This window comes from Equus przewalskii, chromosome 9, assembly GCF_037783145.1.
Source record: "Equus przewalskii isolate Varuska chromosome 9, EquPr2, whole genome shotgun sequence".
Lineage (NCBI taxonomy): Eukaryota > Metazoa > Chordata > Mammalia > Perissodactyla > Equidae > Equus > Equus przewalskii.
In genome coordinates this window covers 19,965,392-20,091,003 of record NC_091839.1, presented here as the reverse complement: position 1 = coordinate 20,091,003, position 125,612 = coordinate 19,965,392, and the positions used below count along the sequence as shown (strand labels likewise).

Below are 125,612 nucleotides of genomic sequence, written 5' to 3'. Positions count from 1 at the left end.
TCCACATCGGTGCCCCCTCTCTCAGCCCCAGGGTCCTGATCACCTCCCACCCCCACTGGATAAGGAGCAGGTGTGTTCCTGTCTCTAGGGTTCTCTCCTGGGACCCCTGGCTACTTGTCACCTTCAGAGACAGTGTCATATATTGGAAGTCGTATTTCACATAATATTTCTTTATCCTAAAGTCTTCCCACTTTCCAACATCTTGGAAAACCTGAAGCTCAGAGAGCAACAGTGGGCCCCTTGTTCCCCGAGGAGGTTGAGTTGGCCCCAGATTCTCTCTTCCAGGTTTTGGTAGTATCTGTGGCGAGAAGGGGATTAGGTGTCTGTTGGCCAACTCAAGGATTGGAAGGCGGGTGTTGAGTGGGCTAAAGTCGGTTCCAGAACATCCGTGGGTGGATTGGAGAATGGGATAAGATGCACAGGCAGGCCTTCCTTCATGGTCACTGACTGAAGGTAACAGACTGTCCTGCACCATCCTCCAGGGACCACTGCAGGACAGAGTCTCTGACTGCAGCCCAACCGGGAAATCTCTGCCTCAGACCTGTTACCCTCACAGCTGTGGCTGCAGCAGCAGCAGCATCTCTGGGCTGCAGAGGATCATCCACATTATCTCAGCACCAGCTTATCAGCCTCTCCCCACTTGGAGGCCAGGGCAGCTGTGTGGTTATCAGCAAGCTGGGGTGGAGCCTGCGGCTTCGACCTTTCACAGAAGAGAAATTGCAGGCTTGAGTACGTCCTCTGCACAGAGGGAGAAGACACCTGACAGCCCAGACGCCCTGACCAGCCCAGAGGGGAGCAGACAAGTAACAGACACCATGTCCTACCCCCATCTCAGGGCTTCTCTCCAGCACAGGAGACTGAACTAGGACCTCTGAGGACATCTGAGGTATGGGACACAGAGAGACTCTAAGGTCCTCCCATCTCATGTGCTTCTAAGCCCTGTTGTCTACACCAGGGAGCTTGTCAGCTCCTCCCTGACCCCAGACATCACAGCCTCATCTAGAGCCCAGGTGGTCAGTCCTGCCAGATGTAGGATTCTGTAGGGTCTGTTTGAACACCTGGGTCAGAAGGAAAAAAGGGATCCTAGATGAGGTCAGGGCAACAGCCATTTATTCATTCATTCATTCATCCATTCTCCAAACAGTGAGCATCTTTGTGTTGGGGAGGCTGGAGACAAGAAGGGAGATGACCTATGCCCATAAGATGCTCCCCACCCAGTGGAGCCACTTCCTCCCTAAACACTCAGTGCTCTTGGGCTTTGGGGCTGAGTCACTGGTGAGTTTTATGTGTGTCCTGGTAACATGCAGGAGAGGGAGGGGATCTAGAGAGAGATTCACAGCCTGGCGTGGTCCAGACTGATCCAATGAGGAAGACAGGACTGTGGGAGTCTGTGGAGGGACTGAGGATGTGCCTGGATGGTGGGACAGATGCAATGGGAGGTGAAACGTGAGCAAGATTGTTTGGGAGGTAAGTTCATACCTCCAGAGAGCAAGATCAGAGCTGAAGATGCTGGTGTCAGCATACAGGGAGTCTGCTTCCAGACCTGGCTGCAGCCCCTGGCCAGCCCCTGTGCCTCGGTCAGTTCTTCATCCTTCAGCTCGAGGGTCCAAAGAAGTCTAAGTCTGAATTCCTCCAACATATCATCTCCTCCTCCTCTTCCTCCTCCTCCTCTTCCTCTTTTGGAAAAGGGGCTGGTAACTGAGCCACCCCATGAGCTCTGCAGCTAATGTTGCTCCTTACTGTCCCATGCAGGGGACCCTGGCTCCCTCCTGCCAAGGTCCCTTCATCAACATCATGTTTCCAGGAAGACGTCTCAGGAGCTTCCTCAGGGAGCCTGCAGTCTGGGAAGGAACTGGAGTATCCAAAGGGGTGTTCCATCAGAGCTGGGATGAGCCTAGAAGGATGGGAAGGACTTTCTTGACACCTCTGAGGGTCCCGAGAACTCCACTCCAACCTCCATGGGATCCTCAGAGAAGGACAAAGGGGAAGTCTAGGGACAGAAGCCACTTAGCACCTGGGCCTCCCACACTGAGCCCAATCTTCTTTGCCACCTGCTTCTTTGTCCCCCGCTCCTCTCAGGTGAGTCCACTTCCCTTCTCACCTCACTCAGCTTCATGTCTCAGTCCTTCCGAAGGCTGAGAGATGATCCCACCTTTCCTGTCCACTCCACGGTGGTCAGTCTCAGTATGAACACAGTGCTACTCCAGGCATGAGGCAGCAGCCAGGGAGGTGAGGTCATGGTGTCCACTGGACCATGGCAGCAGGGACAGGTGGATAGTGACACCAGTGAGCACAGGGGTGGGTTCCGATAATGAAAAGATCACCCAAATGTCAGAAAGTGGCCCAAAGTCACAGGGTATCCCTGACCTTTCTCTCCCTCTGGGACTTCATCCATTTCTGCTTGGTTCTCCCATTGAGTTAAATAAAATAGGGAGTTGCAGTTCAATTGGTATCAATTTCAGTCATTCAAGGAAAAAATTTCAGAGGTCCACTGTACAACATAGTGCCTATAGTTAACAATACTGTACACCTAAAAATTGGTTAAGAGGGTGGGTTTCATGCTATGTGTTTTTTCCTTCAACAAAAAGTCTTTAACATGTGTTCATCTTACATCTCTATGAGAGTCACGATTTTACCTTTTTTAAAAAATAATTATCCTTTGATAGAATAAATGAATAAACTCGTGTGTACCTCTGTTGGCTTTTTGATGTGTGTTGTGGTATTGTAGGCATTAGAAGCAGATTCCCCTCGGCCAAATAAGACAGACCATGTAATACCTTGGGCTCATCTTAAAGGATTTTGTCTATTTCAGAGACTGGGAGCCACTGGAGGGTTAGAAGCAGAAAAGGGACACTATTGCACTTTTAGAATTTACTCTGGCTTCTCTGTGGAGAACAGATTGGGAGGAGCACAGAGCAGCTGAGAATACATTTCCTTAACTGTGTATTTATGTTCCAACTATAGAAAGTGAGTCCTTGGAGGCAAGAACGTGTGTCTCTCACATGTACTGCAGACCCTCTTTGCACACAGTAAGGATAAATTACATAGTAGATGATGGATACGTGTCAAGTGACAGGCTTCCCAAAACTACATACAAGTAAATACACTAGTAGCAAAATCCAGCATAAAGTATTGCTTAAATTTTGTTAAACAAAATTACATACATATATGTATTTCTTCTCCCTCCATTTACTCACTCACAACCATAGGGAACAATTTGGGAGACCAGAGTTGAAAGGTGAACAAGTTTGTTTGTTTTTCTGTGTAGGGCCAGGGCCAGCTCACCAAGTGCTTCCCTAATGTGCAGAGGTGGGTTGGGGGTGGGGCAACAGGTTTGGGAAACAATGATCATGGTGTCCCCGTGTCCATCTCTTCCTTTAGGGCTCCATATCCAGGCCCTTGCCCTGTCCTGAAGGGCACGTGAGCTTGAGTTTTTCTCATCCTTCCTTTTCCAGAGGCCCACAGACTTGACAGGAAAAGCGGGAATCAGATCAGAGTCCTGTAGAATGCTGGCTTTGGGGTTGACAAGATAGTGAACCCTTTTCTAGTGTTTGGGGGACTCAGATGAGGGGTTACCAGGGAAGGGCCCTGATCTCCTGATGTAGTAGATCCTGGAGAGGCCATAGGGGAGGAGCAAGCCAGCCCCCGGTGGGCACACCTGAGCAGGGTGAGGACCTAGAGAGGGGCACACTTGGGGGAGTGTTGGGAAGGGTGAAGTTCCTGTTTCCAGCCCTGTCAGGACCCTGACTTCCTGCCTCTTCACGATTCTGGTGCTCGGGATAGCCTGGGCTCATAACTGCAGGAAGTGTCTGGGCAGAGTCTGGCAGGAGCTCTGGAGGGGTTGAGACCACCTACTGAGAGACTGTGAGGCTCCAGACAGAAATGTGAGAAAACTCTGAAGGAGGAAATGCCTGTTGCAGGCTGAAAGTGAAAATCAGCTCAGATGGAGAAAGACAGAAAGCATTCCCTCAAGGATGGGTGGGGTTCAGGCTGGGTGAGGGGCAGCTACAAAATTACAAGGAAAGCTTATTTCTCCCAAGGTCTTGAAACAGCTGTGAAACACCATAAGGACTTCCTTTTTGAGTGATAAATGTTTTCTTATCAATGATCCTCCAAGACTGGCTTTGTTATTCCATATAATTACTGGTGAAACACTGGCTAGACTGTCCTCGCATCAAAACAGCACTCAATCGCTAGTTAACGCCTATAGGGGATGAAGAAGACAAATCTGAGGATGGCAGCACACGCTGGAAGGTCCTGGATAGCCCTGACCAGCATCATTGACCTAGAATGTCACCAGACCCTTCTCCGGGATCCTCCCACTCGGCCCCGGGCCCTGGTAAATGCTTGGCACACAGAGCTGCTCCTTCCCCCGGGAGACCATCTGGGCCGTTGGGAGACCCAGGAGCGGAAGCTGGTGCTGTCCGTGGTGCTGAAACACAGTGAGGACCGGAGATCAGGTAGCTCCCTACTCTGCAAAAAAGGGCTGAGAGGAGGCTTAAGGTCTAGATTTGGGGCCAGGAGAGCAAAGACGTGGGGATGGATCAAGGCTGGGGGAGAGCAGACAACCAGGAGTGGGTGGTACTGGTCTCCTGTCTCCGCTCCTTCTCCCACCTCTCCTGTTCACACTCAGGCATTGTCCCTCCTGTGGATGATGTCTGTCTGCCCCACCTGGCTGAGCCACAGGGCAAGGGGATGTTCTTGCTAATGCTTTTTGTTTACTCGCCTCTGTATTGCTCCTTTAAATTGCTTGCTTCATGCCAGTTTCACCAAATACAACAACAGAAAAAAACTCTGACGGTGAGGGAGCTGGTCTTCACATTTGACAAAGGAGAGAACCATGTGTCAGGGCCAGGCATATCAGACCCTGTGCCTGGATCCCTTCCTCCCATTCTGTCCACCTGTCCCAGTGTCTCTGGGCAGGAGAGGATAGTCTCAGGCCTGATGGAGAAGGTAAGCGATTCCTGGACTCTTGTTTCTGGCTCCAATGGATCCCCCTTGTTGGTGGTGTTGGACTCACCTGATATCATCAGAGGGGCTCCCCTTCCATCCAGGAGAGGGACAGGCCTTCCTGGCTGCCTTCTGTTTCTCAGTCAGGATTTGGGAAACAGTAAGTCTGAATGTCCTGACTCTGTTAGGTGGGGGACCGAGATGCCCTGTCTCTGTATTGTTCCTCCAGTCTTGGGGTCCTAAACCAGCTCACCTTCTTTTGCCTTCCAGAATTCTCCTTCGGTTGCCTCTTGCACCATTTACAGTATTTATAGTTTTGAATAGAGGGGAGAAGCAGGAAACAGTGGATCAATGCTGTCTTGTTTGGATTGTAAGTCTTTGTCAATTTTTAATATTTTCATCAGACAAGTGGATACATATGACCTAGCCAGACATTATCATAAGCAGAAGTCTGACTCAATTGTCCTGTGTAGATGTAACACAGAGGACACTGCACCACAACCTTCCATTTGTTTATTTAAGGGTCACTTTATGGCCTTATGGCACAATGCTTTATCCCTGTCAAGTTTTGGGTGTTGCTGGTGAATTTGGGGCTATTTTTGTATAAGGTCCTTTTTATTAAAATTAAAATATTATTCAGTTTTTTAGCATAGAGATTATGAGGCCCTACTTCTCTCCACCTTCTCAACCCAGATATGTATTTTTTAAATAAACCTCGTTTTTATCTTTTTTTAGTTTTAATTTTTTTTTTTTTTTGAGGAAGATTAGCCCTGAGCTAACATCTGCCGCCAATCCTCCTCTTTTTGCTGAGGAAGATTGGCCCTGAGCTAACATCTGTGCCCGTCTTCCTCCACTTTATATGTGAGACGCCTGCCACAGCATGACTTGACAAACGGTGCCATGTCCACACCCAGGATCCGAACTGGTGAACCCCGGGCAACCGAAGCGGAATGTGCAAACTTAACTGCTGCACCACCAGGCCGGTCCCCAGATATGTATTTTTGAGCACATTTTGAAGGATAAGAAGGTGTTAGCTAGAAGATGACATGACGATAGGCCTTCCTGGAAGAGGGAAGTGGATGCACAAAGACAGTAAGGAATGTATCAGAATGGGTGTACTCAGAGAACGCCTAGAGGGCTTCATGGGTTAGGAGATGGCAGTGGGGAAGTAGACATAGCCAGATAAGGAACAACCTAGACTAGAGGTTAGAAAACCACAGCCCTTGGGCTACCTGCTTCTGTAAATAAAATTTTGTTGGAACACAGCCACGTTAATTCTTTTGCAATTGTCTGTTGTCTGCATTTCTGCTACAAACATGGAGTTGAATAGTTGCAACAAAGACCATACACCTTGCAAAGCTGAAAATATTTGCTCTCAGGCCCTTTACAAAAAAAAGTTTCCTGACCCCTGTCTTACAATCTCAAGTTGAGAAGCACGTGATTTATTCTTTTGGGCTGAGGAGATAGAGAAGAATTTTTACTACAGTCAGTTTTAGGAATTTTTATGAATGTTAATATCTGATTTTGCCCATAGGAGGACTAGTAGGAGGCAGGCAGGCTGGAAAGAGAAGATTCAGGAGTGGAGGGAGATGATGCTGGAGGCCCAGTCATGTCAGGGTCCACGGCAGGGCTTTGAGTAGAGAGGGAACTGACATGTTGTGATGTGGTGTCTGGGACAGAGCACACCCGGCCTCTGGGTGAAATGTCACTAAGGCCTTTCTGTTCAAGGGAGAAGGAAACAGGATGAACCAAACCCTCACAGTGCACCAGGATTTTGCTGGTTTTTTTCCATATGTACTGTATTTAATCCTCACTGCAACTCTGTGAACCCCATTTCACAAAGCAGGAAACCAAGACACGGAAGAGTAAGGTGGCTTGCCTGATGTCCTACTCTTAATAAACAAAAGAGCATGGATTTGACCCCATGTCTCTCTTATTTTGAAGCCTATTATAGTTCTGGTATAGCAGGAAACTCACATACAATAGTTTATAAAACCATTGTCTATGGGGATATGAAGTCTCCAAGAATCAGTCTTTGAGCCCCTTTTCCTGTAGAGGATATGGAGTCTCCATCTGAGACTGATGATCCCATGTGTCCTTCACAGTGTCCTGTAGGTGCTATCTTGAGTATTCATCCAGTGAAAGCTAAGGAAAGCATAATGCAGCTCCTGCTCCATCTCCAAGGTGGGGGCTGTCCCTCCAGAGCTCGTGGGGTCAGTGGGACTGTCTCACTTGGACTCCAGCTAGTGACCCAGTGTGGAAAGCAAAGAAGAGGGTCAGAGCAGAGCATTGGTGGTGAGACAGTGAGAAGGCAAAAAGGATCCATGATGTGAATTTGACTCTAACACATTTATTCTTTCTTTCATTCTCTTATCAAACATTAGGTCCCGTTATTCAGTCATCCAACAAATATAACACTTATTGGTTGCTTTCCAATTGTTATGAACACTCATACAGAACTATATGGAAAACGCATTTATTGTACAGAGAAAGGAGCTAAGTGTCAGAGAGGTTAGGTACTTCCCAAGGTCACACAGCTACTGATCATGGTCTCTCTGAGGTGCCAGGCACTGAATACATAGGAAGGTGTTTATGAAAATCTATCTTTCCTCCTGTGTGTTTCTCCTTTACTCTCACACTACTATCACACTGACAACACTTTTTATACCAGATGTGTGGGGTTTTTTCCCATGCAAAGCAATTCCCTGAGACACCAGCTGGGTGTCCTACAATTGAAATCAACTCTGACACTATCTGCTTGGAGATAGCCTCACATACCACAACTTAAGGACTCAGTCCCACAAGACTGCCACCAACACACGCATCAGATGCCAATCTCAAGTCCAGATTATCACCTGTGCATCTGACCAACCGACTATAAGCTAGATGTTCCCATAGCCACCTCCTTTGGCTCAATTAATTTGCTAGAGAGGCTCAGATAATTCAGGAAAACTGTTTACATACTGCGTAATAGCTTATTATAAAAGGATATTAAAATGGACACAGATGAGCACAGTTGGAAGACTTGCATAAGGCAATGTAGGTGGGAAGAGGACTGGAACTTCCATGCCTTCTCTGGGAGCACCACTGTCCTAGCACCTCCACGTGTTCATCAACTTGGAAGAATCCCGAACCCCATACTTTTGAGATTTTTATGGAGGCTTCCTCACATAGGTGTGATGAATTATTAACCACACTTACAGCCCCTCTCCAGTCTCTGGAGAGTGGAGTCAGGGGTGAAAATCCCCATCCAGGATCCCACCAAGAGTTAGCTCATTAAAACAAAAGACAGTGCTCTCACCCTGGAAGTTCCAAGGGATTTAAGAGCACTACCATTTTCTGCTGCAGACCCATTTCTCAGCTCTAGATTTACTGAAACATTTCTCAGAAGAGTCTTTCCCCTTCCTCTCCTCCCATTCTCTCTTGAACTCACTCCAATCAAGACATCTGCCTCTACCAGTCTTCCACATCTGCTTTTGTCAAGATCAGCATGACTCCACTTAGAGAAATGTAAACGATTATTTTTCAGACACTATGTTACTGGAATTATTAGTATTTGAAATAAATGAGCACTCTCTCCTCCTTGAAGCTCCACCTTCCCTTGGCCATCAGGACCCAACCCTAAACTCTCTCAGTCATTTATTCTTCCTCAGCGGTCTTCTTGCTGTTTCCACCGTATCTCCCTGATCAATGCTGGAGGGTCCCAGGGCTCTGTCCATAGACCGCTTCTCTTCTTTCTGATTTTATCCACTATCAGACCTTGATGTGGAGGATTTTCAAGCCTTCATGTCTCCCACCTGAAGCTCTAACCTGAGCTCCAAACTTTTGCCAAGTACTTGTCATTTTCACTTGAGCTTCTCAGACCTACCTCAAACGTCAGGTAACCAAAGCAATGTTTGATCTCCTCTTGAAAATATGCTCCTTCTGCTAAGTTGGAAATTTCAGGATATGGCAAGTCAATTCTTTAAGTTGCTCAAGGCAACAAAATTTGAGTCACCTTCAGTGTCTATGGACATTTACGGACATCTATGGCATCTATGGTTATCTATGGACATTTATTGACATCTGTGGTGTTACCTTTCACGTCTATGGACATCTATGACATCGTGAGCATCTATGACACCTACAGAGTCATCTTTGACACCTACGGACATCGACTACATCCACAGCACCATCTATAACATCTATGAATAGCTATGACATCTTTGAACACTTATGACATCTATGGATTCGTCTTTGACACAAATGGACATGTGTGACACCTATGGACATCTATGGAGTCATCTTGACGTCTATGACATCTATGAGATAGAGGCAGTGAGCTCTCTCTCTTTGATCATAGTCCACGTGTACTGTCACTCCATTAAGAAATCCTGTTGGCTCCACCATCAAAATATATTCAGAACCCTACTTCTTCACACCAGATTCAACATTGTTTCCCTGGACTAAGTCTCTTATAGACCGAATTGTGCCCCCTTAGATTCATATGTTGAAGCTCTAACATATGCACTTGTGACTGTATTTGAAGACAGGGACTTTAAAGAGGTAATTAAATTTAACTGAGTGCACTAGTGTAAGGCCCAAAATAACTTTTATCTTCATAAGAAGAAGAGACACTAGGGGTGTGCGTACAGAGAAAAGACCACGTGAGGACATAGCAAGAAGGTGGTCATCTGTAAGACAAGGAGAGAGTTTTCAGGAGAAACTAACCCTGCTGGCACCTTGCTCTTGGACTCCCAGGCTTAACAACTGAGAAAAAATAAGTCTCTGTGGTTTAAGCAATCCAGTCCATGGAATCTTGTTATGGCAACCCCAGAAAAGTAATACAGTCTGCATCATCTCTTCTCTAGACTTTTTGAGACCTTATCTAGTCTCCTTTCTTCTACCCCATCTTGCTACAGGATTTCTCAATGCAGCGGACACTGTGATTTCATTAAAATGAGCGTTAGTTCATGTCTCAGAAATAATAAGGATAGATAGATATAGATATAGATATAGATATCTATCTTCCCCCGGTTCCTATTGTAACTCTTGGTTGTTGACCCTGGTTCCTGATACAGAAATCATTAATCCCTTGGAATTTCCTGGGTCATAGGAGTATCTTTTGTTCTAACGAGGCAATTCTGGATGGCTCCTGGGTGGGGATGGCTGGTCACCAGAAACACCAAGCCATGAGTAAAAGCTTGGAAATTTCAGCCATATCAACGATTCTCCAAAAAAAGAGAGAGAGATTGGAAATGGAGTTAATTCTCTATGACGTCTACATGATGATGCCTCCATAAAAATGCCACAGTTTGAGGTTCACGGAGCTTCCAGGTTGGTGAACACGTGGAGGTGCTGAGAGAGCAGCGCTCCCAGAGAAGGCATGAATACTCCTTGCCCCTTCTCACATAACACACCCTATGCATCTCACATCTGGCTGTTCATCTGAATCCATTCTCATATCCTTTTGTAATAAGCTGGTACACAGAAAGTAAACTGTTTTTCTGAGATCTCTGAGCCACTCTAGCAAACTAATTGAACCCGAGAAGGGTGTCCTGGGAACCTCCAATTTATAGCCAGTTGGTCAGAAGAACAGGTGACAACCTGGACTTGTGATTGGTGGCTGAAGTGGGGGCAGGGGGTGAGGGGCAATCTCATGGGACTGAGCTCTTAACCTGTGGAATCTGTTGCTAATTGAGATTGTGTCAGAATTGAGTTATATTGTGTGATGCTTAGCTGAGGTCAGAGAGACTTGCCTAGTATGGGAAAAACCCTACCACATTGGTGGTCAGAACAGAACTGAAGTGTTCTGTGTGAATATGAAAGGAGACACACACAGAAGTTGTTGCCCTTCTCAAATTACATAAGTAATGATGGTGAACTGAAGAACCTGTGATATTTGCAGCCTCCATGCTTCTCCATCCTCATTCCCTCCTCACCGTTCCCCACACCCCACCCCCACATAACTCCACTTTAGGAACACTGTCTCACTTGCTGTTTCTCCAACACATCAGGGATGCCCCAGCCTCAGAGCCCTAGTACTTTCTGCTCCATCTATTTAGAGCCCTCAGTGATGCTCACTCAGGGCTCACACCAGCTCCTTTACCTCCTGCAGGTGTTTTCTCAGAGACTCCAGCCCAAGGACTATCCCTTCCCATTCTCCCATTTCATTTCCCTTCAGAACACTTATTTCCTGTACATTTTCACTACTTGTTTATTCATTATTTTCATCCTCCTCCCCAATAGACGTAAGTCCTTAACATCAGGGACATTTTATATTTGTAAAAAATGTACTCACAAAAGTACAGGTATTATCCAAGCCCTTGGAATAATTGAGAAGCAAGAGATAGTTGCTGAAGGAGTAGATTAATGTATGGGTGATGGCTGACCATGTGCTCAAAACCCTCACAGCAATGTCCACAGTAGTCAGAGTTAAATAAGCAAATAAGGTCAGAGCTCAAAGGAAGACCAGGAGTAGGACAGGTTGATTTAGGCAAGTGAGGAGGAAGGAACAGTCGAGCAATGATTCTGAGATGCAGAAAGGTTGCTCTGCTTGAGGTGAGTGAGCAGGCCAGTGTGGGAAGAGTGAATTATTGAAGGTGACTCTGGTTTTTCAGCCCCAAATGCCAGATGAAGTTGTTTGGACTCTTGTGTTTCGGCAGTGTGGAGAAGCGGTGCATTTCATTATGGAGGTAATTCCAATGCGCTGGAGAGGAGAGACAAGAGGGCTTCAGCAGGATAAGGACTAAGAGGGGAGCTATGCTCGAAGGGAGGGGTTGTATTAAGCTGTATTAAGAAGCACAGACAGGCTTTGCAGTATATGGAAGCAGGAAGAGGTGACGGAGGACTGGGGTGGGACAAAGCCAGGTCTCTGGTTGGGAGCCAGGGACAAGAGTGCCACCAGTGATATGAGGAGTCCCGCAGGAAAAGTATGTTTGGAGGTGGATTAGCCACGTGTTCCTGATGTTCTGACATCTGGGGCCTTTGAATCTTGGAACTGCCCCTTCCAGCGCAAGTAAGTTGGTAGAGATAGTAAAGGATTTGCCTGCAAGCTTGCCTTTCATATCGCAAACCAACCAGTTCAAAGCTCACCCTCCAACCACTTCCTTTCTCAAGCTCTTACACTCCAGCCTATCCTTCTGCCCTAATCTCTCAGGGCCGGGTACCAGACAACTCAAGGCAGCACCTCGACCCCAGAGCCTGCCGAAATTATTCCAACTAGCCAGTCCTCAATGTCCTTACCCTGCCTAACCTTGCCTTTCCCACCGAATCCTTAGTAAAGGGTCCTGATCACATTTTCTCCTTGATATCTCTGCCTCCTGACCAACCCTGCTGCTTCCTCGCATGCCCTGTGTGGTGTAGCATTTCTCCCTCCTCTTAGGAATTGTGAGTAACAACTGTCTCCCGATCTATGGCCTCACGTATGTGAATACAGTCATGCATTGCTTAATGACGGGGGCACGTTCTGAGAAATAGTCTGTTAAGTGATTTCATTGTTGTGTGAACATCCTAGAGTGTACTTACACAAATCTAGATGGTATAGCCTACTACACGCCTAGGCTGTATGGTACTCATCTTATGAGACCACCATTGCCTATGTGGTCTGTTATTGACTGAAATTTTATGTGGCACATGACGGTAAAAAATCCCCTACATTTTCAAACAAACAGGAAGGTGATGAGCTTATTTCTGGACATGCCTAATGGAGCATGACTTTGGGCCACCCCGGGGAGATGTGGTGGGCAGACTGCATGTCAGGATGCCCACATCACTCACCAACAAAGCTGGCCAGATTGCAGGATTAATGTCATTCCTGTCAACTGCTTTCCTGGCTGCTTTCTTCCTGCAGGTCTTCACTCTGATGGGAGACACCAGAGTCTTTGTCACAGGTCACTCTTCTGAGGCTGGAGTGAGGGACTAAGGTAGGTCAAGGGTGGAGTGAGCCCAGGAGCCTTCATAACAAGACTTTGTAACAAGGTCCCCTCCTGTGTTCCTGCACTCTGAAACCAGGGCTGGGAACAGCTCATGCCTGGCTCAGGGGCTACCAGCTGAATTCTCACCATCACCATAGTCCCCACCCTTGTTCTTGGCCCTCACAACATCTCCAAGTTCCTCTTCTCCAGCTTTCGGCCCACACCCAACCAAGCTCACATGAGGAAGATGAGACAGAGGCAGAGAGTGAACGGTGCAGTGACACCAGCTCCCCCAAGGGCCCCCTGAATCTCTCTTGCCCTGGTCCCCGGTCCCCTTAAGACAAGAGAGTCTTAGGGGAGAGAATTTCAAATTTTGATGAACAGACTTGTGTCCCCTTCTTCTCCAGCACTTAGAGAGGGTCATCCGTCCTCTCCCATCCAGGGTTTAGTCCCTAGCTTCTCCCCCCATCATAGGAACTCAGCCTTTTCCAGAAAGACAAGGTCCATGTGACATCTCCTATGCAGCATCTACCCCTCAGTCCAACTCTTCTAGGACCCAGGTTCTTCTCCATCCAGTGTCTCTCTGCAACAGCCCCCAGACCTGGCTGCAACAAGACCATGAGGCTCTTGATCCCATAGGCATTCCAGAGAGATGGACACACCCACACACCCAGAGCACTAAGGAATGCTGAAATGCTTTGTCCCTCCTTCCTTCTGGGAAGGGTGTCTGAATCTCTTCTCCTGTCCTCCACAGACCCTGTCTTTCAGGATCAAAGGTGGTCTTTCATACCTCTAGAAGGACGTGGAAACTAGGAGTCCTCAGAGCTTCAGGTCAGACCCAGACAGCTCTGCTGGCCCTGCCTGGCCTTGTCTCCTGGGAAACCAAGATCCAGGGTGAGGGATGTGTCTCTGGGCATCACATGTCAACAGTTTGATAGGCACTGCAGAGAAAGCCCCAGCAGGACTCACTATCCAGTGAGGGGACCAGATGCCGTTACCCATAGGAATAGAGCAGTCGGGGAAGCTGGGCTCCAGAGAGAGGTGAGGGTGATGGTGGGAGATTTACAGCCCAAAGAGATATTTGGGGCAATAAAACTAATCTGTATGATGCTATAATGATGGATACATGTCATTTGTCCAAACCCGTAGGCTGCACGACCTGAGTGAAACCTAGTGCCAACTGTGGACTTTGGGTGATAAATGACATGTCCCTGTAGATTCATGGGTTGTAACAAATGTACCCTCTGGTGGGGGATGTTGATGGTCGGGGAGGGGATGCTGTGCAATATGTTGGAAAGTACAGCCTGTATAGGGGAAATCTCTCGACTTGTGCTCACTTTTACTGTGAACCTAAAACTTCTCTAAATAATGAAAAACTCCCCCAAGGCCTTCGGTGACTGGAGGAAGATAAAGAGCACATTTAAGAAGGGCAGGGATGAGGTTGTGGGTCATGCTGGCAAGACGGGAATTAGAGAATGTTGAAGAAGGAGATCTGACAGGGGCTTCTCCTGTCCAACCCCAGCCCCGCCATCTGGGCTCTGAAACTCCAGGTCTCACCGGACCTGGCAGAGACCCCACCCCAGTCAACACCCCATGGGAGGGGGCTCCCTCCTACGTGTGCCATCTCCTACGTCAACACCATTTTCTGGGTTCTCTAGAGCACCTATGATCAGAAGGGTGTATTTCCCCCCTCAGAGGGAGGGTGGGGTGAGATAAATGTAGGCATTCCCCCAGCCCCTGGGAGCCAGAGAAGTGGCAGAGGAACAGGGCTTGTATACTTCTAGGTCCCCTACTCAGCATCTAGAAAAAAAGAACCAAGCATCCCCAGCCTGGTCATCCTGACTCTTGCCCCCGCAGAGACCCAGGCGACCTGGCCCAGCACTCAAGATTCTGTTGAGCTGGATGGTCCTTTCCACAGTCACACCAGCTGCAGGGAAATTCACCTGACAGGTGAGGTTGGTTCCATGGTCCTGGGGCCGTGGGGTGAGGGTGAGAACTGAGGGGAGATGGGTCTTTGGAACCAGGGAGGTGAGGGCAGCCAATGTCCAGGAGTAGATGGGGGGCATGCCCCCCTCACGGGCCCAGAGCACAGAGCAGGTCAGGTTCCTGGGGTGGCCAGACTCCAGGGTCCCAGGGATGAGGATGTGGGGCATCTGGGTCATGGCTGGTGAGGGGATGGGGAGATCCAGGCATCTGGAGGGAGGTTCTGAGGTGCAGCAGTGAGATCCCTCAGGCTTTGGTCCAGCTCCTCCCTCTGAGCCATGACACATTGTACCCCCAGCCACTCTCAGACGAGGAATCCCATTTCAGCCCTGCCCCGTGACCCTATGACCTTCCCCTGTGGCATTTCCTGGAGCCCGATCCTTACCTGTCGCATGCACAGAGAGGTGGCTAGATTTGTAATTTCTCTCCACCCAAAAAAGTATCTTCTGTTGTCACTCCTTGTGGCATCTCTGATGTCCAGGGAGCCGTTGTAGTCCTGGGGTCCCTGAGCAGGTGGAATCGGCCCTGGGTCTCCTCCCACACTTTACGAACTGGGTCGTTTGTGGCCGCTCGGGCATCCTGGCATAGATTTGGCCCCTCTGGAACCAGTAGCCATGAGCTGGGACAGAGTCAGTCCAATAGTACCAGGGATAGGAGAAGGTGCAGGGCACAAAGACGCACATGCCCTCCTGCAGAGTCACAGTTTCCTGCACTTCCAACCAGTGTCTGTCATACTGAGCCAGGGACCCTGCCAGGAAATGAGGGTCAGCCACAGCCCCTGCTGCACCCAGCCCCTCTCTGACAGCAGGGGCAGAAGCAGCATCACTGAGATGGAGGGTTCTGTGCTTTTGGCTTGTGTCAGAAAAGAGACGGGGAAGATGAGCGGGAGCTGGCCCTGCTGGCGGACCTACAGGAAGGTGCGGAAGAGCATGTGAGCTATGCCATTCACAGAAGATGAACCACAGGCCTGAGCTCATCCACCCTCTGCACGGAGTGGGGAGACTCTCCAGGGCCCAGAGACCCCCGAGACCACCCAGAGGGCAGTAAACAAGGAGCAGACTCCGTGTCCTCTCCCCATCTTGGGGCTTCCATCCAGCACTGGAGCCTGGACCAGGACCTCTGAGGACATCTGAGCAGTGGGAGATGGTGAGTCTCTAAGGGCCTCCCATGTGGGGTGCTTCTTTGAGCCCTGCTGTCTACACCAGGGAGCTGGTAGCTCCTGCTTGACCCTGGAGGGTCACAGCCTCATCAAGAACCCAAGTGGCCTGTCCTGCCAGGTGTAGGATTCTTTAAAGTCTGTGTGAGCATCCAGGACAGGAGGAAAGAAAGGGATTCTAGGTGACGTGAGGCATCAGCCAAGCATTCATTCATTCATTCATTCCCCAAACATTTATTGAGCATCTCTGTGTTGAGGAGGCTGGAGACAAGAAGGGAGATGACCCAGCTTGTCCACGCCCATGAGATGCTCCCCACCCAGTGGAGTCGTTTCCTCCCCAGACACTCAGCTGTTAGCCTTTAGAGCTCGGTCACTGGTGAGTTTGCTGTGGATCCTGGCAGTATGTGGGGTGTTTTCCAAAATACGAATATGGGCTTTAGATTTTTTTTTCACTCCTAGTATGCTGATTCACGAAGTTATAACAGCATCTCCAAAATAAAAATCATGTAGCATTTTCCTATAAAACAAAAGATAGGACACATGTTCTAGGAGCCAGGGCAGAGGAAACTTCTTTCTCCTGAATGGTATGGTTCAGTGTTGTGTGGACTAGGGTGAATTTTTTTAGGTCCTCATCATACAGATTAGCATTTCCTGTCATGTAAAACATCTTTTTAAAGTTACATGTGGCTCACAAGGTGTAATATTTCCAGGAAACTTGAGTGGAAACTACAGCTATAATTAAGATTTTAGGTTCAGCTCATGAGGTTTTGCCTTTCACTCTGTGTCATATTCTTCTGGGACGTCCTTGACACCTGTGACATAAATGCATTTGCCACCAGCAATTTGTAAAATCTTTCAGATACAGGACTGTCTAGATAACTGTTCCTTCAACCTTAATAACAGAGAGAGATTTTGTACTCTCATTTGATCTATGAGGCAGTGAGTCTCTAATAAGTAAAATAATACTAGTTCTAGATTATTAAGAAATGTAAGAATGTGGCACATAACGGAAACCCCAATACAGTTGATTCCACAGTCAAGAAATGTATACTGTGTTCATGGACTGGAAAGTTCAATGAGTTCTCATTGTTTTCCTTTAATGAACTTTATAATTCAAGTCAAATAAAAAGTTCCCACTTGAAAGTTACATCTATGAATTTTGACAAAGGTACATCCCAGTTACGACTCCACAATCAGGAGACAAGACAGAACGTTTCCACTACCCAAAAGGTTTTCCCAGACCTATTTACAGCTCATCACTCCCACTTCTAGCTCAGGTAGCAATTGACATACTCTCCACCTCAGTGAATTAGTTTTGTCTATTTCAGAATTCCCTAGAAATGGACTCATCGTGTCTAGATTCTCTCACTCAGCATACCATTTTGAAACGGATCAAGTCATATGTATCTGTAGTTCATAATCTCTGATTACTGAGTAGTATTCCATTATGTGGGTGTACTGTAATCTTTTATTTAATCACTTGTTGAAAGATATTTGAGATTTTTGATAATAAATATTGAGGCATAGTTCTTTTTATGGACATATTTTCATCCTCCTGAGTGCATGTGAGTGGAATTGTTAGATCCAAGAGTAACCACATGTTTAACTTTAGGAGGAATTCCCAAATTGTTGTCCAGAATGGTTTTAACCTTTACTCCTGACTCTAATGTGCCAGAATTCCAGCAGTTTCACATGTTTTAACACTTGGTATTGTCAGTTTTGTAAATTTTAATAATTCTATTGGGAGTGTAGCGATATGTAATTGTGGGTTTTGATTTTTAATTTATTTCAAGTTTAGACACAGTGAGGTTCACTTTTTATATACAGTTCTGTGCAGCTTGACAGAAGTATTTCACTATGTACCCACAACCACGAAAGATCCTGAAGACAGCCGTTAGCCAAGACGTTCTCTCGTGCTGTCTCTGGGGAGCCAAATCCTCCCTCTACCCATAACCCTAGAAGAAACGCTGATCTGTTCTCCATCCCTCTTGTTTTGCTGTTTACAGAATGTTGTAGAAATGGAATCAGCAAAATGTAGTCTGGCTTCATTCACCTTTAGTAATGCATTTGACAGTTGTCCAGGTTATTGAGTGTGTGTATCAATAATTTGTTCCTTTTAATTGCTGGCTGATACTCCATTGTTTCAATGTGCCCCATTTTGTATACACTTGCCAGCTGAAGAACATTTGGGTTGTTTCCAGGTTTGGGGCAACTATGAATAAAGTTCTATAAATATTCACCTGCAGATTTTGTGGGAATATACGTTCTTATTTCTCCAGGGTAAATACCTGGGTGTCAGATTGCCCAATATTATGATAACCGTAGGTTTAACTTTATATGAAATTGCAATCTGTTCTCCAAAGTGTCTGTACCCTGGTGCTCCCACCAGTAGCGCATGTGAGTTCTGGCTGTTCCACATCCTCATTAGCATTTGCTATTGTCAGAATTTCATTTTATTTTTCTTTTTATTTAGTTTTCTAGTTATTCTAATAGGTGTGTTTCTCATCCTGGTTTTAGTCTGTAATTTCCTAATGACAAGTGATGCTGAGATGTTTTCAAGTGCTCATTTGTCGTCTGTTTTTCTTCTTTGGTGAAGTGGATGATTAAATCTTTGGCTGTTTTTGTTATTATTATGGTTAAAGATACATAACAAAACTACCATTTTAACCCTTCTTAAGTGTTCAGGTCAGCGGCATTAAGTAAGTTCACATTGCTGTGCAACAAACATCACCATCCATTTCCAGAACTTTTCAAATCTTCCCAAGCTGAAACTGCACCCATTAAATGAATAACTCTCCATTTCCCCTGCCCCAGACCCTGGCCGCCACCGTTCTGTTTGCTGTGCGTCTATGAATTCTCCTACTCTAGATACTTCGTTAATTGGTATCTACAGTATTTGTCCTTTAGTGACTGGCTTTCCTCACTAAGCACAATGTCTTCAATCCACACTGAGGCATGTGTCAGAATTTCCTTCTTCTTTAAGGCTGAGTAATGTTTCATTGTCTGTGTTTTTGTTACTTCGTTAATCCATTCCTCTGTCGATGGACCCCTGGGTTGTTTCCACATGTTCATTATTGTGAATAACGCTGTCATGAACAAGCGTGTACCTACATCTATTCGAGTTGCTGCTTTTGATTCTCTGGTTACACACCCACAAGTGAAATTATTGGATATTATGGTAATTCTATTTTTAATTTTTTGAGGAGTTGCCATTCTGTTTTCCATAGCAGATGCACCATTTTGCAATCTCAAAAGCAAAGCACAGGAGTTCCATTTCTCTGCATCCTCACCAACACTGCTTATTCCTCCTTTGGTTTTTCATTTTAAATATCAACTCTAATGAGTGTGAAGGGGTGCCTCACTGTGTGGTCATGGTTTACATTTCTCTAATATTACTAATGTTGATTTTCTTTTCATGTGTTTGTTGGGCATTTGTATATTTATAAAAATGTCTACTAAAATCCCTGGCCAATTCTTATATACAGGTACTTGTTTTTATGTTGATAAGTGGTTGGTTTTTAAAATATATATATATATAAAACCGGTCTCTCTTATTTTTGTTTGTTTAATGATTTTTTTTGCTAGTCCTTAATGTATCCTAGATGCAAATCATCCATCAGATACATATTTGCAGATATATTCTCCAAGTCTGTAAATTTTCGTCTCTTTATAGTGGCATTAAACACTTTTACCAGGGGTTACCCATGTATCAGGAGAAGGAAGAGCAGAGCAAAGAAGATTAAGGGGAGAAAGTCTGGAGGCCAGATGGGGGCATTCAAGGGTAAAAGGTCACATGGGAAGAGCAACCACGCAAAGATACCCAGGTCATAATCCCTGGACCCTGTAATTGTTCCCTTATAAGGGAGAATGGTCTTTGCAGATGTGATTAAGGTAAGGATCTTGACCGGTGGAGGTGAGCCTAGATTACCTGGGTTGGTCCCTAAATCTAGTCGCAAGTGTCCTTCTGAGAGAGAAGCAGAGGGCTATGTTCTACACACAGAGGAGGAAGAGCAAGGTGACCCCACAGACAGAGTGATATGGCCTCTAAGCCTCTAGGGGAGTGCAAACTACCAACGACTTGGTTTCAGCCCAGCATAACTGGTTTTGCATGATGGGGTTCAGGGCACGTTACCCCAAGATGTGGCACCTTTGCATATTGACTATTTCAAGCTGGAGGAATTTGAGAAACATCATGTACAGGAAGGACTTTCTGACCTTCTCTTGAAGTGGTCATAAACTCTCATTAAGGTGCCCTCCTGTACCCGTACCCGGAGGAAAGGAGCATCTTATCTCCTAAGATCAAGGGACGCAGAGAGGAATCTGGAGGAACAGGCCTTGCTAAGTTTCTCCCGGTTTACTGCACTGAGCCCACACTCTTTGTCCTATCACATCTCTGCACAATTTGACTTTGTATCAAATGAAATACCCAGGTTTAAGTATTTTTTCTCATCTCCATTTCCTTAGGAAGCCTCCTGTGCCACATTTAACGTACATTAAATATATTTGTATGCATTTCTCTTGCCAATAGGTCTGGTGTTACAGGGATCTAATCAATAACTTAGAAGGCCAGAGGGAAAATATTAATTTTCCCCTCCGTGGACTTTTGGCCTCCAAAGCAGTGAAAGAATATTTTTTTTAGATGCTGAATGTGTGGTCATTTGTGACAGTGGCCCAAAGAAGCTAACAGAGGTGGGAAATCAGGCAGATGATGTCTCCAGGGAGAACACAGAGAATAACGGAGAAAAGCCCTCCTTCGCTGACCCCTTCCTCTGCTCCTCTTTCAGCCATATTCCTCAAGGTGTTGTCTGTACCACTCTTCGCATCTCCCCTCATTCAATTCTCTCCTGGACTTTCTCCAACCAAGTCTGCATCCCTTTCCTGCCTCTCCATTAAAACCACTATGTTAGGATCACTAAAGACAAGTGTGTTTCCTTATGCCTTTCTCTTCTCCAGGTGCATTAGCCCCTTTTTGCCTCATGTGTTGTCATCACTTACATGGTTCTACATCCTCACATCTCCAGCCTGGAAACCACTCCTGATCTCCAGACATTCATATCCAACTGTCTCGTTGACGTCCTCAGTTGGATGTCAAGTGGCTTCTCAGAATAAACATCCCCCTTCCAAACCCTACTCTCTGACGTCCTCCATGAAACACAGCCCCATCCTTCCAGTTGCTCAGGGGGAGCATTTGGGCATCATCCTTGCTCCTCTCCCTCCCTCACTCCTCACATCCATTAGAAAACACTATTAGTTCCACCTTCATAATACATCTAAACCCTCTCTCTCCACCCCACCTCCTTGGTCAAGTCACCGTCACCTCCTGCCTGGAGAATTCAGCAGTCCCTTCCCAATCTCTGTGTTGCTGCTGTGGACCCACTCTGACCATTTCTGAACAGAGCTCCATGGGGATCCTGTGAAAATGAAAGTTCAATCACATTCTCCATGGCTTCTAGATTCTTGCGTTTCCTGCAGGGCCTCACACGCTCTGCACCAGCACGTGGTCTGCACCATCCTCCCAGCTTCTCCCCTCCCTGTGCCTCCCTCTGCTGTCAAACTTCTTTCTCCTGTTTCCCCAACACACCAGGCGTGCTTCTAACTCTGACTATTCCACTCACTGTCCTCTCTTTGTTGTTTTCCTGGGATAATTTACTCTCAGGCAAACACAGAACCTGTGTTCTTATCGTCATAAGTCTTTGCTCTACCATCACACCTCACATTCTCAGATGTAGAAAATTGTCCCCAAGATGTCACATGCTCCTTTCCCTGCATGGTTTTTCTCCAAACACATATTATGATCCAACATGTTCTGATATTATTTGTTATTTACTAATTTTGATTTCTGTCATTGTCTCCAGAATGACAGCTTCTTGATGACACAGATCTTGGTTGCTGCATTTCCCGATACACCCCTGGAAACTACAATAATATTAGCACATAGTAGGTCTTCAGTAATATTCACTCAAGAGTCTATAAATAAATGACTGAATGTCACTCTACCCGGAAACATACAAGAATCACGCACACACTTTCTGGGGACTTTTACCACTGAGCCTGAGGGATGAGCATGACTTGGAGAGGTAGGAATGGGGAAAGAAGGGCATTTCAGGAAAAGGAACTGCACATGCAAAGTCTCAGAGTCCCAGAGGCCTGGGCCTGGCTGGAGGTGGAGACGTTGACAGATGCAGGGAGAGGGAGGAATTTGTGGGAGAGTCCGGCAGAGAAGAGACCACACCAGGCCTTCGAATCCAGCCTGTGGTATTTTCAGCTCAGTCTCTGGCCATGGAGAGAACATGCGGCCGTTCATACTGTGCAGGACGTGGACGATGATGGTCTCTGGAAACACAGTCTGGAGGCCCATATTGAGGAGAGAGATAGAGGCAAGAGGTGGGGTGGGTTCTGAGACCCAGGGATGAGGCCCCAGGAATAACCAGGTCAGGATGAGCAGGAGCCGGTCAGCAAGATGAGACATGTCAGAGGATGGATGGACAAAACTTATCAATGGGTGCATTGGGGGGAAAGGATGGATGTAAAATGGAGAACCACACTTCAGTTCTGGCCTCAGAGATTGGGGCTGTGGTGTCATCAGCGTTAGAGGGAACCCCAGGTAGAAACAGGTTTGGGCAGGAAGGTGGTAGCTCAGTTTTGGCCATGTTGAGTGGAGGAATCCCAGAGGCCATCCTGGGGGAGGTGTGCAGTGAGGTGTTAGGTTGTGAGACACCCACATCACTGACCAGAATGATTAACCTAGGGTTGTGTTTGCATCCTCCACGTCCCCTGTGGGCCTCATCACCTTCCTCCTGCAGGACCTCATTCTGAGAGAAGAGACCAGGGTCTTTCAGTCTGGTGGGGTTGTGAGCAGAGTCACCCCCCCATGCCATTCCATGTACAGGGGCTGGAGGGGTGACTGAGGTGGGAGAGGGCAGGTGTGGCCCCACAGACTGTCTTGAGCACACAGGTACCTCCCATCCTGGGCGTCTGGTTGGTAGGCATGACGGCTGCCTGTGTGGTTCCCCACCCCCACCCCATGTCAGCCTCTTGTCTGCCCCACCGCTGACCCATTTGGGCCCCTCCTGCATTGACTTTTGGACTCAGCCACATTCCCCCTGTGCTCCCCACACCTCCCCTTCCCCCTGGAACAATGCTCACATGAGGAAGATGAGGCAGAGGAGGAAGAGCAGGGTCTTCACAGTCACTTCCCTGATGGCCTCCAGCATCACCTCTGCCACGGGCCCTGATCTCCCTGCAGGAAAGTAGGATGAGGATGGATCCACCTGCTTCACCACAATCCTGTGTCCTTCTGCTCCCAGCAGGATCTGGACGTTGCTTCTCCAGGCCCTCCTCCATCACTGGATGTGGGACCACCTCTTCTTGGCCTCACTCCACTCCATACTCTGACTTTCCAGTAGTTGGACAGAGAAAAACTTGTATGAACTGGATTTCATCAAAAGGACAAAGTTTTGTTTGTCAGTTGACACTGTCAACAAAGTGAAAAGCCAGCCTGTTTAATGAGAGAAAATATTTTCAAATCATAGATCTGATAAGGGTGTAGTATCCAGCATACGTAAAGAGTTTTTACAACTTAACAACAAAAAGACAAACAACTCAGTTAAATAAGGTGCAAAGGATTTGAAAAAAAAATCCTCCCAAGAAGGTATACAAATGGGCAGGAAGTCCATGGAAAAATCAACATCGTTAGTCATTACATAAACGCAAATCAAAACCACAATGAAATACGCCTTCACACCCACTTACTGTTAGTCCCGTGGAGTTGATTCTGGCTCCTAGTGACCCTGTGTGCAGCAGAGTGAACCCTGCCCTGTCTCTTTGCGCCATCCTCTTGTCTTCTGTGCCATATCAGACAGTGCTCCACTGCTGTTCAAAAGGTTTTCATGGTCAAGTTTTTCAGAGGTGGGTGGCTGCGTTCTTCTTCCTCGTCTGTCTTAGACTGGAAGCTCCACTGAAACCTGCCCACCATGGGTGACCCCTGCTGGTATTTGAAATACCTGTGGCCTAGCTTTCAGCATCACAGTAACACGCAGCCACCACAGTGTGACAACCACAGACGAGTGGTGTGGTTCCGTGGCTGGGGAACCGATCCAGGCCATGGCTATGAGAGCACCGAATCTTAACTACCAGACCACCAGGGCCAGCTCTTCACATTTACTACGTGGCTGTAATTTAAAAAATAAAGAAAGAAAATAATATTGGCAAGAATATGGAGAAATTGGGACCCTCGAACATTGCTAGTGGGAATGTAAAATGGAGCAGCCACTGTGGAAATCAATCTGGCATTTCCTAAAAAGTTTAAACATTTGGACTACTATTTGTCCTAGCAATTCCACTCCTGGGTAGGCATATGCCCCAGAAAACTGAAAATATATGTTTGAACAAAAGTATGAACACCAATGTTCATAGCAGCATTATTCACAGTAGCCAAAATGTAGAAACAACATGAATGCCCATCAACTGATCAATAGGTAAACAAAATGTGGTACATCCATACAATGGAATATTATTCAGACAAAAAAGAAAGAATTAGTGATACGTGCTACATAGATCAAACTTGAAAATGTTTTTTCTAGTGAAAGAAGCCAGACAGAAAAGGCCACATTTTGCACAATTCCACTTATATGAAATGTCCACAATAGGCAAATCCACGGAGAGAAAAAGCAGATTAGGAGTTTCCAGGGGCTGGGGGAGGGGAATATGGAGAGTGACTGCTTCCCGGGCACAGCATTTCTCTTTGGGGTGATGAAAACGTTAGATGGATGGAATTAGATAGTGGTGATCATTGGGCAGCACTGTGAATGTACTATAAGCCACCTACTGTTCACCTGCAAATGACTCGAATTGTGAATTTTACTTTATGTGAAGTTTTCCTCAATAAGAATAAAGCGCAAATAAGTTTTTAAAAGCTATCTGGAAATACCAATTTTCACTTGCTACTGGCAAAGATCAAAGGTTTCACCCCATACGGGGTTGCTGAAAATATATACTTTCATCCCTCGATACTGGGAATGTGAACTTTTCCACCCTTGATGGAGAAAAACAAGGCCATATTTCTCAAGATAGGAAGAACATCAAATCCAGCTCTTTTGCTTTTAGGAACTTATCCCGCAGTCATAAATACGTACACACATGTGAAAGGACACACAAGATTACTGATTGCAGCTTTTTTATCGGTAGAATAACTTAATGCCAGGAATTTTGTATTAGCAGAAGGTGTGTAAAGAATCAGAATCCATCCAGGCCATGGAATCCTGCACAGTCACGGATGCATGACAACTTCTGTACCACTGATGTCAAATGACCCCAAGATCCTTTAGGTGAACAAATCAAGGCTCATAGCAGCCTATGGACACTGGTCACTTCCCAGGAGGAGACCGGGCATCTGAAGACAGACTTTGCTGTGCATTTTGAATTTTGGCCAGGTGAATATATTACCTGTTCAAAAATATGTAAATTGCAAAGTATTAGGGAAAAGCCAAAAGACAAATTTGGAGGAGACTTCAGGAGATGGGTGCTAAATGGCCTTGAGGGGAGGGCTCTGCTGTGAATGTCGCCCTGTTCTCCATGTGGAGCTGACAGGAGTGGAGAAGTCTGAGGGGGGTGAGGAGTCAACAGGGACAGCTGCTCACAGAGGCCACGGAGGCTGAGGATGGGAGGGACCTCTGGGTTCACCAACAAGAGAGTCACTGAGGTGAGTCCAACATGAGGCAGGGACCCGGTCCTTCCCTGAGCTGGAAGAGGCCCTGCTCCCTACAGCCGTGGATGGGGCTCCTTCCTACCTGTGCCATCCGCTAGACAGACACCCGCTTCTGGGTTCTCTGGAGCACCTAGGACGAGAAGAGGGGATTCCTCTTTCAGTGGGGAGAGTGGGGTGAGATAAGCGTAGGCATTTCCTCACCCCAAAGACACAGAAATGCAGGAGAGATGGGGTTTCTGTCCTTCTACATCCCCTACTCAGCTAGGCCCCCAAGACAAAAGCACCAAGCATCCTCATCCTGGCCCTCCTGCCCCCCCAACACCCTCAGGGACCCAGGTGTCCTGGCACAGCACTCACAGGTGATGTTGAGCTGGGTAGTTCTCTCCATCATCACACCAGCCATAGGAAACTTCACCTGACAGGTGAGGTTGATGCCATGGTCCTGGGGCCATGGGGTGAGGGTGAGCACCGAGGAGAATTGGGTCCTGGGGCCCATAGAAGTGAGGGCAGCTGATGTCCAGGAGAAGATGGGGGGTGTGCCTCACATACAGACTCAGGGAACAGAGCAGGTCAGGTTCCTGGGGTGGCTGGACTCCAGGGTTTCCAGGATGAGGATGTCAGGTGTGTGGGTCAGGGCTGGTGTGAAGAAGGGGAGACACAGGGATCAGGAGGGAGGGTCTGAGGTACAGCCTGAGAGAAACCTTAGGCTTTTGTCCAGATCCTCCCTGTAAACACTGACAAGCTGTACCCACAACCCATCCCAGGACAAGGGTCTTATCTCAGTTCTTCTGTCAAGCCCCCACGGCCTTTCCCTCTGGCCTCTCCTGGAGCCCACTCCTTACTCATCACACGCACAGAACTGGTTACGTTTGTAATTCCATTTTGTACTTCCTCTCTCCATCTAAGAAAAGTATTTCCCATCGTCCCTCCTCCTGGCATCTCTGATGTCCAGGGAGCAGTTGTAGGTCTGGGGGTCCCCAAGGAGGTGGAATCAGCCCTGGGTCGCTCCTGCACTTCACAACCTGGGACGTTTGTGGCTACAGGAGCATCCTGGTTTGTATCGGCCCCTTTCTGGAATGAATAGCCATGAGCTTGAGTAGAGTCAGTCCAGCCATCCCGGGGGTAGGAGAAGGAGCAGGGCACCCACACACACAGACCCTCCTGCTCAGTCGCCAACCCCTGCACTTGCAGCGTGTAATCCTTGTAATGTTGCCAAAGCTCCCTCTGGCCCTTGGCCCCCTATGTCCACCAGAGCGGGGCCAGTAACAGCAGCAGCAGCAGCAGAAGCATGTCTGGGGATGGCAGACCCAGGTTTCGGTAGAGAAAGTCTGTTTCTCAGGGTTCTCTCAGGAACTAAAAGTTCAAGATTTGGAGGAGACTTTAACAAGAAGCTGAGGGTGAGGTCAGAACAGTGACCCTCCTCAGAAGAGGAACTTCACCCCAGACACTGTCAAGTGTGGGGCATCCCGTGGAGTGAACCATCCATCCCCACACATCCACTCCTGGGGACCCTGGGCCAGGGAGGGTGAGAGCTTCACCCAAGTTGCCACCCCACGCAGGGCCCGAGCCCGTCTCCTGCCTCCATGTCGATGCCCTTCCCCTTGGAGGGTCATTCTCTGCAAAGTGAGATAGGTCCCTTCTGGTCCCTTCCTGACTCACAGACTGCAGATGTCAGTGGAGGTTGGTCCATCCAGGGGAGGGACTCAGGAACACAGGAGATGAGGGAGACTGACTGTCCTCACTTCCTCAGCATCCATGTGGTGAGCATTGCCTCTCTGCTCCCAAGGTCGCACACCAGCACTGGTCGATGCCCTGAGGGTCACTGTCCAGTGGGAAGACAACAGGTGCCCTGGGACCTGGAGCTCCTTGTGTTGGGAAGACATGGAGACACATGAAGGAGACACAGAGCGAGGAAGTCCAGCCCGGGGGTAGTCCACCTTCAGGGATGGTGAGGATTTTGTGAGAGAAGAGACATGCACCTGAATTCACACAAGGTTATTTTTCACTGTGTATCGGGGGCTGAGAGGAAGTGATGACAATCCTGGGAGGTGGTGCCTCCTCAGGCCCATGTCGATTTTCTGGAAACATTTTTTGGGAGAAACATAAGACACATCCAGAGAAGTGTCCCACCCCCCCAAAGAACAGCTCAGTGATTCATCACAAAATGAACACCCTCCAAGCAATAAAAAATTGGGAGCACCCAGGACCGCCCTCTGAGTCCCCCTCCCTAGCCACACACCGCCTTCTCCCCACAAGACCAGCCTCACTTTAATAACAATTGATTCCTTGCTTTTCTCTATAGTCTTATCATCCAAGCATGCTGCCTTTAACACTAGGGCTCTGCATATGCTTTTCTTAGGATTTTGTATACATAGAAAAAATTACAGTCTGTTTTCTTCCGTTCAGCTTCACGATTTCGCCCATGCCCTATAATCCTCTTCCCAGAACTGTCACCCAAAACCCAGAGTGGAGTCCGTGCTGTGACCATGGAGAAGGAAAGTGTAGAATTTGAGTGTGCATGGACACTGCTACACGGCCACCATTTCCTGCGTTTGCAGCTGGACCCTCATCCTGCAGCCCCATCCCCCTCCTAGGAGCCCTATCCTGGCCACTCACGCTCTCCCAGCAGGGGCAGCTGCAGCATCTGTGGTCAGAAGGGCTTGGCATGCCCAGCCTGTTTGTTGCAGACCCGATTTGCCAGGAAAAACAGAAGAATGGGAAGGAGAGACAGGGGGAAGCCACAGAGAACCTAACTGTGTGCAAAAGAAGAACTGTGACCAACACACCCTCAGAGAAGGGGGCCTTCTAGCCCCATTTCTCCCATTTGAAGAAGAAGACACCGAAGTTAAAAGAAGGCAAGTGAATTGGCCGAATCACAGAGGTGCCCTGTCTGATGCACCATTGTCTGCACTGGGACCCACTTCATCAGTCTTTGTCTGCCCAGTTTTCATTGGCTGGGAGAAAGGAAACTTATGTTAATCTGAGAGGGAAGAATCGTCAACTCTTCCTATGAGGCGAGAGGTAAAATTTCATTCATTTAGTCATTCATTCAATAACCATGTACACTGCGCCTTCAGGTTTCCAGTAAAGGGGTGAATATGAGAGACCCAGCCCTTGCATTTGAGGAGAATAACATCTGGTTGGGAGACAGAGTACCTAACAACTCTAGTGCTACAGGGTAGGTGGTTGTGATGGGGAACCCCAGGCTGAAGTGGGAGGGGCTCTTGCTCTTTTGGACTGGAAGGTGAGTCTCAGGGAGGAACTGGTCAAGTAGACATGGTGCAGACTCTCAGGCAGTCACAGGGGATGTGAACTCCACAGGTGATCCTGGTACCCTGGGAATTACTGGACCCCCAGGTACTGTGTACTCGATCCCACTCACTCCTCGACTGTGCTGGAGATCCTCTCCCAGCTACCAGGTTCTGCGCTCTGTCCATGCCCATTACGATCTCTGCCCCAGCAGTGGGTCAGACCACTGCCCAGAGGGGGCGCTCCCTCCAACCAGGACTTACCTGCTCCCGGGGATCCCACTGACCGCGATGGCGCTGTCCGTGGTTCTGATCCAGAGCTGAGCACTGACTTTGGAGATGTCTGCAGCTCTGTGGAGAGGCCAGATCACATAGAACAGGGATCTTATGTCTGGATTCAGGAGGATAAAGACATCAAATGTGCTGGGGAGGGCTCAGGCCTACCTTGGAGGAGGGACTGAGGGTGGGGAAGACTGCTGCTTCTCCTCCTTGTCCTTCTGTCAACCCTCATGAACGTCCTACGAGCAATGCCGGGTCATTGTCACTGGCCCAAGGGCAAGGAAGGTGAAGGCTCTGTGCTGTCTCTTTATGTATCTGTTTCCCTTTCATTTTCCCAACATCCCTGACAGAGAGGGGTGATCCCACTCATCAGATAGAAAAGGCAGCCAACACTCAGATGGATGAATAACTGTAGGAACTAATCTCCAAAGAAAACCCCAAACAATCCTGCCCTTTCTTTATAAACGTGTGCCACAAACATGACACTCCTTTTGTTAAAAGATGGAGCTTGTTACTATTATCTCCTCCTCTTGAACCTGCATTGGACCCATGACTGCTGTGACCAATAGATTGTGGAGAACAAGATGTTCTGAGACTCATACGGCTCAGACATTAAGAAGGCCTGGCAGCTTCCACTCCTGCCTCGGGGCTCCCTGGATGTTGGCGTAAGCAATCCAATGGACACCGATGAAGTGAGGTGCTACATACAGGAGCCCTGAGATGTCTGACATCCAGCCCCAGTCCCAGTCTCCATCACAACGAGACTGCCTGAGAGCCCAAAGCAAAACTAGGAGTGAAACAGCCCAGCTGGGCTCTGGCCAATTTACAGAACCATGAGATGAAATAAAATGATTGTTTGGGCCACTGAGTTCTACGTTGGTTTCATGTGCAGCAAGTGATAATTAAATAGTAACCACACAAATCATAGCTAATAGGGAAAGGGCAAAGTTGGAAATTTACTCATCTGATGAATGTTTCCAATTATTGTAGTTAAAGGATGACATTTAAATGGTGATTTGAAGCCTTCAGTGAAGATGCCTGTGGAGGCTTTGCCGGGCTGGAACTACATTTCCCAGAATTCCCTTCCCTATTGACGACAAGAGAAGGGAGAACTCGAAGTAGCAGCCACCAGGCTCTGAGGGTCAGTGGAGGGGCCGTTGCTATTGTAGCTCTCACATCATTGCTGATCTGTTGGCTCACCTTGCTGGCATGACAGAATATTTGTTCTACTGCTAGGAAGCAAGGGGGGGTGTTGGGGAAAGCCACAGGCTGGACCTCAGTGGGCAAGGACCATCAACACTTGGTACATGGATTGGTGACCCAGGAAGACACAGTGGCCTGGGGAGAGGTTTACAGTGACACGCAAAGGATCCAGGAAAAGAGCATCCTTGGTATTTCTCTCTTGCTAAGACATTGTCCCAGGATCTCTGTGATTTGATAACTAGGACAATTTGCCTATTCACAGGAGCCTCATCTTCCCCAGGGTGAAGGTCAGGAAATGGCCCATCTCAGTACTCAGAATGTGCCCAGCTGTGTGTCTGTCTGTTTGTCTGTGTGAATAAGCTGAACATTGACCTCCAGGGCCAGTGTGATGGTTAATTTTATGGCTCAACTTGATGGGGCCATGGGATGACCAGATTAAACCTTCTTTCTGGATGTGTCTGTGAAGGTGTTTCCAGAGATGAAACTGAGATATGAGATTATCATTTGAATCCGTGGACTCAGTAACATAGGTTTCCATCTCCCATGCTGATGGACATCATCAAATCTGTTGAGAGCCTGGATAGAACAATAGCAGAAGAAGAGAGGATTCGTTCCTTTCCTGCTTGCCTGCTGAGCTGGGACATCACAGAGAGGCTGAAGGAAACATGCTGGGATCCCAGTGGATTCTGAGCTCAGCAGATGAATTCCCCTCCATGTCCAGCCTCCACCTGGGGCAGCTCAAGGACCCCAGGTGCTGAGGCTTTGGAGAGGCTCAGGGCTTTTCCCAATTGGGACCAGCTCAGCATGTCAGAGAGTTGCTGTCAGTCATGCAGACCAGGAACCTTTCCTCAGGGTCTTCAGGGCTGGGTGAAAGAGACAGAGAGAACAGGGGTGGTGGGGCTTGAGACCTGCCTCTCTCTTACCTCCCACTAAGCAGAAACAGAGGACACATGACTAGTTGACCCATGCTCCCATATAAACAAGTCCAGGAGTCCCAAATGGCTGAGATACCCAGGAGGGGAAGAGGCTGAGCTGAGATTAGAAAGAGGTGGGGAGTTGGTTCCATTAACATGTGTCAGGAGGGCATCTCAGGTGGAGGAGTGACCTGCAAAGACTCTGAGACAGCCTTGCAGTTGAAAGGAGCTGCAAATACATCCGGAGTTCCAGCGAGGACATGTCTGCATAAGATTAGCTGAGGAACTTAGATTGAGGGTGCAGGTGAGCCACGGAAGAGCTCTGAGCAGGGGAGAGGCAAAGGGGGATAGGCTCAGGGAAAACTTTCTGGGCTTGTGCTGTGCTAGGCACGGACTTGGGGGAAAGCCTAGAGAATTGGAGGCTGGGGAGCAGTAAGAAGCAACCGGCAAAGCTGTGTGGGTGGAGGGGAGGGCAAAGGACAGAGAGGGAACGAGGAAGGGGAGGATTTGGGACATTTTCTGGAAGCGAAGTTACGGGACCCACTGACTCATGTGCAGGGTGAGTAAGAGAAGGAGGCATCTGGAGTAAGTTGTGTGGTCCTGATGGGGAAATTGCAGTGATGGAGGTGATATGTCCAAGAGGAGGCTTGAGGTACAGATCTGGAGCTCAGGACAGAAAGGTGTGGTGGTGGTGGGGGGGGGGGGGTCAAGGAAGTACTCAAAGCTGAGCCAGGGGAATGGATGGGCTCCCCTGGGGGAGTGTGCAGAAGGGGGAGGGTGGCCCAGGACAAAGCTGGGGAAGACATTCTTGGGCTGATGGGGGAGAGAGAAGCAACATAGTTGAGAGAACGTGTGCATTGGGAGGGGTACAGTAAGAATTGTGGAAATGAGGCAAATGGGAAAAAGAAGCCAGACCACAGAGGACTGAAGACTGAAGGGGGGTTCTTAAGTCAGATTCAAATGTCACCTTATTTTAATTCTGACTTGACTCACCTTCCCTGAGCTGGAAGAAACCCCACCATTATCATGGCCCCTGAAACAGCTCTTTACTACTGGGCAACATCCCCAGAAAATGCCAGCAGTCACCAATTGTAGAGTATCTTGGATAGAAAGATGTGGCGATTCCTACTCCAGTCATGAGGTGCGGTGTGGACATTGGCTTTACCCCCATGGCAGCAGGACCCGGGAAGGGGAAGGTGTATGGTGACTGTCTTAGGTCCTTCCCAACCTGGTCTCTAGGGCACAAGCACCAATTATACCAGACTCTGACCTCCCTGCCACCTGACCCTATTGCCCTCTGGGACCCAGGAGTCCTGATCCAGCACTTACAGGGGACGTTGAGCTGGCTGGTCCTCCCTAAGGTCACATCAACTCTGGAGAAAGTCACCTGAGAGTTGAGGTTGGTGCCGTGGTGATGTGGCTGTGGGATGAAAGTGAACACTGAGGATTGAGAGGGGTCTCAGGAACCAAAAAATTGATGACAGCTCCTGTTCAGAAGAAATTTGGTGGGATCTCCAACTCATAGGCCCTGATAAGTAAAGGTCATATTTTCCAAGTAACTATTCCAGCATCCCTGAGACATAGATCTAATCACAGCGAGACTGGAAGAAAAGCCATTGGGCCTAAGATTAAAGAGACCAAATGGGACTGGAAGAGACACAGATTCCAGGAGAGTATTGGGCCTTATGTAGAGAGGTTGAGAAATGGAATGAGGGGGATTTGTGGGGGAGGGACCATCAGTTTCATGAAGTAATTATTATAATAGTGAGAAGTATTCATAACCCTTATTTACTGAATGCCAGCCCCAGTGGTGTAGTGGATAAGATTCAGTGCTCTCACCATCACAGCACAAGTTTGTTTCCCTGTCAGGGAAACACAACAACCATCTGTCAGTTGTCATATTGGGGCTACTGTATGTTGCCATGATGCTGGAAGCTATGCCACCGGTATTTCAAATACCAACAGGGTCGCTCAAGGTGGACAGTTTTCAGTGGAACTTCTAGAGGAACACTGACTAGGAATAAGGAACTGGCCATCAAGCTGGGGAAAAAAATGGCCATTAAAACCTTATGAACAACAGGAAAGCATTATCTGATATAGTGGTGGAGGATAAGAGGATGGTGCAAAAAGGACCAGGTAGGGTTCTGCTCTGTTGCACACAGGGTCAGAAGTCAGAATCAACTTGACAGCACTTACAACAAATTTACTGTTACATTTCAGGAAAATTTTAGAAACATGTTTTCTTAGAAGACTAGGTAATTTATACCTACTAGACAATTTATACCTACTAAATAGGATATTTAGATCTAGAACTTGGGGAAACTAGCTGAATTTCACTCATTCTTGAATGTTAATTGAACATCTACTCTGTGCCAAGCACCATCCCATATGTGAGGTTCCGTGGTGCCCGTGGTACAATCTACAGCATCATCGCTACCAGGTCCCGCTCCCCAGAGACAACAACATTTGATTACCATCTTGGTATACTGCCTTCTTTTTTTTCAGGATATTTGGTTTTTTCTCTCATTTTGATCCTATAGGAGGTATGATTTTATGTCATTTTGTTTTATTTATTTTGGGGGGAAATTTCTAGTCTAAATTTCATTCTCACTAGTTTCATTAAGAGGGGAGGTGTTACATTTAATAAATCTCTCAAAGGAGGTTGGGCATTTATTCTGTTTCCACATTATCTTGAGTGAAAGTGCTGTGATGTCACCACCCTTGGAGATGATCAGCTTTTCTAGTTCTTTCTCATTTGGTAATTGGAAAACACTTTCTAGAATAAAGATGAGTAGAGTTTGCACTCCTGATTAGAACATCTCAGGGGCTCATCTTCTCTGCAACAGCATTGCTTATCCAATTTCCCACCTGAAGGTCCTTAACTGATGAAGCTCACACAAGATCCCACATTCTAGTGTCCAGGTCCTTTGAGGCACATGAAGGAGTTGGGGGAACTAACCAAAGTCTGGTTGTTCTTATACGGAAGAAAGTGCAAGGATTTGTGGCCAAAAAATGAAGATTTATTTTCCCACAGTGTCACTTTCTTTCTAGTTATCTCCTTTTCAACTTCCTCCAACAAACCATGAAGTGAGAAAAGAGAGTTGTGAAATGTCACTATTGGGGTTTCTCTATTCACAGCATCCTCCTCGTTTTCTGATGAGGAACCAGTCAAATGTCCCAGGCTTGTATAGTAATATGTTGTTCACAAGTGACAGAATCCTTAGTCGATCCTAGCAAAGGAGAATTTTGTGAGAATATTTTGAGATCTAACACATCAATAAAGAAGAGCCAAACCACCTGTTGGGGAAGACAGCCTCCTGAGACCCTCGTACTCCTCCAGGTCTTGCTGGGTCCATCCATAACATGATGCTGTGACCGCTCCTTACATGGCCAAGTTCTCAAAGCTGTGTCTACAGAGAGCAACCTTGAGGGTTGAGATCATGTCTCCTTCCAGGACAAAGAGCAGCTTCACTTACTGCTGGCTACGAAAGTGGTAGATTCTGAATTTTATTGTCTTTGCATCCTGGGGACTTATCGACCTGACTCAGAGCTTTCTCTCTGACTTACCAACAAAATTTTCTGAACTGGTCTGGGAGTCAAAACAGACACAGTCTTAGTCCCCACGGGCTCACCATCTAGTGGGATGGGAAGCATTGAAGATGCCTTTACATACAACATCAGGATAGTTACAAAAGTTCTGGGGTCAGAAAAAAGGCATGGGCTGTAGAAAGAGGTTTTGCAAGCAATTGCATCTTCATTTTAATTTCTAAACTATTTATTGGGAGATTATTATGTATCAAGGATTGTTCTTGGTGAACAAAATAGGCAAAAATACCTTCACCCAGCATCACAGATCAGGCAAAGACTAGCTCTTGGTAATGGGCAGTGAGGAAAAATTTCCCAGGCAGGACTCAGAGTTGGGCAAAGACAGATAAGGAAGAGAGGGCAACACTAGGAGATCTGTTTCTCTCTTCTCCAGGACAAAGCTGGGGAGGGAGAGAAGTAGAAAGAAAAGAAAAAAAGAAAGGACAAAAGGAGGGAGGGAGGGAGGGGGGAAGAAAGAGAACAGAGAGTGAGATTCCTTCTTACCTGAGTCTATGGAAGTATGGACGGCCAGGCTAGCAGCTGTGGTCGTCACTGCTCTTAGGAACTGCTTGACTGTCTGAATGTTCACAGAGCAGTTAGAACAGTGTCTGGACACAAGGCAAACCCCTGGGGCACACTGATTAAGGCCCCCTTTTGCCAATGGGGTCACCAACCTGGATTTATCTGGTTCCTACATTTGCCAGCCTGTGTGGCTTTGAGAAGATCGCCCGAGCCTCCTCTGTGACATGGGGACAGGGCTGACCCTCTCAGAGTCACTGTGATAATTGAATGAGACAGGACAGGTGAGGAATTGACGTGCAGTAGGTGCTGAGTGAATGTGTTAGTTCCCTCTGGCTGCTGTGACAAATTACAGCATACTACCTGGCTTCAAAGAGCAGAAATTTATTCTCTCACAGTTGTGGAAGACAGAAGATCAAAATCAAGGTTTCACCAGGGGCACACTACCTCGGAAATTTTTAGGGAAGAATCCTTCCTTGCCTCTTCCTGCTTCTGGTGGTTCCAGGCAATCCTTGGCAGTTCTTGCCTTGTGCCATCATAACTCCAATCTCTGTCTCCTTTATTGCATGACCTTCTTCCCTACTTGTGTCTGTGTCCAAATTTCCCCCTTTGTATAAGGACATCAGTCAGTGGACTTAAGGCCCTCAATCCAATCTTACCTCATATTAACTTGATTTCATCTGCAAAGACTCAACTCCAAGTAAAATCAATTTCACAAGTACCAGGGGAGAGAATGCGTCTCTGATTTATTGAATATATCTTTTTAGAGGACATAATTCAACCCACAACAGCAAGTATTCATTATCAGGATTATCAGGTCCCCTAATGTTCACACTGTTCATCTCCAGTCCCTACTTTCCTCCTGAGCCCCAGGCCGTCCATCTCTCTAGCTGCCCGCTGGATGACGGTCTCCATGGGATGTCCTAGAGACCCTCAGACTCCCAACAAGCGACTCTGACGTCATTGTCTCCATCTCAGCCCTGCCCCCTAACACGAGAGAAATGAAAACATACTTGGACATGGTCTTGTGCAAATATGTTCACAGCAGCTTTATTCATAATCACAAAAACCAGAAAGATAACAAATGTGTATCAACAGAAAAATGAGTAAACAAAGGGCTATATACTGGAATCCTGCTCAGTAATAAAAGGAAAAAATCATTGATAGGCACAAAAACTTGGATGAATCACACAAAACTCAACACTGAGTGAAAAACAAAACCACTAGTACATACTGCATGATTCCAATTATGACATTTCTAAGGTTGATTTTTTCCAAACGTTGATCCACTTGTTCTACCACGTTTGTTGAGAAGTCCTCCCCTTCCCAAATGTATAGTCTGGTTGCTGTTCAGTTGACCATGTATAACGTGTGGGTCTATTTATGGAATCTATTTTTCCCACATCACACTCTCTTCATTACTCTGGCTTTATAGTAATATCTGATTTCTCCAACTATGTTCTTATTTTTCAAATTATTTTGCTATTCTAGATCTTTCCATTTCCCTGTCAATTTTAGACCAAACTTGTCAATTTATGTATATATGCCTGTTGACTGGGATTACTTTAAATCAATATAGAGAAAACTGACATCTTAACAATATTATGTCTTCCCATCCATGAACATGGTATATCTATTCATTCATTTGGATCTTCTTTAACTTCCCTGAGCAATGTTTTGTATTTTTCACTGTAGACATATTGCATGTTTAAAGATAAATTTGTCCCTTACTCCTTTATATTTCTTGGTGATGTTATAAAAGAGTTAGGATCCATTTGCAGGGAGTTTTAATGTCACATCCTATCCTTCGAGCTCTTCCCATCGAGACTAGTTTATGAAGTGACTGCTGTGATATATTCCTTGTTCATTTGGGTGCTGTAGGTGAATTTTGGGATCATGTAGCTTCATTCATCAGGTGGTCGTGTGATCATTTGGGAACCTTCCTCATTCCTTTCATTTGTCCCTATGGAAGAGCTCATGAGCTGCTGCTTGACTTTCCCATCTCAACCCACAAATTCACACCTTGAGCTCAGCTTTCAAAGATAGAGCCAGATGAAGGTCCGGGGGGAGGGCATTCCAAGAGGATGGTCTTCAGTGTGCAAGGTCTGAGTTCTGATGCTGGTCCCCTCCAGAGTCAGGAGGTTTTCCTTGTAGGACCTTTCTGTTCAAAGTGCATGGATCCAAGAATTGTTCAGCATATAATTGGTGGCAGTTTCTCTAATAGGATTTTTCTCCCAGAATTCTCACCATGAACTTGCAAGCAGGGCTTCTTGTCTGCGTTTCACAGAGCAAGAAACTGGGGCAAAGAGAGGTAAGAGTCAGTCTGTCACTTACTTAGTAAAGGGGCAGAGTGTGGACATGAACTCAGAACTCTCTGATTCCAAACCCTGTGTTCTTTATGCTATTTAGAGTGATGTTAACTCTACAGGACTCAGCTGCCAACTTTTTCTTTGCCCTGCGGGGGTTGTGATGCCTCAAGCCAAGGTCAAATGCTTGCAGTTTATCTCTTGTGGATCTTGATCTCTGAGTACTCACTACCTGTGGCCTCCTGTTCCTGCAGGTCCTGAAGCTTCATCCCAGAAAAGCTGAGGTTTGCATAAGGGAGGTCTTCTTCCTCCCCTGAGTGGGGGGCAGCCACATCTGGGGGAGGGTGATCTTGGAGGCTGCCTGCCTGGGATTCAATTAGGGAACCCTAAGTGGAGGAAGAGAGAAGGGAATCAGAGCAGAACAGCAGGCACAGGATAAGGCAGAAAGTGTCCAGAGGGGAGCCCATGAATTCTCTCATCCATTCATCCCACACACATTTTTGTTGAGATCTCCTTCATTCCTAATCTCCTTGAATGTTCAATACTTATAGAGCACCTTATTTGGTGCTTGCTAATCTCATTAACTTCTGACAACAACCCCATGAAGAAGATATTATTATTGTCTAAATTTTATAGATACAAAAACTGAGGTTGAACCAAGTAAGCAGCGTGCTCAAAGTCCCTGGTCTAATCCAGTTCTTTCTGAGCCCAAAGCCTGAGGCGCCCCGTGTGTGAGGCCCTGAGCTTGGTGATGGGCATGATAGACACACACCCTGACCTCTTTCAGCTTACTCTTTAATTGAGGAAGGCAGCAAAAAAATGAGTTAAATAAATAAATGTTTAATTTTGAATTATGATATAATGGACAGGAACTGGGTAAGTGAGAGAGAATTACAGGACCTTGATTCAAGCATAGCATGTGCCCTTGGGAAGCTCACAGTTTGGTGAGAGGACAAGTGAGTGAAAGAAATTATGTCCCTGTGGTAGGCAGAATAACAGCCCTCCCAAGAGATCCATGTCCCAATCCCCTGGAACTTGTGAATCTATTACCTTATATTCCAAAAGGGACTTTGCACATGGAATTAAGTTAAGGATTTTGAGATGAGGAGATTCTCCTGGGTTATCTGGGTGAGCCCCACGTAATCACAAGGGTTTTTACACGGAAAGAAGGAGGCAGAGAGAGATTTGAAGATACTATACTTTTGGCCTTAAAGATGCAGGATGGAGCCATGAACCAAGGAATGCAGGTGCCCTCTAGAGGCAAAAAAAAAAAAAAAAAAAAAAGGCAAGAAAATGTGTTTCCCCCTGGAGCCTTCAGAAGAAATTCAACCCTGCCTGCCAATGCCTTCATTTCAGCCCAGTGAAACCCATTTTGGACTTGTGACCTCGAGAACTGTAAGAGAATAAATTTACGTAGCTGGAAGCCACTTAATTTGTGATATTTCGTTGCAGCAGGAACAAGAAGCTAAGACAGACTCACACAGAGGACAGTGACAGGTTCTGCCTAGAGAGCATCTTTCTTTGCTGCTCCCCTTAAAAAGAGAATCCTTCACCAGAATTGTTGATTTTTTTTATTGAGTTATTGATAGGTTACAATCTTGTGAAATTTCAATTGTACATTAATGTTTGTCAGTCATGTTGTAGGTGCACCACTTCACCCTTTGTGCCCACCCCCCACCCCACCTTTCCCCTGGTATCCACTAAACTGTTCTTGGTCCATAATTTTAAATTCCTCATATGAGTGGAGTCACACACAGATTATCTTTCTCTCGCTGGCTTATTTCACTTAACATAATTCTCTCAAGGTCCATCCATGTTATTGCAAAAGGAATGATTTTGTTCTGTTTTGCAGCTGAGTAGTATTCCATTGTATATATGTACCACATCTTCTTTATCCATTCGTCTGTTGCTGGACACTTAGGTTGCTTCCACATCTTGGCTATTGTAAACAGTGCTGCAGTAAACATTGGGGTGCACAGGACTTTTGGGATTACTGACTTCAAGCTCTTTGGATAAATACCCAGTAGTGGGATGGCTGGATCGTATGGTAGTTCTATTTTTAGTTTTTTGAGGAATCTCCATACTGTTTTCCATAGTGGCTGCACCAGTTTGCATTCCCACCAGCAGTGTATGAGGGTTCCTTTTTCTCCACAACCTCTCCAACATTTGTTGCTATTAGTTTTAGATATTTTTGTCATTCTAACGGGTGTAAGGTGATATCTTAGTGTAGTTTTGATTCGCATTTCCCTGATGATCAGCGATGATGAGCATCTTTTCACGTGCCTATTGGCCATCCGTATATCTTCTTTGGAGAAATGTCAGTTCATGTCTCCAGCCCATTTTTTGATTGGGTTGTTTGATGTTTTGTGATTGAGTTGCGAGAGTTCTTTATATATTATGGATATTAAGCCTTTGTCAGATATATGACTTGCAAATATTTTTTTCCCAGTTAGTGGGTTGTTTTTTTGTTTCAATCCTGTTTTCATTTGCCTTGAAGAAGCTCTTTAATCTGATGAAGTCCCATTTGTTTATTCTTTCTATTGTTTCCCTTCTCTGAGAAGGCATGGTGTCCGAAAAGATCCTTTTAATACTGATGTCAAAGAGTGTACTGCCAACATTTTCTTCCAGAAGTCTTATGGTTTCAGGTCTCACCTTTAGGTCTTTGATCCATTTTGAGTTTATTTTGGTGAATGGTGAAGAAGAATGGTCAATTTTCATTCTTTTACATGTGGCTTTCCAGTTTTCCCAGCACCATTTGTTGAAAAGACTTTCTTTTCTCCATTGTATGCCCTCAGCTCCTTTGTCAAAGATAAGCTGTCCATAGATGTGTGGTTTTATTTCTGGGCTTTCAATTCTGTTCCATTGATCTGTGCACTTGTTTTTGTGCCAGTACCATGCTGTTTTGATTACTGTAGCTTTGTAGTATGTTTTGAAGTCAGGGATTGTGATGCCTCCCGTTTTGTTCTTTTTTCTCAGGATTGCTTTAGCAATTCGGGGTCTTTTGTTGCCCCATATGAATTTTAGGATTCTTTGTTCTAATTCTGTAAAGAGTGTCATTGGGATTCTGATTGGGATGGCGTTGAATCTGTAGATTGCCTTAGGTAGAACGGACATTTTAACTATGTTTATTCTTCCAATCCATGTACATGGAATGTCTTTCCATCTCCTTATGTCATCATCCAATCCTCTCAGAAAGGCCTTGTAATTTTCATTATATAGGTCCTTCACTTCCTTAGTTAAATTTACCCCAAGGTATTTTATTCTTTTTGTTGCGATTGTGAATGGTATTGTATTCTTGAGTTCTTTTTCTGTTGGTTCATTACTGGAGTATAGAAATGCTACTGATTTATGCAAATTGATTTTATACCCTGCAACTTTGCTGTAGTTGTTGATTACTTCTGACAGTTTTCCAATGGATTCTTTGGGGTTTTCTATATATAAGATCATGTCGTCTGCAAACAGCGAGAGTTTCACTTCTTCCCTCCCTATTTGGATTCCTTTTATTCCTTTTTCTTGCCTGATTGCCCTGGCCAGGACCTCCAGTACTATGTTAAATAAGAGTGGTGATAGAGGGCATCCTTGTCTCATTCCTGTTTTCAGGAGGATGGCGTTCAGTTTTTGCCCATTGAGTATGATGTTGGCTATGGGTTTGTCGTATATGGCCTTTATTATGTTGAGGTAGTTTCCTTCTATGCCCATTTTGTTCAGAGTTTTTATCATAAATGGCTGTTGGATCTTGTCAAATGCCTTCTCTGCATCTATTGAGATGATCATGTGGTTTTTATTCCTCAGTTTGTTGATGTGCTGTATCACGTTGATTGATTTGCGGATGTTGAACCATCCCTGTGTCCCTGGTATGAATCCCACCTGATCCTGATGTATGATTCTTTTGATGAATTGCTGAATTCTGGTTGCCAAAATTTTGTTTAGAATTTTTGCATCTATGTTCATCAGTGATATTGGCCTGTAGTTCTCTTTTTTCGTGGTGTCCTTGTCAGGTTTTGGTATCAGCGTGATGTTGGCCTCATAGAATATGTTAGGAAGTGCTTCATCTTCCCTAATTTTTTGGAATAGCTTGAAAAGGATAGATATTAAATCCTCTCTGAAAGTTTGGTAGAATTCCCCAGGAAAGCCATCTGGTCCTGGGGTTTTATTCTTTGGGATGTTTTTGATTGCTGTTTCAATCTCTTTCCTTGTGATTGGTTTGTTCAAATTGTCTGCCTCTTCTTGAGTGAGCTTTGGGAGACTGGAGGAGTCCAAGAATTTATCCATTTCCTCTAGGTTATCCATTCTGTTGGCATATAGTTTTTTGTAGTATTCTCTTATAATCTGTTGTGTTTCTGCAGAGTCTGTTGTTATTTCTCCTCGCTCATTTCTGATTTTGTTTATTTGAGCTTTCTCCCTTTTTTTCTGTGTAAGTCTGGCTAGTGGTTTGTCAATTTTATTTATCTTCTCAAAAAACCAGCTCTTTGTCTCATTGATCCTTTCTACTGCCTTTTTCGTTTCAATAGTATTTATTTCTGCTCTGATTTTTATTATTTCTCTCCTTCTGCTGACTTTGGGCTTCATTTGTTCTTTTTTCTCTAGTTCAGTTAGGTGTGCTTTAAGGTTGCTTATTTGGGATTTTTCTTGTTTGTTAAGATGTGCCTGTATGGCGATGAATTTTCCTCTTAATACAGCTTTTGCTGTATCCCATATGAGTTGGTATGGCATGCTATCATTTTCATTTGTTTCCAGGTATTTTTTTATTTCTTCTTTAATTTCTTCAATGATCCATTGCTTGTACAGTAGTGTGTTGTTTAGTCTCCACATCTTTGTGCCTTTCTCAGCTTTTTTCGTGTAATTAATTTCTAGCCTTATAGCACTATGATCTGAGAAGATGCTTGTTATTATTTCAATTTTTTTAAATTTGTAGAGGCTTGCCTTGTTTCCAAACATATGGTCTATCCTAGAGAATGTTCCATGTGCACTTGAGAAGAATGTGTATTCAGCTCTTTCAGGGTGAAGTGATCTATATATGTCTATTGAGTCCAATTGTTTTAGTTTTTCATTTAGCTCCACTATTTCCTTGCTGATTTTCTGTCTGGATGATCTGGCCATTGATGTGAGTGGGGTGTTGAGGTCCCCTACTATTATTGTGTTGTTTTTAACATCTTCCTTTAGGTCTGTTAATAGTTGCTTTATGAATCTTGGTGCTCCTGTGTTGGGTGCATAGATATTTATAAGCCTTACTTCTTCTTGATGAAGTGTCCCTTTGATCATTATATATTGTCCCTCTGTGTCTCTCCTTACCTGTCTTATTTTGAAATCCACTTGGTCTGATATGAGAATTGCAACACCTGCCTTTTTTTCCTTGCTATTTGCTTGAAGTATTGTCCTCCACCCCTTCACCCTGAGTCTGTGTTTGTCCTTGGGGCTGAGGTGTGTTTCCTGGAGGCAACAAATTGTTGCATCATGTTCTTTAATCCATTTTGCCACTCTGTGTCTTTTTATTGGAGAGTTCAATCCGTTCACATTGAGAGTGATTACTGATGCATGTGGACTTAGTGCTGTCAATCTGTCGCTCATTATCTTGTTTTCCTGTGTTTCTTTTCCTGTGTGCTTTAGACTACCCATTTAATACTGCAATTTCTTATGCTGGGTTTCTTAGATTTTTCCTTATTTATAATTTGTGACTCTGTTCTGTACTTTATTTTAGTGTCTACCTTGAAGTTTGTATTTAGAATCTCGTGTATAATATAGTCTATTCTCTGGTGGTCACTTACCTACTTGACCAATACTGATTTAGACCCTTTGCTCTTCCCCTCCTAAATAATTATTTTCATTTTTTTATTCCAACTCGTCTTATTAATTTGTAGTTAGAGTGCTAAGATCGTCCTTGTTTTGGTAGTTTCCTTACTTTTACCCTAATGCTATAGTTGAATATTTGCTATCCTGTTCTGGTTCTATCCATCAGTCTCCCTAGTCTGTGGATTGTGTCCCCTTTCTCCCTTTTTTCTTTTTTCAGGTATGAGAGCCTTCTTGAGGATTTCTTGTAATGGAGGGCTTTTAGTTACAAATTCCCTTAACTTTTGTTTGTCTGGAAAAGATTTAATTTCTCCCTCATATCTGAAGGAAATTCTTGCTGGATAGAGTATTCTTGGCTGAAGGTTTTTATCCTTTAAAGCTTTGAATATATCACTCCATTCTCTCCTAGCTTGTAGGGTTTCTGTAGAGAAATCCGCTGACAGTCTAATAGGGGCTCCTTTATAGGTTATTCTCTTTTTTTTCCTTACTTCCCTGAGTATTCTCTCCTTATCATTCCTATTTGCCAACTTTACTACTATGTGCCTTGCGGTAGGTCTTTTTACATTGACAAATCTAGGAGATCTAAAACCCTCCTCTACACACATTTCTCCATTGATCCCTAGATTTGGGAAGTTCTCTTCAATAATTTCGTTAAGCACACTTTCTGCTCCATTTACCTTTTCCATATTCTCAGGAACTCCTATGATCCTTATGTCCTTACTCCTCATTGAATCCATTATCTCTCAGAGATTTTCCTCATTTTTTTTAATTCTTAGTTCTCTTTCTTCCTCTGTCTGGCGCCATTCAGCCTGTCTATCTTCGATTATGCTAATTTTCTCCTCTATGTTGTCTACCCGGGCATTCAGGGAATCCGTATTCTGTTTTATCTGGTCCATTGTGTTTTTCATCTCAAGTAATTCTGTTTGATTCTTCTTTATGATTTCAATCTCTTTTGTGAAGTAACTCCAGAACTCGGCTTGTTTCTCTATCTTTCTCTCTACCTCATTGAGTTTTTTGATTATAGCTGCTCTGAATTCATTATCACTTAGTTTACCTAATTCCAAGTCCTCAGGACTTAATTCTGTGTTTTTATTGTTTTCCTTCTGGTCTGGGGCTTTTATAAATTGCTGGATGGTAGAGGAGCGGTTTTTTCGCATGGTGGTAGAATTCAGTTGCAGTTACAGCCTGTCGCCACTAGATGGGGGTCGAGAGCGGCGTGTTAGCTCTCCGCCTTCGGGGCAAGATGGCTGCGCCCACTGGCTTTGTTAGGAGGGAGGGGCTGTTACTCACACGCGCCAGTCTGGGTTCAGATCAGTTCTGTTCTCTAGTCTCCCAAGGCCCTTGATTTATAGGGTCCCTGTGGATGGAAGCTTTCCCCCCGTCAGCGGGTCTCCACTGAATCAGCGGCAGGAGTCCCGGATGATCGCCCGGTCGCGCGGCCCCTCCCCCGCTCCTTCCCGACTGGCGCAGCAGCGATGGCAGACTCTAGGGGAGGGAGCGATGTTCTCTCCTACCGTTCCGGCGTCTCCGAAGGTGTAAGTAAGGTTTATGATCTCCGCCTTCTTGGTATTGTAGGTCTCTAACGAGCTGGCATTATGTTTATTCTCTGAAATTCAGTTCTTCCAATCTTTTGTTGTATTTTGGAGGGGAGAGAATCCCGGGTGAGCTCACCCCGCCATTTTGCTCCACCCCTCTCTTGAATTGTTGATGTTTTTGTTGCTCCTATTCTCTCTTGATTGTTCAAGTTAAGATACATACACACACACACCAGCCACTTCCCAACACTGCTATTATCCAGCACACCAGTGACCTCTGCTAGTGAAATCCAAATGGCCATCTTTCTGTCCTCACCTCTCTGGACTCTGCAGCAGCAGGTGACCCAGGTGCATGGCTTCTCTAAGCAAAAGCCCTTCTTTACTTAACTACAAGATATCACACTTTTCTGAGTCCATTGACCTCGCTGACAGTCCCATTGCTGGTTGCTCCCCAACCAAATTGGGAGGGAAGAGCATTAGAGAAGGGAGGCACAGCCTATGCAAAGACCCAGGGGCACAAGTAAGCTTGTTCTGGTTGATGACGATGAAAAGCGCACTGTGGATGGAGCAAAGGGTGGGAGGCGGGAGGAGTGGCAGGAAGTGGACTGGACAGTGGGGCTAGGATCTGGGTAAGGCAAGTGAGGCACTCGCCTAAAATGGAAAATTAAAAGGAGCACAGAGGGGGCTGGCCCCGTGGCCGAGTGGTTAAGTTCGCGCGCTCCGCTGCAGGTGGCCCAGTGTTTCGTTGGTTTGAATCCTGGGCGCGGACATGACACTGCTCATCAAACCACGCTGAGGCAGCGTCCCACATACCACAACTAGAAGGACCCACAACGAAGAATATACAACTATGTACTGGGGGGGCTTTGGGGAGAAAAAGGAAAAAATAAAATCTTTAAAAAAAAAAAAAAGGAGCACAGAAAAACTCAATAAGTGCGATAAATAACATTTGAATGCAAGATATTTAAATCAAAGTGAATGCAAAAGGAAAACCACAGAGAACAAAATATCAAAAACAGAAATAACCCAGCGTCAGTAAGAGTGCTCTTCTAACCAATTGGAGCCTGAGGCAGAAGGAAATATGTGTGTCCCTGTATATGTGTTTTCACGTATTTTTAATGGTCATTTTTTCCCCAGAAATTTAAATAATTGAAATATTTTTAGAAACCTGAAAGTTGTGTGTATTAAAACATCCTTTTAGGGGCCGGCACTGTGGCCGAGTGGTTAAGTTTGCACGTTCTGCTTCAGCAGCCCAGGGTTTCACCAGTTCAGATCCTGGGCACTGATGTGGCACCGCTCGTCCAGCCATGCTGAGGCAGCGTCCCACATGGCACAACCAGAGGCACTCATAACTAGAATATACAACTGTGCACTGGGGGCTTTGGGGAGAAGAAGAAAAAAAAAAGAGGAAGATTGGCAACAGATGTTAGTTCAGGTGCCAATCTTTAAAAAAAAAAAAAAACATCATTTTAAGTTTAAGGGTTTATCTGTACCCACCAGGATTTATTATAATTTTGCTTTCCTGGTTCTTCTGGAAGTAAATGTGGAAACAATCTTTTCAAAATCTCCTTTTTGGCTTCTCTCATTTTCTGCTGAGAATGCTGCCATGTGTGACAATTTCTGTTGATCAAGTTATGATTTTAAATAACTGTTAACTAACTTCAGTCTACTGATGTTATCATTATTTAGATTTTTGATATTGTCCTTATCATAGATGTTTTTCATTCATTTTGATTTTTTTTTAAATAGTGCAGTAAAGTGTTATCTCACTTACTGAAATTTTGGGCATCATTTTAAGTTTTGCATCTGAGGCGAGTGCCTCACTCTCCTCACCCAAACCCTGGCCCTTCTGGGGAGGTAGGTGCTGAGAGGCCAGAAGATACAGGGCTCAAGGATGAGGAGTTTGAGCTTCATTTTCTAGGTCAGGATTCAGTAAACTACGTAAAGCCCCTGGGTGAAATGTGGCCCAGTGCCTGTGTTTGTAAATAAAGTTTTATTAGAACACAGGCATGCTCATTCGTTTACATATGGTCTAAGGCTGCTTTCACACTGCAAATCAGAGTTGAATGACTCCAACAGAGACTGCAAGGCCCACAATCCAAAAATATTTACTATCTGGCTCTTGATAGAAAACTTTTGCCGGCAACTGCTCTAGATGGTGGGGGCAAACAGATGTTCAAATGCAGAAGAACTGGACCATGATGCCTTTTAGATGATCGATCTATGTAGGGAAAGGGAGGTGAGAGGCAGGGAGATGAGGGGTCCAGGAAAGAGATTCTGAAACCTTGGCAATGATGGAGATTGAGATGGAGAAAGGCAAACTGATGCTAGCTGTTCATAGGAGGAAAAATGGACAAGATGTGGTGAATTTTTGGCTATAGCAGAAGAAAGGGAGGATAGAGAGAGGGTGACTCCTCCACGCCTGGCCCAAAAGAAAGAGGAGGGTCCGTCATGCTGTCAGAAATATGGGGATCCAACTTGAAGGGAAGAATAGGAGGAGGAGGTGAGGAGAACAACTTTGGCCATGCTAAGTGGGGCAATCCAGAAAGCCAGCCTGGCGGAGGTGTCCAGGTAAGATGCTGGATGGGGAGGCGCCCAAGTCACTCACCTGAGAGACTAACCCTGTGACGGCATTTTCACCCTCCATGCTTGTGTCCCCCAAGCCTGCTGCTGACCTTGTTGCTTCCTTCCTGCAGGGCCTCACTCTGAGTGAAGAGATCGGAGAACCTTTCAGTCCAACCAGCTCAGGGTGCAGTGGGCAGACTGACCCGCTCCTCTGTTCTCTCTGAAGGGGCTGGAGTGAGTCACTGAGGTGGGAGGGGGTGGTCCTCTCCCAGAGACCCCAGGGTTGTGAACACAGGCTCCCTATCCTGGACAGTGGGGCAGAGGTTTGTGACAGACTCACTCAGGTGCCAGGGACCTCCTTCCTGCCCCCGCTTCAGGCTCTTGACCCACCCAGTCCCTCCAGCTCTGGGTTCAGAGATCTGTGGCTGCCTGTGCTTCCCACCCCAGGGCTCTCCCTACCTCCCCAGGGTCACTGCTCACATGATGATGATGATGCAGAAGGACAGGAAGAGCAGGGCTGCAGCACCTGCTCCCCCAAATTCTCCTTGTTCCTCCAGAGCATGGCAAGGTCTTCTGGCCTCCAAACCTTTGCCCAAATGGTCTCCGTTCCCAGGATTTGGATGTGCAGGAGACACTGAGCAAGGAAGCCAGACTGGAGGTTGGTTGTTCACCCTGAGGGATGGTGAGGATTTCGTGAGAGATGAGACACGCACCTGAATTCACAGAAAGCTATTTTGAAGTGTGTGGCTGAGGGCTGGGAGGAAGTGGTGGGAATCCTGGGAGATGGTGCCTCCTCAGACTGATGCCAACTTCTTGAAACTTTTTGGGGGAAACACAACACAAATACAGAGAAGTGCCCCCACAAGAACAGCTCAGTGATTTATCACACAATGAACACCCTCCAAGAAATAGAATGTCAGGAACACCCAGGTCCTCCCCCTTGATCCCCCTCCCTATGCCCACACCCCACTCCCTCCAAGGAGCCCCAGCCTCACTATAATGCCAACTGATTCCTTGCTTTTCTCTGTGGTTTTATCATCTGAGCATGCTGCCTTTACTCACCCAAATACTGGAGTAGAAGCAATGTGTGATCATAGAGAAGGAAAGTGCCAGCTTTGAGCATCTATAGGTACTCTCATGCCATCACCAATTCCTATATTTTCAGCTGGAATCTCATCCTACAGCCCCATCCCCACCTGGGCCCCCCCTGTCCTGGCCACTCTCTCTCTCCCAGCAGGGGCAGCTGCAGCATCTGTGGTCAGAGGGCTAGGCCAGGCTTAGTCTGTTTTCCATGGTCCCCAATTTACAAAGAAAAGCAAAAGAATGGGAAGGAGAGACATGAGGAAGCCACAGAGAAACCAGTTGTGTGTAAAAGAGGAACTATGACCAATAGGCCAATAGAGCTGGGGGGCCTTGTATTTCCACTTCTCCAATTTGCAGAAGACACCGAGGTCCAGAGTGCGCAAAGGAATTGTCCAAATCGCATGGTTGCCCCGTCTCATGCACCATTGTCTGCACTGGGAACCACTTCAACAATCTTGGTCTGCCCAGGATTCATTGAGCTGGGAGACAGGAAGCACATGTTAATGAGAGAAGAGGACTGTCAACTCTCTCCGTGAGTTGAGAGAGGAAACTTCATTCATTCATTCATTCATTCAACAATCATGTACACTGTGCCTTCAGGTCTCCAGTAAAGGGATGAATATGAGAGATCTAGACCTTGCCTTCGAGGAGAGCAACGTCTGGCTGGGAGAGTGGTTACCTGACAATTCCGTGCATAGGGTAAGTGACTGTGATGGGGAATCACACCTGGGTTGAGAGGGGCTCCTGCTCTTCTGGGAGCAAAGAGCCTAGTAGACATGTTAGGGACTCTCAGGCGGTCACAAGGGTTGTGAATTTCAAAGGCGATCCTGGTACCTGGGGAATTGCTGGACTCTCAGGTGTTATCTTCTCAATTCCACACACTCCTCTATGTGCTGGAGATTCTCCACCAGCTACCAGGTTCTGTGCTCTGTTTGTGACCAACCCCACCTCTGCCCCAGCAGGGGTCAGACCTCCACTCATAGGAGGTGCTCACTCTATCCTGGCTCCTTGGGATCCCTAGGAAAGGTCAGTGGTGCTATCCGTGGTGCTGATTCAGGGACAAATGGTGATTTGGAGATGTCCGCAGCCCTGTAGAGAGGCCTGATCACACAGAATAGGGACGTTATGCCTGGCTATAGGATGGCCAGGATGTCAGATGGTGCTGAGGAGGGCTCAGGTCAGCCTGGAAGGAGGGAGGCAGACCAGGGGAGCACCTCTACTTCTCACCCATGTCCTTCTGTTCACCCTCAGGAATGCCCTATGGACAAGGCCAAGTTGTCGTCACCAATCCAAGGGCAGGAAAGGCGAAGGATCTGTGTGGCCCCTTTAAATATCTGTTCCTATTTCATTATCTCAACATCCCTGACAAAGAGGGGTAACCTTCCTCATGGGATAGAGGAAGCAGCCAACACTCAGGCAGGTGAGTAGCTGTAGGAACTGGTCTCCAAAAACAATCCCAAGCAATCCTGCCCCTCCTTTGTACAAACATGTGGCTCCTCTCCTTACAAGATGGAATTTGTTATGATAATCTCCTCATTTGGAACCTGGATTGGGCCCATGACTGCTTTGTCCAAAAGAATATGGAGGACAAGATGTTCTGAGGCTTCACCAGCTCAGACATTAAGAAGGCCTTGTAACTTCCACTCCTGCCTCATGGATCCCTGGGCACCTGTGTAAGCAACCTAGGGGACTCTGATGGAGAGAGATGTTACATAGAGGAACACTGAAGGGTCAGATATCCAACTCCAGTCACCACCACCATCCCAACCTGACTTCCCAGAGCAAAACTAGGAGTGAAACTGCCCAGCTGGGCTCTGGTCAATTTGCAGAACCATGAGATAGAATAAAATGATTGCTTGGGCCACTGAGTTTTAGGGTGGTTTGATGACGTGCAGAAAGAGATAACTGAAACAGTAGCCACAGGAATCATAGCTGGGGGGGGGGCAGTTGGAAATTTACACTTCTGAGCAATTACTGTACTTAAAGTATGATTTTTAAACAGTGATTTGAAGCCTTCAGTGAAGAAACCTGTGGAGGCTTTGCCAGGCTGGAACTACACTTCCCAGAATCCCCTTCCCTGTTAGCTTCCAGGTTCCAGTTGGCCACAAGAGAATGGAGCAGTTGAAGCAGCAGCCACCAGGCTCCGAGGATCAGTGGAGGTACAGCTGCTATGGCAGCCTTGCACATCATCGCTCGTCTGTTGGCTCACCTTGCTGATGTGACATTACAGCTGTTCAACTGCTCTGAGGAGAGGAGTGTGTTGGGGAAAGCCACTGACTGGAGTTCAGGGGGCAAAGACCGTCAAGCCTTTATACCTGGATCGGTGACCCTGTTGGACACTGGTGGCCAGACGTAGGTTTACAGTAACATGCAAATGATCCAGGAAAAGAGCATCTCCAGTATTTCTCTCCTACTAAGACATTGTCCCAGTACCTATTTGACCTGACAACTAGGGCCGTTTGCCAATCCATAGGAGCCCCATCTTCCCCAGGGCAAAGGGAAGAAAATGGCCCACCTCAGTGCTCAGAATGCCCAATGCCAAGCTCTGTGTCTGTGTGTGTGTGCTAAACATTGGCCTCCAAGGCCGATGTGATGGTTAATCTTATATGTCAACTTGACTTGGCTGTGAGATGCCCAGATTAAATATTATTAGTGGGTGTTTCCAGACAAGTTTGACATTTAACTTGGTGAATTCAGTAAAATAGATTTCCCTCCAAAATGAGAATGGGAATCATCCAATCTTTTGAGGCACTCAATAGAATAGAAAGCAGTGCAGGTAAAATTTCCAGGGTAACTGGATTCCAGCATCCTTAGGACATGGATCTCAGGTGTTTGCGTTAAGGTGAAGGAAGAGAAAAGTGCTGATCTCAGTGTCTGGGGGGGGAACCCTCTGTGCTCGATCCTCTCCGAGTCTTTGAATGCTTCGCATGACCTTGAATGAGGAGAAAAGCCTACTTTTCTGAGACTTATGCTATCTGTCACATTCAGGAACAGCTCCTTATTTTAGTAACTACGTTTCAGGTAATAACCTCTCACCATTTGAAAGAAATGTGCCCCCGTGTCCCCATTATGTACATCTCTGAAGCTCAGGGAGCAGTTTTAGGCATGGGATCACCAAGGAGGTGTGATCTTCCCTGGGACATCTGTTCCATTTCTGGATCACGTTCATAGCCGCTGGGGCATCCTTTCCAGGAGTGGTCCCATCCTGACACCAGAAGACATGAGCTGGGTCAGAATCAATACTTTATATTTCCAACTGCTTTTTTGGTATTTTTTTTGCCTGTTTTCATTTTAATAATCCTGGAGATCAAGAATTCACAGAGCAGCTTGGCAAGGTGAGCTGTTCCTTTTGTCTTTCCCCCTTTTGAACCACAACTAAATGGACATTCACTGACCAATGGGGGAAGCCCACACAGCACAACAGGATTCCTGAGAGACACACACAGCTATACATCTGAGGGTGGATGGACTGACCCCCCGGGAAGTGGCAGAGAGAGATGAGCACACCCTGCTCTCCCCCGGTATCCCTGTGCATGGACCTGAGTGGTTTCCAACCTGGTGCAAGTGCCTGGAAAGTGGGAACATGCACCAGGGCGACTATGGGAGGAGGCGGTGCTAACCTTTAGCCTGGGCTCATGGTGGCTCTCCTGGTGGAGAGGAGGAGCTAACAATGTCCCTGTGCTGCCAAGGAGCAGCCACAGCTTGAGTCCCAGCAAGGAAACCCCACCCACCACGCACAGTGGCTCCAGGGACTGCGAAGCATAAACAGAGACTGCAGCAATCTACACACTGTGGCAAACGCTCCCCAGGCCAGCGCATGAGCGCTCATAGTGCTGCTGAGCCTCCAAAGAAAGAACATGTCCTGGGAGGTTGTGGGAATAGGCAGCAGCAGCTTTAGCCCACTGGTGATCACTTTCTGGTGGGGAGGGGGAGCTCAGAGTACCCCTGAGGCCCCAAAGGGTGGCCCTAGCCCAGCCAGGAAGCCCCGTCCACCAAGGGCAGTCCACACAAGTGCCTGAACACACCCCAGGTTGGGGCAAGCACCCATAACACCCCTACAGCTGCCAGCAGTTGGGATGGGGCCAGAAATGCTGCTCCTGCTTCCCCCTAGCGGTAATAGGGGGAATCTGCATCCTAAGAATACCACAAATGCCCCCCAAAAAGATTAACTCATCAAACACTGTGAGGAACTGCAGCAACAATTCAGACCAGAAGGAAAATGACAATCTCCAGAAACCAACCCAGAAGACAGAAATTTACAACCTAAAAGACACAGAATTCAAAATAACCATCATAAGGAAACTCAATGACTTACAGCTAAACAAGAAAGACAATTCAAGGAGCTGACCAATAAAATGAATCTGTGCACCAAAGAGATTGAAACTTTAAAAAAAAATCAAGCAGAAATTCTGGATATGAAAAACACAAATAATGAAATAAAAAATAATCTAGAATCATTAAGAAATAGAACTGATCTTATGGAGGAAAGAATTAGTCTTCTTGAGGATAAAAATGTAGAAATTCTACAGGTGGAGGAGGAGATAGAACTAAGATTTTTTTTTTAATGAAGAAATTCTTTAAGAAATGTCTGACTCAATTAGGAAAAGCAACATAAGGATTATAGGTATTCCAGAGGGAGAAGCGAGGGAGAAAGGAGCAGAGAGCTTGTTCGAAGAAATAATTGCTGAGAACTTCCCAAACCCGAAAGTGGATTCAGATTTACAGGTAAATGAAGCTAATCGAATGCCCAACTTCAACAATGATAGAAGACCTTCTCCAAGGGATATAATAGTAAAAATGTCAAAAGTTTGTGATAAAGAAAAAATATTAGGAGCAGCAAGGCAGAAGAAAATAACCTACAAAGAAAACCCTATCAGACTTTCAGTGGATTTCTCAGCAGAAACTCTATGGGCTTAGGAGAGAACGGAATGATATGTTCAAAATACTGAAAGACAAAAACTTTGGACCAAGAATATTCTATCCAGTGAAACTTTCTTTCAGATATGATGGAGAAATAAACACTTTCTCAGATAAACAAAAGCTGAGGGATTTCATCACCAGTAGGCCTCCCCTACAAGAAATAATTCAAGATGCCCTCACACCAGCAACAAAAAGGTAAAGGCCTACAAAGCTCTGAGCAAGGAGATAAATAGACAGACATGATCAGAAACCTGAAGCTCTCTACTAGAGCAGGGAGGCAAAGACTCAATTATAACCTGAAAGAGAAAGGGAAAGAAAGCATCAAAAGTAATGATAAACACTTCAAATTAGCTACAAACTCACAAAATTAAAAACAGAACAATTTGTAACAGCAATTGCTCATAAGGGGAGAGGAAAGAAAAGGAACCTGCTTAGGTTAATGGAGATAAGAGGCTATAAGAAAATGGACTATCTCATCTCCAATATCTGTCATACAATCCTCATGGTAACCACTAAACAAAAAATCAGAGCAGAGCCACAGTTCACAAAAAGAGAGAAAACTGAGAGATCTCCCTCAGAAAACCAACAAAATGAAATGACAGTCCAAAAATACGAAGGGAGAGAAACAGTGGAAACACAGAACAACAAGAAAACAAGAGATAAAAAGGCAGCATTAAGCCCTCATATAACAATCATCACTCCAAATGGAAATAGATTGTATTCTCCAATCAAAAGACACAGAGTATCTGGATGGATTAAAAAACAAGACTCAACAATATGCTGCCCACAGGAAATGCAGCTCGGCTCCAAAGACAAACATAGGCTCAGAGTGAAGGGATGGAACATGATACTCTAAGCTAATGACCAAGAAAATAAAGCAGCTGTTGCCATACTTTTATTAGACAAAGCAGACTTTTAAAAAGTTAAAAAAGTTAAAACAAAACAATGAGAGACAAAGAGGGGCAGTATATAATGACAAAAGGGACATTCCACCAAGAAGACACAACACTTATTAATATATATACACCTAACACAGGAGCACCAAAGTACATAAAGCAATTATTAACAGACCTAAAAGGAGAAAGTAACAGCAACACCATAACAGTAGGGGACCTCAACATTCCACTTACTTCAGTGGACAGATCATCCAGACAAAAAGTCCACAGGGAAATAGACTTAAAAGAAACACTTGATCAGATGGATTTAATAGATATCTAGAGAGCATTCCATCCAAACGGCAGAATATACATTCTTCTCAAGTGTCCATGGAACATTGTCAAAGATAGACCATATTTTGGGTAATAAGACAAGCCTCAATAAATTCAAGAAGATTGAAATCATCCCAACCATCTTTTCAGACCACAACGCTATGAAGCTAGAAATCAACCACAAGAACAAAACAGGGAAAGTCAGAAATATGTGGAGACTAAACAACATGCTATTGAACAGCCTTTGGATCACTGAAGAAAACAAAGGGGAAATTAAAAAATGCCCAAGGACAAACGAAAATGAAAATACAACATACCAACTCTTACAACATGTGACAAAAGTGGTCATAAGAGGGAAATTCATAGCAATACAGGCCCACCTCAACAAGCAAGAAAAATCTCAAAAAGGTAATCTTAAAATGCACCTAACAGAGCTAGAAAAAAGAACAGACAAAGCCAAAAGTCAACAGAAGGAGGGAAATAATAAAAATCAGAGCAAAAATAAGTGGAACAGAGACTAAAAAAAAAAAAAAGGTAGAAAGGATTAGTGAAACTACAAGCTGGTTCTTTGAGAAGAAAAAGAAAATTGACAAACCCTTAGCCAGACTCACCAAGAAAAACAGAGAGAAGGCTCAAATAAATAAAATTAGAAATGAAAGAGGAGAAATTACAACAGATAATGCAGAAATGCAAAGGATTATAAGAGAATACTATGAAAAACTATATGCCCACAAATTCGATAACCTAGAAGAAAGGGATGAATTCCTAGATTCATACAACGTCCCAAAACTGAATCAAGAAGAAAGAGATAATCTGAATAGACTAATCACAAGTACAGAGATTGAAACAGTAATCAAAGACCTCCCCAAAAGCAAAAGCCCAAGACCAGATAGAGTCTCTGGAGAATTCTACCAAACATTCCAAGAAGATTTAGTACCTACCCTTCTCAAACTATTCTGAAAAAATTGAAGAAGATGGAAAGCTTCCTAACACATTCTGTGAGGCCAACATTACCCTTATACCAAAACCAGACAAGGACAACACGAAAGAGGAAAACTATAGACCAATATCACTGATGAACTTAGATGCAAAAATCCTCAACAAAATATTGGCAAACCAAATGCAGGAACATATTAAAAGAATCGTACACCAGGATCAAGTGGGATTCATTCCAGGGACGCAGGCATGGCTCAGCATCCACAAATCAATCAATGTGATAAACCACATTAACAAAATGAGTCTTAAAACTCACGTGATCATCTCAACAGATACAGAGAAAGCATTTGACAAGATCCAACAGCCATTTATGATAAAAACTCTCAATAAAATGGATATTGAAGGAAAGTACCTCAACATAATAAAGGCCATATATGACAAATCCACAACCAACATCATACTTAATGGTGAAAACCTGGAAGCCATCCTTCTGAAAACAGGAGCAAGACAAGAGTGCCCACCCTCACCACTCTTACTCAACAAAGTACTGGAGGTATTGGCCAGAGCAATTAGGCAAGAAAAAGAAATAAAAGGAACCCAAATTGGGAAGGAAGAAGTGAAACTTTTGCTATTTGCAGATGATATGATTTTATATATAGAAAACCCTAAAGAATCCACCAGAAAACTAATGGAAATAATCAACAACTACAGAAAAGTTGAATGGTACAAAATCAATTTTAAAAAATCAATTGCATTCCAAGACACTAACAATGAACTAACAGAAAAACAAATAAAGAATAAAATCACATTTACAACCGCAACAAAAAGAATAAAATACCTAGGAATAAACTTAACCAAAGAGGTAAAAGACCTGTACAATGGAAACTAAAAGACATTATTGAAAGAAATTGAAGAAAATATAAGGAAATGGAAAGATATTCCATGCTCATGGGTCGGAAGAATAAACATAGTCACAATGTCCATATTACCTAAAGCAATCTACAGATTCAGTGCAATCCCAATAAAAATCCCAATGACATTCTTCACAGAAATAGAACAAAAAACCCAAAAATAAATACGGAATAAGAAAAGACCCCGAATAGCCAAAGCAATCCTGAGAAAAAAGAACAAAGCTGGAGGCATCACAATCCCTGACTTCAAAACATACTACAAAGCTATAGTAATTAAAACAACATGGTACTGGCACAAAAAGAGACAAACAGATCAATGGATCAGAACTGAAAACCCAGAAACAAAACCACACATCTGTGGACAGTTAATCTTTGACAAAGGAGCCAAGAACATACAATGGAGAAAGGAAAGTCTCTTCAACAAATGGTGTTGGGAAAACTGGACAGCTACACGCAAAAGAATGAAAGTAACTATTATCTTGCACCATAGATAAAAAATAACTCTAAATGGATCAAAGATTTGAATGTAAGAACTGAAACTATAAAAATCTTAGAAGAAAATACAAGCAGTACACTTTTTGACATTGGTCTTAGCCACATCTTTTCAAATACCATGCCTACATGGTTAAGGGAAACAAAAGAAAAAGTTAACAAATGGGACTACATCATACTAAAAAGCTTCTGCAAAGCAAAGTAAGCCATCAACAAAATGGAAAACAACGCACCAACTGGGAGAAAATATTTGCAAATCATTCATCAGACAAGGGGTTATCTCCAAAGCATATAAAGAACTCACACAACTCAACAACAAAATAAACAAACAACCAGATCAAAAAATGAGCAAAGGATATGAACAGACATTTTTCCAAGGAAGATATACAGATGGCCAACAGACACACAAAAAGATGCTCAACATCACTAATCATTAGGGAAATGCAAATCAAATCTACAACAAGATATCACCTTACACCCGTTAGAGTGGCTATAATCACCAAGACAAAAAAACAACAAATGTTGGAAAGGTTGTGGAGAAAAGGCGACCCACATACACTGTTGGTGGGAATGCAAACTGGTGCAGCCACTGTGGAAAACAGCATGGAGATTCCTCAAAAAACTAAAAATAGAACTACCATATGGCCCAGCTATCCCACTACTGGGTATCTACCCAAACAACTTGAAATCAACAATCCAAAGTAACATATGTACCCCTATGTTCAGCACAGCACTATTCACAATAGCCAAGACATGGAAACAATCCAAGTGCCCATCAACCAATGATTGGATAAAGAAGATGTGGTGTATATATATATATATATATATGATGGAATACTACTCAGCCATAAAAAAGACAAAATCATCCCATTTGCAGAAACATGGATGGACCTGGAGGGAATTGTGCTAAGCGAAATAAGCCAGACTGAGAAAGACAAACACCAGATGATTTCACTCGTATGTGGAATATAAACAAACACATGGACAAAGGAAACAGTTCAGTGGTTACCAGGGGAATACGAGTTGGGAGTTGGCACAGGGGGTGAAGGGGAGCACTTATGTGGTGACAGTCAAGAAATAATGTACAACTGAAATTTCACAATGATGTAAACTATTATGAATCTCAATAAAATAAATGATAATCCTGGAGATTAGTGGAATTCCTTGTGAGTATCCTTGACGACTAATGATATGGAGAAACTTCTCATATTCTTATAGGGAATTTGAACATCTTCCTCTGTGAAGGGCTTAAGTGATTTGCCCATTTTTCTATTCAGATGTTGATTGTTTTTTGAGGAAGATTAGCCCTGAGCTAACATCTGCTGCCAATCCTCCTCTTTTTTTGCTGAGGAAGGCTGGTCCTGAGCTAACACCTGTGCCCAAATCCCTCTACTTTATATGTGGGATGCCTGCCACAGCATGGCTTGAAAAGCGATGTGTAGGTCTGCACCCAGGATCCAAACCAGTGAAACCCAGGCCACCGTATCAGAACATACAAACCTAACCATTGCACCACCAGGCCGGCCCCAATCTTTTTCTTATCAATTTTTACAGGTACTTAAATATTCTGCATACAAGTTCTTTCTTGGATAGTTTTATTACAAATATCTTCATCATGGCATCTTTTATGGAAAACTTCTTAATTCTAATGTAGTCAAGTTTATCAATCTTTTCCATCACTATTAATAAATGCTTGCCCTATTTAAGAAATACTTGCATAGCCCCAAGAACACACATATGGTCTTTTAGATTTTCTAACAAAATATCTAAAGTTTCACTATTTACATTTAAGTATCCAAACTATTAGTAAGGAATTTTCATGTACTATGTTATGTAGGTATTAGAATTCATTTTTTTATGATTTTTTGTCCCTCTTAGGTCCTTTACAACAAAATAAGACTATCTAGATAATGACTGGTACTGCATTCCTTCTACTGGGCAAGAACATGTAGAGAGAGATCTCTGAGAAAAAGAGTCAGAGGGAAGACCAAAGCTAAAGGTGGAAAAAACATTGAAAAACCTCTTCTACAAGCCAGCCATAACTATAAGTTGTGCTAGAGGAATTTGAAGCTCTGCTGACTGAAGGTAACTACCCCAACCACAAAACCAAAAGCCAGCCCAATTCTGACCGGATGGTACAAATTCCCACATTAAGGTCCCAACAGGAGAAGAGGCTTGCCCATTTCCAGGAATAAGCTCTGTTTACCTCAGTCTCTACTCTTCTACGCCCTATGTCCAACAGTCGATAAAAATTTTGAAACACTCAAAAAGCACGAAATATCAACCAACTTTCAAGAGTCAAAGCAATCAACAGAAAAAGCCTCAGATGTGATCCAGACGTTGGAACCATCGGACAGAGACATGAACACAACTATAATTATTATGTTAAAATCTCTAATGGAAAAGGTGGGGAAAATGCTTGATCACCTGGGGAATTTCAACAGAAAGATGATAATTTTAAAAAAGAGATCGATGGAAATGGTAGAAATTTTTAAAATATAGCAGAAATGGACAACGCCTTTGACAGACTCAACAGACTTGAAAGAATTGAGAAAAGAATCCATAAACTCTATGATTAATTCATAGAAATTATCCAAACTGATGTGAAAAGTTTCAGTAAGGATACTGGGAGAAGATCACATTTTTATTTAACTTTTTTCCAAAATTATGAAAGAGAGAATAGAATAATATCCCCATCACCTAGATTTAACAATTATTTTCACATTTTTCTTGAGCTATTATGAGTCATTATTCGGTTTTATTAAGTTCTTCCATACAGCAAACACCTAAACAGAATTGCCTTCTGCTCCTTGCATTATTAGTGCTTCCGGACTGTATTCTTTGGCTTGCACATTCTTCTATCTTTCTGCTCCCTTTCTCCTGTAGTATGTTTGCATAGCATTCATGGGATTTCTTTTCGTGTCCTCATGCTTAACACAAGTAGTCTGTCCAGACATTGCGTCTGAATCCTCCTGTCTGAGCTAGTGTTTCGGGAGTGGGTGTTACTTTCAGTGGACTTATCTTAGACCTAAGGGTCTGGGGATGAGGAGAGAGAAAGAGGGTAGAATTTCGATTGAACGTCTACTCTGTGCCAACACCATCCCACCTGTGAGGTACTTTGGTGCCCATGACACAGTCTATAATATCATCAACACCACGTGTCACTTCCCAGAGGCAACAACATTTGACTACCACCTTGGGATACTTCCTTCCTTTTTTCTAGACATTTGTGTTCCTTGCCATTTTGACCCTCTTGGAGGTATGGTTTTATGTTGTTGTTCTATTTTATTTTTCTGGATAATTACCTAGCCCTCTAGATTTCATCCCACTGGTTGTTTTTAAGAGGAGATGTGCTACATTTAATAAATCTCTCAAATGAGGTTGGGCATTTGTTTTGTTTCCACTTTATTTTAAGTGAAAGCGTGAGAACATCACTGCCTTTGGAGATGATCAGTGTTTCCAGTTCTTTCTAATTTGGCAACTGGAATAAACTTTCTAGAAGAAAGATCGGTAGAACTCACGCTGTTGGTTAGAACTTTTCAGTCGCCCACTCACTCGTTTTCTCTACATCATTGCCCAGCTTTTTCCCACCTGAACATCTTAAGCTGATGGAGCTCACACAAGAATCTCGCACTCTGGAGTCCACATCCTTTGAGGCACATGGAGGAGTTGGGGGAAGTAACCAAAGTCTGGTTGCTGTTAGAAGGAAGGAAGTGCAATGGATTTATGACCAAAAAGGGAGTTTCTTTTCCCATAATGTCACTTCCTTTCAGTAATCTCCTTTTTTCAACTTCCTCAAACAAAGCATGAAAAGAGGAAACAAAGTTGTGAAATGTCAGTGTTGTGGTTTCTCTTTTCACTACATCCTCCTGATTTTCTGATGGGGAACCAGTCAAACGTCCCAGGCTTATATAGTAACATGTTGATCACAAGCGACAGGAACCATAGTTGATCCCAGCAAAGGGGAATTTTATGAGAAGATTCTGAGGTCTTCACATCATTAAAGAAGAGCAAAACCACCTTTGGGGAAAGACAGTCTCCTGAGCCCCTCGTACTCCTACAAGTCTTGCTGGGTCTGCCCATAACATGATGCTCTGACTGCTCCTTACGTGGCCAAGTTCTCATGGCTGTGTTTGCAGGGGACAACCTTAAGATATGAGATAATGTCTCCCTCCAGGACAAAGAGAAGACTCACTTACAGCTGTCTGTGAAAATGGTAGACTCTGAATTTGCTCATCTTTGCCTCCTGGGGACCTATCAACCTGACTCAGAGGATTATCTGGGACTTATCCTATCAACAAAATTTTCTGAACTGCTCTGGGAGTCAAAACAGACCGAATCCTTGTCCCCATGGGCTCATCACCCAGCAGGATGGGGAACATTGAAGGTGCCATTATAGACAACATCAGGACAGTTAGGAAAGTGCTGGAGTCAGAAAAAAGACCTGGGCTGGAGAAAGAGATTTTGCAAGGAAAAGCATCACATCTTTTAATATCTAAAATATTTATTGGGAGCTTATGTTGTGTCAAGCATTGTTCTTGGTGAACAAAATAGACAAAAATACCTTCACCCAGTATCACAGACTTGCCCTTTGGGATGGGCAGTGAGAAAACAGTGCCCAGGCAGGAACAGAGGGAGAAAAGAAAGAAGGAAAGAAAAAAAGAGAGGAAAGAATGAGAGCATGAGGAAGAAAGAAAGAGAAGAGTGAGATAAAGAGAGAGAGATACTCTTCACGGTCGCGTCTATGGAAATGTGGACGGCCAGCCTGGCAGCTGTGGTCATCAGGGCACTTGGGAATTGCTTGACTCTTTGAATGTTCAGAAATCAGTTAGGACAGTGCCCTGGGTACAAGGCAGACCTCCAGGGCCCGCTGATTAAGATCCTCTTGTGCCATTGGGATCATCTACGTGAATTCAACCTGGTCCCTCCACTTGCTGGCCTGTGTGGCTTTGGGCTGCTCACCCAAGCCTCCTCTGTGACATGGGGACAGGGCTGACCCTCTCACAATCACTGTGAGGATTGAATGAGACAGGGCAGGTGAGAAACTGATGTACAGTAGGTGCTGAGCAAATGTGTTAGTTCCCTGTGGCTGCTGTGATGAATTACCACAAACCAGGTGGATTAAAACAGCAGGAATTTATTCTCTCACAGTTGAGAGGCTAGAAGATCAAAATCAAGGTTTCAGCAGGGCCACGGTCCCACAGAAGGCTCTAGAGAAGAATCCTTCCTCGCCCCTTCTACTTCTGGCGGTTAAGAGCAATCCTTGGCATTTCTTGCCTTCCGGCATCACAACACTCTAATCTCTGCCTCCATTGTCACACGGCCTTCTTCCCTACATGTGTTTGTGTCAAAATTTCCCTCTTTGTATTAGGACAGCAGTCATTGGATTTAGAGTGCCACCCAATCGAGTCTGACCTCAGATTAACTTGGTCACATCTGCAAAGACCCATCTCCAAATAAAATCACATTCACAGGTACCAGGGGTGAGAACTTAAATACACCTTTTCGGGAGACACAGTTCAACCTGCAACAACAGGTATTCGTTATTAGGATGTTCCCACTGTCCATCTCCAGTCCTACCTTCCTTCTGAGCTCCAGACCATCCATCTCTCCAGCTGCCTGCTGGATGCTGGTCTCCATGGGAGACCCAGAGACCCTCGTGCTCTCAATATGTGACTCTGACCGCGTCATCTCCATCTCGGCTCTGCCCCCCAACACTTGAGAGAAATGAAAACACACCTGGACACAGTCTTGTATAAATATGTTCACAACAGCTTTATTCGTAATCACCAAAAACTGGAAGCCAACCAAATGTGCATCAACATAAAAATGGGTAAACAATGTGTGATACAATGGAATCCTGCTCAGCAACAAAGGAACAAGATACTGACATGCACAAAACATGGGTGAATCGCAAATAACTCAATACTGAGTGAAAAAAATCCACGTGAGTACATACTGCATGATTTCAAGTATATAAGCAATTACATCATTTATAAGGTTCCTTTTTTCCAAAACTTGACCCACTGGTTCTATCACATTTGTTGAGAAGTCCTTCCTTTCCCAATGGAACAGACTGGGTGTTGTTCAGTGTATAATGTGTGGGTCTATTCATGGACTCCATTCTGTCCACACCACACTCTACTGATTGGTCTATCGTTATAGTAAAGTCTTATTTCTCCAACTGCGTTTTTCTTTTTCAAGACTGTTTCACTATTCTAGGTCTTTATATTTCCATATAAGTTTTAGATTAACTTGTCAACTTATGTATGTGTATACACACACACACACAAACACACACACACACATATATATATGTCTGTTGACTGGGACAACTTTAAATCAATACAGAGAAAATCAACATCTTAACAATATTGTGTCTTCCCATCCATGAACATGGTAGATTCCTTCGCTCATTTGGATCTTCTTTAATTTCTCTCAGCAATACTCTGTACTTTTCAGTGTGGAAGTATTGCATGTTTACATAAAAAATTTGCTTCTTGCTACTTTATTTTTTTTGGTGCTGTTATAAATGGCCTGGGGTCCATTTGGAGGGAATCTTAGTGCCTCATCCAATCCTTTGATTTCTCTCCATCAAGGCTACTTTATGAAGTAACTGCTGTGATATATTCCTTTCCTCGTTTGGGTGCTGTAGGTGAACTTTGGGGGTCATGTAGTTTCATCCATCAGATGGTCGTGTGATCATTTGGGAACCTTTCTCATTTGTTTGGTTTGTCTCTATAGGGGAGGATCATGAGCTGCTGCTTAACTTTCCTATCTCAATCCAGAAGTCCACCTGTAGAGCTCAACTTTCAAAGACAGAGGCAGAGAAGGTCCAGCGGGAGGACATTCTAGGAGGAGAGGCCACAGCATTAAAGGTCTGAGGTCTGGTGCTGGTGCCCTCCAGATCAAGAGAATTTCCCAATGTGACCCTCTATTCAAAGCACAAGGATCCAGCATGTGCTCAACACACATTTTGTGACGGGTGCTCTGATAGGATTTGACTCCTGGAATTCTCACCATGAACTTGCAAGTAGGGCTTCTCATCCATGTTCTCACGGAGAAACTGAGGCACAGAGAGGTAGCAGTTGGTCCGTCACATACTTAGTAAAGGGGTAGAGTTTGGATTCAAACTCAAAACTCTTTGGTTCCAAACCCTGGGTTCTTCACACTATTTAGAGGGAGTCTAACACTACAGGAATCAGCTCCTGACTTGTTCTTTGCCCCACAGGGGCCGTGACCCCTCAAGCCAGGGCCGTGTCTCTGCAGTCGCTCACTTGTGGATCTTGATCTCTGAGTACTCACTACCAGCGGCCTCCTGTTCCTGCGGGTCCTGAGGCTTCATCCCAGAAAAGCTGAGGTTTGCATAATAGAGCTCCTCTTCCTCTCCTGAGCAGGGGGAAGCCAGCTCTGTGGGAAGGTGGTCTGGGAGGCTGCCTTCCCAGCCTTCAATCAGGGGACCCTGAGTGGAGGAAGAGAGAAGGGAGTCAGAGCGGAAGAGCAGGCACAGGATAAGGCAGAGTGTCCAGGAGGGAAGCCTATGAATTCCCACACCAATTCACCCCACACACACGTTTGTTGAGATCTCCTTCATTCATGCTTTCCTCGAATATTTAATACTTAGCGAGCACCTTATCTGGTGCTTGATACTCTCATGAACTTCCCACAACAACCTCATAAGAAAGATATTATTTTTGCCTCCATTTTATAGATATGAAAACTAAGGTTGAACCAAATAAGCACCATGCTCAGAGTTCCTGATGAAACCAGGGTCCAATCCAGTTCTTTCTGATCCCAAAGCCTGAGGCCCCCTGTGTGTGAGGACCTGAGCTGGGTGCTGGATATACGGTGATGGACACAGCCAACGCAGACCCTGACCTCTTGCAGCTTACTCTTTATTAAAGGGAGGCAAAAAAAAAAAAATGAGTTAAACAAATAAATATCTAATTGTGAATTATGATATGATAGACAGGCACTGGGTGAGAGAGGATTATGGGGCCTTGATTCAGGCATGGCACCTGCCCTTGGAAAGCTCATAGTTTGATGGGAGGACAAGTAAGTCAAAGAAACTATGTCCCTGTGGTAGGCAGAATAACAGCCCTCCAAAGACGTCCTCATCCTAGTCCCCTGGAATCTGTGACTGTGTTACCTTACATGGCAAAAGAGACTTTGCAGATGGAGTTAAATTAAGAATACTGAGACAGAGAGATTCTCCTGGATTGTTTGGGTGGGCCCCATGTAATCATAAGGAGCTTGACCAGTGAAAGAAGGAGGCAGACAGAGATTTGAAGATACTATGCTTCTGGCCTTGAAGATGCAGGAAGGAGCCATGAACCATGGAATGCAGGCGCCCTCTAGAGGCTGGAAAAGGCAAGAAAATGCATTTTCCCCTGGAGCCTCCAGAAGGAACTCAGCCCTGCCTGCCAACGCCTTCATTTCAGCCCAGTGAAGCCCATTTCGGACTTGTGACCTCCAGAACTGTAAGATGATAAATTTATGTTTCTGGAAGCCATAAAATTGGAGGTAATTTATTACAACAGCAACAAGAAGCTAATACAGACTCACACAGGGGAGAGTGACAGGTGCTGCCTGGAGAGCATCCTTTTCTGCTGCTCCCCTTGAAAAGAGAACGCTTCAGCAGAATTGTTAATGTTTGTGCTCCTCCGAGTCTCTCTTGATTGTTGAAATTAAAATTCACACACACACAACCACTTCCCCACACTGCTATTATCCAGCACACCAGTGACCTCTGCTAGTGAAATCCAAATGGCCATCTTCAGTCCTCACCTCTCTGGACTCTGCAGCAGTAGGTGACCCAGGTGCGTGGCTTCTCTAAACGAAGGCCCTTCCTTATTTTACTACAAGTATCACACTTTTCAAAGTCCACCAACCTCGCTGGCAGCCCCATTGGTGGTTGCTCTCCAGCCAAATAGGGAGGGAAGAGCATTAGAGGAGGGAGGAACAGCCCATGCAAAGACCCAGAGGCAAAAGTAAGCTTGTTTTGGCTGACGATGATGAAAAGCCCAGTGCGGATGGAGCAGAGTGTGAGGTGGGGGGGGGGGGGGGGGAGTGGACAGGACAGCGGGGTCAGGATCGGGGTGACATGGGGAAGGCACTCACCCAAAATGCTAAATTACAAGGTGAGCCAAAAACCTCAGTAATAGAGACAAGTAATATTTTAATGAAAGATTTTCAAATCAAATGTATGCAAAAAACTCACAGAGTCAAAAATGTAAATAACCCAGTGTTAGTAAGAGTGCCCCTCTGACCCAAATGGAGCCTGAGGCAGAAGAAAATATGTGTGCTCTTATATATATATATATGTTTTTATGTATTTTTAATCGTCAATTTTTTCTGGAATATTAAAATAATTGAAATATTATTGGAAACCTGAAAAGTGTGCATATTAAAACATTATTTTAAGAATGCCACCCCGTACGACAATTTCTCTCGACAAAATTATGATCTTAAATAATTATTAACTAACTTCAGTCTACTGATCCTACCATTGTTTAATTTTTGATATTTTGCTCATCATGAATTTTTTTTTTTTTTAAAGATTTTATTTTTTCCTTTTTCTCCCCAAAGCCCCCCGGTACATAGTTGTGTATTCTTCGTTGTGGGTTCTTCTAGTTGTGGCATGTGGGACGCTGCCTCAGCGTGGTTTGATGAGCAGTGCCATGTCCGCGCCCAGGATACGAACCAACGAAACAGTGGGCCGCCTGCAGCGGAGCGCGCGAACTTAACCACTCGGCCACGGGGCCAGCCCCTCATCATGAATTTTTTAATTAACTTTGATTTTTAAAAAATAGTGCCTTAGAACACTACTTCTATTGATTAATAAAATTTTTGGCATGACTTTAAGTTTTGCCTCTGAAGCAAGTGCCTCACTCTCCTCACCCTGACCCCGGCCCTTCTGGAGAGGTAAGTGCTAAGAAGCCGCAATGTGCAGGGCTGCAGGCTGAGCAGTTTGAGTTTGATTTTCTAGGTCAGGGGTTGGCCAACTACAGCCTGTGGGTAAAATCCGGCCCATTGTCTGTGTTTGTAAATAAAGCTTTATTGGAACACAACCATGATCACCCATTTACATATGGTCTCTGGCTGCTTTCATGCTGCAAAGCAGAGTTGAGTGGCTGCAACAGAGACTGTAAGGCCCACAAAGGCAAAAGTATTTACTCTCTGGCCCTTGACAGAAAACTCTGCTGGCCTCTGCTCTGGAAGATGGGGACAAACAGATGTTCAAATGCAGAGGAACTGGACCATGATGGCTTTCAGAGGATCACTCTGTGTAGGGCAAGGGAGATGAGAGGCAGAGAGATGAAGGGTCCAGGAAAGAAATCCTGAAGCCTCAGCGATGATGGGGGTCAATATGGAGAGAGGGAAACTGATGTTAGCTGATCTTAGGAGGAAAAATGGACAAGACATGCTGAATTTTTGGCTGTAGCAGATGAAAGGGAGGATAGAGAGAAGGTGACTCCACCGTGCCTGGCCCGAAGGAAAGAGGAGAAGGCTGTCATGCTGTCAGCAAGATGGAGATCGGACTTGGGGGAAGAGGAGGAGGAGGAGACGAGAGCAACCTTGCCCATGCTGAGTGGGGCAATCAGGGGGCCATCCTGGAGGAGGTGTCCAGGCAGGATGCTGGATGGGGAGACGTCCAAGTCACTCACCTGAGAGATTGATCTCGTGACAGCATTTGCACCCTCCATGTCTATGTCCCCCACACCCACTGCTGGGCTTGCTCCTTTATTCCTTCTGGACCTCACTCTGAGGGAAGAGATCAGAGAGCCTTTCAGTCTGGCCAGCTCAGGGTGCAGTAGGCAGACTGACCCCCTTGACGGGCTGGAGGCATAACTGAGGTGGGAGAGGATGGTCTGGTTCCAGAAACCCCAGGGTTGAGAATACAGTTTCCCTCCCTCCTGGACAGTGGGGCAGAGGGTTGTGACAGACTCACTCAGGTGCCCAGGGACCTCCTTCCTGCCCTTGCTTCAGGCTCTCAACCCACCTAGGTCCCTCTGGCTCTGGTTCAGGGATTCCGTGGGCTGCCTGCCCTTCCAACCCACCCCAGGGCTCTCCCTCCCTCCCCAGGGTCACTGCTCACATGATGACAATGACGTAGAAGGACAGGAGGAGCAGGGCTGCAGCACATGCTCCACTGATGGCCCCCAGTGCTGCTCCTGATAAAGGACACGCTTTTCCTGCAGACAGATTGGATTATTGGTGACTCCCTTATGGGAACTCAGTCTCTTCTCCTTCCACTCCTTGTAGGACACCAGACTTCTATCTTCCGGCTTCTTTCCCAGAAGCAAAAACAGGCACATGGGGCTGGGGATGGGCGTTAGGGTGAGGAGAGTGAGGCACACACGAGCTGAGTTGCAGCCTGTCTTTAATTAAAATGCTGGTATTTTATTCTTTGTGGAATTTAATTTTTTAAAAAAAAAAAACTGCATTGCAATATTACTTCTCTTGATTGCTGAGATCTCTTGGCTTCCCCTTAAATTTTGTGCCCAAGATGACAGGCTCACTTCCCTGACCCTCATCCCAGCCCCCAAAGAAAGGGCCTCGTGTCCCCAGACACACCTGTCCAGGCCCCAGGCCCTCTCTTCCAAGACCCAACTCCTTCCCTGGCTTCCCCCTCCAGTCCTCACCTCACCCCACATCCCTGGCCTGGCAGGAAGAGGACGGTGACACTCTGAGTCCCAGGGAATTTCCAGGTCTCACAGCTGAGTATAGACCAGAGCTGAGCTCACCTTTGAAGCTCAGGGGACTGCTAGGGGCTGTGAGGGTGGGGTGGGTGCTGTCTCCTCCTCCAGCCCCTCCCCCATCCACTGGTGCACTCACTCTGCACAGAGAGGCTCAGGGAGACGTGCAGGGAGCCCCGAGGGTGCTGAGCTTGGCAGGTGAATTCGCCTTCATGACTCGACTCCACCTGGGGCAGCTCCAGGACCCCGGGGTTCAAGGGCTGTGAAGGGCTCAGACTCTGGCTCCCACGGGCCCAGCTCAGCCTAGCAGGAGGGTTGCTGTCAACGACACAGACCAGGCGCAGGGACTGGCCCTCCTGGACTGAAAGAGATGACCCATTCTTCAGGGTTGTGGATGCTGGAGAAAAAGAGACAGAGGGTCAGAGAGACAAAGAGATCCAAAGAGGAAGGATGCAGAAGGAGACCTGATGAGGAGGACAAACACACAGATATAAGTTGAAGAGCAGGAAAACGCACAATTTCACCCCCCGCCAGTGGGAATGTAAACTTGTCCACCCACCATACCGTATCTCTCAAAATTAGAAAGAACATATAAAGCAGCTACATTTTGCTTTTAGGAACGTATCCCACAGACATACACACACACTCGTGAAAGGAGACACAGAGTATTCCTTGCAGTGTTTCTGTTAGTAGAATAAAATGAATGCCATGATTTTTCCATTGACAAAGATGCATACGGAAGCAGAATCCATCCAGGTCATGGGATACTGCACAGTCATGGAGAAGAATGAGGACAGTCTGTGCTACTGATGTCAAAGGACCTCTGAGATCCTTTAGGTGAACAAACCAAGGCTCAGAGCCGTCTGTTCAATTGGTCACTTCCTGGGAGGGGACTGGGCATCTGAGGACAGACTCTGCTGTAAATTCTGAATTTTCAATCAAGTGAATATATTACCTGTTCGAAAGAACTTACATAAACAATTGTTAGGGAAAATAAAAAGACAAGACTGGAGGAGTTATCAAGAGATGGGTGATAATGGGCTCGAGAGGTGGGCTCTGCCGTGTGAATGCTGCCCCGCTCTCCTTATGGAGCCGAGGTGGGTGGAAAGTCTGAGGGAAGTGAGTGGCCGATGGGGACAGCTGCTCACAGCCCCTTCCTACCTGTGCCATTTCCCTGGAAGACAGTGATGGTCAAGTTCTGTGGAGAGTCTGGGAGAGAAAGACATGGTGGACTCAGATCAGTGGGAGGGCTGGGTGGACATTGGTCCTTGTCCCCAGGGGCTGCAGAAATGGGGGTAGGGTGGAGATGGGTGTCCACCTGACTCCCTCTCAGCCTGATTTCAGAGACCCAGCGCCAGTGTCTGAGACCCTGACACCACCATCCCCGCTGGCCTCAGGACCCCATCAGGGACATGGGCGTCCTGGCCCAGCACTCACAGGTGACGTTGAGCTGGATGGTCGTTTCCACAGTCACATCAGCTGCAGGGAACTTCACCTGACAAGTGAGGATGGTGCCATGGTCCTGAGGCCGTGGAGTGAGGGTGAGCACCGAGGAGAGGCGGGCCCTGGGGCCCAGGGAGGTGAGGGCAGCCGATGTCCAGGAGAAGATGGGGGGCGTGCCCCTTTCACAGGCCCAGGGCACAGAGCAGGTCAAGTTCCTGGGGCTGCCAGACTCCAGGGTCTCCGGGATGAGGATGTCAGGTGTGTGGTTCAGGGCTGGTGAGGAGACGGGGGAGACACGGGGATCAGGAGGGAGGGTCTGAGGAGCAGCCCTGAGAAAAGCCTCAGGCTTTGGTCCAGCTCCTGCCTCTGAGTCCTGACCTGTTTTATCCCCAACCCCCACCCAGGATGGAGAGTCCCATCCCTGCTCTGCCCCAGGACCCCCATGTCCTTCCTCTGTGGTGATTCCAGGAGCCAGCGCCTTACCTGTCACATGCAAATTGAGCTGGTTATTTCTGTAAGAATATGTCTCCACTCGAAAAAAGTATTTTCCTTCATCTCTCCTCCTGGCGTCTCTGATGTCCAGGGAGCAGTTGTAGGTCCGGGGGTCCCCAAGGAGGTGGAAGCGGCCCTGGGTCTCCTCGTTCACTTTACGATCTGGCTCATTTGTGGCCACTGATGCATCTTGGTTTACTCTGGCCCCTTCCCGGAACCAGTAGCCATGAGCAAAGGTTAAGACCGTCCAGCTATCCCGGGGGTAGGAGAAATCGCAGGGCACAAACACACACAGGCCCTCCTGCACTGTCACGGACGCCTGCATCCGCAGTGAGTAACCCTGCAAGGGCACCCTCTGGCCCTTGGCCCCCTCCGTCCACCAGAGCAGGGCCAGCAGCAGCAGCAGCAGCATCTCTGGGGTTGACAGTGCCAGCGCCTTACCCGTCACATGCACAGAGAGCTGGTTATTTGTGTAACCAGAAAGGCTGTTTCTCAGGGTTCTCTCTCAGGAACCAAAAGTTGCAAGATTTAGAGAAAGCTCCAACAGGAAGCTGAGGGTGAGGGCAGAACAGTGACCCTCCTCAGAGGAGGAACTTCACCCCCAGACACTGTCAGGGCCAGGACAGCCCATGGAGTCAACAATCCTCCACACACATCCACTCCTGGGGACCCTGGGACCAGGCAGGGTGAGAGCCTCACCCAAATTCACACCCCATGCAGGGCCTGAGCCCCATCTCCTGCCTTCTGGCCAATGCCCGTACCCTTTGGGGTCATTTTTCTGCAAAGTGAAAATGGGTCCCTTCTGGCCAGACCCCTTGACTCTGTCTGTGAAGGTCATTCCAGCCAGGGGAGGGACTCAGGGAACCAAGAGATGAGGGAAGCCGACTGACGTTCCTCCCTCAGCATCACCATAGTGGGCGTCCCCTCTCTGCTCACAAGGTCTCACAGCAGCCCTGGTTTGCAGCCCTGAGTCACTGCCCAGTGGGGAGACAATAGGTGGCCCAGAAGCTGGAGTCCCCTGTGACAGGAGCCACGATGGGGGCCACATAGGCAGTGTGGGGTGTCACTCTCCCTCCAAGTTGGAGGTTCAGTGTCAGGAGGACTGGAGAAAGGGAACACTCAGGCGCTGGAGGCGAGGATTCCCTGTGTTAGCACAAGTCGGGGACGTCGAGGGGAGCCCAGCTCGGAGGATGCCCGGGAAATTGAGGCTGTGATTCTCTGCACAATGGGGTTTGGAAGGGAAGAAAGTATAGAAGGGAAGGGGAAGATTTCGAAAGGGGCAGAAACTTCCGCATTTGTCAGAGGTGTTTGGGCGAAAGGATGGATTTCTTCACCGCTGGTGGCTCATGGGGCCATGATTCTGCTCATTGCTCCAGAGCACGGCGAGGTCTGCTGGCCTCCGAGCCTTTGCCCCAGCGGGCTCTGCTCCCAGCAGTCCCAGTGTGCACGAGACACAGAGCGAGGAACGCCAGCCTGGGAGTCGTCCACCTTCAGGATGGTGAGGATTTCACGAGAGAAGAGACATGCACCTGAATTCACAGAAGATTCTTTTCAACTGTGTGGTGAGGGCTGGGAGGAAGTGGCGGGCATCTTGGGAGGTGGCGCCTCCTCAGACCATGTCGGTTTTCTTGAAACCTTTTTGGGGCAAAACATAAGACACATACAGAGACATGCCCTCATAAGAACAGCTCAGCTATTCAACACAAAATGAACACCCTCCAAGAAATAGAACATCGGGGGCAACCAGGTCCTCCCCCTTGATCCTCCTCCCAAGCCCCACACCCAACTCGCTCCAAGGAGCCACAGCCTCACTGTAATGCCAACTGATTCCTCGCTTTGCTCTGTAGTTTTATGATCTGAGCATGCTGCCTCTAATACTCTGGCTTTGCACATGCATTTCTGATAACTTTGCATACATAGAAAAATTACAATCTGTCTTCTTCTGTTCAGCTTCATGATCCTGCCCATCCCATATGATCCTCTTCCCAGAACTATGACCCAAAACCTGAGGAAAGAAGGTGCCTGTTTTGAGCATGTACAGGCACTCCCACACCATCACCATTTCCTGCGTTTTCAGCTGGAATTGCATCCTGCAGCCCCATCCCCCCCGCCACCACCCCCCACCCCGGGCTCCCCTGTCCTAGCCGCTCACTCTCCTTCTGCAGGGGCAGCTGCAGCACCTGTGGTCAGAAGGGTGTGGCCGTGCCATGCCTGTTTTCCATTGTCCCCAATTTGCAAAAAAAAAAAAAAAAAAAAAAAAAAGCAGAAGAATAGGGAGGAGAGACATGGGGAAAACACAGAGAATCTAACTCTGTGTAAAAGAGGAACTATGACTGGCAGGCCATCAGAGCTGGGGGACCTTCTAGTCCCATTTCTCCAACTTGAAGAAGACACTGAGGTCCTGAGTGGACAAGCGAATTGCCCAAACCACACAGGTTCCTTGTCTCATGCACCACTGTCTGCACCGGGAGCCACTTTATCAGTCTTGTCGCCCAGGTTTCATTGGGCTTGGAGATGGGAAGCTTCTGTTAACATGAGAAGGAAGAATTGTCAACTCGTCCCATGAGGTGAGGGAGGAAATTTCATTCATTCATTCACTCATTCATTCAACAATCATGTACCCTGTGCCTTCAGGTTTCCAGTAAAGGGGTGAATATGAGAGATCTAGCCCTTGCCTTCGAGGAGAACAATATCTGGTTGGGAGACAGGTTTACTGACGATTCCAGTGCTATCGGGTAGGAGGCCGTGATGGGGAAGCTCAGGCTGGGGTAGGAGGGACTCTTGCTCTTCTGGAATGGAAGGTGAGTCTCAGGGAGGACTGGGCCACGTAGACATGGTAGGGACTCTCAGGCAGTCACAGGGGATGTGAATTCCACAGGTGATCCTGGTGCCCTGGGAATTGCAGGACTCTCAGGTATGATGTTCTGAATCCCACTCACTCTCTCTCCAGATGGAGGTTTTCTGCCAGCTACCAAGTTCTGTGCTGTGTTCCTGACCAACCCCACCTCTGTCCCAGTTGGGGTCAGACCACCGCCCATAGGGGGCGCTCCCTCTGCCCAGGACATACCTGGCTCCTGGGGATCCCCAGGAAAGGACGTTGGTGCTGTCCGTGGTGCTGATTCAGAGCTGGTTTGATCAGGAATGCTTGTTTTCATCTAATTCTCATAACGTTGTTATACGTCACATATGAGGCGGTACTACTATAATTCCTACTTAAGAGCTGAAGAACTGAGGCTCAGAGAGAAGTGCCTGACTCTAAAGCGAGGATTGGCCAACTTTTTCTGCAAAGAGCCACATGGCAAACATTTTAGGCTTTGGGGGTCAGAGGGTCTCTGCAGCCCCAGAGAGGAAAGATTCTTTCTTATCGGTACCAAGTTTGCAAAAGCCAATGACGTCCAGCAGAATGGCGTATCTGGGACTGAAACAGGAGAGTTCCCTCTTCAGTGAGAAGTATGCAGTGGATGTGGAGTGCAGCTTAGCTGGGTCCCGTGGCTTAGGGTCTCTCACAGGTTGTAATCTAGATGTCAGCGGAGGCTGTAGTTGAAATAACTACTGGTTCCTCACCGGCTGTTGGATGACGGCCACTCTCAGTTTCTCAGAAGATGGCCCTCTTTACAGGGCAGCTCATGACGTGACATCTGCCTTCATCAAAGTGAGAAAGAGAGAGAGAACAAGAGAAAGAACAAGGCAAAAGTCACAGACTTTTGTAACGTAATCTTGGAAGTAAGATTTATCACCTTTATTTTATTCTGTTCATTAGAAGCAAGCCACTGGGGTGGGGGTGGGGCAGCCCTGTGGCATAGTGGTTAAGTTCGCGCCCTCCGCTTCAGCAGAGTTCAGGGGTTCATGAGTTCAGATCCCAGGTGCAGACCTACACACCACTCATCAAGCCATGCTGTGGTGGCATCCCACATACAAAATAGAGGAAGATTGGCACAGATGTTAGCTCAGGGACGATCTTCCTCAAGCAAAAAGAGGAAGATTGGCAACAGATGTTAGCTCAGCGACAATATTCCCCACCAGAAACAAAAGCAAGTCACTAGGTCCGGCACACACTCACACGGAGGAGATTACACAAGGACGTGAATTCTAGGGTGTGGGGATCATTGGGGGCCACCTTAGAAGGCTGCTGCTACAGTCAGGAATAAGCAATAAGTATCTGTCCTTATTTGCAGGGCAAGCATGGTGAAGAGGTGACAGGAAATGAGGATGAAGCTGGGGAACCCTGGGAGGAAGCAAGTGTGAGAAGCCACGGGAGAGAGAAGGTAGCCAGAACTAGGACGATAACCATAGGAATGGAAATTAGGGCCAGCCGAGGGATATAGGACTGTGAAAGAAACAGTTAGACAAAGACAGAATGTCAGACATTCTGTAATATTGCTGGCCCATTCTCTTCCACATAAAAAAGAAAATCAATGTCATGAAAAAAAGGGAGGGGGCTGTTCCAGACATAATAAGATATAGGAAACAACAACCAAAAATGCAGTGTGTGGACTTCTACTCCTGGCAGGATGCAAAAAGTTATGGCAGGAAAATGCTCCGATGCAACAAACAGAAACATTTGAACACATTACTAAGATTAAGAACAGGGATCATGGGGGGCCCGCTCCATGGCTGAGTGGTTAAGTTCGCACATAGTCACCCCTGGTTGAATTTCTTTTCCTGATGCCCTGGTTGGCAAGGGATTGAGATCGAACTCCTAGAATTTCTAAAACTCCATGTCAAGTTTTCTCACCCCATATTGACTGTGTCTCTGTCACCCCCACCAGGCAGGGGGCTCAGAGGACAATGACTTCACTTGTGTCACCAAAACCTAACACAGGGCCAGCCGGGCACAAGGAGACTCTTCCAAAATCAGTAACAGCTGACCTCAGTATACAGCACACTAACAGCACAGAGACCTCAGCTCACACACTGCTCCCTCTCATTTGACACGCTCACGTGCACAAACACGCCCAACTCCCACCTCAGGACTCCCTGCCCTGCGCACGCGCTAACTGCCGCTTTTACAGACGCCATCAACACCTCCACCCCCACCTTCAATTCCCACCCGCTACCCGACCACATTATATGCTCTATAAACCCTTTAAAAGCCTATAACAATCGCACAAAAGCAGATAATCTGAACACAGCCCACATAGGGCCAGCAGGCTGCCACAGCGAAGAAACCACACTCCGCTCCGCCGCGTCTCTGCCTGCGCAGGCGCAGAAGGGAAACGGAGCAATGCATCTTGGGAGTGGTAGGCAGAGTGCGAGAGGGGGCCGCAAGGCTTGCGGGGAGTTGTAGGCCACGCTGGCCCAGGAGTCACAAGGGCCTCAGGCGGAGCTGTTGCATGGGGTTCTGGGAGCCGTAGGCAAGACAGCCCCAAAGGCCTTGTGGGAGTCGTAGTCTTCGGAGCCACTTCCGTCCCAGGCTTCCGCGGGTTAAGCAGCGTGGACGTCCCAGCGTCGCCTTCTACCCAGGTGAGCATTTCCTCCCGCGGCGGGTCGGTCCGAGGGCGCCCGCTCTTTGTTGCGGTGCTGTGTGAGGGTTGAGGGTCTCTCTGGGGGTGGTGACCGTCACGTCTGTGATTTCCCAACACCTGTATCCCAGAGGCCTTCAGGCCAGGATCCTCACTTTGGACACTGGTCCGACCTCTTGCCTGCCCACTCCCCACCCCCAGACCGGGATTCGACCATCTCCCTGCCCCCGCCTCCAGTTGGGGACGGTCAGGAGGCCCCAACTCTGCCCTAGAACCTGTGTCCTGATAGAAAGATGTCACACGCTATCCACCCTTCTGACAAGCATCCCAGGGGTCGGCATCCCGTCCTCCGGCAGTATTTATTATTCCCTCATGCTACAGATATCTACTGAGCGCCAACTCTGTGCCAAGCTCTGTGTCAGCTGGGAGGAGACAGTGGTGGACGAGGCCGACCCAGTCCCCGCCTTTAGGGAGCTCACAGGACAGCAGGGGAGATAGGCCTGTCACCATGACAGGTAGAGTCGTGGTCAGGCTGCGATGGAGACGAGGAGGCGCTTGACCCAGCCTGGGGTCCATAAGGTCTTCAGGGGAAGACGCTTAAGCACTTCAAACCTGACATGCCCAAATGGAATTCCTAGTGCCCCCCCCCCCCGAAGGAATGCCCCCACCATCCTCCCAGGTGCTCTGTCCAAAACCTGCAAATCATTCCTTGTTCCTCTTTTCTCATTACCCAGCCCTCCAACCCAATCCGAGTCTTGTGCAAGTCCTATAGACTCTACCTTCAAAATGATCCAGAATTCCACCATTTCTTCCCCCTCCCACTGCCCCCGCCGCTGTCCAGGCCACCATCATCTCTCACTGACTATTGCCATAGCTCCTTCCGTGGCCGGCCTGCCTCTGCCCCTGCCGCCGGCAGTCTCTTCCCCATACAGCAGCCAAAAGGATCCTTTTAAAACCTAAGTCAGATCATATCCCTTGTCTGCTCAGAACCCTCCCATGGCTCCCATCTCCTCTGAATAAAATTAACACTCCATATCATGGCCTATGAGTGTCTGATAACCTGCACAGACTCATCTCCTGCTGGGTCTTCCTCCTTCGGGAGGTGGACTCCCAGTCCGGGGTGACTGTAAATGGGGGGGAGAGGAGAGATGAGTTCAGGGTGATCGGGTCCCTTCCTGCTGGGGAGCTGGGTGGAAGGTCGTGGTGTTTTTAGGAGACAAGGAACAGCTGGGCAAGAGCAGGTTTCTGCTGGTGGAGGTGGGCAGCAGTGGGTGGGATGCTGGTCAGTTTTGACACTTGGGATCTGAGAGAAGGACCAGCCGAGTTCCTCAGTGGGGCATTTGGAGGACCAGCTGGGTGGACCTCACGATTCAGAGTCACCTACAAGGAGAGTGAGCTGGGCAGGACCTGAGGACGAGGAAGAGAACTCTCCAAAAGAGACTGCAGACTTGGCAGGAGAAAAGCCAGGAGGGAAGAGGGATGATTAAGTCAAAAGTCAGAGGGAGAAAAGATTTCGAGGGGCGCTGCTCAGCTGTGACAGCGCATGGGCCCTGAAGGCTGCTTGCTGGGCCCAGTGATGGGGGAGCACCCTGGGCAGAGGGAAGGGCCAGTGCAAACTCCTGCAGACTCGAGGGTTCCTGGGGTGTTTGAGAGTAGACGCCTGCATGGCTGAGGGAGAGTGGGGAAAGGGAGCCAGATTGCATAGGGCCTCACAGACCCTTAGCTTTTCCTAAAGTGAGAGGAGACACATGGGAGGATGTGGAGAAGACAGGGCCGGATCCTGCTGGCTTTGTAGAGAATAGTGGCGGGTGGGGGGGTGGGGGGGTTGAGGCAGGGAGACCACTGAGGAGCCTCCTGCCATATTCCAGGAGAGAGATGGTGAGTCAGATGAGGGTGGCAGCCGTGGAGACCGTGAGAAGTGTTGGCTTCTGGGTCTCTTTGGAAGCTACAGTCACACAGGATTTGCTGCATTCCAGTGGGGTACTTGGGGTCTGAGATCTGAGGATGTCCCAGGCCATGCCTCCTCAGTGGGCATTTGGAGGAAAGGTCGGGACTCGACGTTGCCACTTGGGGTCACTGACAGGGAGAGTGAGAAGAGGAGAGAGAATGGGCAGTCTGGGGTCCCGGACCCCAAGGCTTCCAGCCTGAGCACCCAGAAGTATGGGGCTTCCTTTCATTGCAGGAGAAGCAGGTTTGGGAAGAGGAATCAGGAACCTGGGTTTTGAGATGCCCATTAGACATCTGAGTGGCACTGGCCCCTGCCCTCAGGAAGTGACAGACTGTAAACATAAAGTCACAGAAAATGATTCCACACATTTTGGTGAATCCTAGAAGCAGGGTGACCTGCTCAGAGGCTGGAGGCGATGGTGGCTTGGGTAGGGGGACTGAGCCTGGTGGGTTTTTATGGGTTCACCAGGCAGGTGGGACCAAGGAGCGTGTGGCTGGAGGGTTGGAGTTTGGGCTGAGTGAGCTGGGATGACATAGGAGGCAGGGAACAGAAAGGGGCCAAGGATGGGCTGATCCGTGTCTTGATGAGGCCACAGAAGCTTGCGGGAGATTCTGACTCCAGAGGAGAGTTGAGTCCACGGATGGAGGCCCACACTCCCCCACCCCCACCCCTAAATCAGAAGCAAGTCCAGTTGGTCTCCTGGAGACGGTGATCTCAGAGGATGCAGTGGGGACCCATTCCTGGAGACACTATCCCAGCCCCACAAAGTAAAAAGATCCACAAAGATCCAGTTGGTCTTTGCCCCTCGACCCCCTTCTGCTAACAGAGCTGCAGTCCCCTGGACTCCCTCTGTCCTTAGATCACTGACCCCTCCCAAGCTCTCTGAACAGCCCTGGAGGCCCAAGTCAGTGATCTCACCCTGTCCCTCTAATAAGGGCTGTAAGAGGGGTGGCCTCCTTGGAGCTTGTGAAAACTGGTCCTTCATACGCACCCCATCCCTCTAAACAGGATCCAACCTAATTCTGGGTATGACTTACTTATCTCTCCGTCTCTTTCCCCCGAAATTAACTCCATAGGCTTCTTCTCTTCTTGGTGCGTAACGAGTGCAATCCAAGAAGCCTTCCTGGAGGCAAGAGCCTCCTTAAGCCAGAACATATATCTAGCCAACCCCCACCTCCGCAAGAAGCTTAGTGCACCCGCACACACCTGGCCCTGGGTTTGTTTCAGGCAGGGGCGCTATCCAGGCAGCCTCCCAGGAGGCAACGAGCCCTCAATCTGGAATCCACATGTAACCCACTTCCTCTCTCTCCCCGTCCAGGAGAAGCCTACCTCTCCTGCCCCGCTCGGACCCCGCGATGCCAGCCCCGCAGTGCGCCACCTGCCACAAGGCGCGCGCCGCCCTCCGCCGCCCGCGCTCGGGCCGCGCGCTGTGCGGCGCCTGCTTCTGCGCCGCCTTCGAGGCCGAGGTGCTGCACACGGTGGTCGCGGGCCGCCTGCTGCCGCCTGGGGCCGTGGTGGCCGTGGGCGCCTCGGGCGGCAAGGACTCCACGGTGCTGGCGCACGTGCTGCAGGTGCTGGCGCCGCGCCTGGGCATCTCGCTGCGCCTGGTAGCCATGGACGAGGGCATCGGCGGCTACCGGGACGCGGCGCTGGCGGCCGTGCGGCGCCAGGCGGCGCGCTGGGAGCTCCCGCTCACCGTCGTGGCCTACGCAGACCTCTTCGGGGGCTGGACGATGGACGCCGTGGCCCGCAGCACGGCCGGCTCCGGCCGCAGCCGCGCCTGCTGCACCTTCTGCGGGGTGCTGCGGCGCCGGGCGCTGGAGGAGGGGGCGCGCCTCGTGGGAGCCACGCACATCGTGATGGGTGAGCACAGGCGGGCAGCGGGACCCGCGGGATGGGGGTGGCAGGGAGCCAGGCGCATGCACGGGCGAGGGGGCAGGCCGTGAAAGGGGACTGGGGCGCGTGCCCGAGAAGTGGTGAAGGAGAGCCTGGGTGCGCCCTGAGTGGAGGGTCTCAGGGAGGAGCAGGTGTGCGTGCCCACTGAAGGCTGATGGACTCAGTGTGTGTGCGCCCCTGGGATGGGCGTGGTAAGCTTCTGAGTCACTGCCGTCATCTTGGTCACGCACACTGGTGAATAGAGGGGTGAAGAGGTACTCCCTAAGGGCTAGAGCTGTGGTTCTCTGCAGTTTTTTTTTTATTTAAATTTTTATTTTCATAGCAGTAACACTGTATTATAGCTTTCAGATGTACATCATATTTCAAATTCTGTGTAAATTTCATCATGTTCACCACCCAAAGACTAATTATAATCTGTCACCACACACATGTTTCTAATCTCCCCTTTCTCCCTCCTCTCTCCCCGCTTCCTCTATGGCAACCACCAATCCAATCTCTGTTGCTATGTGTGTTGTTGTTTTTATCTTCTATTTATGAGTGATATCCTACAGTATTTGACTTTCTCCCTCTGACTTATTTTACTCAGCATGATATCCTCAAGGTGCATCCATGTTGTCAGAAATGGCTGGATTTCATCATTTCTTATGGCTGAGTAGTATTCTATTGTGTATATATACCACATCTTCTTTATCCATTCACCCTTTGATGGGCACCTAGGTTGCTTCCAAGTCTTGGCTGTTGTGAATAATGCTGCCATGAACATAGGGGTGCATGTGTCTTTATGCGTTTGTATTTTCAAGTTCTTTGGATGAATACCCAGCAGCGGGATAGCTGGATCATATGGTAGATCTCTTCTTAATTTTCTGAGGAAACTCCATACTGCTTTCCATAGTGGCTGCACCAGTTGGCGCTCCCAACAGCAGTGAACAAGAGTTCCCTTCTCCCCACATCCTCTCCAACACTGGTTGTTTCCTGTCTTGTTAATTATAGCTGTTCTGACCGGAGTGTCACCTGTACTTCGGATCACCTGGCTACAAACCGTGGCTACCCACAGCCCACTCTTCAGGTTGGATTAATTTGCTCAAACAGCTCACAGAACTCAGGGTAACACTTAGGTTTACCAGTTTATTAGAGCATATGATCAAGGATACAGATGAACATCCAGAGGGAAGAGATGTCTAGGGCGAGGTATGAGGGGAGGGGTGCAGAGTTGCCAGGCCCTCTCTGGATGTGTCATCCTCCGAGGACCATCATGTGTCCACCAACCCAGAAGCTTTCTGAAATGCCCTGCCCTGAGGGCCTTGTGGGTTTTTATGGAGGCTTCATTGTGTAGTCATGGTTGACCGAGTCATTGGCCATGGGTGATTGATTCAATCTCAAGCTCCCTCCCCTCCCTGGAAATCAGGGGGTGGGACAGAAAGTTCCAATCCTCTGATCACATGGCTGGTCCTCCTGGCATCAGCCCCCATCATTGGGTAGGGTCCAAAAGTCACCTTTCTTAACATGAGCTAGAAATTCCAAGGGTTTTGGGAGCTGTGAGCCAGAAACTGTGGAGGAAGACCACACATCTACGAGAAATATATATTTTAGTCATCTGAAGGACCAAACATATTTCTTGTAAATCACAGTACTCCAGGAGGCAAGTGGCTTGTCCAAGTAAGGCAGCAAAGAAGGATGAGAGCCTCTAAGCCTTGCTTCCTGGGCTCATACACAATCATCTGCACTGGAGAAGCAGGTCCCACCTGGCCAGCTCCCAGAGAATCAAGGCCTTGGGACCCTCCTGGAGGTGGCCTGCTAGAGGTGGGTCTCAGGGTGGCCTGTATGGGCGCCAGAGGCAGTGGTAGAGGTGAGGCCATAGGTGAGAAGGAAGCCAGCCCCCATTAGGGCCCCCCTGAGCAGGGTGAGGACTAGAGGCCAGGTGCCCCGCTGCTCCCCAGAGATGTGGGGGCAGGAGCAGGAGATACCTGTGGGAGAAAAAGGGGAGAAGGATGGAGGGATGAGTTTCCTAAAGTCCACATCTGAGCCTGCTCACAGCCCCACCTAGAACACAGGTGTCCTGCTGTACTCACCCTGCACAACCAGGTTCACGGAGATGTGGTGGGAACCCCAAGGGTGCTGAGCCTGGCAGGTGAATTCTCCTCCATCCCCTAAGACCACCCGGGTCAGCTCCAGGACCCCGGGATCCAAAGGCTGCGTGGGGATCAGGGTCAGGCTTCCCCGGGACCAGCTCACCCTGGCAGAGTAGTTGCCGTCAGTGTCACAGACCAAGCGAAGAGACTGGCCCTCCTGGACCCGCAGGGAGGTGGTATTGCCCAGGACCTCTGGGACTAGGGAGACAGAGAGAGCCATAGGGCAGGGCTGAGAAGCCCTCTCTCCCTCTGCCCTCCCACAGACACAGGAATGGAGAATAGTGTTCCTGAGACAGCATTGCAAGCAAGGGCTGAGCAGGGTGAAGATTGTGAAGTGAGGTGGGGGAAGGAGAGGCAACTGGATGATGCAGGATGGGAGACGGACATCTGAGGAAGAGATGGCCGTGTCTAGACACAGGAGGGACCATCCCAGGAGGAGGACCTTGATGTGTGAACCGTGCAGGGGGCTGACACACGTAGGTCTGACCACCTGGAGGCTTCCACAAGATGATGCTCTCAGCCTCTCCCCTGAGGGCTGCAGGGGGCCCTGGGAGGGTTCTGATCGGGGAAGTAAGAGGGTCAGGTCTGGGGTCCAAATTCTGGCAGGTGGAGGAGGTGAAAATGGAAGCTGCCAGTCCAGAGAGGGGGCTGGTCCTGTCCAGGTCTCACTCATTCCAGGTGAGAGCAAGAATGGAGGCCTAAGGTGGGGCTGCAGCCATGGGGATGGAGGAAGAGACGGATTTGAGACATTTTCAGGAATTCAAGTTTTCAAAACTCACCAAGTCATGGGAAGTGTGGGGTGACATACAGAGATGTCTGAAGTCACTTCCAGCATATTGACTCAGGTGACTTGAGTGGGAGTGGCCTGGGAAGGGGGAGAGCAGGACACTCAGGACCATCTGGATCTGACAGGGATTTGTGACTGTCTTCAAGGCGGAGGTTGGATTGCAAACACCAGCGTGGATGAGCTGAGCTGCAGGGTGATGCAGAAAGCAGCCAGAGGCTGGTGCAGAGTTCTGGGGACTCAGTCTCCTTGTGTGAGATGGAGATGGCACAGTCAGAGAAGAGGAAAGGAATCAGGGAAAAGATGTCATGGGACCAAGAGGGGAGAGGGAAGGTCGGGAGAGAGAAGCAACTAGAGGTGACGGTGAAGGATCAAGTAGGAATTCCCAGTGACCCTGCCAGGGGATGGGAGGGGGGAGGACAGAGGCGGAACTAGAGAAGGGATGAAGAGTGAGTGCATTCTGTCCACCCTCCACTCTGTCCCCTGAATAGACTTCTGAGACCTCACTTCCACCCAGGCCTCTCCTACCTGTGCTGTTTCCCCGGAAGACGTGGACAGTCAGGTTCTGTGGAGCACCTGGAACAGAAATAAATAAGGGGCCTCCTGCAGTAGGATGGGGTGGCCATGAGCCAGGTGGTGAAGTGCGAGTGTTCTCTCCATCTCAACACTGGCCATGTCTCTAAGAACAGTCCCCAGTACGCCACCCAGACCCTGCCTCCCCCTCCCAGGAGCAGGAGGGACCGAACAGCTGTAGGGGTCTGTGGGGAGAGAGAGCAGAGGGATCAGAAGAGCCTCTCTCCTCCCAAGGACCCAGGCATCCTTCCCCAGGTGTGTTCCCACTCACTGGTCACAAAGAGGCTCAAGGAGGCTTGCAGGGAGCCCAACAGGTGCTGAGCTCGGCAGACGTATTTCCCATGGTGCCCCAGCTCCACCCGGGGCAGCTCCAGGACCCCAGGGTTCGAGGGTGAGGAAGAGCTCAGGCGCAGGCTCCCCCGGGTCCAGCTCAACATGGCAGAAGGGTTGCTGTTGGCGACACAGACCAGGCGCAGGGACTGGCCCTCCTGGACTGGAAGAGAGGAGCCGTTGCCCAGAGTTTCAGGTCCTGGCAAGAGAGAAAGAACGCTGAGCCCAGGATCTCATTAGAGGCTCTCTCTCTCTCTTTCTCTCGCTCTCTTTCCTTGCATCATGTAGATCTGTTTCTTCTCTTCCATTGCCCGATGGTCTCATAGCACCTGCAGTCAGCCCCCAAGGGGACAGGGCTTGGAGCAGGCACTGCAGCCTTTCCAAGGGGCCGTTGTGCATTCTCCTGAACAACTTTGGTCCCCACACCTCCCGTGTTGGACATCTGTGCTGATGCAGATCCCAGATTTGCCTCTATGAGCCTTGCCATTTTGCCTTTCAATAAAGGTTCACTAAGATCTATCTAATTTAGCTGTGTCTGAGGATTCACTGTCTAGTAGGCAAGATACCCAAAAGCTGGTACTCACAGAGCAATCTGATATGGTTTATGAGGGGGACAAATCAGGCTGAGGGAGCCCTGAGGACAGGCATGCGTTGAGACTTTCAGAATATGGAAGGCTTCCTGGAGGAGGAGAGCCTTAACCAGAGCATGAGAATGCGTTGAAACTGGCCAGAGGATGATGCTGATGGAAGGACCTTGTGGAGGGAGGTACAAGAGGTGCAACTACAGCTGAGGTGTGAAATGACTTGCATGCTCAGGGAAACAAATACTTCTGCAAGGCTTGAGTGAGTGAGCATGTTTGGGAGTGTTTATATATGAGGCTGCTAGGAAAAAAATTATAGGAGATTTAAATGTAATATTAACCTCACATTCAGGGAAAAGTCAGAGGCATGAATGAAAATATTGGTAAATGCCACCAGTGGTTTACTAGTAAATGCGTAACAACCTGTTCATTGAGGGGAGAAGAAAAGCTCTGATTTGTGTATTTGCCAATTTTCTTGGTGTAAATACTCCCATTGTAGCCAATTCCAAGCACCCAATTTGAAGTCACTGAACCCAGAATTTGGAAAAGATGGACATAACTGGCTCTTGCCAACTATAAGAGCCAACATCAGTACACCACTAAATGCAACAAAAAAAATTCCCCATTTTCGCCTGATGAGGTCACCATACACTAAGTTAAAAGGCCATCAAAAGACTAGAAATAAATCCTCTCAACTAACACATAGCTGACGTCTTTAATATGAAAAGAGCTTCTTCAAATCATTAAGAAAACGTCCACAAAGAAATACAAATGGTTCTTTAACATAATGGAAGATATTCAGCCTAGTCACAAAATGATGCTGCAGCGTAACATGACCATGAGTCCACTTAGGATCAGCGAGGACAGACACGCTCAGAGGGCAGGGGACACACTGCAGGGGGGAGGAGAAGCAGAACCACCTCCGTGCAGTGGGATTGGCAACATCTGTAAAAATTACACACATACCCTTTGATCCAGGACTTTCCTCTCTACAAAATTATCTGACAGACACACGCACAGATGTGGGGAATGTTCGTACAAGTCATTCTGTGCAGTATTATTTGTCTCAGAAGACCGGAAATGCCATAGTTTTCCACCAGCAGGGGACCAATTAAGTACTTTCTAGTATAATATTCTTCCAAATGGAAAACTATGGAGTCACCAATAAGAATAAAAACGGTTTCCTATGTACTGATACAGAGGATCTCCACGATAGGCTAAGTTTGAGAAAAAGGCAAGTTCAGTTCACAGAAATGTATCAACGTCAGTTCCTTAGTCGTGACAAAAGTGCCAAGGTGATGGGAGATTTCAACAATGAGGGGTGCTGGGAGAGGGGTTATGGAAACTCTCGGTACCGTGTAAATCTAAAATTGCTTCACACGAAAAATTTATTGAAAATGATAATAAAGATGCAGAGCAGTGTGTATAGTATCATGTGTACCTATGTGTGTGTGTTTAAATGTATATGCCATGAAGATGAATGAAGATAACCAAGAGGAAAGTACGCAGGTTCTGAATACTCTTTTATTCCCACTAAATTTTGCTAAGGACTGAATTGAGTTTCCCCCAAATTCATGTGTCAAAGCCCTAACCTACAGTGTGATGGTATTTGGAGGTGTCTGGAGGGACCTTTGGGAGGTGATGGGGGTCAGATGAGGTCATGAGAATGGGGCTCTTATGATGACATTGGTGTCCTTATAAGAAGAGACACCAGGGAGCTGGCTCTCTCAGCCCTGTGAGGACACAGCCAGGAGGTGGCCGTAAACAAGACAGGAAGAGAGCCCTCACCAGGAACCTAATGGCTGGCACCTTGATCTCGGACTTCCAACCGCCAGAACTGTGAGAAATAAATTCCTGTTTAAGCCCCACTAGTCTGTGGCATTTTGCAATGGCAGCCTGAGCAGACTGAGGCACATTTTACGTTTCCTGTTTTAGACACTAACATTAAAATGATCCAGGGAAGCTGGAGGAGGAGGCAGGGTCCAGATCCTAAGGGGAATGAGGGCAGGATTTGGGATGAGGATGTGTCCCTGGAATGGGGACAGCACATCCATTGGACATGGAAGAGGCCATGCAAACCCCCTGAGAGCAGGGTCGGGGGTGAGACCAGGTTGTAAGCTGATGATCGAGTGGGGGCTTCCCCCATCTGCTGTGCCCACACCTGGCCTGAGCCTTTCTCCCGTCTGAGCTCTGAACCTCAGCCCTGCTCTGAAGGGAGGAGACAGACCCCGCTTCCACCACAGCCCCTGAAGAGGAGAGGTTGCACCCTACCTGGGCCTTCTTTCCAGAACACGCTGATGGTCAGGTTCTGGGGCGCATCTGGACAGACAGACATAATTGTTCCCTTTTCAAGGACAGGAAAGTGGGTGTTGGCCCTTTCCCCACAGAACTTTAGAAATAAGAGCGGATGGAGTCGGTTATGCTCTTTCCTTCCTCCCCAGAGCCAGCTTGCAGGACCCAGCACCCACTATCCTGGGCTCTGCCTCCCCGTTCCCCTCCCCAACACCCACTGCCCTCAGGGACCCGGCCACCCTGGCCTGACACTCACAGGACACGTTGAGCTGGATGGTTCTCTCTGCGCTCACACCAGGTCCGGGTAAAGTCACTCGACAGGTGAGGTTGGTGCCATGGTCCTGGGGCTGTGGGGTGAGGGTGAGCACCGAGGTACGGGGAATCTTGGGGCCCTGGGAGGTGAGGGCCACCCCAACCCAGGAGAAGGTGGGGGGGCGTCCCCCTCTCACAGGCCCATGGTGCAGTACAGGTAATGTTCTTGGGGTCGCCAGCTTCTAGGGTCCCCTGGATGTGGATGTCAGGTGTCTCTGTCAGAGCTGAGCAGGAGAGAGACAGAGACCAGGCCTGGAGGTGGGGCCCCCAAGGGTGACCCTAAGAACAACCTCTGCCTCAGGGCAACTGTCTCCTCCCCACCCAGCCTCAGCATCCTGTCCCCCTGGGTCCCTTCCAGGATGAGGAGCAGGGGTCCCCTCCCAGCCCCACCCTGGGGGCTCGCAGAACCCATCCACGTGTCCTCTCCTTGTCCCCATTCCTTACCTGACACAGGCACAGAGAGCTGGTTCTCTTTGTAATTATATCTCGGATCAGACCCTCTTTCCACCCTAAAGAAGTATTTCCCCTCATCTCCTCTCTGTTCGTCTCTGATGTCCAGGGAGCAGGTGTAGTTCCTAATGTCCCGGAGGAGGTGGAATCGTCCCTGGGTCTCCACCTGCTCTTCACGATCTGGGCTGTTTGTGGCCACAGGAGCACCGTGGTCTGTATTTGTACCTTCTCGGAACCAGTAGCCGTAAGCTGGGTCAGCATCACTCCATTCGTCCGAGGGATAGGAGAAGGTACAGGCCACAGAGACACACAGGCCCGCTTGCACCGTCACAGACTCCTGCACTCGCAGCTGGAATCTCAGGTCATGAGCCTGGGGCCCTGGCCACCCGTCCCGGCTCTCTTTGCCCCACTCTGCTGCCCACAGCAGGGGCAGCCACAGCAACAGCAGCAGCAGCAGCAGCAGCAGCAGCAGCAGCAGCATCTTTGGGGGGACGAGCCACAGGGCCTTGGTGTCACAGGACTGAGAGGAAGCCCCAGTAGGTAGCCCCGGCTGAGGTCAGAAAGGTGATTGACCGCAGAAGGAGAACTTGACACTCACGTGCTGTTGGAGCTGGTCTGGTCCTTGGAGAATAAACAGTCCTACTTTCCAGATGGGGACCCAGTGGGGGTCGCAAAGAGCAAGGAGGACCCGACCCTCTTCTCCTGGCTCCCTCCCTGTGACCTGTCTCTCTCGCACAGCTGTCCACAACAGGAAAGCAGGCACTGCCTGGACAATCACAGCCTCTAGATGAGGGGCCGTCCCTCCAGCAGTGGGACGCAGGAGGGGCTGGTGGTGGAACCTCAAGGGGAGAAAGAGGGGAGGGGTCCCCCACCCCTGGGTGAGGGAGGTGGTGACTGATGAATGAATGAACACGACCATCGCCTCTCGAGCATCTACTCCTTTCAGGGGAGTGGAGCCAAAGGGACAATGGGACAGACTTTGTCTCTGTCCTGGAGAACGTCTCTAACACCCGAGGAGGCAGAGCAACCCCAGGCCCTTCCAGCTCCTGTCAGTACAGTGTGTGATGGTGGAAGCGCAGGTAGGAGCTCGTAGGAAACGCAATTGCTCTGTGCAGCCAGAAGCTGAGCTCCCAGGTGTAAATGGCCAGAGTGGCGAGATCAGCTCACAAGGTGACCCCCATGCGTGGTCCGGGGGCTTTCTGGGCTGCCCGCAGCCCTCTGATCCTGGCATCCTGGTGTTGACTGCACAGGCCAGGCCTGAGATCCAGGTAACTGGAGCAAGGTGACAGCACAGCATGACATTGACGGGAAGCTGCAGCTTTGGAGTCAAGGCCTGGCCCTGCTCCCCTCTAGGCCTCACTTTCCTCACTTGTCACATGGAGGGGTCCCCAATTCTCAGCCGTCGTCGGTGAGAGAATCCAGTACGATGACGGAGGTGGGCAGTCCTGCAGGTCAGTGCCTGGCCCTGCCCATTCCTCAGTGGTCATTCTGAGTCAAAGCCTCAGCGAGCAGCTCCAATGGTCAGCAGCGCCCTGGGACTTCCTTATCTGAGGCCTCCAATGAGGGGGTCAGAGGCATGGACTCTGCAACCAGATGGCCCAGGCTTTAGCCTGGCTCCCTAATGCTTGCTGTGCTGACTTGGGAAGGGGCTTAACCACTCTGTGCATAGTCCAGTGCCTGTGCTCACAGGGTGTTATGGGCCGAATCGTGTCACCTCCAAAATTCAGATCTTGAAGCCCTAAACCCCAATACCTCCAAATGTGACTGTGTTTGGAGACAAGCCTTTAAGGAGGTAATTAAAGTAAATGAGGTCATTAGGAAAGGCCCTAGTTGAATAGGACAGGTGCCATTACGAGAAGAGGAGATTAGGGTGCAGACATATACAGAGGGAAGACCATGGAAAGACACAAGGAGGAGCAGGCGGCCGTCGGCAAGTCAGAGAGAGAGGTCTCAGAAGGGAACAGCCCTGCCAACACTTTGATCTTGGACTTCGAGCCTTCAGAACTGGGAGAAAATGAGTTTCTGTTCTTTCAGTCATCCGGTCTGTGGTACTTTGCTATGTCATCTCGAGCAAACTATTACACGGGGTCCCCAAGAAGATAAATGTGTTTGTGCAAGTGAAGTGCTCTGCGTACCCTGCTCTGGCCCACAGGGGACACAGTCCACTCAGCGGCCAGTGGCCAGTCTGCAGGGTGGGGCCATATTGAGGACGGGAGGAGAAAAGGAAATGGAAAGTTCTGGCAACTGGAGGAACCTCTGCTGCTCCTCCGTGCACCAGCTCTGAGCTCCGCAGGCCCCTTGCTTCACCCTGGCCATACTTCCCCCCCTCTCCCCAGGACAGGACGGGCTCCACAGGCCTCTGCTGGGGCTGGTCTCTTTGCTGGCTGAGGCTGGCGCTGCTCTTGCACCATGGGGCCTGTCTCCTGTGGGGGCCTGGAATTGGCCACCCCAAGATATGTCTCTTTGACATGATGATTATTTGGGACTGTTACTTTGCAGAGAGGAAAACAACGGAAAAGTAGAATTTACTTACCCTTTGTAAGAGACATTTACATTTGTAAGGAAATCTCCATCTGTAAAGGTCCCTCCCTCTCTGTACCAGGAAGAACAGGGATGACCTTATCTCTAGAAACTCCTATCAATACAGAATGCAAGGACTTAAATCTGCATAATAATCTTATTCCTGTTTCTGGCAGCCTCCTGTAACTGACTCCCCCAACCCCCAACATCCTCCTTTGTCTTTAGCTGGATATGATATTTAAGGTGGGGGCTTCAGCCATTTTGGCGAATTGCTCAGTTTGCCTGAGCCTCTCCCATGTATACATGTTATAAAGCTTTGTTTAATTTTCTCCTGTTATTCTGTCTCATGTGAATTTAATTCATTCTCCGGCCAGAAGAACCCACAGCAGGTAGAGGAAATGTCCTCCTCCCCTAACAGTTTGGCGACTTGGACGGGATAAAATTTCACTGGCTGGACACTGTGCAGTGCTGGACTGCTGCAGCCGAGAGATCCCGGACCCCTGACGAGAGCCAGCAAGAGGTAAGAGTTCTTACCACATCAGTCCCCCGGATCTCTGCCTGCAGGCTCCAATGGAAGCAAGAGTGCTGAGTTTTTTGCTCTTCTAAATTTAGATTAGCAGAAGAAAATGCTGGTGAGGCTAGCTTCTCAGATTCAGTGACTCTAGGATTTGAGTACTCACTGGTTGTAGATCCTTTTCCTCCCAGAGATAGACTTTTCCTTGTCTCTGTCTTTTTGTTGTTTGTCATAAGACACAGGCATCTCTATAAGCCTGTTGTCTGGGCTTTTTGTCTTGTTCTATGTCTTGAGAGCTTGGTTTTGTGACCTTTCTGGTCTCCTCCATCAGAGGATGCATGTACTAGGATGCATCTTGGTGGCCAGTTGTGTAGACTGGGGTCCCAGGACACACTCTTTGTCCAGCTGTGTTAGCTCTCTGGGGAGTTTGTCATAAGAGGCCCCAATTGCTTTCATAAGGGGCCTTTGTCATCTCAACCTTTGTTGCTTGCTGTGCAATGAAGGCCTTTACTTTCTTAGACTATTTTTGGGAGTGAACTTTCTAGATCTCTTTTGGGGACGCCTCTTTGTGTCCTTGGTTAAGCTTTGGTTGAGTCGCTGTTAAGATCCTACTCAGCGATTTGGCCAGACGATGGATCAGTTAAATTCGGAAAACTTTTAAATTGGGGGGAGAAAAATTGTGAAAGCTCTCATCATAATTTTTATTGGTATCTATGAAAAGGCCAAGTTAAAAAGGAAACACAAGAAAATGCTGACTAGGTTTAAGACCCTGATTCAAGTTGTAATTGAATTGATGAAATATAAAGGTCTAAGTGTTGATAAGATTGTAAAGGTTGGAATGCTTGAGCTGATTTTCTTTATAAAGAGGTTATGTCAACTTTGCCTGAATATGTTTTAAAATGTCTGGCTGGGAATACTTCCCTATCCAATAATAGAAGACCAAGACCTATTAAGCAAGTTCTGGCCATAGGTCCTGTCCCCATGCTGCAGCTCTTCACTGCCCATGGGCCCATGGCCCCCATGCTATTTGAATAAAGGAGCACTACTTCCAGACCTTGAGAGTCCAAGAAATCTTCCCTTTGACTCCTTGACTTGCTGAGCCTGCTTGCTTCACCAGCTTGTGAGCTGAAGTTCTAGTCTCCTTGTGCCTTTCTCTTTCTCAAGGATGGATCGAAATTCACTTCTCCATCAGGAACCTTCTTGGACAGCTGTATGAATCCACATTTGCTGCCCATGGCTACTCTATGGGGCAAACTGTGGCAATCAGCCTGAAAAGAATCAGTATCTTAAGCCTGAGAGTGATGGAGAATGAATTAATCCATTCCTTCCTGGCTCTATCTCTAACATATAAATTTTACATGGGCACGGGTCAACCACTTAAGTCATTAGGACAGTCGCCAATCTCCAAGACTCCTGTGACAGGTTTATTTTCCTAAGGCTGGATTGGCATCCCTCCCTATGGCTCCTGACCACACTCTGAACCAAGGGAAAGTCCCAACCAGGACTCCTGGCCACTTACTTCCTGCAGGTCTTCACGCTGATGGGAGGCACCAGGAACTTTGACACAGGTCACTCTTTTGAGGCTGGAGTGAAGGACTAATGCAGGTTGAGGGCAAGGTGAGCCCAGGAGCCTTCATAATAAGACTTTGTAACAAGGTCCCCTCCCATGCATCTGGGTGTCTGGAACCAGACTGGTAACACGTCTGCCTGGCTCGGGGGCCACCAGCTGGACTCTCACCACCGCTGCACATCCTGACCCTGCTATAGGCCCTTTCAAACCCTCCAGGTCCCTCTTTTCCACCTCTTGGCCCACATCCAACCCAGCTCACATGAAGAAGATGAGGCAGAGGCAGAGAGCAAGCAGTGCATTGACACAAGCTCCCTTGTCAGCCACTTGAATGATTCCTGCCAGTCGTCTCTGGTTCCTCCGCAGAGAGGAGAGGCTTGGAGTGAACTCCAATCTTTTTGAACAGGTATGTGTCTTCTCTTCATCATGTAGAGAGGGGAACCCCGCCCCCACCATCCAGGGTTCAGCCTCGGGGTTCTCCCTCTCATCATAGGACCTTAGCCTTCTCCAGAAAGATACGGTCCCTGTGACACCTTCTATCCATCCCCACACTCCTGTCCCACAGAGTCCTACTATTCTAGGACCTAGGTTCTTCTCCACCCAGGGTCTCTCTGCAACAGACCCCAGACCTGGCTGAAGCAGGAGTGTGAGGCTCTGGGTTCTGTGGCCATTGCAGAGAGAGACACACACAGAGCCCCAGGGGATGCTGAAAGACTTTATCCTTCCTTCCAGGGAGGGAGTCTGAATCTCCTCTCCTGTCCTCCACAGGTCCCATCTCTCAGGGTCAAAGGTGATCTTTCATGCCTCCAGTTGGGGGTGAAACCTGGGAGCACTCAGACCATCAGGTCAGATCAAGACAGCTCTCCTGATCCTGCCTGGCCCTGCCTCCCAGGAACCCAACACCCAGGGTGAGGGATGTGTCTCTGGCATCAACTGTCAACAGTTTGATGGGTGCCTCTGAAAAAGCCTCGGTGGGACTCACTGTCCAGCGCGGGGACCACATGCCATTACCCATGGGAATAGAGCAGTGGAGGGAGCTGGGCTCCAGAGAGAAATCAGGGCGGCAGTGGGAGATTGACGTTAAAACATGGCCTAAAGTTATTTTGGGGACAAAGAAACTACTCTGTATGATACTATAGTGATGAATACATGTCAATATATGTTTGTCTAAATGTATAGATGTACAACACCAGGAGTGAACCCTAATGGTCCCTTACAGGGTCACACCAGCTGCAGGGAAATTCACCTGACAAGTGAGGTTGGTGCCACAGTCCTGGGGTCCAGGGAGGTGAGGATAGCTGATATCCAAGAGAAGTTGGGGGGTGTGACCCATTCACAGGTCCAGGGCACAGAGAACGTCAGGTTCCTGGTGCATCCGGACTCCAGAGTCCCCAGGATCAGGATGTCTGGCATGATGGTCAAGGCTGGTGAGGAGACAGGAGACACAGGGATCAGGAAGGAGGGTCTGAGGTGCGACCCTGAAGGAGGCCTCAGACTTTCGTCCAGCTTCTCTCTCTAAACTCCAACATTCTGTACACTCGACCCATCCAAAGAGGAATGTCTCCTCCCAGTTGTGCCCTGGGGCCCTTACATCCTCCCCCTGTGGTGTCTCTTGGAGCCTGCTCCTTTCCTACACACACACAAAGAGATGGATAAATACATACATCAATATTGTACTTCCTCTCTCCACGTTAAAAAAGTGTTTTCCATGATCCATCCTCCTGGCGTCTCTGATGTCCAGGGAGCAATCGTAGGTCCAGGGGTCCCCGAGGAGGTTGAATAGGCCCTGGGTCTCCTCCTGCACTTTTTAAGCAGCATCGTCTGTGGCCACTGGAGCATCCTGGTCTGTTGGCCCCTTCCTGGAATCAGTAGCTGAGAGCCAGGTGGGGTCAGTCCAGCCATCCCTCGGGGAGAAGACAGTGCAGAGCATCCACAGGCGCAAACCCTCTTTCACTGTCACCAACTCCTGAACTTGCAGCCTGTAATTACTGTAATATTGCCGGATCTTCCTCTGGCCCTCAGCCTCCTCCCTCCACCAGAGCAGGGCCAGCAGCAGGAGCAGCAGCAGAAACACGTGTGGGATTGGCAGTGCCAGCATCTGCCAGGGAATGTTTGTTTCTCAGGGTTCTCTCTCAGGAACTGAAAGTTGCAAGACTTACAGGAGACTCCAAGAGGAAGATGAGGGTAACACCAGAACAGTGACCCTCCTCAGAGAAGGAGCTCCAGAACCACACACGGTCAGGTGTAGGAAAGCCCATGGAGTGAACCTCCCATCCCCACAAGCCCACTCCTGGAGACCCTGGACCAGAGATGGTGAGAGCTCACTCACATGCACATCGCATGCAGAGCCTGAGCCCCATCTCCTGCTTCCTTGTGGATGCCCTTCTCCTTAGAGGGTCATTTTCTGCAAAGTGAAAATGAGTTCCTTCTAATCAGACTTCCTGAGTCACGGGCTGTAGATGTCTGTGGAGATTGGTCCAGCCAGGGGAGGGACTCAGGGACACAGAAGATGAGGGAGACTGACTGTCCTCCCTCCTTCAGCTTCCACATCGTAGGGAACGGCTCTCTGCTCATGAGGTCACACACTAGATCTGGATGCTGCTCCAAGAGTCACTGTCCAGTGGGGAAAGGATACGTGTCCTAGCACCTGGAGCTCCCTGTGACCAGAAGACATGGAGACACGTGCTGGAGACACAGAGTGAGGAAGGCCAGCCTGAGGGTCGTCCACACTCAGGGATGGTGAGGATTTTGTGAGAGAAGAGATGTGCACCTGAATTCACAGGAGGTTATTTTAACTGTGTGGTGGGGGCTGGGAGGAAGTGGTGGGAATCCTGGGAGGTGGTGCCTCCTCAGACCCATGTTGATGTTCTTTAAACATTTCTTGGGGCCAACATAGGACACATATAGAGAAGTGTCCCCAAAAGAACAGCTCGGTGATTCATCACAAAATGAACACCCTCCAAGCAATAGAATGTTGGGAGCACCCAGGACTGCCCCTTTGTTCCCACTCCTTATCCACACCCCGCTCTCTCCAAGAAGACCAGCCTCCCTATAATAACAATTGATTCTTGCTTTTCTCTGTAGTTTTGTCATCCCAGCATGTTGCCTTTAATAATATGGCTTTGTATAAGCTTTTCTTAAGACTTTGTATACAAAGAAAAAATTACTGCCTGTTTCCTTCTGTTGAACTTCATGATTCTGCCCATCCCATATTATCCTCTTCCCAGAACTATCACCCAAAACCCAGAGTAGAGTCAGTGCTGTGACCATGGAGAAGGAAAGTGCAGGTATGAGCACGCGTAGACACTCCCACACCATCACCATTTCCTGCATTTTAAGCTGGAATCTCATTCTGCAGCCCCATCCTCCTCCAAGGACCCCTGTCCTGGCCACTCACTGTCTCCCAGCAGGGCAGCTGCAGCATCTGTGGTCAGAAGGGCTGGGCTGGTACCAACCCTGGGAGTTCCTGGACTCTTAGGTATCGTGTACTCAATCCCACTCACTCCCTGACTGTGCTGGAGATCCTCTCCTAGCTACCAAGTCCTGTCCGCTGTGACCAACCCCCCACCTCTGCCCCAGAAAGGATCAGACTACCGCCTATAGGGGGCGCTCCCTGCTTACCTGCTCCTGGGGATCCCCGGAAAGGGCTATGGTGCTGTCCGTGGTGCTGATTCAGAGCTGAGCGCTGACTTTGGCAATGTCTGCAGCTCTGTGGAGGGATCTGACCTCAACAGCACGGGGACCTTATCTCTGGAGTCAGCAGGGTCAAGATGCCGGGTGTTCTGGGGAGGGCTCAGGTTTACCTGTAAAGAGGGACTTGGGGAAGGAAGAGATCTATGGTTCTCCTCCATGTACTTCTGTCCACCCTCAGGAGTGTCCTGTGGAAAATACCAGGCTATTGTCACCAGTCCGAGGGCAAGGAAGGTGAAGGCACTGTGCTGCCCCTTTATATATGTGTCCCCATTTAATTTTCCCTAGGTTCCTGACAGAGAGGAGTGATCACTCTCATCAAATAGGGGAAGCAGATGACACTCAGACAGGTGACTAGGTGTAGGAACTAGTCTTCAAAGACGACCCCAAGCAATCTACCACTCCTTTATACAAAGATGGGCTCCTCGCCTTACAAGATAGAGTGTGTTATATTCTCCTCTTGAAGCTGGATTGAGTCCATGACTGCTTTGACCCATAGAACGTGGAGGACAAGATGTTCTGAGCTTCATACAGCTCAGACATTAAGATGCCCTGGCAGTTTCCACTCCTGCCTCGTGCATTTTTGGGCATCTGTGTAAGCAATCCAGGGCAGCCTTATGGAGAGAGATGCTACATAGAGGAACCCTGAGGGGTCAGATGTCTACCCCAGTCACTGCCAGCATTCCACCACATCTGCCTGAAAGATCCCAAAGCAAAACTAGGAGTGAAACTGCCCAACTTTCACCCTTATATTCCTGCTTCCAGAGAAGAAGTAACTTTTCAATCAGGAAATTTTCGTTGCCACACTACAAACTTCTGATTCTTTCCACTTGAGCCCATGTAGAAGTGTATGGCATGATGTTTTCTTCATCCCCTCGTTTGGATTTTGCTGGTGAAATTTTAATTCCTTTATTTGAAATGTCCTGTTTTCATTGAATACATGATGGGACTTGGCACTCCTCGCATCAGGCTAAGTTGCCAGCAGGAACTTGCATTTTCAAGGGATGAGGAGCCAGCACACAATGAACACATACCTCATACCAGGACCTGTACACAGTGCTTTACATGTGTCACAAGACACTTGTGAGATGGGGCTTCTTGTTTACCCACTTTAAAGAGCAGGAACATAAGGCACAGAGAGGTAGAATGACAAGGTTTCCTATTGTCACTCTCTTAGTAAATGGAGAAGCCAGGATTGAGTTCAAGTTTCTCTTATTTTAAAGCCGTATATTTTCTCCATGGCAAAGAATTCCCATTAAGTCATTTCTAATCCATTGAATAGAGAGAAATTTACTCCATGAGAATCAGTGCTTGGAGTCTCTCCTTCCCAGAGAAGCTCTGGGTTCCCGGACCTATGTGTCCTCTGTCTTTTCAATACTTTGTGCTGAATCTCCCATCCCTTGGCCCCCAAGCCTTCATCTTCTCATATCTGAGGTAATTTCAGTGGAACTCTTGGGTTGACTATGGTTTGATCTGGACAGTTTGTGGGCAGAAATCTGACTGTGGGGGAATGAAGACATCCCATGTATGACCTCATCATTCCCATCATGTGAGCTTGGGAATGCAGCTCTGCTAAGGAGTGGCAAAGACACCACTACAAACTAGTCAGAGAAAAAAGATCCTTTCTTACCTGTACCATGTTCTTGAAAGGCCATGATGTCCACAGGAATGGAATGTCTGGACTGAAACATAGTAGGTCCCTCCTTTGTGGTGAAGGGTGGAATGAGTGTTGGTCCTCCTCATTTCTAGAGCCACAAAAACAGCAAGGAAGCTGAGTTCTGGGATTTCTCTTGTCCTTCTCCTCATTCTGGTCCCCAGGAACCGGGCACTGAGTATCCCAAGCCCTGAACTCTCCTTGGACTCCCTCCTGCACTCAGGGTGCTGGGAGTCCTGGCCCCACACTCATAGGAGACATTGACTTCATTGTTCTCTATGACCGCACAAGCTCCAGGAACCTCATGCATCAGGGTAGTTGATACAATTCCTAGGATTGTGAGGTGGTGACCTAAAAATGAGGTGTTTGTCCAGATCCTTTATTTATTGTGATATAGTGAACAAATCCCTCGACTGAGCCTTATGTGGAACTAATTTGCTTGTGATCCAACGAAGGTGGCTCAGCACACAACGACATGTCTGTCTTCCCAAGGCAGATTGTAGACCTGATGAGCTCCAGGCAAACAGGTGATGCTCTCCAAGGTGCTGAACTATGGCCAGATTCTGAGCTCCAAAGTCACCCAGTCCGAAAGGAATCAGACCCCTTAAGCTTGGGATCTAAGACTTGGGCCCTGAAGACAGCCATATAACCTGGGGTGTTGAGAAGTTATGGCCTGCCTACAAGAAAAGGATTTGGGGATAAGAAGACCCTCTTATCTGTGGGCTGGGGTTCTCTTATACTTCTCTTTGGTTCCGAGTTCACCATTAGGGACTCTTCTGCATGTCTGGATGACCCTAGTTGCCTAAGGGAACTAAGGATACTGAGATTATAAGAAAGACTTTTAGACCTAATATTGAAGAAACCAATAGAGACCTGAAGAGAGAAAGATTCCAGGGAGGGGCCTTTTGTATAGAATTTGAGAAAGGCAGTGAAAGGAACTCAGGGGAGGGGCCATCAGTTTCAAAAATTAATTATTATAGCAGTGAGAAGTATTCATAATTCTTATGTACTGAATGCCAGTCCGGGGGCTTAGTGGTTAAGATTCTTTGCTCTCACTGCCACACTGCAGGTTTTGTTCTTGGTCAGGGAAATACGCCACCCATCTGTTGGTTGTTATATTGTGGCAGCTGCAAGTTGCTGGGATGCTGAAAGCTATGCCACTGGTATTTCAAATACCAGGAGGGTCATACACAGTGGACAGTTTTCGATGGAACTTCCACACTAACACTTAAGAACGAATTGGCCATTGATTTAGGAAAAAATTGGCCGTGAAAACCCTAGGAAAAGCAGCAAAGCATTGTCTGATACAGTGGCAGAGAATAAGAGGATGATGCAAAAGCGACTGGGCTGCATTCTGCTCTGCTGTACACTGGGTCCCTGGAAGTCACAAGCAAGTTGATGGCACTGAAAACAAATGTACTATTATGTTTCAGGAAAACTTTAAAAACATGCTTTCTCAGAAGACCTTGATAGGTATAATTTATACCTACTAAATAGAATATTTTGATGTAGAACTTAGAGAAACCAGCTGACTTTTCACTCATTCTTGAATGGTGATTGATCATCTTCTCTGTGTCCAGCACCATCCCACACATGAGGTTACATGGTGCCCACAGTACAATCTATAACATCATCAACACCAGGTCCCACTCCCCAGAGCTGACAAAATTCGATTACCATCTTGGCATGCTGCCTTCTTTTTTTCAGGACATTTTTTTTTTCTCATCTTGATCCTATAGGAGGTATGATTTTATGTCATTCTATTTTATTTATATTTCTGGGTAACTTCCAGCCTCCTAAATTACATTCTCATTGTTTTTTTAAGAGGAGATGTGCTATATTTAATTAATCTCTCAAATGAGGTTGGGCATTTATTTTGTTTCCACACTATTTTGAGTGAATGTACTATAATGTCACTGCCCTTGGAGATTATCAGTTTTTCCAGTTCTTTCTCACTTGGTAACTGGAGCAAATTTCCAGAGCAAAGATCAGTAGAGATCACACTCCTGATTAGAACTTTCAGTGGACCATAAACTCATTTTCTCTACAACAGCATTGCTCAGCCAATTTCCATCCTGAATGTCCTAAACTGATGAAGCTCACACAAGAATCCCACACTCTGGAGTCCAGGTCCTTAGAGGCACATGGAGGAGTTGAGGGAGGTAACCAAAATCTGACTGTTGTTAGAAGGAAGAAAGGCCAATGGATTTATGAAAAAAAAAAAAAAAAAAGCTGTATTTTCCCACAGTATCATTTCCTTCCAGTCATCTCTTTTTCAACTTCCTCAAACAAAGCATGCAGTGAGAAAATGGAGTTGTGGAATGATCAGTTTTGGGGTTTCTCTCTTCGCTAAATCTTCCTGGTTTTCTGATGAGGAATTAGTCGAATGCTCCAGGTTTATACAGTAATATGTCGATCACAAGTGACAGGATACTTGTCTATCCAAGCAAAGGACAATTTAATGAGAAGACTCCAAGGACTTCAACATCATTAAATAAGAACAAAACCACCTGTTGGGAAAGACAGTCTCCTGAGTCCCTCCCACTCCTACAGGTCTTGCTGGGTCTGTCCATAACATGATGCTGCAAATGCTCCTTACGTGGCCAAGTTCTCAGGGCTGTGACTGGAGGGAGAAACCTTGAGAGACGAGGTCATTTCTCCCTCCAGGACAAGAGCAGGCTCACTTGCTGCTGGCTATGAAAGTGGTAGATTCTGAATTTGCTCATCTTTGCCTCCTGGGGACCGATTGGCCTGACTCAGAGCTTTCTCTGGGACGTAACATAATCTTCTGCACTGCTCTGTGAGCCAAAACAGACCCAATACTTGTCCCCACGGGCTCACTGTCTAGCAGGATGGGGAACATTGAAGATGCCATTATAGAAGACATCAGGACAGTTAGGAAAGTGCTGGGGTCAGAAAAAAGACCTGGGCTGGAGACAGAGAGTTTTCAAGCAACTGCATGATTTTTTTTTAAGTTTCTAAAATATTTCTTGGGTGCTTATTATGTATGTATTGTCATTGGTGAGGAAAATACACAAAAATACCTTCACCCAGTATCACAGGTCAGGAATAGACTTGCCCTTGGGAGTGGATAGCGAAGAAACAGTGTCCAGGCAGGACTCAGACTTGGGCACAGACAAATAAAAAAGAGAGGGCAATGCTAGGTCTGTTTCTTTCTCCTCCAAGAGCAGGCTGGGGAGGGAGAGAGGGAGGAGGAAAGAAGGAATGGAAAAAAAGAATGGAAAGAAAGAGGGCAGGAAGGAGGAAGAAAAAGAAAGAAAAAGAGAGAGAGAGAGACACCTCCCTGGCTGAACCTTTGGAAATATGAATGGCCAGCCTAGCAGCTGTGGTCACCACTGCTCTTAGGAACTGTTTGAATGTTTGAATGCTCACAAAGCCTTTAGGACAGTGCCTGGACACGAGGCAAACCCCCAGGGTACACTGATTAAGGCCCCCTTGTGCCATTGGGGCCATCTACTTGGATTTATCTGGTCCCTCTACTTGCTGGCCTGTGTGGCTTTGAGCATCTCACCTGAGCCTCCTCTATGACATAGAGACAGGACTGACCTTCTCAGAAACAGTGTGAGGATCAAATGAGACAGGACAGGTGAGGAATTGATGCGCAGAAGGTGCCGAGCAAAGGTATTAGTTCCCTAATGCTGCTGTGACAAATTACCACAACTTGGTGGATGAAAACAGCAGATATTTATTCTCTCACAGTCCTAGAGCCTGGAAACCAAAAATCAAAGTTTCAGCAGAGCCATGCTCCCTCAGAAGGCTCTAGGGAACAATCCTTCCCAGCCTCATCTAGCTTTAGTGGTTGCTGGCAAGACTCGGTATTCCTTGCCTTGTGGTATCATAACTCCAATCTCTGCCTCCATTGTCACATGGTCTTCTTCCCTACATGTGCCTGTGTCCAAATTTCCCTCTTTGTGTAAGGATGCTAATCACTGGATTTAGAGCCCCTCTTATCCAGTCTGAACTCGTTTTAACTTGATTGCAGTTGCAAATAACATGTCTCCAAATACAATTGACTTCACAGACGTCAGGGGTGAGAACTCGGATATATCTTTTGTGGGGGGCACATTGTGACCCACAACGGCAGGTATTCATTATGAGGATTATCGGACCCCCTGATGTTCCCACTGTTCATCTCCAGTCCCCGCCTTCCTCCTGAGCTCCAGGCCGTCCATCTCTCTAGCTGCCCATTGGATGCTGGTCTCCATGGGGATGTCCCAGAGACCTTTGAGCTCCCAACGTGTGACTCTGACCTCATTGTCTCCATCTCAGCCCTGCCCCCAAAACTTTAGAGAAATGAAAATCTACGTGAACACAATCTTGTATAAGTATGTTTACAGTAGCTGTATTCATCACCACCAAACACTGGAAACAAACCAAATGTGCAGCAACAGAAAAATGAGTAAACAAGGTTTGATACACTGAATCCTACTGAGCAATAAAGGAATAAAATACTGACATTCACAACATGGATGAATCTCAAATAATGCAATACTGAGTGAAAAAAAAATAACCCACGAGTACATCTGCACGATTCCAATTATATAAACCAATTATAAGATTTATAAGGTTTGTTTTTTCCAAATCTTGATCCACTTGTTCTATCACATTTGTTAAGAAGTCCTTCATTACCCAATTGAACAATCTGGGTGCTGTTCGGGTGACAGTGAGTAATGTGTGGATCTATTTATGGACTCTGTTCTGTCCACACCACACTCTCTTGATGACTCTGTAGTGAAGTCTGATTTCTTCAGCTGTTTCTTCCTTTCCAAGAATGGTTGCTATTCAAGATACTTTACATTTCCATGTTATTTTAGAATTAACTTATCAGTTTATGTGTGTATATATAGACATACTTATACATCCATATATATGTTGGTTGACTAGATTACCTTAAGTCAATATGGAACAATACACTGTACTTTTTAGAGTGGATGTATTGCATGATCAACAAGAAAAATTGTCCTTGCTACTTTATGTTTTTGGGTGCTGTTATAAATGGATGGGGTCCATTTGTAGGGAAGTTTTAATGCCTCATCCAATCTTTTGATTTCTTTCCATCAAGTCTACCTTATGAAGTGACTGCTGTGATATAGTCTTTCTTCGTTTGGGTGCTGAAAGTGAATTTTGGGATGAGGCAGTTTCATCCATCAGATGGTCATGTGATCATTTGGGAACCTTCCTCATTCGTTTGGTTTGTCTCTATAGGGGAGGATCATGAGATGCTGCTTGAGTTTCCCATCTCAACCCAGAAGTCCACCTCTTGAGCTTGGCTTTCAAAGACAGAGGAAGTCGAACGCCTGGTGGGGAGGACATGCCAGCAGGAGGGATCTCAGCATGAAAGCTCTGAGTTCTGGTGCTGGTCTCATCCAGAGACAGGAGAAACTCTCAGTAGGACCTTTCTGTTCAGAACGTAGGGATCCAGCGTATGTTGAGCATACATTTTGTGGCAGGTGTTCCGAGAGGATTTTACTCCTGGAATTCTCAACGTGAACTTCCAAGTAGGGCTTCTCAGCCATGTTTCACACAGCACAAAACTGAGGCACAGATAGGTAGGGGTTGGTCTGTCACTTACTTAGTAAAGGGGCAGAGTGTGGATTATAACTAGAAACGCTTTGGTTCAAAAGCCTATATTCTTTCCTCTATTTACAGGGATTTTAACTCTACAGGAATCAGTCCCTCAGTTTTTCTTTTCTCATCAGGGGCTGTGTTCCCTCAAGCCAGTGCTGAGCCTCTGCAGATGCTCACTTGTGGGTCTTGATCTCCGAGTACTCACTACTAGTGAGCTCCTGTTCCTTCGGGTGTCCATGGTTCATCCCACAAAAGCTGAGTTTTGCATAATGGAGCTCTTCTTCCTGCCCTGAGAAGGGGGTAGCACACCTGTGGGAGGGTAGGCTGGGAGGCTGCCTGCCTGGGATTCCATCAGGGGACCCTGTGTGGAGGGAGAGAGACAGGAGTCAGAGCAGAACAGCAGGCACAGGACAATGCAGGGAGGGTCCAGGAGGAAAGCCGATGAATTCCTACATCAATTCATCCCACACATATTTTTTTTTTTTTTTGAGGAAGATCAGCCCTGAGCTAACTGCTGCCAATCCTCCCCTTTTTGCTGAGGAAGATTAGCCCTGAGCTAACATCCGTGCCCATCTTCCTCTACTTTATATGTGGGACGCCTACCACAGCATGGCTTGCCAAGTGGTGCCACGTCTGCACCCAGGATCTGAACCAGTGAACCCCAGGCTGCCAAAGTGGAACATGTGCACTTAACCGCTGTGCCACCACGCTGCCCCCCCCCCCAACATCTTTGTTGAGATCTCTGTCATTCATGCTTTCCTCGAATATTCAATACTTAGTGAGCACTTTATTTGGTGCTTACTAATCTCATGACTTCCCACAACAACCCAATAGGGAAAATATTATTATTATCTCCCTTTTATGGATATGAAAACTGAGGTTGAACTAAGAAAGCCATATGCTCAAACTTCCTGATGAAACCAGGATCCAATCCAGTTCTTTCTGACCCTAAAGCCTGAGGCCCCCTGCATGTGAGGCCCTGAGCTGGGTGCTGGATGCACTGAGATGGACATGGCAGACACAGACTCTGACCTCTTACTGCTTACTCTTTAATTGAGGGAGGCAGAAAAAATGAGTTAAACAAATAACTATCTAATTGTGAAATATGATATGCTAGACAAGAACTCAGTAGATGAGAGAGAATCACAGGGCCTCGATTCAGGCTTGGCACCTGCTTTTGGGAAGCTCACAGTTTTGTGAGAGGAGAAGTCAGTCAAAGAAATTATATCCCCATGGTAGGCAGAAAAACAGCCCCTCAACGATGTTTACACTCTAATCCCCTGGAACCTATGACTGTTTTAACTTACATGGCAAAAGGACTTTGCAGATGGACTTAAATTAGGAATATTGAGATGGGGAGAGTCTCCTGGATCATCTGGGTGGATACAATGTAATCACAAGAGTCTCTACAAGTGACAGAAGGAAGTAGAGAGAGATTTGAAGATACTATACTTCTGGCCTTGAAGATGGAGAAAGGAGCCATGAACCAAGGAATGCAGGCGCCCTCTAGAGGAAGGAAAAGGTAAGAAAATGCATTTTCCCCTGGAGCCTCCGGAAGGAACTCAGCCCTGCCTGCTAACGCCTTCATTTCAGCCCAGTGAAGCCCATTTTGGACTTGTGACCTCCAGAACTGTGAGATCACAAATTTACATTGCTGGATGTTGCTAAATGTCTGGGAATTCATTACAGCAGCAACAAGAAGCTAATACAGACTCACATAGAGGAGAGTGACAGGTGCCCCCTGGGGAGCATCCTTTTTGCTGCTCCCCTGACAAGTCGACACTTCACCAGAATTGCTAATGTTTGTGCTCCTACCAGTCTCTCTTGATCGTTCAAATTAAGATTCACACACACACACAACCACTTCCCCACAGTGCTATTATCCAGAACACCAGTGACCTCTGCTAGTGAAATCCAAATGGCCATCTTCAGTCCTCACCTCTCTGGACTCTGCAGCAGCAGGTGACTCAGATGCATGGCCTCCATAAACGACAGCCCTTCTTTCCTTAACTACAAGTATCTCACTTTTCCGGGTCCGTGGACCTCTTTGGCAGTCCCATTGCTGGTTGCTCTCCAACCAAATGGGGGAGGGAAGAGCATTAGACAAGGGCTGAACAGTCCATGCAAAGGCCCAGAAGCACAAGTCTCCTTCTGGTTAACAGCAATGAAAAGTCCACTTGGATGGAGCAAAGAGTGGCAGGCAGGAGGAGTGGCAGGAAGTAGACTAGACGGTGGGGCTGGGATCAGGGCGAGGCAAGTGAGGCGTTTGCCAAAAATGCAAATTTAAAAGGGGAGTCAAAAACTTTGGTAATTGAGAAAAATAGCATTTATTGAAAGATTTTTTAAATCAAAATTAAGGCTAAAAAACCCATCAAGTACAGAATATGAAAAATGTAAATAATCCAGGATAAGTAAGAGTGCCCTCCTTAACCTATTAGACCTGAGGCAGAAGAAAAAATATGAGCTTCAAATATGTGGTTTTATGTATTTTTAATGGTCAATTTTCTCCCGAACATTAAAATAATTCAAATATTACTGGAGACTTGAAATGTGGTGTGTATTAAAAGATTACTTTAAGTTTAAAGCTTTTGTGTGTACCCAAATCTATTATAATTTTCCATTTTGTGTGTACCCAAATTTATTGTAATTTCGCTTTCCTGGCTTTACTGCAAGTGAATGCAGAGAGATTATTTTCAAAATCTATTTCTCCTCCTCTCTCATTTTCAACTGAGAATGCTGCCATGTGTGACAATTTCTCTTTACCAGGTTATGATCTTAAATAGTTATTAATTAACTCCAGTCTCCTGATCCTGTCATTATGTAGATTTTTGATATTTTGCTCATCGTAGATTTTTTTCATTAATTTCAACTTTTGAAAATAGTCTGTTACAGCATTATCTCAATTACCGAGATTTTTGGCATCATTTTAAGTTTTGCATCTCAGGTGAGTGCCTCACTCTCCTCACCCCGACCCTGGCCCTTCTGGAGAGGTAGGAGCTGAGAGACCGGAATATGCAGGGCTGCGGGCTCAAGAGTTTGAGTTTTATTCTCTAGGTCAGGGGTCAGCAACCTACATACAGCCTGTGGGTGAAATGTGGCCCTCTGCCTGTGTTTGTAAATAAAGATTTATTGGAACCCAGCCATGCTCATTCATTTACCTCTGGTCTAAGGCTGCTTTCATGCTCCAATAACAGAGCTGAGTGACTCCCACAGAGACTGTAAGGCCCACAATCCAAAACTACTTACCATCTGGCCCTGATAGAAAAAGTTTGCCGGCCTCTGCTCTAGATGGTGGGGGCAAACAGATGTTCAAATGCAGAAGAACTGGACCATGATGGATTGTAGATAATCGCTCTGTGTAGGGCAAGGGAGATGAGAGGCAGGGAGATGAGGAGTCCAGGAAAGAGATCCTGAAGCCTCAGCGATGATGGGAGTCAAGATAGAGAGAAAGAGACTGATGCTAACTGTTGTTAGCAGGAAAAATGGAAAGGACCTGTTGAATTTTCGGCTGTAGCAGAAGAAAGGGAGGATACAGAGAAGATTACTTCTCTGTACATGGCCTGAAGGAAAGAGGAAGGAGCTGTAATGCTGTCGGCAAAATGGGGATCCAGCTTTGTGGGATGAGGAGGAGGAGATGAGGAAAGCAAATTTGGCCATGCTGAGTGGGGCAATCCAGGGGGCCATCCTGCAGGAGGTGTTCAGGCAGGATGCTGGATGTGGAGTCACCCAGGTCGCTCACCTGAGAGACTTAACTCATGACTTCATTTTCACCCTCCATGCTTGTGTCCTTCATGCCCGCTGCTGACCTTGCTGCTTTCTTCCTTTCGGACCTCACTCTGAGTGAAGAGACCAGAAAGCCCTTCAGCTCAGGGTGCAGTGGGCAGACTGACCCCCTCCTGTGTTCTCTCTGAAGGGGTTGGAGTGGGTCACTGAGGTGGGACAGGGTGGTCCTCTTCCAGAGACCCCAGAGTTGAGAACACAGGCTCCCCACTCCTGGACAGTGGGGCAGAGGTTTGTGACAGACTCACCCAGGTGCCAGGGACCTCCTTCATGTCCTTGCTTCAGGCTTTCGACCCACCCAGTCCCTCCAGATCTGGATTCAGGGATCGGTGGCTGCCTGCCCTTCTCACCCTAGGGGTCTCCCTCCCTCCCCAGGGTCATATTTCACCTGATGAGGATGATGCAGAAGGACAGGAAGAGAAGGGTTTTAGCACCTGCTCCCCCGACAGCCCACAGCACCACTCCTGATAAACGTCTCGCTTTTCCTGCAGACAGATTGGATTATTGGTGATTCCCCTCTGAGAGACCCAATTCTTCTCTTCCCACTCCCTGTAGGACCCTAACTTCTGAGTCTTTGGTCCCTTTGCCAGATACGAAAACAGAGACATAGGACTGGGTGGGGGTGGGTCAGGGGGAGGAGAGTGAGTCATAGGACAGCTGGGTGCAGCCTGTTTGTATCTAAAATGCTGACACTCTTTTCACCATGGCATTTATTTTGGATTCATTTTTATTTTTTTAATATAGCATTCTGATAATATTTCTCTTGATTGCTGATGCTTTTTGCTTCTCCTTCAATTTTGTGCCCATGGTGAATGACTCACTGGGCTCACCTTCATCCTGGCAACTCAAAGCAAGGACCTCCTGTCCCCAGACACACCTGTCCAGGCCCCCGCCCCCTCCTTCAACACCCACCTCCTTCCCTGACTTGCCCATCTCAGCCCTTGCCTCACCCCACAGCCCTGGCCTGGCAGGAAGAGGACAGTGACACTCTGAGTCCAAGGGAATGTCCAGGCCTCACATCTAAGCACAGACCAGGGCTGAGTTCCCCTTTGAAGCTCAGGGGGATGCTGGGTGGACTGTGAGGGTGGGGTGGGTGCTGTCTCCTCCTCCAGCCCTTCCCAAACCACCGGTGCACTCACTCTGCACAGAGAGGCTCAGGGAGATGTGCAGGGAGCCCCGAGGGTGCTGAGCTTGGCAGGTGAATTCGCCTTCGTGACTCGACTCCACCTGGGGCAGCTCCAGGACCCCGGGGTTCAAGGGCTGTGAGGGGCTCAGAGTCTGGCTCCCACGGGCCCAGCTCACCCTGGCAGGGGGGTTGCTGTCGACAACACAGACCAGGCGCAGGGACTGGCCCTCCTGGACTGGAAGAGATGATGCATTCTTCAGGGTTGTGGGTGCTGGTGAAGAAGAGACAGAGGGTCAGAGAGACAAACATATCCAAAGAGGAAGGATGCAGAAGGAGGCTGAATGACAGACACACAGACATAAGTTGAAGTGCAGGAAAACACACACTTCACCCCTCGCTGGTGGGAATGTAAACTTGTCCATTCTCAGTGCAGAGCAACTTGGCCATATCTCTCATATTTGGAAAGAACATATGAAACAGTTATATTTTGCTTTTAGGAACTTATCCCACAGACATAGACAGAGACGCTTGTGAAAGATGAAACAAGATTGTTCACTGCAGTGTGTCTGTTAGTAGATTAAAATTAAAGCTATGATAGTCCATTAACAGAAGACGTTTACAAAATTGGAATCCATCCAGGCCATGGGATACAGCACAGTCCTGGAGAAGAATGAGGACAGTCTATGCTACCGATGTCAAAGGACAACGTAGACCCGCTAGGTGGACAAATCAAGGACCAGAGCAGTGTATGGACACTGGTCACTTCCCCGCAGGGGACTGGGTGTGAGAAGGACTGACACTTGCTCTAAAATTTTTGCCCATGCGAATATATTACCTGTTTAAAAATACTTAAATAAGCACTTTTGGGGGAAAACAAAAATACGAAGCTTGAAGAGTCATCAGAAAACTGATGATTTGGGGTCTCCAGAGGCAGCATCCGCCATGTGAATGCTGCTGTGTTCTCCTTGTGGAGCTGAGGTGGGTGGAGGAGTCTGAAGGGAGTGAGGGGTGGATAAGGACAACTGCTCACAGAGGTCATGGGGGCTGAGGATAGAAAATGACTGGGTTCACTTACAAGGGGTTCTCTGACCACTGGGCTGAGTCCAGGGTGAGGCAAGGACCCAGCCCTCTCCTGACCTGGAAGATGCTCTGCTCCCTACAGCCTGGGAGGGGGCTCCTTCCTACCTGTGCCGTTTCCGAGGAAGACAGTTACGGCCAAGTTCTGTGGAGAGTCTGAGGTAGAAAGACATGGTGGATTCACATCAGTGGGAGGGCTGGGTGGACATTGGTCCTTGTCCCCAGGGGCTGCAGAAATGGGGGTAGGGTGGAGATGGGTGTCCTCCTGACTTCCTCTCCACCTGATTTCAGAGACCCAGCGCCAGTGTCTGAGACTCTGACACCCCCATCCCCGCTGGCCTCAGGACCCCATCAGGGACATGGGCGTCCTGGCCGAGCACTCACAGGTGACATTGAGCTGGATGGCCGTTTCCACAGTCACATCAGCAGCAGGGAACTTCACCTGACAGGTGAGGTTGGTGCCATGGTCCTGAGGCCGTGGGGTGAGGGTGAGCACCGAGGAGAGGCGGGCCCTGGGGCCCAGGGAGGTGAGGGCAGCCGATGTCCAGGAGAAGATGGGGGGCGTGCCCCTTTCACAGGCCCAGGGCACAGAGCAGGTCAAGTTCCTGGGGCGGCCAGACTCCAGGGTCTCCGGGATGAGGATGTCAGGTGTGTGGTTCAGGGCTGGTGAGGAGACGGGGGAGACACGGGGATCAGGAGGGAGGGTCTGAGGAGCAGCCCTGAGAAAAGCCTCAGGCTTTGGTCCAGCTCCTGCCTCTGAGCCCTGACCTGTTTTATCCCCAGCCCCCTCCCAGGATGGAGAGTCCCATCCCTGCTCTGCCCCAGGACCCCCATGTCCTTCCTCTGTGGTGATTCCAGGAGCCAGCGCCTTACCTGTCACACGCAAATTGAGCTGGTTACTTTTGTAAGAATATGTCTCCACTCGAAAAAAGTATTTTCCTTCATCTCTCCTCCTGGCGTCTCTGATGTCCAGGGAGCAGTTGTAGGTCCGGGGGTCCCCAAGGAGGTGGAAGCGGCCCTGGGTCTCCTCGTTCACTTTACGATCTGGGTCATTTGTGGCCACTGATGCATCTTGGTTTACTCTGGCCCCTTCCCGGAACCAGTAGCCATGAGCAAAGGTTAAGACCGTCCAGCTATCCCGGGGGTAGGAGAAATCGCAGGGCACAAACACACACAGGCCCTCCTGCACAGTCACGGACGCCTGCATCCGCAGTGAGTAACCCTGCAAGGGCACCCTCTGGCCCTCGGCCCCCTCCGTCCACCAGAGCAGGGCCAGCAGCAGCAGCAGCAGCATCTCTGGGGTTGACAGTGCCAGCGCCTTACGCATCACATGCACAGAGAGCTGGTTATTTGTGTAACCAGAAAGGCTGTTTCTCAGGGTTCTCTCTCAGGAACCAAAAGTTGCAAGATTTAGAGAAAGCTCCAACAGGAAGCTGAGGGTGAGGGCAGAACAGTGACCCTCCTCAGAGGAGGAACTTCACCCCCAGACACTGTCAGGGCCAGGACAGCCCATGGAGTCAACAATCCTCCACACACATCCACTCCTGGGGACCCTGGGACCAGGCAGGGTGAGAGCCTCACCCAAATTCACACCCCATGCAGGGCCTGAGCCCCATCTCCTGCCTTCTGGCCAATGCCCCTACCCTTTGGGGTCATTTTTCTGCAAAGTGAAAATGGGTCCCTTCTGGCCAGACCCCTTGACTCTGTGAAGGTCATTCCAGCCAGGGGAGGGACTCAGGGAACCAAGAGATGAGGGAAGCCGACTGACGTTCCTCCCTCAGCATCACCATAGTGGGCGTCCCCTCTCTGCTCACAAGGTCTCACAGCAGCCCTGGTTTGCAGCCCTGAGTCACTGCCCAGTGGGGAGACAATAGGTGGCCCAGAAGCTGGAGTCCCCTGTGACAGGAGCCACGATGGGGGCCACATAGGCAGTGTGGGGTGTCACTCTCCCTCCAAGTTGGAGGTTCAGTGTCAGGAGGACTGGAGAAAGGGAACACTCAGGTGCTGGAGGCGAGGATTCCCTGTGTTAGCACAAGCCGGGGACGTCGAGGGGAGCCCAGTTCGGAGGATGCCCGGGAAATTGAGGCTGTGATTCTCTGCACAATGGGGTTTGGAAGGGAAGAAAGTATAGAAGGGAAGGGGAAGATTTCGAAAGGGGCAGAAACTTCCGCATTTGTCAGAGGTGTTTGGGCGAAAGGATGGATTTCTTCACCGCTGGTGGCTCATGGGGCCATGATTCTGCTCATTGCTCCAGAGCACGGCGAGGTCTGTTGGCCTCCGAGCCTTTGCCCGAGCGGGCTCTGCTCCCAGCAGTCCCAGTGTGCATGAGACACAGAGCGAGGAACGCCAGCCTGGGAGTCGTCCACCTTCAGGATGGTGAGGATTTCACGAGAGAAGAGACATGCACCTGAATTCACAGAAGATTCTTTTCAACTGTGTGGTGAGGGCTGGGAGGAAGTGGGGGGCATCTTGGGAGGTGGCGCCTCCTCAGACCATGTCGGTTTTCTTGAAACCTTTTTGGGGCAAAACATAAGACACATACAGAGACATGCCCTCATAAGAACAGCTCAGCTATTCAACACAAAATGAACACCCTCCAAGAAATAGAACGTCGGGAGCACCCAGGTCCTCCCCCTTGATCCTCCTCCCTAGCCCCACACCCCACTCGCTCCAAGGAGCCACAGCCTCACTGTAATGCCAACTGATTCCTCTCTTTGCTCTGTAGTTTTATGATCTGAGCATGCTGCCTCTAATACTCTGGCTTTGCACATGCATTTCTGATGACTTTGTATACATAGAAAAATTGCAATCTGTTTTCTTCTGTTCATGATCCTGCCCATCCCATATGATCCTCTTCCCAGAACTATGACCCAAAACCTGAGGAAAGAAGGTGCAGGTTTTGAGCATGTACAGGCACTCCCACACCATCACCGTTTCCTGCATTTTCAGCTGGAATTGCATCCTGCAGCCCCATCCCCCCCGCCACCACCCCCTACCCCGGGCTCCCCTGTCCTAGCCGCTCACTCTCCTTCTGCAGGGGCAGCTGCAGCACCTGTGGTCAGAAGGTTGTGGCCATGCCATGCCTGTTTTCCATTGTCCCCAATTTTCAAAAAAAAAAAAAAAAAAGCAGAAGAATAGGGGGGAGAGACATGGGGAAAACACAGAGAATCTAACTGTGTGTAAAAGAGGAACAGTAACTGGCAGGCCATCAGAGCTGGGGGACCTTCTAGTCCCATTTCTCCAACTTGAAGAAGACACTGAGGTCCTGAGTGGACAAGCGAATTGCCCAAACCACACAGGTTCCTTGTCTCATGCACCATTGTCTGCACCGGGAGCCACTTTATCAGTCTTTGTCGCCCAGGTTTCATTGGGCTTGGAGACGGAAAGCTTCTGTTAACATGAGAAGGAAGAATTGTCAACTCGTCCCATGAGGTGAGGGAGGAAATTTCATTCATTCATTCACTCATTCATTCAACAATCATGTACCCTGTGCCTTCAGGTTTCCAGTAAAGGGGTGAATATGAGAGATCTAGCCCTTGCCTTGTAGGAGAACAATATCTGGTTGGGAGACAGGTTTACTGACGATTCCAGTGCTATCGGGTAGGAGGCCGTGATGGGGAAGCTCAGGCTGGGGTAGGAGGGGCTCTTGCTCTTCTGGAATGGAAGGTGAGTCTCAGGGAGGACTGGGCCACGTAGACATGGTAGGGACTCTCAGGCAGTCACAGGGGATGTGAATTCCACAGGTGATCCTGGTGCCCTGGGAATTGCAGGACTCTCAGGTATGATGTTCTGAATCCCACTCACTCTCTCTCCAGATGGAGGTTTTCTGCCAGCTACCAAGTTCTGTGCTGTGTTCCTGACCAACCCCACCTCTGTCCCAGTTGGGGTCAGACCACCGCCCATAGGGGGCGCTCCCTCTGCCCAGGACATACCTGGCTCCTGGGGATCCCCAGGAAAGGACGTTGGTGCTGTCCGTGGTGCTGATTCAGAGCTGGTTTGATCAGGAATGCTTGTTTTCATCTAATTCTCATAACGTTGTTATACGTCACATATGAGGCGGTACTACTATAATTCCTACTTAAGAGCTGAAGAACTGAGGCTCAGAGAGAAGTGCCTGACTCTAAAGCGAGGATTGGCCAACTTTTTCTGCAAAGAGCCACATGGCAAACATTTTAGGCTTTGGGGGTCAGAGGGTCTCTGCAGCCCCAGAGAGGAAAGATTCTTTCTTATCGGTACCAAGTTTGCAAAAGCCAATGACGTCCAGCAGAATGGCGTATCTGGGACTGAAACAGGAGAGTTCCCTCTTCAGTGAGAAGTATGCAGTGGATGTGGAGTGCAGCTTAGCTGGGTCCCGTGGCTTAGGGTCTCTCACAGGTTGTAATCTAGATGTCAGCGGAGGCTGTAGTTGAAATAACTACTGGTTCCTCACCGGCTGTTGGATGACGGCCACTCTCAGTTTCTCAGAAGATGGCCCTCTTTACAGGGCAGCTCATGACGTGACATCTGCCTTCATCAAAGTGAGAAAGAGAGAGAGAACAAGAGAAAGAACAAGGCAAAAGTCACAGACTTTTGTAACGTAATCTTGGAAGTAAGATTTATCACCTTTATTTTATTCTGTTCATTAGAAGCAAGCCACTGGGGTGGGGGTGGGGCAGCCCTGTGGCATAGTGGTTAAGTTCGCGCCCTCCGCTTCAGCAGAGTTCAGGGGTTCATGAGTTCAGATCCCAGGTGCAGACCTACACACCACTCATCAAGCCATGCTGTGGTGGCATCCCACATACAAAATAGAGGAAGATTGGCACAGATGTTAGCTCAGGGACGATCTTCCTCAAGCAAAAAGAGGAAGATTGGCAACAGATGTTAGCTCAGCGACAATATTCCCCACCAGAAACAAAAGCAAGTCACTAGGTCCGGCACACACTCACACGGAGGAGATTACACAAGGACGTGAATTCTAGGGTGTGGGGATCATTGGGGGCCACCTTAGAAGGCTGCTGCTACAGTCAGGAATAAGCAATAAGTATCTGTCCTTATTTGCAGGGCAAGCATGGTGAAGAGGTGACAGGAAATGAGGATGAAGCTGGGGAACCCTGGGAGGAAGCAAGTGTGAGAAGCCACGGGAGAGAGAATGTAGCCAGAACTAGGACGATAACCATAGGAATGGAAATTAGGGCCAGCCGAGGGATATAGGACTGTGAAAGAAACAGTTAGACAAAGACAGAATGTCAGACATTCTGTAATATTGCTGGCCCATTCTCTTCCACATAAAAAAGAAAATCAATGTCATGGAAAAAAAGGGAGGGGGCTGTTCCAGACATAATAAGATATAGGAAACAACAACCAAAAATGCAGTGTGTGGACTTCTACTCCTGGCAGGATGCAAAAAGTTATGGCAGGAAAATGCTCCGATGCAACAAACAGAAACATTTGAACACATTACTAAGATTAAGAACAGGGATCATGGGGGGCCCGCTCCATGGCTCAGTGGTTAAGTTCGCACATAGTCACCCCTGGTTGAATTTTTTTTTCCTGATGCCCTGGTTGGCAAGGGATTGAGATCGAACTCCTGGAATTCCTAAAACTCCACGTCAAGTTTTCTCACCCCATATTGACTGTGTCTCTGTCACCCCCACCAGGCAGGGGCTCAGAGGACAATGACTTCACTTGTGTCACCAGAACCTAACACACGGGCAGCCTGGCACAAGGAGACTCTTCCAAAATCACTAACAGCTGACCTCAGCATACAGCACACTAACAGCACAGAGACCTCAGCTCACACACTGCTCCCTCTCATTTGACACGCTCACGTGCACAAACACGCCCAACTCCCACCTCAGGACTCCCTGCCCTGCGCACGCGCTAACTGCCGCTTTTACAGACGCCATCAACACCTCCACCCCCACCTTCAATTCCCACCCGCTACCCGACCACATTATATGCTCTATAAACCCTTTAAAAGCCTATAACAATCGCACAAAAGCAGATAATCTGAACACAGCCCACATAAGGCCAGCAGGCTGCCACAGCAAAGAAACCACACTCCGCTCCGCCGCGTCTCTGCCTGCGCAGGCGCAGAAGGGAAACGGAGCAATGCATCTTGGGAGTGGTAGGCAGAGTGCGAGAGGGGGCCGCAAGGCTTGCGGGGAGTTGTAGGCCACGCTGGCCCAGGAGTCACAAGGGCCTCAGGCGGAGCTGTTGCATGGGGTTCTGGGAGCCGTAGGCAAGACAGCCCCAAAGGCCTTGTGGGAGTCGTAGTCTTCGGAGCCACTTCCGTCCCAGGCTTCCGCGGGTTAAGCAGCGTGGACGTCCCAGCGTCGCCTTCTACCCAGGTGAGCATTTCCTCCCGCGGCGGGTCGGTCCGAGGGCGCCCGCTCTTTGTTGCGGTGCTGTGTGAGGGTTGAGGGTCTCTCTGGGGGTGGTGACCGTCACGTCTGTGATTTCCCAACACCTGTATCCCAGAGGCCTTCAGGCCAGGATCCTCACTTTGGACACTGGTCCGACCTCTTGCCTGCCCACTCCCCACCCCCAGACCGGGATTCGACCATCTCCCTGCCCCCGCCTCCAGTTGGGGACGGTCAGGAGGCCCCAACTCTGCCCTAGAACCTGTGTCCTGATAGAAAGATGTCACACGCTATCCACCCTTCTGACAAGCATCCCAGGGGTCGGCATCCCGTCCTCCGGCAGTATTTATTATTCCCTCATGCTACAGATATCTACTGAGCGCCAACTCTGTGCCAAGCTCTGTGTCAGCTGGGAGGAGACAGTGGTGGACGAGGCCGACCCAGTCCCCGCCTTTAGGGAGCTCACAGGACAGCAGGGGAGATAGGCCTGTCACCATGACAGGTAGAGTCGTGGTCAGGCTGCGATGGAGACGAGGAGGCGCTTGACCCAGCCTGGGGTCCATGACGTCTTCAGGGGAAGACGCTTAAGCACTTCAAACCTGACATGCCCAAATGGAATTCCCGGTGCCCCCCTTCCCCCCCGAAGGAATGCCCCCACCATCCTCCCAGGTGCTCTGTCCAAAACCTGCAAATCATTCCTTGTTCCTCTTTTCTCATTACCCAGCCCTCCAACCCAATCCACGTCTTGTGCAAGTCCTATAGACTCTACCTTCAAAATGATCCAGAATTCCACCATTTCTTCCCCCTCCCACTGCCCCCACCGCTGTCCAGGCCACCATCATCTCTCACTGACTATTGCCATAGCTCCTTCCGTGGCCGGCCTGCCTCTGCCCCTGCCGCCGGCAGTCTCTTCCCCATACAGCAGCCAAAAGGATCCTTTTAAAACCTAAGTCAGATCATATCCCTTGTCTGCTCAGAACCCTCCCATGGCTCCCATCTCCTCTGAATAAAATTAACACTCCATATCACGGCCTATGAGTGTCTGATAACCTGCACAGACTCATCTCCTGCTGGGTCTTCCTCCTTCGGGAGGTGGACTCCCAGTCCGGGGTGACTGTAAATGGGGGGGAGAGGAGAGATGAGTTCAGGGTGATCGGGTCCCTTCCTGCTGGGGAGCTGGGTGGAAGGTCGTGGTGTTTTTAGGAGACAAGGAACAGCTGGGCAAGAGCAGGTTTCTGCTGGTGGAGGTGGGCAGCAGTGGGTGGGATGCTGGTCAGTTTTGACACTTGGGATCTGAGAGAAGGACCAGCCGAGTTCCTCAGTGGGGCATTTGGAGGACCAGCTGGGTGGACCTCACGATTCAGAGTCACCTACAAGGAGAGTGAGCTGGGCAGGACCTGAGGACGAGGAAGAGAACTCTCCAAAAGAGACTGCAGACTTGGCAGGAGAAAAGCCAGGAGGGAAGAGGGATGATTAAGTCAAAAGTCAGAGGGAGAAAAGATTTCGAGGGGCGCTGCTCAGCTGTGACAGCGCATGGGCCCTGAAGGCTGCTTGCTGGGCCCAGTGATGGGGGAGCACCCTGGGCAGAGGCAAGGGCCAGTGCAAACTCCTGCAGACTCGAGGGTTCCTGGGGTGTTTGAGAGTAGACGCCTGCATGGCTGAGGGAGAGTGGGGAAAGGGAGCCAGATTGCATAGGGCCTCACAGACCCTTAGCTTTTCCTAAAGTGAGAGGAGACACATGGGAGGATGTGGAGAAGACAGGGCCGGATCCTGCTGGCTTTGTGGAGAATAGTGGCGGGTGGGGGGGTGGGGGGGTTGAGGCAGGGAGACCACTGAGGAGCCTCCTGCCATATTCCAGGAGAGAGATGGTGAGTCAGATGAGGGTGGCAGCCGTGGAGACCGTGAGAAGTGTTGGCTTCTGGGTCTCTTTGGAAGCTACAGTCACACAGGATTTGCTGCATTCCAGTGGGGTACTTGGGGTCTGAGATCTGAGGATGTCCCAGGCGATGCCTCCTCAGTGGGCATTTGGAGGAAAGGTCGGGACTCGACGTTGCCACTTGGGGTCACTGACAGGGAGAGTGAGAAGAGGAGAGAGAATGGGCAGTCTGGGGTCCCGGACCCCAAGGCTTCCAGCCTGAGCACCCAGAAGGATGGGGCTTCCTTTCATTGCAGGAGAAGCAGGTTTGGGAAGAGGAATCAGGAACCTGGGTTTTGAGATGCCCATTAGACATCTGAGTGGCACTGGCCCCTGCCCTCAGGAAGTGACAGACTGTAAACATAAAGTCACAGAAAATGATTCCACACATTTTGGTGAATCCTAGAAGCAGGGTGACCTGCTCAGAGGCTGGAGGCGATGGTGGCTTGGGTAGGGGGACTGAGCCTGGTGGGTTTTTATGGGTTCACCAGGCAGGTGGGACCAAGGAGCGTGTGGCTGGAGGGTTGGAGTTTTGGCTGAGTGAGCTGGGATGACATAGGAGGCAGGGAACAGAAAGGGGCCAAGGATGGGCTGATCCGTGTCTTGATGAGGCCACAGAAGCTTGCGGGAGATTCTGACTCCAGAGGAGAGTTGAGTCCACGGATGGAGGCCCACACTCCCCCACCCCCACCCCTAAATCAGAAGCAAGTCCAGTTGGTCTCCTGGAGACGGTGATCTCAGAGGATGCAGTGGGGACCCATTCCTGGAGACACTATCCCAGCCCCACAAAGTAAAAAGATCCACAAAGATCCAGTTGGTCTTTGCCCCTCGACCCCCTTCTGCTAACAGAGCTGCAGTCCCCTGGACTCCCTCTGTCCTTAGATCACTGACCCCTCCCAAGCTCTGTGAACAGCCCTGGAGGCCCAAGTCAGTGATCTCACCCTGTCCCTCTAATAAGGGCTGTAAGAGGGGTGGCCTCCCTGGAGCTTGTGAAAACTGGTCCTTCATACGCACCCCCATCCCTCTAAACAGGATCCAACCTAATTCTGGGTATGACTTACTTATCTCTCCGTCTCTTTCCCCCGAAATTAACTCCATAGGCTTCTTCTCTTCTTGGTGCGTAACGAGTGCAATCCAAGAAGCCTTCCTGGAGGCAACAGCCTCCTTAAGCCAGAACATATATCTAGCCAACCCCCCCCCCCCGCAAGAAGCTTAGTGCACCCGCACACACCTGGCCCTGGGTTTGTTTCAGGCAGGGGCGCTATCCAGGCAGCCTCCCAGGAGGCAACGAGCCCTCAATCTGGAATCCACATGTAACCCACTTCCTCTCTCTCCCCGTCCAGGAGAAGCCTACCTCTCCTGCCCCGCTCGGACCCCGCGATGCCAGCCCCGCAGTGCGCCACCTGCCACAAGGCGCGCGCCGCCCTCCGCCGCCCGCGCTCGGGCCGCGCGCTGTGCGGCGCCTGCTTCTGCGCCGCCTTCGAGGCCGAGGTGCTGCACACGGTGGTCGCGGGCCGCCTGCTGCCGCCCGGGGCCGTGGTGGCCGTGGGCGCCTCGGGCGGCAAGGACTCCACGGTGCTGGCGCACGTGCTGCAGGTGCTGGCGCCGCGCCTGGGCATCTCGCTGCGCCTGGTGGCCGTGGACGAGGGCATTGGCGGCTACCGGGACGCGGCGCTGGCGGCCGTGCGGCGCCAGGCGGCGCGCTGGGAGCTCCCGCTCACCGTCGTGGCCTACGCAGACCTCTTCGGGGGCTGGACGATGGACGCCGTGGCCCGCAGCACGGCCGGCTCCGGCCGCAGCCGCGCCTGCTGCACCTTCTGCGGGGTGCTGCGGCGCCGGGCGCTGGAGGAGGGGGCGCGCCTCGTGGGAGCCACGCACATCGTGACGGGTGAGCGCAGGCGCGCAGCGGGACCCGCGGGATGGGGGTGGCAGGGAGCCGGGCGCATGCACGGGCGAGGGGGCGAGCCGTGAAAGGGGGCTGGGGCGCGTGCCCGAGAGATGGTGAAGGAGAACCTGGGTGTGCCCTGGGTGGAGGGTCTCAGGGAGGAGCAGGTGTGCGTGCCCACTGAAGGCTCATGGGCTCAGTGTGTGTGCGCCCCTGGGATGGGCGTGGTAAGCTTCTGAGTCACTGCGGTCATCTTGGTCAGCACACTGGCGAGGAAGGGTGGAGGGGTACTCCCTAGGGGCTGGGGCTGGGGTTCTCTGCGGGTTTTTTTTTTTTTAATTTTAATTTTAATTTTTATAGCAGTAACATTGGATTATAACATTATATAACTTTCAGATGTGCATCATAATATATTTCAAATTCTGTGTAGATTTCATCATGTTCACCACCCAAAGACTAATTACAATCCATCACCACAAACATGTGTCTGCAATCACCCGTTCTCCCTCCTCCCTTCCCCCTTCCCCTCTGGTAACCACCAATCCAATCTCTGTTGCTATGTGTTTGTTTGTCGTTGTTTTTATCTTCTACTTATGAGTGAGATCATATGGTATTTGACTTTCTCCCTCTGACTTATTTCACTCAGCATAATACCGTCAAGGTCCATCCATGTTGTCACAAATGGGTGGATTTCATCATTTCTTATGGCTGAGTAGTATCCCGTTGTGTATATATACCACATCTTCTTTATCCATTCATCCCTTGGTGGGCACCTAGATTGCTTCCAAGTCTTGGCTATTGTGAATAATGCTGCAATGAACATAGGGGTGCATGTGTCTTTATGCATTTGTGTTTTCAAGTTCTTTGCATAAATACCGAGCAGTGAGGTAGCTGGATCATATGGTAGATCTAGTCTTAATTTTCTGAGGAAACTCCATACTGCTTTCCATAGTGGCTGCACCAGTTGGCGCTCCCAACAGCAGTGTACAAGGGTTCCCTTCTCTCCACAGCCTCTCCAACACTGGTTGTTTCCTGTCTTGTTAATTACAGCCATTCTGACAGGAGTGAGGTGATACCTCATTGTAGTTTTGATTTGCATTTCCCTGGTAGCTAATGATGTTGAACATGTTTTCATGTACCTCTTGGCCATCATATGTCTTCTTTGGAGAAATCTCTCTTCAGATCTTTTGCCCGTTTTTTAATTGGGTTGTTGGTTTTCTGTTGTTGAGATTGTTCCCTGCATTTTTAAGAAAATGACAGTCTTTGTGTTCCATTCACAAAAGAAGGGGTGTGAAGGGCTATCCCCCATCAGAAACCATCGATAGTCTGAAATGCACGGTGTCTTTTAATTCCTTTTCTCTGTCGGCTTTTCCTCTCTGATAACTCTCTTACTCTGTCCCAACCGTTACTTCAACAAATAATTACTGACCATGTACTATGTACCAGACGCGAGCCACGTAGCCACGAGCAGACGACCTAACCTCGGTTTCCTCTTCTGTGGAATGGGGTTGTTAGTAATGTCTAGGTCCTGGTGTTGTTGGGAATTAGATGAGTTATGTGTGAAGCCCTCAGAGACTGGAAAACAGTAAACATTATACAAATGTTTGCCCTTATGATGATGCACAAGACAGACGTCTCTGCACCTGCTGATTTCTGACATACTTAATTATAACCCAAGTGCTACTAAGGAAAGTTGCACAGATTTTGCAAGTTTGTAATAGGAGGACCTAGTGAAGGGAGAAAGGTGGGGATTGAGGAAGCGTCTCCTGAGTGAGCTGAGCCCTGAAGGCTGCGTGGGTGACACGTGAAGGATGAATCAGGGGTGGGAGAGGTGTTCTGCGCAGAGGAAACAGCTCATGCAAAGGCCCTGAGGAGGAGAAGCAGGGCCAGTTTGGGAAGCCCTAGGACGACCAGTGTTTTGCTATTAGACTCAAGTATAAGACGACAAGATGTGGAATAGGTAGAGATTTCGCTTAAATTTTGTGGTGACCGTTGTGTAAATATTCCCTCACTTTCTCCCTGGTCTTTCTAAACACCGGGATCTGCATCCCCAGAGACACTTGTGTCAGCTCACTGGAGACTCTCCATTAAATGCCATCGTGACTGCTCCTGTGCAGTCTGAAGGACCCTCTTAACTGAGGCTGCAGAGATCTTTGTAGCTGAAGCACTTTTCTCACTAGGTGAAAGGGCGGCTAGCACAGGGCCTGGTTTGCAATAAGTGGGTGGAAACTGAGGGCACCCCCAAGCTGCTCCACGGAGCCTGTGTGTGTCCCCTCTCGTTTCTCGGTGTGTCCACCTTGAGCCTCCACCTGGCTGCCCCACGGCGCCCCGGGGTCTCCATGGCCCTGTCTCGTCCTTCCCCGCCGTTCCCCACGCCCCCTCCCCACCTCCCTGGGTCCTGACTGCACCACGGGGACCCAGGTCTCCAAGACCTGCACCCCTTGCGCCGGCCTGCTCCCTGTCTCTCTCTGGGTCCTGGCCGCCCCACAGTATTCGGAAGGAGGGGTCTCCGTGGCCGGGTCACCCACTCGGTGCACACCACTCGCCACGCCTCCTCCCCTTGCCCCCGGGTCTCCCCGACCAACAGCACCCACCTCCTCGCCCCCGCCTGACCTGCTCCCATCTCTCCCCCGCCAGGCCACAACGCCGACGACATGGCGGAGACCGTGCTCATGAACTTCCTGCGGGGCGACGCGGCGCGGCTGGCCCGGGGCGGGGGCCTGGGCTCGCCGGGCGAGGGGGGCGCCCTGCCGCGCTGCCGCCCGCTGCAGCTGGCCTCGCAGAAGGAGGTGGTGCTGTACGCGCACTTCCGCCGCCTCGACTACTTCTCCGAGGAGTGCGTCTACGCGCCCGAGGCCTTCCGCGGCCACGCGCGCCACCTGCTCAAGCTCCTGGAGGCGGCGCGGCCGTCGGCGGTGCTGGACCTCGTGCACTCGGCCGAGCGCCTGGCACTGGCCCCGGCCGCGCGGCCCCCGGCCCCCGGCGCCTGCTCCCGCTGCGGGGCGCTGGCCAGCCGCGCGCTCTGCCAGGCCTGCGCGCTCCTGGACGGCCTCAACCGCGGCCGGCCGCGCCTGGCCATCGGCAAGGGCCGCCGGGGGCTGGACGAGGCGGGGCCGCCGCGGGACGGGGAGCCGGAGCGGGCCCCTGCCCCGGACGCCGTGCCTGCCTTCTAGGGACTCGGGTTCTCGGCCGGGATGCGCCGCCCCGGAGCGCGGGGCTGCCTGTGAATGACACTGTGAATAAACTCGGTTACCTTCTCCCGCCGGGAGCTTCGGTTTGAGGTGGGGTGGGGGTGGGGGAGCGGGAGACAGAACGGGTGACCTGTGACCCTACAGAAGCTGGGGGCCTGGACTCCCGGGTCTGAGGGAGGAGGGGCTGGGTGCTGGACTCCTGGGTCTGAGAGAGGAGAGGCCCAGGGCCCGGACCCCTGGGTCTGAGGGAGGAGGGTCGCTGGGGCTGGACTCCTGGGTCTGAGGGAGGAGAGGCCCAGGGCCCAGACCCCTGGGTCTGAGGGAGGAGAGGCCCAGGGCCCGGACCCCTGGGTCTGAGGGAGGAGAGGCCCAGGGCCTGGACTCCTGGGTCTGAGGGAGGAGGGTCGCTGGGGCTGGACTCCCGAGTCTGAGGGAGGAGGGGGCTGGGGGCCCAGACTCCTGGGTCTCCGAGGCAGGTAGTGAACAGGTTTCCATTCCTGAGTCAGGGGCAATTCGGAGGCTGCTGCCCCGTTCCTCCGCCGGTTCTGGGCATGCGCAGACAGCCCCAACCCACCCCGAGCATCTACCATGTGGATGCTCAGACCAGATGGGCCCTCGTTGTGTGCAGTAATCGTGGTGCTTCTCTTCCAGGGCTGCGCATCCTGCGGGTGCTGCGCCGTCTTATTTCATCGCATTGCGATCTCCTTGGTTGTAGCCTGAGGCCCCGGTAACTGGCCTGAGTCACTTAGCTGGAGAGGGACCGAACTAGGGGCTCACACCCGGGTCTGCCTGGGTCTTCAAGACTCTGGAATCATGCCCCACCCCCACCTGAATCTCCTCCAGTGTCTCTGTGTGATGGGTGAGGGGCAGCTGGGTGGGCTCCCCACACCTCGGATTCTGGGAGAAGAGCTGGGTGACCTGAGTTGGTGACTTAACCTCTCTGGCTTCCATTTCCTCCTCTGAAAATGGAATCAAAGCCCCCCATCAAAGCTCTGTCGTGAGGATTCGATAACGCGCTCAATAAATGGTGTCCGACTGGGTAGTCATGCTAAGGTTTGGCCGCCAGGGGGCTCTGGGTTTCAGAGTTGCTGCCCTGCCGGTCCAAGCAGGTGTAGGGCCCAGAAGCTTTCAGCCTGAGCCCTGGGGAGACTTGTGTTCTCATTCCCACCTCCAGGCTTTGCTGGGCTGGTGCCTTGTCAGGAATGCCCTCCGGTCCCATCTTCCTGATCAAATCCTCCAGGGTCCTCCTAGAAGCCTCGCTGATTCTCTCCACCCACCACGACTAGCCCAGGACGGAGGATTCTCCCAAACCCCAGCCCCGTGCTGCCCTCATGTCTGGCCATCCACACTCTTTGGGTCTCATTTTTCCTAATTCGATTGGGCTGGAGAGTAGGGGCCAGATGCCCCGCCTCCACTGCAAGTTAATTGAGTATTTGGTTAATTATTCATTCAACAAACGTTCATCGAGTGCCTCGTCTGTGACCCGTGTGCCTGGTGCTAGAATTTCCTCCAGGTGCTAGGAATCCCGCAGTGCCCAAAAGACGGAAGCTGCAGCCCTCAGGATATTCATGGTCTGGGAGAAACAGACCAGAAGCAAATATATAACGTCAGGTAGTGACTAATGCAACAAATAAAAATGAAGCAGGATGGCAAGAGGGAGATGGCAAGAGTCAGTTTCCAGAGGGGTCAGCGTGGGGCCTCTTGGAGGAGGTGGTGTTTGAGCCCAGACCTGAGTAAAGCGAAGGGACGAATCATAAAGCCGTCTCAAGGCAGAGGTTTCCAGGCAGCGGGAACTGCCCACGCAAAAGCCAGAAGGTGGGAATAAGCCTGGTGAATGCAGGGAACAGCAAGGAACTGTGTCCAGAACAGAGTGGGCAGGAAGAAGAACAGCAAGAGATGAGGCGGTAGCCAGGGGCGCGTCATGCCGGGTCCTGTAGAGGCCAGAAGGACTTTGATTTATTCTGAGAGTGATCGCGAATCATTGGAGGGCTTTCCACCAAAAGAGGTCAAGATCCGATTTCCATTTTCTAAAAAAAAAAAAATCACACCAGCTGCAGTAAAGAGAGCGGGCTGCAGGGGGCGCAAGATGATCAAGGTCAATTGGGACGATGCTTCTGTGCCAGGCAAACGCTCCTCCCCCGTCAGCTCAGGGATGCGATTGATGGGGTGTGATTTCCTATTTTACGAAGGATAATCATGTGGCTCAGAGAGGGGAAGTGACTTGCCCAAGGTCACACAGCAGCAAGTCGGGGAAGAAGCTGGGGCTCTTGACCCTTTTGCTAATGCCGCCTGCTCGAAGCCAGGGGACCTGGGTCCTTGTTGCAGGTCAACCACTGCCTCATCAAGGGACGTTTTCTCTTCTGTTCAACCGAGTTTTTCCCTCCACACCAGGAGGTGGACTGCTGGTTAAATTTCTGTCATGATTTAGAGCAACGCTATCGAATAAAAATACAACGTGCGCCCTCGATGAGATTTTAAATTTTCTAATAGCCTTATTTTTAAAAGGGGAGGAAAACGGGTGAAATTGTAATCACATTTTTGACCCACAATATTGATTCTAACCTGTAATGAGTATTTTCCAAAAACCGAGATATTTTACATTGCTTTTCTCTCTTTTTTGTACTGAGTTTTCGCAATCCAGTGCGTGTGTTAACACTGTCGGCGTATCTGGATTCAAAGTCAGTCGCCGCGTGCGACAAAGTCAGGGTCCCACGTGGGAGCCGGGGAGATGCTGTGCTCAGCCTTGGCCACAAGAGGTCACTGTGCCCACGCCTGGGCATCGCGTGGGCTCTGCTGGCAAAGCGCGGTCTCCTGCCCGGAGCTCCGCTCTCTGCGGCCCCCGCCTCCCCGGTCCCCCCGGGTCTCAGCCAGCCTCCCAGGGCGGGAGACACAGTCTGGCAGAAGCCTTAAGTTCCCCCTGTGAACACTGGAAACCTTCCTTGACCTCAAGCCCCGTGCGTTCATCCATTCATCCATTCACTCTGCAAATATTTATTGAGCACTTATTTCGTGACAGCAGCAAAAGAAACAAAATCCTGCCCTCATGGGAGAGGCCAAAAAAGAAAAGAGAGAAAGAAGTAGGATATAGAGTGTGTCAGATGGTGGTAAACCGGGGGGATGCGGAGCAGACCACACCTTTAAGGAGGGTGGAGAGGAAAGGCCTGGAGAATAGAGGAGAATGTGTGCAGCAA

The 125,612-nt window shown here is 48.5% G+C and overlaps 4 protein-coding genes, 1 long non-coding RNA gene and 1 pseudogene across 42 annotated transcripts; 3 read left to right on the top strand and 3 right to left on the bottom strand.

Annotated features, from left to right (window-relative positions):
- Window positions 1–14,293: 14,293 nt before the first annotated feature.
- Window positions 14,294–30,428, bottom strand: LOC139073691 (myeloid cell surface antigen CD33-like; annotated as a pseudogene).
- A 14,310-nt stretch (window positions 30,429–44,738) lies between these two features.
- Window positions 44,739–53,101, top strand: LOC103543871 (uncharacterized). 2 transcript variants are annotated; one of them, XR_011522410.1, is made up of 6 exons: window positions 44,743–45,066; window positions 47,763–47,865; window positions 48,189–48,289; window positions 49,315–49,413; window positions 49,966–50,134; window positions 50,717–52,049. It is a non-coding gene; the product is annotated as an uncharacterized lncRNA (long non-coding RNA). The 2 variants fall into 2 exon arrangements; XR_011522411.1 differs by lacking the exons at window positions 47,763–47,865; window positions 48,189–48,289 and having other exon boundaries at window positions 44,739–45,066; window positions 50,717–53,101.
- Window positions 53,102–62,932: 9,831 nt separating this feature from the next.
- On the bottom strand, window positions 62,933–76,041 carry LOC103543872 (sialic acid-binding Ig-like lectin 8). 8 transcript variants are annotated; one of them, XR_011522377.1, is made up of 10 exons: window positions 73,883–76,020; window positions 73,491–73,707; window positions 72,968–73,340; window positions 70,807–72,450; window positions 70,318–70,596; window positions 70,042–70,089; window positions 69,020–69,277; window positions 68,280–68,503; window positions 67,849–67,945; window positions 62,933–64,643 (listed from the first exon to the last, which is right to left on the bottom strand). XR_011522377.1 is itself a non-coding variant. In XM_070558326.1 (10 exons), exons 4-10 carry the CDS (start codon window positions 71,225–71,227, stop codon window positions 64,455–64,457), a joined length of 1,389 nt encoding a protein of 462 aa, XP_070414427.1. In that variant the 5' UTR covers window positions 71,228–72,450; window positions 72,996–73,340; window positions 73,883–74,453; window positions 75,925–76,015; the 3' UTR covers window positions 62,933–64,454. The 8 variants fall into 8 exon arrangements, 6 of the variants coding, with proteins under 6 accessions (XP_070414427.1, XP_070414426.1, XP_070414425.1 ...); XM_070558326.1 differs by lacking the exon at window positions 73,491–73,707 and having other exon boundaries at window positions 68,280–68,376; window positions 72,996–73,340; window positions 73,883–74,453; window positions 75,925–76,015; XM_070558325.1 differs by lacking the exons at window positions 72,968–73,340; window positions 73,491–73,707 and having other exon boundaries at window positions 68,280–68,376; window positions 73,883–74,453; window positions 75,925–76,033.
- Window positions 76,042–76,160: 119 nt separating this feature from the next.
- LOC139073542 (cytoplasmic tRNA 2-thiolation protein 1-like) lies at window positions 76,161–104,416 on the top strand. Of its 8 annotated transcripts, none has more exons than XR_011522400.1 (5): window positions 76,161–76,278; window positions 79,544–80,088; window positions 90,467–90,612; window positions 92,942–93,081; window positions 94,715–95,350. XR_011522400.1 is itself a non-coding variant. In XM_070558343.1 (3 exons), the coding sequence occupies exons 2-3, from the start codon at window positions 79,581–79,583 to the stop codon at window positions 87,076–87,078; spliced, it is 627 nt and encodes a 208-aa protein (XP_070414444.1). In that variant the 5' UTR covers window positions 76,161–76,278; window positions 79,544–79,580; the 3' UTR covers window positions 87,079–87,226. The 8 variants fall into 8 exon arrangements, 2 of the variants coding, with proteins under 2 accessions (XP_070414444.1, XP_070414445.1); XR_011522404.1 differs by having other exon boundaries at window positions 90,470–90,612; window positions 94,715–94,912; XR_011522405.1 differs by lacking the exons at window positions 92,942–93,081; window positions 94,715–95,350 and adding an exon at window positions 102,744–104,416 and having other exon boundaries at window positions 90,470–90,612.
- On the bottom strand, window positions 101,856–115,172 carry LOC139073342 (sialic acid-binding Ig-like lectin 13). Of its 23 annotated transcripts, none has more exons than XR_011522384.1 (11): window positions 113,022–115,166; window positions 112,630–112,846; window positions 109,963–111,602; window positions 109,474–109,752; window positions 109,198–109,245; window positions 108,026–108,283; window positions 107,275–107,371; window positions 106,846–106,942; window positions 106,353–106,460; window positions 104,414–104,512; window positions 101,856–103,467 (listed from the first exon to the last, which is right to left on the bottom strand). XR_011522384.1 is itself a non-coding variant. In XM_070558335.1 (10 exons), exons 4-9 carry the CDS (start codon window positions 110,414–110,416, stop codon window positions 106,855–106,857), a joined length of 1,224 nt encoding a protein of 407 aa, XP_070414436.1. In that variant the 5' UTR covers window positions 110,417–111,602; window positions 112,630–112,846; window positions 113,022–113,592; window positions 115,093–115,160; the 3' UTR covers window positions 101,856–103,467; window positions 106,846–106,854. The 23 variants fall into 23 exon arrangements, 6 of the variants coding, with proteins under 6 accessions (XP_070414436.1, XP_070414437.1, XP_070414435.1 ...); XR_011522389.1 differs by lacking the exon at window positions 112,630–112,846 and having other exon boundaries at window positions 108,189–108,283; window positions 109,198–109,317; window positions 109,963–112,479; window positions 113,022–113,592; window positions 115,065–115,160; XR_011522385.1 differs by having other exon boundaries at window positions 109,963–112,846; window positions 113,022–113,592; window positions 115,093–115,160.
- A 40-nt stretch (window positions 115,173–115,212) lies between these two features.
- CTU1 (cytosolic thiouridylase subunit 1) lies at window positions 115,213–124,900 on the top strand. Its single transcript, XM_070558338.1, has 3 exons — window positions 115,213–115,418; window positions 118,689–119,233; window positions 121,868–124,900. Exons 2-3 carry the CDS (start codon window positions 118,726–118,728, stop codon window positions 122,401–122,403), a joined length of 1,044 nt encoding a protein of 347 aa, XP_070414439.1. The 5' UTR covers window positions 115,213–115,418; window positions 118,689–118,725; the 3' UTR covers window positions 122,404–124,900.
- Window positions 124,901–125,612: the final 712 nt, after the last annotated feature.

Excerpts from the sequence above, each read along its gene's own strand:
- LOC103543872 (XM_070558323.1), bottom strand. The coding sequence starts at position 71,227 with ATGCTGCTGCTGCTGCTGCTGGCCCTGCTCTGGTGGACGGAGGGGGCC. Across the intron at positions 70,597-70,806 it reads GCTCAATTTGCATGTGACAG|CCCTGAACCACACACCTGAC; the intron begins GTAAGGCGCTGG and ends TCTCCTCACCAG. Across the intron at positions 70,090-70,317 it reads CATCCAGCTCAACGTCACCT|ACTCTCCACAGAACTTGACC; the intron begins GTGAGTGCTGGG and ends TTTCTCTCCCAG.
- LOC139073542 (XM_070558343.1), top strand. The coding sequence starts at position 79,581 with ATGCCAGCCCCGCAGTGCGCCACCTGCCACAAGGCGCGCGCCGCCCTC. Across the intron at positions 80,089-86,959 it reads AGCCACGCACATCGTGATGG|AGCCAGCTTGCAGGACCCAG; the intron begins GTGAGCACAGGC and ends CTTCCTCCCCAG.
- LOC139073342 (XM_070558331.1), bottom strand. The coding sequence starts at position 110,416 with ATGCGTAAGGCGCTGGCACTGTCAACCCCAGAGATGCTGCTGCTGCTG. Across the intron at positions 109,318-109,473 it reads CATCCAGCTCAATGTCACCT|CCCCTGGGGACAAGGACCAA; the intron begins GTGAGTGCTCGG and ends CCATTTCTGCAG. Across the intron at positions 108,284-109,197 it reads CTTCCTCGGAAACGGCACAG|CACCCACAACCCTGAAGAAT; the intron begins GTAGGAAGGAGC and ends CTTCTTCACCAG.
- CTU1 (XM_070558338.1), top strand. The coding sequence starts at position 118,726 with ATGCCAGCCCCGCAGTGCGCCACCTGCCACAAGGCGCGCGCCGCCCTC. Across the intron at positions 119,234-121,867 it reads AGCCACGCACATCGTGACGG|GCCACAACGCCGACGACATG; the intron begins GTGAGCGCAGGC and ends CTCCCCCGCCAG.